General features: G+C 41.5%; 6 protein-coding genes across 17 annotated transcripts in view; 1 reads left to right on the top strand and 5 right to left on the bottom strand.

The window, feature by feature from the left end:
- The window catches only part of C1H9orf131 (chromosome 1 C9orf131 homolog), a 4,031-nt gene extending 1,512 nt beyond the window's left edge, over positions 1 to 2,519 (top strand). Inside the window, exon 2 of the mRNA XM_051965505.1 lies at positions 49 to 2,519. Coding sequence (XP_051821465.1) covers positions 49 to 2,061 — 2,013 coding nt within the window. The 3' untranslated portion in view covers positions 2,062 to 2,519. The remainder of the gene's footprint in view (positions 1 to 48) is intronic.
- Positions 2,520 to 24,849: 22,330 nt separating this feature from the next.
- VCP (valosin containing protein) lies at positions 24,850 to 43,066 on the bottom strand. Its single transcript, XM_051965495.1, has 17 exons — positions 42,774 to 43,066; positions 38,563 to 38,674; positions 38,261 to 38,433; positions 36,870 to 37,012; positions 35,868 to 35,998; positions 35,125 to 35,256; positions 33,017 to 33,119; positions 32,055 to 32,188; positions 31,831 to 31,966; positions 31,423 to 31,535; positions 30,662 to 30,826; positions 30,456 to 30,578; positions 29,990 to 30,202; positions 29,475 to 29,783; positions 29,033 to 29,188; positions 25,828 to 25,982; positions 24,850 to 25,521 (listed from the first exon to the last, which is right to left on the bottom strand). Exons 1-17 carry the CDS (start codon positions 42,788 to 42,790, stop codon positions 25,416 to 25,418), a joined length of 2,421 nt encoding a protein of 806 aa, XP_051821455.1. The 5' UTR covers positions 42,791 to 43,066; the 3' UTR covers positions 24,850 to 25,415.
- Positions 43,067 to 44,809: 1,743 nt separating this feature from the next.
- FANCG (FA complementation group G) lies at positions 44,810 to 62,524 on the bottom strand. 6 transcript variants are annotated; one of them, XM_051965381.1, is made up of 14 exons: positions 54,730 to 57,565; positions 54,133 to 54,226; positions 53,712 to 53,843; positions 53,133 to 53,323; positions 52,709 to 52,868; positions 52,268 to 52,398; positions 49,185 to 49,331; positions 48,745 to 48,896; positions 47,637 to 47,703; positions 46,834 to 47,177; positions 46,445 to 46,533; positions 46,013 to 46,183; positions 45,571 to 45,694; positions 44,810 to 45,482 (listed from the first exon to the last, which is right to left on the bottom strand). In XM_051965381.1, the coding sequence occupies exons 1-14, from the start codon at positions 54,817 to 54,819 to the stop codon at positions 45,374 to 45,376; spliced, it is 2,001 nt and encodes a 666-aa protein (XP_051821341.1). In that variant the 5' UTR covers positions 54,820 to 57,565; the 3' UTR covers positions 44,810 to 45,373. The 6 variants fall into 6 exon arrangements, with proteins under 6 accessions (XP_051821341.1, XP_051821349.1, XP_051821363.1 ...); XM_051965389.1 differs by having other exon boundaries at positions 54,133 to 54,223; positions 54,730 to 57,564; XM_051965403.1 differs by lacking the exon at positions 46,013 to 46,183 and having other exon boundaries at positions 54,730 to 62,524.
- A 94-nt stretch (positions 62,525 to 62,618) lies between these two features.
- PIGO (phosphatidylinositol glycan anchor biosynthesis class O) lies at positions 62,619 to 73,807 on the bottom strand. Of its 2 annotated transcripts, XM_051965373.1 has the most exons (11): positions 73,736 to 73,806; positions 71,385 to 71,884; positions 69,510 to 69,653; positions 69,051 to 69,174; positions 68,191 to 68,350; positions 67,653 to 67,832; positions 65,871 to 67,395; positions 65,134 to 65,340; positions 64,598 to 64,803; positions 63,605 to 63,675; positions 62,619 to 63,286 (listed from the first exon to the last, which is right to left on the bottom strand). In XM_051965373.1, the coding sequence occupies exons 2-11, from the start codon at positions 71,881 to 71,883 to the stop codon at positions 63,157 to 63,159; spliced, it is 3,246 nt and encodes a 1,081-aa protein (XP_051821333.1). In that variant the 5' UTR covers position 71,884; positions 73,736 to 73,806; the 3' UTR covers positions 62,619 to 63,156. The 2 variants fall into 2 exon arrangements, with proteins under 2 accessions (XP_051821333.1, XP_051821337.1); XM_051965377.1 differs by lacking the exons at positions 62,619 to 63,286; positions 63,605 to 63,675 and having other exon boundaries at positions 64,680 to 64,807; positions 73,736 to 73,807.
- A 1,056-nt stretch (positions 73,808 to 74,863) lies between these two features.
- STOML2 (stomatin like 2) lies at positions 74,864 to 80,150 on the bottom strand. 2 transcript variants are annotated; one of them, XM_051965472.1, is made up of 10 exons: positions 80,035 to 80,150; positions 79,192 to 79,329; positions 78,790 to 78,889; positions 78,437 to 78,495; positions 78,248 to 78,349; positions 77,900 to 78,034; positions 77,396 to 77,540; positions 77,195 to 77,274; positions 76,702 to 76,830; positions 74,864 to 75,178 (listed from the first exon to the last, which is right to left on the bottom strand). In XM_051965472.1, exons 1-10 carry the CDS (start codon positions 80,077 to 80,079, stop codon positions 75,041 to 75,043), a joined length of 1,071 nt encoding a protein of 356 aa, XP_051821432.1. In that variant the 5' UTR covers positions 80,080 to 80,150; the 3' UTR covers positions 74,864 to 75,040. The 2 variants fall into 2 exon arrangements, with proteins under 2 accessions (XP_051821432.1, XP_051821441.1); XM_051965481.1 differs by lacking the exon at positions 76,702 to 76,830 and adding an exon at positions 75,904 to 76,032.
- A 2,132-nt stretch (positions 80,151 to 82,282) lies between these two features.
- Positions 82,283 to 98,808, bottom strand: ATOSB (atos homolog B). Of its 5 annotated transcripts, none has more exons than XM_051965431.1 (12): positions 98,729 to 98,808; positions 98,401 to 98,430; positions 97,346 to 97,439; positions 92,630 to 92,736; positions 89,424 to 89,563; positions 85,841 to 86,806; positions 85,389 to 85,447; positions 85,067 to 85,172; positions 84,561 to 84,719; positions 84,182 to 84,250; positions 83,872 to 84,047; positions 82,283 to 83,689 (listed from the first exon to the last, which is right to left on the bottom strand). In XM_051965431.1, exons 6-12 carry the CDS (start codon positions 86,729 to 86,731, stop codon positions 83,536 to 83,538), a joined length of 1,614 nt encoding a protein of 537 aa, XP_051821391.1. In that variant the 5' UTR covers positions 86,732 to 86,806; positions 89,424 to 89,563; positions 92,630 to 92,736; positions 97,346 to 97,439; positions 98,401 to 98,430; positions 98,729 to 98,808; the 3' UTR covers positions 82,283 to 83,535. The 5 variants fall into 5 exon arrangements, with proteins under 5 accessions (XP_051821391.1, XP_051821399.1, XP_051821420.1 ...); XM_051965439.1 differs by lacking the exon at positions 98,729 to 98,808 and adding an exon at positions 87,030 to 87,093 and having other exon boundaries at positions 98,401 to 98,499; XM_051965460.1 differs by lacking the exons at positions 84,182 to 84,250; positions 98,729 to 98,808 and having other exon boundaries at positions 98,401 to 98,499.
- Between the last annotated feature and the right edge of the window lie 43,232 nt (positions 98,809 to 142,040).

Genomic DNA, 142,040 nt, shown 5'->3' with positions numbered 1-142,040 from the left:
GCCAGGCCTTCAGTTCTCATGCTATTCCCTTCTCCCTGTGCCCTACAGGTCCTTCCATTTCTATTCCTTATCGCCCATAACTTCCTAGAGAAAGCCCAAAGTTGGAAGCCTCAGAGCTGGAAAAGACTTCTGTTCCGTAAGGAGAAAGAGGAAGAGGAAGAGGAGGAGCAGGAGGATGAAGAGGAGAAAGAAGAGGATTTGTTAAGACAAACGAGGCTAGACCCTTGGTGGTGTTTCCACCCTAACAAAATGGAAGCTGAGCCGAAGACCCCTTTCTTCCAAACAGAGACCTTAGGGACGCCAAATGAAAATGTGGGGAGTCTGTACCCCTCATTCTGGGGTCCTGGTGGGACATACCAGCCTTTTGGAGGTTCTGAAGGATTCCCAGTCCGAACAGTGACACCAGACCCGGGGCCCAACTCTTATTACCTCCCCAAACCCGCTGGCCTGATCCATCTTCCCTCCTCCCTCGATCCCCTATCAAGTGCCAAGGCAAAGGGAAGCATTCAGCTCTTCTGGGGTCTCCCTTCTCTTCACAGTGAGTCTTTGGGAAGCACTTTCTCTAAGTCTGGTTGCACCTTCCCCATGGGGGCTACTAACCAACAGCCATTTTCAGACATGCCTCTTATCTTTTTCAATGAGCTTTCTTACCTCCCCCTACCCAACCTATTAGTTAAAACAGTGTCCCTTCCTCCCCCATACCTGCCCTCAATCTCTCCCTTCCCTGTCTTGCCCAAAAATTGTGAGGTTGCAGAAATGGCATTTCCTGAGCTCCCAAATGACCCCCAAATCCCATGGGGCACTTCTGAGTCCCAGGAGCCAATCCTAGATCCATTGCTACCTTTATTTTCTCCTCCACGTTCCCCAGGGGACCCCCAAGAAATTGACTTCATGGAAGTCACAAAAGTGATGGCTTCAGAGGAATATGAGGTTCCTGGGTCCCAGGACATGCAACAGAGTGAATTAGTTTGGCTCCCCGAATCCCTAGCCCAGACCCCCAGCTCAATCTCAGTCCCCTTTCCTGAAACACAAGGAGTAAATGGTCCAATGGAAGACCTCAAAGTAACAGTCTCTGAGGCCCTACTGGAAGACCAATGGCAGACCCAGCTTCCCCAGGACCCTGAACCACTCCTCAGTGCATCCCCACCACATCTGCTGAGTCCCCAAAGATGCGGTCTCACGGGAACCTCCAGTGAGACGGCCCCCATGACCCTGCCTGGGCCCAAAGCCCCGTGCCATAACACCCAGCAAAGCAACGCCCCCTGGACAACTGGGACTTCATGTCTCAGCCCGCAAGGAACCGACCTGACAGAGAGTCCCAGAGTCACCACTCCCATGATTCTTCATGTACCTGAGGTCCCATGGCACAACAGGCCTGCTGGGCCTCCGGCCCCGGGGCTTACCATGGGCTCCCAGACTGAGCTGCAAGGAGCCAGCTCTATTCCGGTCCCCAAAGGGACAGCCCCGAGCTGGGATATAATGCAGACCCAGCCTCCTTGGACCCCAGGCCTGCCTGCGTTCTCCCAGGCTGAAGAAGCAAACTCTAAGGAAGTCCCTGTCCCCTTGGCTGCATCAGAGCCCCCAGGATGGGGGCACGACACCCCGCCCCTGGAGCCTCCATCCCAGATATGGCCCCCCTCTGACACTGGAGAGGATGAGCACCACCCACCAGAGACCCTCTCAGTGTCCAGGATGTCCCAGGAGGAGGGAGCAATCGGAGAGACACCTCTCCCCACCCAGAGGGCCCCGGGCCTTGGAGCTGAAGGCTGTGCCTGGAACAAAGAACCCAGAACCCAGTTTAAGAAGCACCAGTACAACCTTGACCCCCATTCCCTAGCTTCCAGCCCCCCATTCCCGGGCCTATTTTTCCCTAGGACTCCTATTCAACAAGAGCTGTGCCCCCAACTTATCAGATCCCACCCCCCAACCCAACCTACCAAGGGACTGTGGGAACCCCACCCAACTGTGCCCACGTCCAAGCAAAGAAGGCTATGTCTCAAGAAGTTCAGCGCCTGCGCTGCCAACCTGCTGCTACCCATCAGCCACAGCTGCAGGAGCTAGCTAGAGATGGGCAAGACCCTGCCAGGGAGGGCAGAGAAGTCCCTTTGGCAGCTCCCCAAATTCCCAACCTCCAGGCCCCCGAGATCGCAGAGCCCCAGCCCCTGAGTCAGCCCGATAAGAGCCTGGCAGCTGCCAAAATGCCATGTGCCCCCAGGAGGGCAAGAGTGGGGGGCTCTGAGAAGCCAGGGCCCCCGGCCCCGGGCAAGAGCCACGCGAAGGCCGCAGTCCTGAGCCGCAAGAGGGAACACTCCAGGAAATCCAAGGCCGGAGACCAGGGAGGAGGAGATGCGGGCTGGGGAAAGAGTCAGGCCTCGGGCAGCAAGAAGCCTACCAGCCGGCAGCCTGTGAGAAGGTCCCTGGTACCCCCCCAGCGGGGGAGAAGGAATCCCTGTCAGGCCGCTTCCCCTCCTAAACCGGAGACCTCCCAAGCTCTGCCCGCCCAGGACCCTTCCAAGGGGCAGGGAGCGGGGGGCGGGGACAGCTCCGGCTCTCGACACCTGTGGAGCCGCTCCCAGGGGGGCCGGGGTCCCCTCAGGGAGAGCTGCGGCCCCGCCAAGAGAGGCCTGCAGAAGTTTCTGGGAGGGCTTCTGAACAGCCTGAGTTACAGCCCAAGAACTCAGTCGGTGGAGAGCCTGCAGGCAGCCCAAGATCCAAGGCTGGCCAGGCCCTGCATCCGACAGCCCAACAAAGAGACGGAGTCCAGTCTCTAACTGGACTGCTGCTTTCTAAGCTGACTCTGGGGAACCGAGTGGGAGAGAAAAGATGCACTCCCTGCTGGCCTTTCCATTAAAATCGTTTTCCTTGGCTCAGAATACAAATACAGATTTAAGAATTATTTTGAAATTTTGAATTTTTTTTCGATTATCATTTTCGTCCCCCCTAATCTTTCCAGCACCATTAAAAAAAAAAACAAAAAATCTTTGCAACAAATAGTCAAAACAAATTATCACTTTAGTCATGTCCCAAAATGTCTCATTCTCCATCAGGCAGCTAGGTGGTATAATTCATAGTGGAAGACCAGAGTTCAAATCCAGCCACCCACATTTACTAGCTCTGTGACTTAAACAAGTCATCTCCGACTGCCTCAGTTTTCTCAACTAGAAAATGGGGATAACTATTTTTCAGGATGGTTGTACAGATCAAATGGGATAATTTGCTGGCACACAATAGGTGCTATGCAAATGCTTATTCCTTTCTTTTCACATCTCTGTCAGGAGGTGAATAGCATCATTAGACCTTTGGAAACATGGTTAGTGATCATACTGATCAAAGTAAATCTAAGTGGTCTTTGCCATGTTGTTCCCCTGGTTCAAAAGCATAGGCACATACCACTACAAAGCATGAATACCAAAAGAAATTTTAAAAAGAGAAAAAAAGGAAAAGGACCATCTGTACAAACATTTGTAGCAGCTCCCTTCTCAGGACAAAGAATTGGAAATTGAGGGATGCCCATCAATTGGGGAATGAATGAATAAACTGCGGTGTGATTGTCAAGGAATATTATTGTTCCATGGGAAATGATGAGCAGGATGCTTTCAGAAAAGAAAAAAAAAAAAACCAGGGAAATCCTCCATGAACTCAAGCAAAGTGAAATTTACTGTATACAAAGTAATAGCAATGTTGTATAATGACCCACAATCCACAATGACTGCTATTTTCAGCAGTACAATCATCCATGACAACTCCGAAGGATTTATGATAAAAAAAAAAAATCCTATCCATACCCAGAGAACTGATTGTGTCTAAACTTGAAGGTTTTTTTTTTTTAATTAAAATGGGAGGTTTATATTTCTTTCACATGAGTTTTACAGAAAAGTTTTGAATTTTAAAAAAACATGAGGGCAGCCAGAGTATTGGCTTTGGAGTCAGGAAGTCTTGAGTTCAAATTCAGCCCAAACACTTTCTAGCTGTGTGACCCTGAGCAAGTCACAACTCTGATTGCTTAAAAAAAAAAAAAAAAAAAAGCAAGCTGAGTTGAACAATGCTGCTTTCCTTCTGTTGCCATCACATCCACCCTGAGCAGTGGTTCCATTCTTTCTTTACTGTTCTTTTCCTCAATATAGCTAAAATCCTGAAGGAAGTCATTCCCCATATCTTCTCTGATGACTTCTCTCCTGGCCCAACTATTAAAAATTTTGTCCCTTTCTTTTCTGTTCCTGCCCTCATGCCCTCCCTTCCAAAGCCTGACTGAGAACTGTGAGATCACAAGTCAGGGCCCCTGGGTTCCTTTCTTGAATTCCAAGATCCATTCATTGTTCTTAACTGTTTTTGAATTTAAGGACTCCTGACAATATTCTTTTTTTTCTTTTTAAATAGCTTTTTATTTTTCCTAATACATGCAAAGATAGCTTTCAATATTTACCTTTGCAAAACCCTGTGTTCCAAATTTTTCTCCCTCTCTCCTCCTCATTCCTCTCCCATAGAAAGCAAGCAATCCAACATAAGTTAAACATATGCAATTATTGTAAACATACTTCCATATTCATCATATGGTGCAAAGAAAAATCATATCAAAAGAAAAAAAACATGAAAAAGGAAAAAAAAAGCAAACAAAAAAAAAGGTGAAAATACCATGCTTTGATCTACATTCAGTCTCCATAGTTCTATCTTTGGATTCAGAGGGCTTGTTCTATTCCAAGTGTATTGACATTGTCTTGGACCACTGTATTGCTGAGAAGAGTCAAGTCTATCACAGTTGATCAATCACATAATCTTGCTGTTGCTGTGTACAATGTTCTCTTGGTTCTGCTCATTTCACTCAGTACTGGTTCGTGTAAGTTTTCCAGGACATCAACCTGCTCATCCTGATAATATTCTTATAGCCCAGTGCTGTTTGTTTGTTTGTTTTTTTATATTCCCGCTTTATTACCTGTTCCCATCCTTCCTACATGTCTTGATAAGGAAAGTTGATGATGGGGAGAGGTAAAGAGTGATCCCCTGTCCCCACATTAATGTGAGTAAACCTTCATCCTAATTTGAAAACAAGTATCCTGGATTTGTGTTTTGATACCTTGTTTAAAAAAAAAAAACAACAGGCAACTCGTGAAGCATTTGGTGATTATTGAAGTTATTTCCCAAGTGGTTGGCTAGCTGGGATTCAGGAGAAAGGTTCTCTTGTAAGAAATCCCCCTTGAGGAAAGGGACCTACACGTACAAAATGTTTGTGGCAGCCCTCTTTGTAGTGGCTAAAAACTGGAAACTGAGTGGATGCCCCATCAGTTGGAGAATGGCTGGGTAAGTTATGGTACATGAATGCTATGGAACATTATTATTCTATAAGAAGTGACCAGCAGGATGATTTCAGAAAGGTCTGGAGAGATTTACATGAACTGATGCTGAGTGAAATGAGCAGGACTAGAAGATCATTGTATACAGCAACAAGATTAAACAAACATCAACTCTGATGGATGTGGTCAACAACGAGATGATCCAAACCAGTTTCAATTGTTCAGTAATGAGGAGAGCCATCTACACCCAGAGAGAGGATTGTGAGAATCAAATGTGGGCCACAACATTGCATTTCCACTCTTTCTGTTATTGTTTGCCTGAATTTTTGTTCTCCTCGGGTTTTTTTTCTTTCTTTCTATATCTGATTTTTCTTGTGCAGCAAATAACTGTATAAATATGTATGCATATATTGGATTTAACATATATTTTAATTTATTTAATGTATGGACTACCTGTCAGATAGGGGAGGTGGTGGGGGGAATCAGGGGAAAAGTTGGAACAGAAGATTATGCAAGGATCAATTATCCATGCATATGTTTTGTCAATAAAAAGCTATAATAATAATAAAAATAAAAAAATAAAAAGAAATCCCCCTTGAGCTGGCTTTTAAAGGAAAGTAAGAGTTGCTACTAGATCCTTTTGCTTTTTTTCCCTATTCTTTTCAGAGAACAGATTGGTGCCTAGTAGTCTGGGGGAGGACTAGGGCAGGGTGGAAATGAGGAGGGAGCCTGAGAACATCCTGCCTCCTCCCCTTTAGAAACTGGTAATGACCACTTTGGGCAGGTGAAGTGGATGAGCTCAGCTCCGTGGCCTGCCAAGAAAGAGCCTGGGAATGGACTTTCTCAGCCTACAAGACGGCAACAGCTAGGGTATGGTTAGATTTCTTTCGGAAGCCCATGAAAGAAGCAGACAAGTGCATATCCACTTGGCCCAAGAAGGAGGTCATCCGTGATGTTCCTGAATGCTAGCCTTTTAAGGGAGGGGGAGAGGTGTTGGAAGGAAAGCTCACTGTCTTAGTAATGTGATTCCCAGAATCTAACCTTCCAGCCAGAGAAGGGAGATGTGATTCAGTCATAGAATTGCATTGTGAGTAACCCCAAATTAGAGAGTCCTTATCTACATAGCTGTCCCCCTTTCTCCACTAATTCAGTTCCTTATTATCTTGGCCTAAAATATTGAAATAACATAATTTATGCATTCTTAACTTGGGGACTGTAAATTCTTTTTAAAATGTTTTGATAAGTGTACTTTAATATGATTAGTTTTCTTTGTGATCTCATATACTTTATGCATTGACAAATGTTATTTCAAGGAGTTTATAATCTTTATCAGATTACCAAAAGGGTCTGTGACATAACAAAGGCTAAAAATTGAGCTCTCTTACTAATGCACTGTTGGTGGAATTGTGAACTGATTCAATCATTCTGGACAGTAATTTGAACTATGTCTAAAGGGCTATAAAACCATTTATCTTTAGATCGAACTACTCTGTGTCCCAGAAAGAAATGGAAAGGACTTATTTGTATTTTTCTTTTCTTTTTTTTTTTTATTAAAGCTTTTTGTTTACAAAACATATGCATGGATAATTTTTCAGCATCGACCCTCACAAAGCCTTCTGTTCCAAATTATCCCCTCCTTTCCCCCACCCCCTCCCCTAGATGGCAGGTAGAAGGATTTATTTGTACAAAAATATAATAGCTCTTTTTTTGTGATAGCAAGGAATTTGAAATTGATAGGATGCCCATCAATTGAGGAATGCATGAACAAGTTGTGGTAAATGATTATAATGTAACAGTACTGTGCAATAAGATATAATGAGCAGGCTGATTTCAAAAAAGCCTGGAAAGATTTACATGAACTGATGCTAAGAGCAGAATCATTGAAACAGCAAGATTATGTGATGATCAACTGTGATGAATTTAGCTCTTTCCAATAAGGAGGTGATTCAAGGCAATTCCAATAGATTTGTAATGGAAAGTACCATCTGCAACGGGAGAGAACTATGAAGACAATGTGGATAAAAGCATAATATTTTCACCTTCTTGTTATTGTTGTTTGCTTGTTTTTTTTCTCATTTTTCCCTTTTTGACTTGATTTTTATTGCATAGCATGACTAATATGGAAATATATTTAGAAGAATTGCACACGTTTAAAATACATTTGGATTACTTGCAATCTAGGGGAGTGGGGGTGGGGAGAAGAGCTAGAGAAAAATTTGGAACACAAGGTTTTGCAAAAGTGCATGTTGAAAACTACCTTTGCATGTATTTGGAAAAATAAAATAGTATTTTAAAATAAATAAAAAAAATGATGAGCAGATGAATTTCAGAGGAATAGGAAAGACCTATATGAACTGATCCAAAATAAATTGAGCAGAACCAGGAAAACATAGTAACAGCAATATCATATGATAATCAACTGTGAATGATTTAACTATTCTCAACAATAAAATGATTCAAAACAATTCTAAAGGACTCCAGAAGAAAAATGCTATCTGCTTCCAGAGAAAGGACAGGTGGGGTCTGAGTGTGGATAGAAGCATACTATTTTTCACTTTCTGTATTTTTACATACAGGAAAGGTTTTTTTTTTTTTCCCTTCCTTTGGACTTATGTATTTTTTCACAATATGACTAATGTGGTGATACTTTTTTTTATAATAATAGCTTTTTATTTTTCAAAACACATGCAAAGAAAATTTTCAACATTTACCCTTGCAAAATCTTATGTTCCAAATTTTTCTCCAGACAGCAAGTAATCCAATGTAAATTAAACATGTGTAATTCTTCTAAACCTATTTCCACATTTATCATGCTGCACAAGAAAAATCAGATCAAAAGGGAAGAAAAATGAGAAAGAAAAATACAAGCAAGCAAACAACAAAAAAGTGAAAAGACTATGTTATGACTGAGGTAATATGTTTTGCATAATTGAATTGCTTATTTTTTCAGGGAAGAGGGGAGGGCAGGGAAGGAGAGAAAAAATTTGGAAATCAAACTTTTTATTAAATGAGTATTAAAAATTATTTTTAAAGGGGAGAAATTAAAATATCCACACAAAAAAAGGAACTGGGCTCCCTATCTCAGTTCTTTCCCTTCTCCAGTCTATCCATATACTGACAATTGCCAAAGAGATTTCCTAAAGCACAAGTCTAACTAATCTCAACATACTCTTGTGGCTCACTGTTACCTCATGAATTAAATAAATACAAACTTAATCTGTTTGTCATTTAAGGCCCTTTTCCACTTGACTCCCCCTATTTTTTCCTTTTCACAAATTCTACAGTTCGAATTGGTCATCCTACTGTTCCTTACACATTCTATTTCCCATTTGTTCCTTTGTAGTGGCCATGTCCTGTGCCTTGAATTCACTTCCATTTCACCTTCACCTCTAAGAATCCCTAATTTCCTTCCATGCTCGGCTACAGTGCCTCCTTCTATATGAAACTTTTATTCATTCCACCTCCACCCCACCCTACTATTTCTAGTACCCCCCACTTTCAACAAGTCCTTTGTGGAGCCTCTTGGGAAAGTTTAGGCAGCAATTCCCTAGGCATAATAATCTCTACATGTAACAGGAATTTGCTATGATAAGTAGGGTATCACAGATGGAAAATGTGCAAGAGGGAAAGGGTGGGAAAGAGAGGATTCTAGGAAAGTTTATGTAGTCAATCTGCATCTTCTGAAGGATCTCCTGAGCTCAGGAATTCTGAGCTGCTGGAGAACTGAGCATATGAGGTATCCACATTGAGTGCAGCATCAGTGCTATACTTCTGTATTTTTAATCTAATCTGCAAAATGACCCTTAAACTAGATAACCGAGGGAATCATTTGCACCTTTAAATCTAAGTTCCTATGAAATAGTGGAGGAAAACCATCATGTCCTATTAGGATGTTGCCTATTTAATCACACTGAGGGTAGGTAGGTGACCCTGGAGTCAGAAGAATTCGAATCCAAATCCTATTTATTTACTGGCTGTCACCTTGTTTGGCTCAGTTTCCTCATCTGTAAAATGAGCTGGAGAAAGAGATGGCAGACCATTCCAGTGTCTTTGCCAAGAAAAGCCCAAATGGGGTCATAAAGAGTCAGATAAGACTCAGAAATTACATGGTAATTATCAACCAAAGCTTAATTACTTTTTAGCTATTTAGTATGTGAAAGGGAAACAATAATTCTCTCCCATCATATTCCACCCCAGCCAGAACAATAAGTAGCCCCCAAATAAGTCACACTTCTGGATTATAAATTATATGAATTATGTTGGATTAATAATATATTAATAATATAACAATATATTATATAAAAATATAATGTATAATATAAAATAATTATTATAATATATTATATAGATATTATCTGAATTATACTTCTGGATTAACTAGATTGAAAAGAATTACAGAACCTTGATTCAACACTGATTTGAAAAGTCCGATTTCCCTTGAAAAGAAACCCCTCTTGGAAAGGACCCACATGTGCAAAAATGTTTGTGGCAGCCCTTTTTGTAGTGGCAAGGAATTGGAAAGTGAGGGGATGCCCTTCAGTTGGAGAATGGCTGAAAACATTGTGGTATATGAATGTTATGGAATATTATTGTTCTGTAAGGAATGACCAACAGGATGAATACAGAGAGTCTTGGAAAAACTTACATGAACTGATGCTGAGTGAAATGAGCAGAACCAGGAGATCATTACACATGGCAACAAGATTATACAAAGATCAATTCTGATGGACGTGGCTCTCTTCAGTATCAAGACGATTCAAACCAGCTCCAATTATCTTGTGATGAAGAGAGTCATCTACACCCAGAGAGAGAACTGTGAGAACTGAGTGTGGATCACAACATAGCATTTTCACTCTTTTTGCTGTTGTTTGCTTCCATTTTATTTTCTTTTTCATTTTTCCTTTTTGATCTGATTTTTCTTGTGCAGCTCAATAATTGTAGAAATATGTATAGGAGAATTGCATGTTTAACATATATTGGATTACTTAGCATCTAGGAGAGGGGAGGGAAGGGGGGAAATTTGGAACACAAAGTTTTGCAAGGGTCAGTGTTGAAAAATTATCCATGCATATGTTTTTAAAATGAAAAGCTTTAATTTAAAAAAAATAGACACACACCCCCTTCAGATCATTTGAAAAATATAATGCAATGAATTTGAAATGGTGACAAGATTTTCCAAGTTCTACTCTGCAGAAGAAAGGAAGGAAGAGGAAGATGGCCTGGTCCTAGGTCCTTTTCCATTTTCTGAGTCTTTTATCTACCCCAGAAGAAGTAGCATTGCACCATCTCTCTTACCTCTGCATTCAACCCTGCAACCTTAATTGTGAAGAATATCCCAAAGAACTCCCATAAGAACTAAAAAACCACCTGTGTCCTCTTCCCCCCTTAGGCAATTCTGTGCCTGGTTCTCCCAACAACCATATGCTATTTGTGCAATAATTATCCCTCATGATGAGTTTGAGGCTTAACACCAAATGATGAGATTTAGGGGAGCAATTGGCCCCAGATGTTGTCCTTCAGCACCAAACACTGGGGTCCTGTCATGTGAGGAATTCACAATAGCCATTCTCTCTGGCGAAAGGTAGGTTTATTTAGAAGAGGTTACAGACAAAAGGAAGAGATAAAATAGACAGGAATGGTAAATATGAAATAGAATTGAGAGAACAAAAAGGTAGAGGCTTGGGAAGAAGGGAGAAGAGGGAAGGGGAAGGAGAGGGGAAGGAGAAAACATGAGCAGAATGCCTTGGTGGACTAATCCAAAAGGGGTTTAGCTAAAATGACATGGGCCTTGGAGAGATTTAAAAGGGAAATTTAACCTTGGGAGTTTGACTTAGCTTGGATTTCTGACTGAACACAGCAAGGAGGAGCTACCTACCTGGGAGCGGGGTGGGGGGGTGGGGGAAGGTGGGGGTGGGGAAGGGTGTCTATAAGATTGAACTGATCTCCCTCTGTGCCCTTCCCTGCTTGCCTCAGGAAGTAATTTTATCAGTACTAAAGGTTCTCTCTACCTATCACACCTAGTGACCCCGGACCTAATCACTCACATTGGTGGAAAGGTCATCATCTCCCTTTCCTCCCCTTCCCCTAAAAGCTAGCCAATGTCCCTTACTGGTACTAAAAATACTAAAAAATCAATCAACAAACAAATAAATGGGGGAATAAACAACAAACAAATAAATAGGAGATGGCCAATTTAAGGATTAAATCCGACCTTCAGTGCCAGCATAGTTCCTCTGTCCTTTGGACCTGTCTTCTAGTCTCTGACTACGCTCCTCTGAACCCAGAATTTTTTTGCCGCCCTCATGCTACCAGCCTCCCTTGCCTCATTCCTTCTTTCTCCTTAGACATACTGGTCTCCTGTGACTAATCCCCTACCATAAGCTTTTCATTGTCCCTTTAAACTAGCCGTGCTGAAACTTGTTGTGCCCATGCACAAACCCCTGAGGAAACTCATTCCAGAAACAAACATAGATTCTGTTCTGCTCTGGACCCCTCCCTTTTACTATTATATTTTACCAAGCCTTCTCTCTCTTTACATGATAAAATAATGTTAGGATTTTTCATTGGCATAGGAATTTTTAATACTGATTATTTTCCTGATATTAAACTAAATTTCCATTCTAGGTACAATTCCTTTTTGGTCTTAATAATTTTTTAATATGTTGCATTTTTTACAGTATTTCATTTAATATGTTCACATTAATGTTTATTGATGATATTGTCTCTTAGTGTTTCTTTTTTTAAAGTCCTCTTTTTTTTCAGGCTTCAGGATCAAAACTTTGTTCCTTTTCCACATAAGTAAAGCAAGTTATGAACACAAAGTATTATTACAGATAAGTCATCTAACCAAAGACCATAACATGCTGAGGAAAAAGAAAGAGACATTACATAAACTGTTTCCTGTGAGATCTTTTCTTATAAACAGGATGACCTTGAATTTTGAGACTAGGCCTGGTCTTTTATTTTTTTCTTCTCAATTTTATTTTTCCAATTATATGTAAAGATAGTTTTCAACATTTATTTTTGCAAAATTTTGAGTTCCAAATTTTTTTTCCTTCCTCTTTTACCTTCCCCCTCCTCAAGGCAGCAAGTAATCAGAAATAGGTTATACATTAAACATATCTCTATATTAGTCATAATGTGAAAGAAAAATCAGAACTCAAGGGAAAAACCACAAGAAAGAAAAAGCAAACAACAAAAAAAAAAAATGAAAATTATATGCTTTGATTCACATTCAGCCTTCATAGATCTCTCCTGGATGCAGAAGGCATTTTTGATTCCAAGTCTATTGAAGTGTCACGAATGTCTTGAAACTGTATTGCTGAGAAGAGCTGAGTCTGTCACAGTTGATCATCACATAATCTTGCTGTCACAATGTTCTCCTGGTTCTGCTCATTTCACTCAGGCCTGATCTTTTGAGTTTTTCTTTTAATACTGGTTAAATCTCCCATGTACTCTCAAAAGTCTACCCTCCTCACCAAAAGACACTCTCTTTACAGATGAAAGGAAACTGCAGGATTGGAAAGATTTATCCGAAGTCAAGTTACTGGTAGAGCTTTCATTCTCCACAATCAAAATAAAGGGGTAGTTGCTCTAGGCCTGTAGATCCTTTGGGTTACAAAGCACCATTTTGCATTAGGAATTGACTAGAAAATAATGATTCTACTTGGGGTTGGGATGGATCAGAATACTGAGGGCCTCACTTCTTCTGTCCTTGGACAGATAGATGTTAAGTTGCCTAAGCACATCACTTCTGCCAGAATAGGCTTTATTGTCTGTGTGTTTAAGTATGCGAATACACACATACACATATACATAGAGTTATACATATATACATAAATATAAAATTTACAAATTTTATCCTTTTTTTTTTTTTTACCATATTTGTCACTTATCTCCACTTGTCACAATTCTTTTCATCCTTCAAGACACAAATCAAATCCTACTACATCAAACTTTGCAAAGCATTGAAGCATTAGCTTGAAGTCAGAAAACCTAAGTTAAATCCTGTAACCAACTAGTGAAAACACAGAATTTCAATATCTGAAGGGATCTTAAAGGCCATCTAATCCAACCAGAATATAAATCCCTCCTAACATTTATCTAATCTGCCATATGGTTGCTTTATTGGAACATCTTGAAGACTGAATGAGAACCCATTGGCACCTGTGACTGGCTCATTTTACTTTTCACAGTTATAATTGCAGAGAAGTCTTCGTCTTACATGAAACCAATTTTAAGTTATTTTTATTTATTTCATTTATATTTTTAGTTTCCCACAATTTTTTTGGTAGTTTCCACAATTTTATGATATAGTATTCATAATTTCCATCCAGTTTTGCCCTATGGGGCCTAACAAAATAAATTTAATTCTTCCATGTGGACATAACTTGTGGTATAGTAGAAAAAGAACTATGGAGTCTAGGGGAAATCCTGCTCTGATGTTTGATACCTGTGTAACCCTAAGGAAGTCATTTAATTTTCCTTAATTTTGTTCGGAGGTTGTTTTATTCCTAATGACCCCTTTTGGTGTTTTCCTGGCAGCAATATTGGAGTGGTTTGCCATTTCCTTCTCCAGGTTATTTTACAGATGAGGAAATTGAAGACAACTTGCTGAGAATCACTAGGTCACAGGTAGGAAAGTGTCTGGGGGTTGGTTACCTTTTCTGTAAATTAAGGATGAACTAGATGACCCTGAGGTCATAACTAGAAGTCCATTCTAGTTACCCTTCTGACTCTAGATACATGATTCTTCAGACAATTGAAGACAGCTATCATGTCTCCCCAAGTCTTTTCTTATCTAGACAAAATATAGTTTCTACCAAAAAATATAATCTTCATGAGGTATGAACTGAGGACTCTTTTTTTTTTTTTTTAAATTATCGCTTTTTATTTACAAGTTACATGCATGGGTAATTTTACAGCATTGACAATTGCCAAACACCTCGTTCCAATTTTTCCCCTCCTTTCCCCCCACCCCCTCCCCCAGATGGCAGGTTGACCAATACATGTTAAATATGTTAAAGTATATATTAAATACAATATAAGATACATGTCCAAACAGTTATTTTGCTGTATAAAAAGAATCGGACTCTGAAATAGTGTACAGTTAGCCTGTGAAGGAAATCAAAAATGCTGGTGGACAAAAATAGAGGGATTGGGAATTCTAGGTAATGGTTCTTAGTCATCTCCCAGAGTTCTTTCCCTGGGTGTAGCTGGTTCAGTTCATTACTGCTCTATTGGAACTGATTTGGTTCATCTCATTGTTGAAGAGAGCCAGGTCCGTCAGAATTAATCATCATATAGTATTGTTGTTGAAGTATGTAATGATCTCCTGGTCCTGCTCACTTCACTTAGCACTAGTCTCTCCAGGCTTCTCTGAATCATCCAGCTGGTCATTTCTTATAGAACAATAATATTCCATAACATTCATATATTCAGCCATTCTCCAATTGGGCATCCACTCAGTTTCCAGTTTCTAGCCACTACAAACAGGGCTGCCACAAACATTCTTGCACATGTGGGTCCCTTTCCCTCTTTTAAGATCTCTTTGGGGTATAAGCCCAGTAGAAACACTGCTGGATCAAAGGGTATGCACAGTCTGATAACTTTTTGAGCATAGTTCCAAATTGCTCTCCAGAATGACTGGATGTGTTTACAATTCCACCAACAATGTATCAGTGTCCCTGTTTTCCCACATCCCCTCCAACATTCCACATCATCTTTCCCTGTCATTCTAGCCAAACTGACAGATGTGTAGTGATATCTCAGAGTTGTCTTAATTTGCATTTCTCTGATAAATAATGACTTGGAGCATCTTTTCATATGGCTAGAAATAGTTTCAATTTCTTCATCTGAAAATTGTCTGTTCATATCCTTTGACCATTTATCCATTGGAGAATGGTTTGATTTCTTATAAATTAGAATCAATTCTCTATATATTTTGGAAATGAGGCCTTTATCAGATCCTTTGACTGTAAAAAATGTTTTCCCAGTTTATTGTTTCCCTTCAATCTTGTCTGCATTAGTTTTGTTTGTACAAAAACTTTTCAATTTGATATAATCAAAATTTTCTATTTTGTGGTCAGTAGTGATCTCTAGTTCTTTGGTCATAAATTCCTTCCTCTTCCACAGGTCTGAGAGGTAAACTATCCTGTGTTCCTCGAATTTATTTATAATCTCATTCTTTATGCCTAGGTCATGAACCCATTTTGACCTTATCTTTGTGTACAGTGTTAAGTGTGGTCAATGCTTGAACTGAGGACTCTTAACCATTATATTTATCTTTTTCCAGATACTCTCCAACTTATCATTGTTCTCTCATAAATGGTCCACCCAAAAGGCAACTCAATTATCCAGGAATGATCTAACTAGGGAAACATAATATTATATTTCTAGGTTTCAGTTTCTTCATCTATATAATGGGTATAATAAAATCTGTGTTGTGACTTTATAGGGTTGTTGTGAGGATCAAATAAGATTATCAACAAGTTCTGTCTTCAGCACAGTTCTATTCCACACTTATCAATCCTATCCTTGGAAGATATAGTTGTCATTACTGCAGATACCACAAATCTGGACAGGCTAATTAAAAAAATTTTAATAGCTTTTAAATCCAATTGTCTCACACCCAATAATAATAATAATAATAAGTTTTTGATGAAAGAATCGGAATCCAAGTTAACAAGTTAAGATAGGACGTTTCAGAGCAGAAAGTTTTAAAAAGTCTAGATAGAAACATCAAGCTTAAAATGTAAGTGGAAACATTTAACAAAATAAAAATAAAAGTAGATAATGTTAATTAGGTGGCACATCAATAAAGCACTCTCTAGCCTGAAGTCAGAAAGATTCATTTTCCTGACACTTCCTGGCTGTGCAAGTCACTTAACTCTGCCTCAGTTTTCTCATCTGTAAAATGAGCTGAAGAAGGAAATGATAAACTACTCTAGTATCTCTACCAAGAAAACCTTAAAGTTTTCTGTCCCCCCTAAGAATCAGACATGACTAAAACAACTAAATAACAAATTCAATATGCAGTCCATAAGGATCCGTTTGAGTTTGAAACTACTGGGAAGAAATCTCAACCTTGGGCCTGACAGATAAAAGTACAAAGTAACCTAGAGATATGTTGGCCTTGACTTTCTCATTTGGCAAGAGCCAGCTAGCATGATAGAGAGCTACTCTCAGAGGCAAGGAAAACCTCACTTCAAGCCCTGCTGCTGATTCAAACTGGCTGTGGGATCCAGGGAAAGTCACTTAATCTAATGTAACTTCTCATTGCCTTCAGGCAACCCTAAAACTGGAATTTGCTGTACTCAGCAAGAAGAAATTTCCTCACTGAGATTTTCTGAAACCAAAGAAATCACAGGTCTATTTCCCCTCCTCCTGCCCCCTATAAATTACAATGGTATCTGAAGGCACAAGTGGCAAAAACAAGAGTACTAAATGGATTTTTTCTGCAAAGAATATATCTTCAGGGACAGTGGATGGAGCACCGGCCCTTTAGTCAGGAGGACCAGAGTTCAAATCTGATCTCAGACACTTAACATTTCCTTGGCTGTGTGACCTGGGCAAGTCACTTAACCCCAATTGCCTCAAAAAAAAAAAAAAAAATCTCTATCTCTATCTCTATCTCTATCTCTATCTATCTATCTATCTCCAATCAGCAGCCTAACTATTCCTCCCCCTATTCCCCAACGGGGCAAGCGGGGCTTCCAGCTGCAGAGAAACAAGCCAGCCTAGCTGGGCTCCTCTGTTCTTGACCCAATGCACTTTTTTATACTTCCCCTCCCACCTAGTTTCCCAAGGGCTTCGGGGGAAGGGGTGGGGAGGGTTATGTGGAAGTGGAAGTCCCCTAACCTCCCTTCCTGCCTAGGGCTCAGGGAGTCCTGGATCCTCCTGCCACTGCCTGGTGGTCCTGCTGCTGCTGGAGCCTCCACTGCTGCTGGCCCTCCTGCTGAGCACACCGGCCACCCCGCTCTACGCCCCTTCTAGTACTACTGTTTTGGGAACTGGGAGACTATACCCTGCAGCCACACCGCCCTGCAGGAAATGCTCCCGGTCTCGGCACGGGGGGGGGGGCCCGGACCGGCGCACCATAGCCTGGGATGGAGAGGAGAGTACATAGCCTGTACTGGCTGAGGGCAGTAGCAATGGCAGTGGGGACTGGGGAGTTCTCCTGGCCAGCCTCACATCCCTACTGCTCAATTAGGACAACCACCAAGTGTGATGTGGTAAACAAACAAACAAGTACTGAAACATTCTTTCCTCATTGAAATTCGTGGAGTTTTAAAGCAGTTGAGCGCTCAGTTTCCACAGCATCTTTCTCCCATTTTGTAAAAATTTTGAGCAGGGATTACATTTCCAGGGTAAATCATCCATGGGGTATCTAGAACTGATGCTATCTCTTGGGGGAAAAGAAGAAACTGAGAAGCAGGGCAGTGGAGGAGCCCGAGGGAGGCAAGGTGACGACCATCTGCGGAGCTCCAAGTGGGCCGAGACAGACCCCAAGGCTTGCTGTAACAAGCAGCAGGCGCGGCAGCTGTTGTTCGGCCTTTTTCACTCACAAGTGAACTGGAAGGAGCAGGTGCAGTGACATGCTGATGGCAGAGGCCTGCACATCAAAAGCCACAGCACTAGAGCAATTCAGCAACAAGTGAGACATAGGACCTTATGAAATGGAACAAACTGAAACCACATTCAGTGAATTATTAAGCACTGTGGTTCAGGGAGCCTTGACCCACTGGAAGTAAAGGGGGTGGGGATGCATCTCAGTTTTCTAGTAAAGCCCAAATTCTTCCCCCTTGGGGCGAAAACAGGGACTCATAAGGTAATTTTAAATCAAAAGGAAAACATAGGTCACAGTATAGGTGGAGGAGGACCGCTGGAAATGAAAGGTTTCCAAAAGTCTTTTGGGATACTATGTTGGCTCTAGCATGAGTCCTTTCTCTATTTTTTATTTCCCTAACCATAAAAATGTCTTTCATTAGAAAGCCAACTTGTCCTTCTTCTTTCCCCTCTTCCTCCTCCTCCTCTCTTTTCTTCCTGTCTCCATCTCCCTCTCTCTGTCTCTCTCAGTTACCATTCCTCCATTTTAGATGGAAGGAAAAAGGCAAAGAGGTCTTTGGCCATTTAATCCGTCAGATTGTGGGTGGTCTTGCTGTTCTTCAAGTCTACATGATGGCAGTTAGGAAATTATTCAAAATTTCTACACAGACCCTTGTGGACACTATTACAAGCATATTAACTTATCATACAAGTACAGAATATTGGAATCTTCAAAGTTCAAAGGGACCTTGTAGGCAATCTATCCAAAATATCAGTTTCCCAAATCTAAAATCCCTGACATGCAAACATTCAGCCTTTGAAATTAACCTCCAGTGACAAAAAATTCCAACTTCCAAGGGCAACCCATTTCAATTTTGGGTCACTATAATAATAATTTTCTTCTTAAACTGAGATCTGTCTCCCTATAAATTCTATCCTTTGGTTCTAATTCTGTTCTTTGCAGCCCTGTAAAATAAAAATAATCCTTCTTAACATAAAAACTGTGATTTTAGGATCTGCAACTTCATCAGCAGTGTCTGTATTCAAATTCCTTTCAGTTCAAATGAAGAAAATTGTGGTTTGATATGGTATTTATGTAGAGAATTTATACAACTTAGTAGGGAAGTCTTAGGGTGTTGTCTGAGACACTAAGAGGTTAAGGGATATGCCTTTTTCAAAGAAAGAATTTGAACCTGAATTTTCCTGACCTCACTTATAGCCACTAAGGCCACATCACTTCTCATTAATCCAGTTTAGAATTTTGTCAGGAATCAAGATTAGGCTCATTATAGTTTGAAAATGAACTTTGTCACCCTTTTGGAAAATCAGGACATTTTACCCTACTCCAGTTCTGTGGCTCCTCTCCAGCTTTTGACAGTTCCTCAAACATCACAAACAGTGGTTCAGTCAGTAATCTCATTTCTATATTCTTTCAGTGTCCTGGGATATTGAGAACAGCTGGGGCTTCTCCTCTTATCTCCTCAGTAATCTTGACTTATAATTCCCTGTTGACCAGTCTGGTTCTCTCCTTCCACATCTTAAAAATTGTTTTTCTTTAGAAAACAGAGGGAATGTAGGAGTTGAGTGGCCATATACAGTGTTTCCTCATCCAAAAGAGTGGTACTATCCCTTCTCTGTTCATCACCATCTCCTCCTCTTCTCTGTTCATTTTTTCCTTCTCTTCTTTTTTGACCTAGCATTTATACCAAACCATTCAAGCTTCTTGACATTATTCTTTAGGTTTCTCTTTCCTATGGTTATCTTCAGTTATCTGCCCTTCTTTCCATCTTTGTTTGGATATTTGATGAAGTATGATCCACCTGGTGTGATTATAAAACATTGTAGATGACTACCAATCTATACCTTTTTAGGCTGTTAAATACTTCCCAATGTCTGCCATAAATACTCCATAGAGACTTACCCAACATGCTAGAGGTATTCTTCTAGTTCTTATCTCACATAAAATATAAGGACAACACAATCTTTTTCCTATTTATCTGAACTACCTTTTTCCAGTCTCCATACAATAAAATACTATAATTAAAATAAATAATAAAACTGGTGCTACTACTTGTAATCCAGTCCTTATTGGTATTGTGCTATAACTTTCTATATATAGCTTTTGGATATAATAGGAGCAACATCTATTCCATTTAGGTGAAGTCAATTTTTCCTCAAAAGGCAATGAAACTGTCTTCAGGATTTTACAGATCTAGAGGACAAGGTCTAGGATGAGTGATGTAGTTTCCTGGTTGTTTAAATATAAAAATACAGTGTGTGTATGTGTAGAAGTGATCCTCAGATATAATTTTCAATATGGTTTATTTTAAAACAGAGGTTATCAGACTTGTAAAGAGCATGCAAAACTCCCTGTGCAGTCTAAGTGAGGTTAAAATGTAATTGGGAAATGTCTTTAAAAAAATACAACAGTAGCACAATTAATGTTAATTTGTGATTTTTTAAGTCAATATGCAGTCAGAGGAGATCCATTTCTATTTCAGTTTGACACTACTGGCCAAAAAATCCCCAAACAGCAAAACCCCACTGTCACTTAAGGCAGAAAAGCCAGGTTCAAATTCTCCCTTACCCTTTTATCATCTTTGAGCCTGCCATTGTGGTAAATGCAAAAGTAGCAAATCAGTGCTGTATTTTTGCCAAATATTCTTTCCACACTATAGAGGTTTTTCACTTGACAATTAGAAAAAGCAGCAGAGCTGGGACTAGGAAAACTTTTGTTTTCAGAGCAGTTGGTATTTTTCCTAAAGGGAGGAGTTGAGGATTCTAATTCCTGACCATATTAGATAGATGCGCTAGTATCTCTCTATACAGTAGGTTCCCCAAAAGTCTCTCCTGATCCTGATAGAGCAAAGAGGAATTAATCTCTTACAAATATCTAGCCCCAAACAAACTTGGGAATTTCTAGGATGACTTCTTCCTGATCCTCACACCAAGAGTCTCTTGACTTAAAAAGGGTCCCAGACATACTGTGCTCCCAGCTCCAAACCATAGAGAATGAGATAGGGAGGCAGAAGTATAGTTTGCCTCATCTTAACATGTAGTGCTTACTAGCTGTCTCACACTGTGTTAAATGTGTTACAAAGTCCCACAGCTAGTTAAGTGTCTGAGGCCAGATTTGAACTTGGATCTTCCAAACTCCAGGTCTGCTATCTATCTATTCCCTCTGCCACCTGAATGCCTCTCGTATGACTATCAGAAGACTATTCCACAACCCTCACTAGTGGTTCTCACATACTTACCAAGGTGACTGCCATCTAACAGTGATGGAGCATATCACAGAAGAGGCTAATTTATTACAGAGGATATGGTTATAATACCAGAATGGTGTCAACTTTTTTTCCAAGGGTGAGGAAAGAGGGACATACTTACAGATGGAAGGCACCTTAAAGGCCTCAGATGAGGAAATTGAAGCAAGGAAAGAGTGATCTGACCAAGGTTTCAGAGGTGAGACTTGAACCAAGCCCTTCCTAGCTCCATAGCCAGTCAGTTATTTGTCCACTGGGCCACAATGGCTGTGCAATGGATTTCCATAAGTCCACATAGGGTTTTATAAACACATTGTGGCATAGGACAGATGAAGGCAGACAGGGTCAGGAGTCATAAGCCAGGAGTCACACTGACCAGCTCCCTTCAGGATTAATCTTTGGTCTTAAATAATTTTCTAGTTTTTTACAGAATTTCCTGATCCAGACAAGATAAATTTCTTAGAATGAAAGTGAGTCTAGGGAGAAATCACTCTTCTAATTTATAGACAGGGTCCAGGCCTCAGCAGCTTGTGGTATAGTGAACAAAGCACTGCGCCTGGAATGAGGGAAGCATCTTCCTGAGTTCAAATCTGACCTCAGACAAACTTGCTAAACTGTGTAACCTTATCCAAGTCACTTGACCCTGTTTGCTTCAGTTTCCTCAAGGACACCAATGGATAAATGGCCAAAGTATATGAACACAAAGTTTGTCAAAAGAATTGCAATCAAAACAACTGTATAAATATGTATACATATAATTGTATTTAACACATACTTTAACATATTTAACATGTATGGAACTACCTACCATCTAGGGGAGGAGGTGGAGGGAAGGAGGGGATAATTTAGAACAGAACATTTTGGTCAGTGTTGAAAAAGTACCCATGCATATGATTTGTTAATAAAAAGCTATAATAATAATTTTTAAAAAAGAATTGCAATGATATAAAAGAATGCTCTGAATCACTAAGATGTATGTAATTCAAAACTAAGGTTTTGAACTGTCTATATAAAATAATAAAAGATTAGGAAGTCAACATCAGAAGTTGTGAAGACAGGCACACTAATGCATTTTTGATAAATTGTAAATTGAGACTATTCTGTAAAGCAATTTGAATTTATGTGAAAACAACTGACTAAATTGTCTAGTAATAAAATATTCATGGAAGCACTTTTGTGATAACAATGTAGATGCCCATTGACTAAGGAATGGCTAAACACACTGTGGTTCATCAATATTTCTATTTGGTCAACAATGATAAATATGAACTGACAAGTTTGCAAAGAACCTAGTATGAAATTTTGCTAAGTAAAGCAATCAGACCTAGAAAAACAATATACACGATTGCTAAGACACTGTAAAATGAGGGGACTACAAAATCAAAACTGCTTCAAAATTAGAACGGCCAAACCTGGCCCCAAAGAAGAGATGAAAGCATAACTCTCTTCATTTGTTGGCAAAGGTTTTGGAACCATGGATATGAAACACTGCAAACTTTTTCTTTTGGGGAAGGGGGAGAGGAGGTGATGCAATTAGAGGTAAGTGACTTGCCCAAGGTCACACAGCCAGGGAGTGTCTGAGGTCATATTTGAATTCAGATACTCTCGACTTCAGAGCGGGTGCTCTACCCACTACACCAACTAGCTGCTCCTCAGACTTTTTCAATGTTGGTTGCTGGAACCGTTTAAAAATTATGAAAAGATGGCTCTCTAGAAAAAAGTGTGAGAGATACACGGTAGGAAAAGTAAAAGTGATGTAAAAATTAAAAGATAGCAAATGCAAATTTTTTTTTAAAGCTAGAGATGAGGAAGGGAAGAGTCAAAAGATAAGGTTTTGAGACTATGTATCTGGTAAGACACAAAAAGGGTTTTTAGAAACTTAGGGTTAAAAAAGCCTAGCATAAATGATTGTTGGATTAATAACTGCTTTTGAGTTGAAATCATCTGCAAAGGTATGACTGAAGCCAGAATGAATTAAGAGCAAAGAAAGTGTCATTTTCCCTATCCCTATAGGGTACAACTTGCTATCAAAAGTCATTTTTCATGATCACCTTCCCCAAGAGTCCAAAGACTAGCTAACAGCTCCTAGACAACACCTTCCAGAACTCCCCTTCTAACCATCCCCAGGGAATTACCCAAGAACCATCCATTGGAACCAAAGGCAGCAAAGTAAAAAAAAATTATTAGAGCTAAAAAAGTGTACCCAGTTTCATTAGGAAAAAACTCTTGTTATTTTACCCTATGCCAAAACACCATTCTTCCTGATGTAATGAACTGAGCCCATGATCTTACCTAGGGACAAAAACAGCATTTTTTCCTAGAAAATACTTAAAATGGAAAACTGAAGTTCCAGTTTGAATTACTCTCTTACCAGAAGTCTAAGTCACAATCTGAGATTATTCATCTGCAAGATGAGATCATACTCCATCTTATACTACTCACCTCACAATGTTGTGAGGAAAGCATTTCTTTTAACTAAGAGGTGTGAAAATGAGTCACTGAGTTCAGAGGCAATGTGGCAAAGGGAGCAGCTTGAGTCAGGGAGACCTGGGTTTGTCTGTCCTCAAATACTGAGGAAGTCAGAGCTTCTCTATGGTTTGATGTACTTATAAGGTTCTCTTAAGTTTGTTAACTTTTATTGATAGGGAAGTTTTCTCACTGGGACATCCCCTGTTATCAGTGATTCTAAAACTTTTAGTCTCGGAAAACCTTTACATGCTTAAAAATTAGTGAAGCTCCTTCCCTTCCCCCAAAGATTTCTTACTTGAATAACACCCATCAATATTTTCCATTAGAAATTAAAACCTTAGTATGAAAAATTTTGACCTCGTAAGACCCTCCTATAAGGCCATCAGGGAACCCAGAGCAAATTTTGACAAACAATGCCTTATTATAGTAAAACAGTCCTTATGTATGAAGGTCCACATTAAAATAAATCATTTTAGCTATCAGGTCTACCTGCAGGTAAAATAAATCTAATACAATCTTCCCTCATGGAGCTTCATGGGTCTGATATTTTCCTGACATCTCTGAACTGGCATTTCTTAAATTCAAGGCAGGCTTAAAGTAAGATAACTATCTTCCCCAGTCTTCAAATAGTCAAGGCCCTGGAGACTCTTATTAGGCCCTCAATAATTAAGGAACAGAATTAGACTTAACAGAAACCAGAGCCAAGATGGCAGGGAGAAATTCCAAAGGTAAAAAAACACAGGCCAACAAATCCAGTGCTTTATAACAGTCTCCAACTAAAAAGTTGCCTCTTATTTCTCCTTTTGCAACTTATTTACTTTCCTTGGCTCACTCTGGGTGTCCCAACACCAGCTTCTGATTAACTGGAAAGGGGGAAGAGACGAGGAAAAAAGAGCTTATTTGCACTGATGCCTAAAGGGGTCTACCTTCACTACACAGGTATATTGTAGTGTGAATCCTAGACTCCCCCCTCTCCCCCCTCGGAAAATATAGGCAGGAGAACGAAAGGATCATTTGTTAGGACTTCAAAAATCAGCTCCTTCACACAGATCAGACTAGGGAAGAATGACGACTGAATGAGTCATAGTTGTCCTCCACTCCCAGCCAAGGGGAGTTACTAGTTCCTAGCCAAGGAAATGAAAAGACAAAACAGCTCTTGGAGAAGTTCTTCCCAAATCATGCTTGGGTTTGAGGCACTGCCTTGGCACCCTCCCTCCCTGCTTGCCAAGGAAGATATGAAGCTTTCAGAGGAAAGAAGGAGGAGCAGGGGCCAGGACTCAAGCTCTGTTTTGACCCAACGTTTATTGTCCTTTTACAACATGTTTTTGGTTTAGAAACTGCTTGTGATTAGTTAATTTAATTTTCCAACATTAACTCAAAAGCATGTAAAATAAAATGAACCTACTCACTATGTAAAGACCCAACGGCTGTGGCCCCTTATCCTGGTGTGGACAGGGAAAGAAGGGACAGCATGGGCAGCATGGAGTGAAGTTCAGGCGCTTTTATTACTGGTGGGGGCTGGACGTTGGCTCCCTTGCTCTCGCCCCACAGAGGCCACCCGCCCGCTGTACCCCCCCAAACTACAACAGAAATGGCGCAGGCTCAAGGCCCCGATTCCCTGTTGGTAATTCACTCTCCGCCTCCCAAATGAAAATCGCTTTTATTTTATCGCTTTTGTTTTGTATTTTTTTTGCAACAGAAACCCCCTGTCCAGAGTCTGACTGCAGCTTAACTGTTCGGACTGAGGAATGGAGCAGGCCCCGGGTGCCCCCGGTCCCTCTCAGGCAAGAGCCTCCCTCCCCCAGGGACCGAGGCCTGGCCAGCTTGCTCCGTGGCCAGCCGCTGCCGCTTAGCCATACAGGTCATCGTCATTGTCTTCCGTGTACACGTTGCCGCCTGTGCCTCCTCCACTGCCCTGGCTGGGGCCAGCCCCGCCTTGGTTCCCTGAGGGGAATCTGCATGGCGGAGAGTGTGCATTAAGACCTGGTCAGAGGCATCCTCTTCCCTCCCACCTCTTAGGACACTATCTAATCTAACCCACTCATCAAATGATGATAATAAGACCCAGAGAGAGTAAATAATTTACCTAAGGCCACAGAGAGGGAGAATTAGATGCTGGATATGAGGCCCAGGCAAACCCTTGGAGTCAGATTCTTTCCACCGCACCTTCTTTCTATGGATACCTACCCACCACCACCACCAACTCCCAGGCGGTAAGATGCCATCCCTTCCCTCTGTAGCTGGCCACCCTTTCTCCTTACCTGAAGCTGCCAAAGCCCCTGCTCTGCTGAAGGGTCTGGGCAAACATCTCATATTTCCGGATATCATTGTCACTGACAGAGCGGCGGGCAAAGCGCATGGCCTCCTCAAAGTGGTCCCGGCGGATCTCAGGGACTGGATCATCCTCTTCTACTTCCTGTAAAGTAGAAAGAGATGAGAGGGGACTAAGGCCTACCAGGATTCACCAAGCGTTGTTATTTCTTTCTGCCTCGTGCTCCCCCAAGGAGTTTAAGGCAATGGGCACCTCACCCAAGACAAGATCCAGGCTCCAGGTGGGCACTGAACAGCGTAACCCTACAACTTTCCCAGTGCCAGAGTCTGGCAAGATTGTAACAAACAGAGGCATAGTTTTAAGAAGTTACTGAGCACCATTCCTAATGTTGTCTTCTAAGATGCCCAACATCCTCCAAATTCCCACAGTGATCCGTTATAGCACATAGGGAAGCATCTAAAAAACCTCTTTGTCCTCAGTTTTTATTTCCAGCTTGAACCATAATTTAGGCAGCTACATAATCTTTATGAGTCTGTTACCTACTTTGCAAAGAATATCCCAATATTTGTACTTAACTCCCTGCAGGCTTCATAGTAGGTGATAAAGAGAGGTGGTATGTGTATATGTATGTATGAGAGATAGACAGACAAGAAATAAATAACTATAATTCATGGCAAATGATGGTAGAACACAAAGAAGCACTCTGATAATTTAGGGGAAGAAACAATCATTTCCATTGACGGGGAGCTAGCATTTAAGCAATGACTTGAAAAGTCCGTATGCAGATAATGTAAATCAAAGGACATTAAAATTGAAAGGGATTTTTATTAATTAAAAAAACCACAAACACTTCTAAGAAAGAATAGTACAGGATAAAGTTATTGGATCCAGACTATGGAGGGTTTTATGGAGGTTAGCTTAGACTTTACACGGTAGATGGGATTATGTGGTAGTTTTTGTTGTTGGCTTCTCCTTGCCCCAAAATATGGTTAGATATGTATAAGAGAATGATGACCTTGGCAATGGTATGAAACATAGATTAGAATGAAGCAAGACCAAAGGCAGAAAAAACAAATAAACAGCTATTTCAACTATCTAGGAAAGAAGTCACAGAAGTTTGAAGCAGGTGGTGGTAGTGGGAGAAGAGGGGGGACAGATTCAAGAGATCCAAAGAATCAAAATGACTTAGCAATTAACTGCAGGTGGGAGGTTTTGAAGAGTCAAAGATGACTTGGAGGTTTTGAGGTGTTTGACTAGGACAATGATGATACTATAAATATAGAAAAAATATATTTCTATATTTAGGAGTGTGTGGAGGTGGGGAAGATAAGCTGCTCAGTTCTGGTCACACTGAGTTCATGCAGTAAATATGTTTTAATAGAGCTCTGGAATGAGTTCAGGATTAAAGATACAAAAGTAGGCGTTATCTGAATAAAGTGATAATTGAAGTAAAAATACCAAGGGACAGAAAACAAAGTAGATGGATGAGGTAAAAACACCAAGGGACAGAAAACAAAGCAGATGAATGAGGCCACAGGGAGACTTCATATGGAGTCTCATAACTGAATGTGAGGGTTGCAAAATTACAATTTATTATCAGCAAACTTTTGATATTTATTTTATGTACCTATATGCCAAGGTCAAATTTTTCAAGTGAAAAGGGATCATGAGTGGAAAAAGTTTAAGAAGCCCTCATTCAGATGAGGAATAAAAAGAGTTAGCAAAGAAAGCCAAAAAGTATAGTTTAATGCAAAGAAGAGAGTTATATCAAGAAGAATATGTTTAACTATCAAGTACAACAAGATCAAGGAAAATGCAGAGTAAGAAATCAGTGGATTCGGTGATAAGAGTCACTCAATGATAACTTTTTAAAAAGCTGTTTCTATAAAAAGCATGGTGAAAGCCAACCTGTAAAGGGTTGAGGAATATGTGAATAACAAAGTTATAGCAGCAGCTTAAACTCCCATTTTTAGAAATTTGGGCAATGAAGAGGTAAAACAGAACAATAATATGAGGACATATAAATAAAGGCAAGTGTTTTTTATTTTTTCTTTAAGGATCAACACTTTTGTAGGTAATGAAATGTAGAAAATTAATGTAAAAGAAGAAACTAGAAGTGATGAGATCCAAGCAATTGGCACAATGGAAGAAAAGAATGCATGAAAACTTAAAGAAACTTTCAGTAGAAAATAGAGTCCCCAAATCAAATGTGTCTTGATCCTCAATCATAACGAAAGAGGACGGAGCCAAGATGGTAGAGAATAGGTCGTTTTTTGAGCTCTTCCTGGTTTACCTCAGATCAACACCAGATCAAACCTCTGAACAACGACAGAAGCCAGAAATATTTGGAATGTAACAAATTTGCATAAGATATTTTGGAAGAACCTTATTAAACGTCTGCTTCAGTCTGGCAAGGGGGTATGAGAAATGGCACAGCACAGGGAGACTCAGGATAGAGAGGTTTCTGAGCAGGAGGAAATCTAATAGTAAGCTCGTAGTCAAAATACAGCAGCATTTGCTATTCTATCTTGGTTCAGAAGCCACTGGATCAGCAGACTAGCTGTGAGACCTTCAACACAATTACAGAAGGCAAACAGTGAGCCCCTGAACCCCAAATAACAAGCAGGATTTGCCCATGCCCAATCACAACACTGGTCCCAGAGCAGCGTGAAGCCACGGTGGCCTGTAGAGAAAGCTTGGGACAATCTCCCCTTTGCCCTAAGAGCAGACTTCAACCTTTAAAAATGAGCAAAAAAGCAAGAAGAACTCTGACCACATAGAACTTTTATGGAGACGACAAAACAGATCTCAAACTCTAGGGACACTAGAGGCAAAACATCTCTAGATGAAGCCTCAAAAGGGTTGATAAGATGATCTCCATCTCACAAGGTTGTCTTGGAAGAATTCAAAAAGGATCTCAAGAGAGTTAGAAGAAAAATGGGGAAAGAAAATGAGAACTCTGGAAAAGGAAACACAGAAATTGTCTCAAGAAAATCACTTCTCAAAAAGCAGAATTTGTAAAATGGAAAAAAAAAAAAAATCCAATGAACCAAACAACTCAATCAGAATATAACTCTTTAGGGGAAATCTTGTATCTGAAATTCTGCCAGTACCCTGCAAACCAGGTAGATTCCAAACTCAAAGAGTATTCAATATTCCCTTTAAAGCCTAGTTGTATGAAAAAGGACACTTACCATGGCAGAGGGGTTGGTCTGCCTTTCCCGTTCTCGTCGAATTTCACTCTCAATGGACTCACGGATAGCCAGTTTGCAAGCACGCTGACAGATTTCTGTCAGGTCAGCCCCAGAGAAGCCATTAGTCATCTTGGCCAGGAACTCTAAGTCTACATCCTGCCAGAAGTCAGAAAGCAAATTCAGGACCCAGATCTAAAGTCCCAAACAAAAGGTCTTCTTTCCCCTGGTTCACCCTAATTGTCCCTTCTATGATGACCTTTCCAGACCCTGAACTCAGATTTCACAAGGAATTCACAAAAGCCACCCAAGGAACACTCTAAATATGGCTTAAAAAAAAAAAAAAAAAAACAAACCTAAGAGAAGGATTGCTTTTTCCCCATATCAAGTTGCTGTAGGAAAGAGACATAGTTGTCAAATTTATCTCCAAAATTCCTCTACTCACCTTGGCAACAGGTGACTTTCTCAGGTTGGCCTTAAGAATTGCAACACGGGACTTTTCATCAGGCAGGGGTATATAGATGAGCTGGTCTAAGCGGCCAGGCCGAAGAATTGCAGGATCAATAATATCAGGCCGGTTTGTGGCACCAATGATGAACACGTTTTTCTTTGTGGACATACCATCCATTTCTGTCAGAATCTGGTTGATGACTCTGTCAGCAGCACCTCCTCCATCTCCAATGTTGCCGCCACGAGCCTTAGCGATTGAATCCAGTTCATCAAAGAACAGAACACAGGGGGCAGCTTGGCGGGCCTTCATGGAGGAATGACACAAAAAGAGATAAATACTCACCCAGATACTCATTCCTCCATCCCAAAGCCCCTTCTTTCCCATATCCAATGGCTTTAATAAGGTATTGCTAAAACTGTTTCATAATTCATTCCAAATACTGGTCCCTACACACCTAATCAGTTTGGAAATCCATAGGGTAAAGAGACTGGATGTAATACAGGGCTCACCTTATCAAAAATCTCACGGACATTGGCCTCAGATTCGCCAAACCACATGGTGAGAAGTTCAGGGCCCTTGATGGAGATGAAGTTTGCCTGGCATTCATTGGCGATAGCTTTGGCCAAGAGGGTTTTTCCACAGCCAGGGGGCCCATAGAAGAGGACTCCCTTGGATGGTGTCATACCAAACTTAAGGAACTTGTCTGGATGCTCCACAGGATACTACATGAAAAGAGAGCTCAGGGTAATTCATTAATATGAGGAACTGGGAAGAGAGGTATAATTAATAGCACCTTCTGGGAACAGGAAAGCCAAATCACACACCCAACTTGATTCACCTCACAGTCTCCCACACTCCCAGGACCCAAAAGTAGTCTCATCTCTTATCACAGTCCCCTGGGAGAAGATAGTAAAAAGCCTTACTCACTATTCTGTAGAGCTCTGAAATAGCTCTAACACTTCAAGACTCTCTCACCTGAACAAGCTCTTGGAGCTCCCGCTTGACATCCTCCAGACCACCAATGTCCTCCCAGGTCACCTGTGGCACCTCTACAACAGTCTCCCGAAGTGCTGATGGATTGCTCTGGCTCAGAGCCCACTATAACAGGAGGAAAAAGCTAGAGTAAGATTCTGTTAAATGAAAAGGAGTAGTAAAACAAGAGTCATGATGGGTATCCTTACCCGGAAGTCATCCATGGTGACAGCCAGGGAGTTCATGACTTCGGCATCAATGGTCTCATCTTCCAAGTCAATGAGGTCCATCTTCTTTCGAATGGCCTGTAGTGCTGCTTCTGAACAGAGGGCTGCCAGATCAGCACCTACATGTCCATGGGTCTCATTGGCTACCTGTGAATAGAGGGTCATTCTGGTTAAAGCCCAACTCTAGGCCTGGGGGGAATCCCCTCTTCCTCACTATGCAGCTAAGCTATGAAGAGAATACTCAGATTTCATATCAGACCTCCTGGAATTCCTTCCTCATTTCTCTTTCTATAAGCTCCTTCAACTATGAGGTTGTGCCTCAGTCTTCTCTTCTCAGGACACGCTGCACTAACAGATTTGCATTCAGAATTCCAATTGTTCTAATCTCAAAATCCTAAGTTGCCCATTACTGCTCAAGGGATAGCTTACACTTGCCAAAATCAGGGCTCTCAGTGGCTGGGACCTTGACACACATCAATGTTTCCATTGCCATGACTTGCCTTTGACTATTAGCCACAACACACACCTAGGCCGAGTTAATCTATTTCAAAGTAAGCTCAAAATAAGTTTTTCTTCCCATACAAGTTTCTAATAATTACAGTCTATCTCTGCCCTAACAAGTACTCCACTTCAACAATCAACCTGAGCCCTGCTCTATAGAGCCTTGAGGGCTCAGCAACAACTCTCTCATTATCCCTTTCAGATGATTCTGATTCTCCTATTTTACTCCCTTTAAGCCTTACCTGTTCTAGGTCAACATCATCTGCCAGCTTCATGTTCTTGGTATGGATTTGCAGAATCTCCAAGCGTCCTGTGGCATCAGGAATTCCAATATCTACCTCCCTGTCAAATCGACCTGTAGGAATACATGCATACACACCATTCAACCCTGGGTTCTGGCCACATATGCCTGCCCCCTCCCCAATGGAAGTGGGTAAAAGAGCAGAACTCTATCATTAAAGGATCTGGTAACAAACAGCCTAGATCCTGCAACTATTGAGGGGAGGGAGAAGAAACAAATGAGAAAAATAGGAAAAGCAGAGACAAGAATCTGTCATTACCCAGCCCAACATGCTAAATCTTAAGATCATACTATGATCGAACAATTACATACAGAAAAACATTCACCAAAAAGGTCAAGGGATCATTACCAAACCGTCTAAGAGCTGGGTCAATGCTGTTAGGTCTGTTGGTTGCTGCCATAACAATCACATGTGCCCTCTGTTTCAAACCATCCATGAGAGTCAATAATTGTGACACAATTCGACGTTCTACTTCTCCATGGGTCTGTCAAAGCACAAGGTCCTTAGGTCAATAGGCAAGCTTGTACCCCAATCTCCCTTACTCTCCCCCTCTCTCTTAGGGGAATCCATACCTTTTCTCTCTTGGGAGCAATGGCATCCAGCTCATCAATGAAAATGATGGCAGGAGCATTTTTCTCTGCCTCTTCAAAAGCCTTCCGCAGGTTGCTCTCTGACTCACCAGCCAACTTGCTCATAATCTCAGGACCTGAAGAGATGCATTGAGCAAGCAAGAATGAAGCTGGTTTCTTCTCCCCAAGGAGAAGAAGCCATAGGGGTTGCCTGCTACCCCTGCCTAGGTTGTTACAACTCCAGCCACCTCTGATACACTTTGACCTAGGCAAACTGCCAAAACCTTTATGAAAAAAAGTCACTTTGCTTATTTTCCCTGCTATGAAAAGGAGATGAAGATGTTAAGAAGGGTAAGTTGAAGGAAAAAAGTTGACAATCATTTGCTTGTCAGAAGGACTGAGAATATGATGCAAGTGTCACTCCCTGTATGAGGTTACTCTTCCTATGACCCCTCCCCCCTCTATCCTCAGGAGATGGTAGGCTCAAAAATGGCCTTCCTTACCTTACCCAGGCACTTTCAGGGAAGACGCCTAATCTCCCCTTAAAGAGGTAATTCAGCATTCCCACACATATAGACAATGAAATAATTCTAACTAAATGTCCACCCACCCCCAAACTGTTATCTATCCCTCTATTTCCTGAATTCTAACAGAATATAGTTCTGGAGGGAAGAACACATACAAAAGAGTCCCTTGATACATGCCTAAAACCCACTAAAGTCATTTGCCTCTTCTAGCAGAGTGTGCACTTGAATTAATTCACACAGGGGAGGGCAAATGTCCCACACCCCCTTTCAAAACCAGTAGTTCTTGTCTCTGTCCCAGACTTAATTGGGGGAAAAGAAAAGGTCAGAGAAAATCATTATTGTATGGGTACAACATTGTATTTGAACTGAGACGACCTCTAGAAATGAAGAGTCAGAAGATATCCAACCCACCACTTTAGGAAGAGTTAAGTAACTCACCATTGATCAGAAAGAAAAATGCTCCAGTTTCATTTGCCACAGCTCGAGCAATCAGGGTCTTCCCTGTTCCTGGAGGCCCATAGAGCAGGATGCCCCGAGGAGGCTGGGAACAGGCACAAAGTAGATTTAAGAAGGTTAAGCTAGTACCCATGCTAGTTCTCTTCCCTTCCCTCAACAAAAAGTTTAGCAAAGGCTCTCTATATAGGGATGGGATGAAAAGTTTGAACCTAGCAATAAAAAGGAGTCCTCAATACCAAAAGCGACAGGCATGATTCACTATTCAGCCCACAGAATTAAGTTGTCAACAGTAAAGTCACTGAAAGGGGAGATGGGGAAAAAGTAGCAAAAATTCTAAGGCATAAGCATCTGTATCTCAGAAGATTCAAGAGGTAAGAAACCTTAAAATTAAAACATAATACTTTGAAAAACTCTAATCGGAGCTTCCAGAAGCTAGAAAGGAACCAAAAGGGGGCCAGTACCCAGACTTCAGGCAGGTGACTAGATCACAAAGGACAAATAGCAGATGTTAGATTTCTAGGAATGCAGGCTCCATACCCTCCCCATTATTGTCCCATTCTAGTGGTCATGACATCTTCACTAAATTCTTCCAACCATAACCTCTACTGAGTAGAGCCCATTTAAAAGAAATTCAGAACAATAAGGCAATTCCAATGGACTTGGGATAGAAGATACCATCCACATCCAGGGAGAAAACTATGGAGACTGGATGTGGATCAAAGCATAGTATTTTTCACCTTTTTAAAATTATTTGCTTGATTTTTCCCCCTTCTCCTGGTTTTTTGCCTTTTGATCTGATTTTACTTGTACAACATGACATAAATATGTTTAAAAGAATTGCACATATTGAACCTATATCAGATTGTTTGCTATCTTGGGGAAAGAGGAAAAGAGATAAATCTGGAACACAAAGTTTCACAAAAATGAATACTGAAAACATTTACAAATATTTAGAAAAATAAAATACTACTTTAAAAAAATTCAGAACAAGAATCAAAAAGGACCTTAGAGATCATCTAATCTCTGTATTTTAGGGCAAGTTTATACTACATGATACCAATAACCCAACTATAAGACTGGATTCCAGAAGGGCACCTGGCTTCTCCCACAAAATGGAAGAAAAATTGATTCAATTGAGCCAGCAGGTATCAAGCAATCATCTATTCTCTGTATTTTCAAGATAAGACCAAGACTCAGAGAAATAACTTTGACTTAACTATCTTTGTAGTGTTTCCTCCTCCATGACATTAAACACACAAAAGAATGACAGCTTGGTACTCCTTCACATAAACCATTCAAATACCATAATATAATCACTAAATTATATATACATTCATTCCGTCTACTTTATGCAATATGCTAAGAAGCTGTAAGGAATGCAGAGATAAATGAAACACAATCCCCTATATTTCGGAGCATTCAAACTAGTAGTTCCAAACTTTTTCTTCTCCAGGCTAAACATCAACTTTAACCTAAACTCATTTTCCATTTCTAAAGGTTCCCCCCCCCCCCAAACTTTTTCTCTAATCCTTTCACATCTTTTAAAGTGATCTGACTTAAGACATAACATTCAAATTAGGTGTTTATCTAGAGACTACTTCCTGGCCTCCACTCACATTTCTTATATGTTGATATTATGCTAAGTTTTTAATTAATTAGTATGAAATTAGATTCAGCTTATGATCTGAACCCAGGACTCACATTCTACCCTCTACCTAGGTAATCTTTCCCAAAGTGTAAACTTTGCAATCCTTCCATTAATTGCATGCTCATCTTTACATTCATTTTTCTAATTACTAAATTTAGTTCTATCTTCTGAAAGACTAGGTAAATCAGACTAGTAACAGAATTTAGGATTTTCATGTGCAAAGACACCCAAGGCACTAATAAAATGATTGCAGAGAACAGCCCAAGATAAATCTGTATTAGATACCACTTACTATCTACACCCCTACAATGATATCAAAGCACTGCTATTTTCCACTATCCCTTTACTTTTTCATTTTCCCTTCACAAAGTACAACATTAAAAAGCTCTCTTCCTGCTGTTCTTCTTGGGCATGGTCCTATCTGAAGCCAAAGGTCAAATACCTTTACACCAATGGCTTTGAAGAGGGCTGGATGTCTCAGTGGCAGCTCCACCATTTCCTTTATCTGAGCCAACTGTTTTCGGCAACCACCAATGTCATCATACCCTACTTCATTGAGGGATTCCTCTTCATCCTGAATGAAAGGAATTATATAGATTAGCAATATCAAAGATTCAAACTTGTCCAACGTCAATGTATGAGGATGTCTTATTATTTTAGGAAAAAGGAAGACCTTGAGAAGAACAGGTTTCTACAAGGTATACTGGTCTAGTGTCCAGGAGATGCAGGGGAAATTTCCCCCTTGAAAGGTCTCTGACACAGCTACTTCTACTGGCTGATGAAAACAACTCTATGGAAAACTCTCCAAAAGGTCAAGAACTGAAAAACTAAAGACCTTAAAAGTTCTGAAGGCACCACCACTCTCATTGTGATCAGAGTATCTTTTCCCTGATGTTTCTTCCAAAATTACCCTGCCCAAGTCCAGTTCAGTACAAGAAACCATCCTGCTGATTCTTGGACCACACCATTTAAAAAAAAAAAAAAAAAAAAAAAAAAAAAAGAACTAGGGAAGACTATTCTAATCAAGGAGCAACTTAGCTGAGAAAGGAGTTCTGACTTCAGCCTCTCTACTGTCACATCATTCCTAATATATGAACATTCTATTCAGCTTTCTCAACACCCTGCTCCAAACCATACCACACATTCAAAAGATTGATAAGCTTTTACCAAGAGAGTGGAGCTTACCTCTCGTTTAATGGGTTCCCCTTCACAATGAATCACTGTATCTGGAGCAACAATGCAGTAGGGGCTGGGATCTGTCTCCACCACTTTGAATTCTACAGCACGCATTCCACCACGGACGAGAAAGATATCACCTGTAGGATCATTATAGTATATAGTTATGACAAGTATCAACAGAAAATGGATGGTAAGCTAGAAAAGACCAGATATGAATTCAACCACTAATATTAGGACCTGAGCTCTAAAAGCACATGGGTACCCATGTCCTAACACTTAGTCAAAGGGCAGAACATTAATCTGGACTTAGAAAAACTTCTTTGCCCCTTAGATACCCTAAAAAGAAGAAAGCCTTTCTAATACATAGTCAATTTTTGCCACAGGTAATTAACAATCTAGAATTCAAACCAAATAAGGAAAAAGGATCAAAATTAAGAGTTTCACATAATGGATGCAGGGGGAACTGTATATTTTCTGGGAACCAGAATTGGACAAACTGACAAAGACTTTACCTAGAAAGGGTGTTGAGGGCCACCTGGAACCCAACTACCACCAAGGCCTAGCCTGGCCTCAGACAAATAAAAGTAGTAACTTTCTCTCCTGGGGTACAAGATACACTTATGTCAGTAGGGGCAGATGGGTATGAGAAGTTAGAAGAGAACTTAAGGGATTAAGCATTTTCTAGAAAATATGGATATCTGCACCAAGTAATTCTACCCATAATCAATTCACTGCCAGGAAAATGAATACCCTGGGAGCAGCTAGGTGGTACAGTGTCATAGAGCACCAAATCTGAAGTCAGGAGGACTGGAGTTCAAATCTGGCCTCAGACACTTAATAGTGTGACCTTGAGCAAGTCACTTAATCTCAACTACCTCAACAAAAAAAAAAAAAAAAAAAAAAAAAAAAAAAAAAGAAGAAGAAGAAGAAGAAGAAGAAGAAGAAAAGAAAGAAAGAAAAAAGAAAATGAATATTCTGCTATTTCATTTCCTCAAAGCCTTAACTTACCTTTTCGGATGGGTCGATAAGCTTCCAGGAAGTACGGCTTGAGGTACACCTCAAAGAGATTGCCGGTGATGCCTTCCACCGTGTCATCGATGGGCAGCACATGGATACGTTTGCCGTACTTCACATCTGGGCACGGCTGGATGCTGAGGACGACAAGCAGACTCCACGTTACCCACCACACTGCAGCCCCAAGCACTGGGCGTCGGAAAGGGCCTGGTACAGAGAGCTGATGGCAAGTGAAAGAGAAAAGGCAGGGACGGCTTTAGGTGAAGAGAGGCAGGAGAATGGGGTGGGAGGGAGGGTAGGAGAAAAGGCAGGAGCTGAAGCAAGATACCACACACCCAGGACCCTGAACTCCAAGGAGGACAGCAAATGCTACAAGTTCCAGATGGGGACCCAGCTTAAGGATAAGGACTCTTACTACCATTCAAAGGAAGCAACTTGGGAAAAAGGGAAGAACAGCTCTTCAAAGGAAAATTGCCAACCTCCTACCCTTCTGGTAATTTTGGGGTGTCTCACAGCCTCACTCAACAGGGAAGTTTGGGCCAGGGATGAGAAGGTGTAAAATGAAAGAAATGTCAACTAAACTTGAGAGAAATAAGAACTCTGATACCAGGTATCATACATATGAGCACAAATATACCTCCATCCTATGCATGTCTCAGAAGGGATCTCTTTAGCTCTAGTCTCTTAAGAAAAAGGTTACATGAGACTCATGTCTCATGTCAGGAGAAAGTAACTAAACACACCCAAGATGAAATAATACAGACACTGAGAACCCTACATAAAAGGCAGTGAGAAGACTTTAATCAAGGACTGAACAGAAGGAACCCAGAAAGAGAAAGCAAAAGAATGTGCCTGGAGATCATTCATTTATGACCAGTAGTACTATTTGAGCCATTTTCCTGTGACAACTGGTTTTCTTAACTGATTTTCCTGGGGTTCAAATATGACCTTCACAAGCTCTCATTCATCATCACAAGATCCCTAAAATTCTTGGTTAATAGCTCTCCCTTTAGTTCTTTGCCACCCAGCACAAGAACACAAAACCTTCAGCACAAGCAGAAGAGACATTACAAAAACTATTAGTCTGGGTCTCCAGGCAAAAAGTCATGAAGCCCCATTTTCCATGAAACATCAAGACATTCAACTCGAAGGCGTGGTGTAGAATTTACCAGTCAATCTCATATCCTTTCCAGTTGTCAAAATGCTTGTTAAGACCTTAGAGTACCTGAATCTCCCCACCAGAATATACTTGAACCCTGAAGTGAAGCTCCAGCCTCCCTTCCACAGTAAGGAGGAATTATTTATGATGGGCCAAAACTCATGCCTTTCTTGTCCCACCCCGCTGCCCAGGTCTCTCTCATTAAGGGCCAAGGATCCACACACACCTGATAACGTCCCCCAGGCGCACTCGTAGGTTATTGCGGACAACCCTGTTCATGCGAATCTTTTCATCTGAGCACGTGTCATCAGAAAGCACGATGCACACTGCTTCCCGTCTCTTCTTGCCTTTAAGCAACACTGTGTCACCTCGGAAGAGCTGCAATTCATCCATCTTGGCCTAGAAACAGCATGAGAGTGACTGGTCAGTAGGGGGCAGTCCAGTGACTAAGCACTAGTTTATCCCTGATGACCACTCTTTCCATTAATGCATAAAATATGTCTGAACAGACCACCAATATAAACTTACCTGAGACAGGGACACCACACTATTGTCTTCATTGATAGCTTCATCAACAATTAACCGATTGGGGCGGTTCTTCTGCTTGAGAATGGCTGTTGATAAGTCGTCTGCTTTTGAACTGGAAAAGGGAAATCCAGTTAGACCTCCCAAGGCTACATCACTCTTACCCAAGGTTTTTGTTGTGTGATCTAGGGAATTTGGGAATCCTGAGATCTTGTCTGAGAAACTTTAAGGTCAAAATGTTTTTCATGATATTAAATGTTTTAATTCCTAATATAGTAAATGTCGATAGCTATAATTCACATTAACAAAAGGTCTTTGGGGTTCTCAACCACAACCACAACAACTCAACAAAGTGAGGAGACTTAAAAGCATACGAACTGAGCATGAACACTGACATATTGTAAGAATTTTTCAATGCATTTGCTGATGATATATCCAAATGTTTCCGTTTCAAAGACAGAAAAAGTACACAGGAGACTTAGGTGTTCTGGAGAAATTAATATAAATTTCATATTATAAGGACAAAAAATCTTTTGTTTCCATAGAAAAGAGTCATGGGCAATATATATATATATATTCATGAATTAGCCTCAAAGGCTAATAATGATCTGTTAGCTACATACACATTTGCACACTTTAAACAATTACTATGTAAGAGGTAAACTCAAGAGGTTTGGGTTGCCAAGTAGTAGGGCAATGATTTCATAAACCAAATAATGGATTCTAACACCATTCATGGAAAACTTCTTAAATTAAAAAAAAAAAATAAAAAAAACAATGTGATGGATAGAACACCAGAATCAGAATCAAAAGTACAGAGTTTGAATCTTGCATTTGCTCCTAAGCTGTGTGATTTTCGATAAGCAACATAACCTCTCTGATCCCCATTTCATCATATGTAAAATCATGGCTTTGGTCTCAATGATTAGAAGAGGTCTCTTCCAGCTCATTAGGATCCTCTTGTTTCTCACAAGAAAGTTTAAAGTTAACTGTAATAGTCAGTCCCAAGGTTAGATAAGTTATTAACAAATGTGTGAAAAAAAACAACAAAATAACTTATCTTAACTTTCTAGAAGAAAAAGTTCATACTGGATGCACAAAAACATCTTGGCAGCTACCAAAGTGCTACTAAGCAAAAAAGCTTCACAGGAAGTTGAGTTTCAGGACACAGCTTAATGACCAAATGTCAAGTGGTGGAAACCAAGAAATGCAGAAAGAAGTAAAGAATTTCTCCTTTTATCTAGGCTTAAAAAAAAAAAATATCAAGGCTCTCAAGGATAACCTAACAGTTCATTTTAAATTCTTCATAAGGATTCAAATAAAATCTTTGAACTGTATTTTGTCAAGTCCTACTCTAGTACCAAATAGCTGAACTTAAGGATTTAATGCTAGATTTAATTTGGAAAGAATTTTGTGAAGGATCAATCAATTCCTCTTTGATCAAGACCCAGAAAGAGGTGAATATTGTTGAAAAAAAAACTTTTACATCATACCTTTTTTTTTTTTTTTTTTTAAATCCCAGGAATAAGAATATGTCTGTATTGGAATTAAAGGGATCTCTCAGATTTCCCAGGACACAACCTATACCCATCCTAACAGGGTAAGACTTCTGTTAACTCTTCCATACATAACGCAGAACTATTGTGTAATGAGCACCCAACACTACCATTTCTATCAGCTGAAAAACCCACCTGTACAACTAAATGGAGCGATATGCTTCAAAGCCAGAGAAAACAATAACTATGATAAAGGATAAGTACATCTACTGACAAGCAGGACTTAAATGCTAGTTCAGGGTAATGAAAGCTCAGCAGGTATTGAGCCCATCAGGGCCTTCTTCCCAGGCTGCCCCACACCCTGCCCCTCCCACAATAGAGACCAGAAGTGAACTGTCTCTAAGGTACAGCCATCTTGTTGCCTTACTACTGTAACTGGAGAACAGGAGCATAAAGGAGCAAGGAGAATGAACAAAATTTTTTTAAAATGCTATTAGAACAAGTTTGTGCTACATGATACCAACCCAACTATAAGACTGGATTCCAGAAGGGCACCTGGCCTCTCCCATAAAATGGAAGAAAATCCACTCAATTGAGGCCAGCAGATATCAAGCAGTATGCTAACTCCTTAAAGCTCTTTAGAACACAGAAACTTAGATCTACTGTCTTCTAATCCAATCTCCTTTTTACAAATGAGAATCTAAAGCCTGGAGAAACCAAATAGTTTTCATTGAGTTATACAAGTAGTTAAGTGGAGGTCAAGATTTTAATCCATCTCCTCCGATTCTGAGCTATATTTCCCATGCTGTGTCATGTTCCATCAAGCTCAGCTCGACTCAGACCCTAACCAGAGTAATCCTGGATCCACACTGGGGGTTCTATGACTCCAGAGGATCCCAGTGAACCCTGAGATACAAACCACAAACATGGGGAGGGTTCCAAAAAGCAACATTATGATTTAAAAACTAAGATTAAAGTCAACAAGTTTTCTATCATGATAACCAAAAAAAACCCCCAAAGATGCTGAGTTGATAGTTTTACAAAGGTATTTAAGAGGAAATTACTAAATTATACCTTACCCTCATGGAGAAAAGGCAAGGAATAGAAAAACTGCAGTAAAACATAGGGAATTACAGAATAAAGTGCTGGACTTGAGTTAGGAAAACACAGATTTAAATGCTGAACTATTTCCTAATGGATAAAACAAGGATAATAATAATTCCCTTTCTTGGATTGTTATGAGAACCAAACAGAGGTACTTTTATGTCAAATTAAAGAACACTTATTAAGGGCAAACCATGTGCAAGGCACTGTACCAGATATTGTGATACAAAGCTAGGCAAATCTGCAAATCTTACAGGACTTAATGTTAGGTAGTATTAAAAATGGTTTCAAGGCTGGAAAACTATTATACTTCTCTAGGAAGCAATGAAGGGCAAAGAATGAAAATATTGTCTTTCACTCCTGAGAGCTTATTTCTTTTAAACATCTAGTGTTCTAAGATTTGGATTAAGAATGGGTTGTAGATGTTTAATGAAGGGCCCTTCTCAATTTACCTTCCTCGTCCTTAGGTACCCTACTACGTCTGGGGCCCCGGCTCGCTCCTCGTGCACTCCCACCAACAAAACCGGCTGATTCTCCACCTCAATCCCCAACATCAGTTGAAGTCCGAATTCAAAGACAGCCAGTATAGTATAAATCTAAAGGCCTAAACTATTTAACACACTATGAGGCGAGAAAAGAAAAAAAATCTCGGCAGCTCTCATGGAGAAGAAAATCAGATTTCTCCTCTGCATTTCAAGAAGCAATGAAGGCCATTTAAAGGGGCCTAACCAGTGCCCCACCCCAATCGATTAGCTCTCCCCACCCCCAACAAAGCAGCAAATCTCCAAGAAAACAAAATTCCAGTAAGGGATTTTAGCACCAAAATGCCAACCGCTTCGACCTGAGGTAGAGTAGATTCTTTCTCGTGACCCGGCGCCCCCACATCAGCCCAGCCCCACGCGTGGGTTCCCCAAAGGAGTTAATATATTTCACGAGGCGGCCAAGTCCAGATCCACCCCTCCCTCAACCATCGCCTGGGTCCGCCCGACTTATTTCCCAAACCTAGTCGGTTCCCACTTCTGAAGCAGGATCTGGCCCGAGGGCCCCAACCCTCACGTGGCCGTCCCCCTCAAACCGGCGGCACTGGGCCCCGCGTCAGCACAATCACAGGCCGGGGCCTGGAGAAACCAGCTTCTCCAGCCGAGGTAAGTCCCAGCGCCCGCAAACACCTTCGCATCCTCTCCCTCTTCCTCCTCCCTCCGTAGGCGGCGCGGCTCTCCCACAGGACAGGCGCAAGGCAGGTGTCCTGGGCCCAACGTTGCTCGAAGGCGGCGGCGGCCCGAGGGCCAGACTAGGCCCAGCGGGGCCGGGCCACTTTCCCCGCCCCCCGCTCCCGCGGGAGACGCCGGGGCCTGCATGACACAGCAGGATCGGATCTGGCCCGGGCCCGGGGCTCCTAGCGCCGCGTGCCCGCCGGGCCGGGCTCGAGGACGCGCGCTGGAGAGAAATGGCCCGCCTGGCCTGTGGCCCATCCCCAGCATGAATTGCGTCCGGGGCCGGGGCCTACTCAGCTCGGTCGCCAGCCCGAGGCCCAAGGCCCGGGGCCCGGAGCCCGGAGCCCGGGGCCCATGCGCGTTCCCGCGGGGGGAGGGGACGCGCAGGGGAAACACTTACTCGGCTCCCGAGGCCATGGCGCGCGCCTGTCTCCCGGCCGGCGGCGCGCGGGTAACGGCTACGAGGGGCTGGCTGCGGGCGGCTGGGCCCGGCGGGCTCGGCTCTCCCAGGCGGACGGTGGCGGTTCCTCCGGGTGGGCTCCCTCTCTCTCTCTTCCCACGGAGGCGGCGGTGGGGAGGGCGGGTGGCTTAGGCTCCGGTTTCGGGAGAAGGAAGCGCTGGCGACTACGGCGGCGACTGCGGGCGCTTCAGGGAGACTGAGCCGAGAAGAGCCGAATCATCGGAAGGAGAGAAGCACGCGGCCCAGCCAATCGGCGCCCGCGCTGCCGGCCCCCTCCCTCCCCTCCGTTCCTCTCCCCGGCAACCCGCTACGGTCGACCAATCATAAAATTGATTCGTAGATCCGTTCCCGCCCCTGGGGTGCAACATGCCTGGTAACGCAATGGTCATTGGCCACGGCATTACGCTTCGTCGACGGACTAGGAAGCGCAGCCAATAAACAGAAAGAACGACGTCAGATGGACAGGCGAGAGGAGGGAATTCGCTTTCTCTGAAGTGGACTCTCCCACTTGGCCCCAGTTCATTGGCTCCGAGGGTTAGCGCTCCAAGGTTCCCCAGCCTACGTTAACACAATGGCTTGGGACTTCTTGCCTCTCCTATTCTGGTCATTGCCCCACACGCCAATCCATTTTATTCCTGTTATCTTTCCCAATCCTCACCCACTTTCCAATTATCTCCAAATCCCAACTTTAACCGCCTTCGTTTTCCCTGCAAAATTCTCAAGTCACTCTCTAACCCTGTCCCCTAATCTTCAGTCCTCTTATTCCAATCCGATTTTGTCCAAAAACCTGTCACTCCAGGCCTCACACTGATTGCTTTGCTATAGGTTCTCACCCAGAAGCCCAAAAATGTTTTAACCCTGTTCTGTCCCGGAGTCCCCTGATCTCGCTGATCTGCTTTGGGACTCTAAAACCGCACTTGCACCTCACCTCACCTCATATCTCTCCTTGCAGTGGGTATTTTCCTATGACTTTTAATTAGGTCAACGATTCCTCACTTCCCGGCCCGACTATTTCTTGGAGAGCGATATCCGAAAACTACGTATCCCAGCATACCTTGTACCTCTACAGAACACTGAATGCTGGGACTTGAAGTCCTTGGTCCAAAGGCTCACTCCACCTTTGAATCTAGGCCTTAATACCTTAACGCTGTTCAAAGAATGGGACTAAAGCACTGCCCTTTTTCCAGGATTTCACCACCAGAATTTTCTACTCTTTCCTGGCAAGCTTGCTTCCCTCTCTTTCATACTCTCTTCTTCAAAATCTGTTCTCCCAGGAAATCCCCAATTGACCCTTGCTTTCAGTTCTAGACTAGTTTGGCCATAGCTTCTGATTTATAAGGAAGTGTGCTGTAATAGAAAGGGTGCTAGATTTGGAGTCTGGAGATAAGGATTCAGGATTTTACCAACTATGTGGTCATAGGGAAGTCCCACATTCTCAGTTCAGTTTCTTCATCAGAAAAGGAGATAATACACTATTTGACTCACAAGGTTGTGAGGAAAACCTTTTGCAAATCTCTAAGCACTAAAAAATGTAAACTGGTTTACAGGTCACTGGGTTTCCTTCTAGTCTGCTTTGTGTCTTCTTCATTAGACAGATCAATTCTTGGGAGCAGGGACCCAGTCTTCTTTTTGTAGATTGCCCTAGGGTCTATTTCAGAGTTTTTAAGATTAGAGACAGGCCAGAAAGGCATAGAGACAAAGCTTCAACCTGGTTTTTTGGTTGTTTGTTTTATGATACTGTCTCCACTACAGAACTGAAAGGAAAACCCATGATCTCACAAGTCACCACAGACCTTTCAAGTCATCGAGTCTCCCTTAGAAAAGCCTGGATTTATATCATATACACTGCCAATTTAAACCTAGATAGTTTGTAATAGTTGTTGCACATTGTTTTCCCTATTACTATGATCTCCTTGAAAGCAGGAATTGTCTTTTGCCTGTTCCCAAGCACATAGCACAGTGCCAGGCACATAGTATTCAATTAATAAATATTTATTTATTGACCAACTGATCACCATAAAACACAAATATTATTGCTTACGAGCTAAGGGAAGGAAGAAATCAAGTAAAGATGGGGGAGAGGGGGAGAAGTGAGTCTCTATTTCCATTAGAGTCCCTTGCACTTCCAGTATCATCAGAATATATCACATCAGATAAAGGGGCTGTGGCCCAGTGTCCAGAGACCAGAATTCCCAGCATTTATATGCCAAAGACAGATAGTATAAAAAGATGGGCCAATAAAAAATTTTACTGGAAAAAAGGAGGTAATAGGTACCAAAACAATAGTGACAGAAAGACACATACATACATATTACACACATACACATATGGGAAGGGGATAGAGTAAACTATGATTATTTTTCTCTTTATCCCTATCATTTCCTCACTTTGAGTGTTGAAGGAGAATGACCAAAAAGACATGTAAGGAACCAGGGACATGGCTTTCTCCAGCCTACTGAAGCCCTAGCCATCCCCCTAAACTGAACTAGGAGAGAAGCTCAAACAGAGAAGATCCGTGGGAAGCCAGGACTGAATGACCATTAAGGGCTAGAAGGCCTCTGTAGTGATTTCCGAAGTTCTTGCAAGAGGGACTCCTGCTCAGTGATTCCAATGCAGTTCATACAGGACTCTAAGTATTGGGGGAGAAGACTGGAGAGAAGAAGAGAAGCATAAGAGAGCAACAATGGCAAGATGGTTCAAACTCGGTCCCTACCATCCCACCAATCCTCAGTCTCACCCCTCAGAGTCATCCTGTTGCTGGTCAGCCTCAGCCTCTAGCTTCTGATAGATTGCAATAGCATCATCCTTCCGCTCTAGCCTCCATAGGACATGCAGCAGATGTAAGGAAGCATTTCGGTAACCTGCATCAGCCATAAACACACACCCCCCCATTTTCATTAGCTTTAAAAGGATCCCCACAGGGATTTCCCCCATCACATCTCAGAAGTCTCCAGCAGCCTGTAGCACATCAGCCCTACACCCAAGCTGGCAAAAGAGAAACTTCTGCATGACAGACCACACACCACCTTGTGCACCTTGGCACACCTTGACACATTTCCTAGGCCAGAATACATACTTGTACATGCACAAATTTCAGAGTTGGGCACCACTATGCATCTCTTCAAATGTAACTCACCACCCTCCCCCCCCCCAAGACCTTTCATGCCCCTCATCCATACCTGGGCAAACCTGTACACCAAGGAGGAAATCTTGTAGAGCTCTGGCATCCTGGCCTTCTGCCACCCATTCCAGCCCCCGGCTAATTAATGCCACTGCTTTTAGCCTCTGAAGAACTTTCATAGATGGGCAGATCTCTGAAGGGAGCTCATCTTCATTACTAGAGACAACATCTACTTCCCCCCCCCCCCCCAACCAAGTTAGCAATTTATTTCAGAGCCATAAATTCCCGAGGCAGCATCTGTACCAATCTCTCTGGAGTCCATGTTCCCAGTTCCCCTGTATTGGTCCATCCTAGCAAAATCTCTCTCTAAAGGACACTCTCTAAAGGATTCCCCTATAGGATCATTAGTTCCCTTGGAGAGGATCTCAAGAAATCCAGAACTGGTAGGAAAAGAGGGATGGATCATAAGAACCAGAGACTTGGAGCTCACCTCCATTCAAACTTTGGCCTATATCTCCACCTGCATCTTGGTCTACAGCTCTGCCCATAGGCTGCACCCGGAAGAGTAACTCAAGGCACCTAAAAGGGATCAGATCATGTGTGGTTTTTGTCATGGATCCCTCAGGCAGTAAAGATTTGTGGAACTGTTCTCAGAATATTTTTAATTGAAGGAAATGCTAATTTTCAATTAGAGCTGAATGAAAAAATATATATATTTCTTCCCTAAGTTTATGGACCCCCTGAAATCTAGCCATGGACATAGGTTCAAGACCCTTATTGTAAGTAGATTTCATATGGGGCCTGACCCCTGCACCAGAGGTTAATTAAAAAAAAAAAAAAATTGGCTCCCTCCACCCCATTCATTATATTCTCTCTCACCTGCTAAACTCCTCCAAGGCTTCTTTCCGGGCTCCCAGCCCAGCATGGGCCTGACCCTGAAGCAAGTGGGCAGCTGAGGCCCACAAGAGGCAGCACAGACGCTCTGAGGGGTTCTCAGAAGGAGGTGGGGCTGGGGATAGAGAAGGCTTGAAGCTAGCCCCTCCTTGACCCAGCCAGAGTTTCTGAGGAACCAAAAGTACTATTCGGCTAAGCAGCTCCTCACACACAGTCAGGGAATCATGGAATCTGCCCACAATAATCAGGGCCGCTGCTGTCTCCAGGAAGACCTCGGATAAACGGGGAACTTGAGAGCCACCAGACAGGAACACAGAACACGGCATGCCCTGAAGAGATACCCACCAGCACTAGTAATTCTTCTCTGGCAACATCCACACTCTCTCCCCTCCAACCTGGGCTTTGTGACTTGAAGACCAAAAGTCTGAAGAGGAATATCTCCCTTCTAAGCCTTTAAGACTCTCCCCCTCCAGGAAGCTTTCCCAGATTCAGTCCATCTCAGGCTTCAAGAACAGATTGTTTAATTCATTGCAGCACTAAGCACAGTGTCTGGCAAGAACATCCAGTGCTTAGGCATAGTAGCTGGCATGTAATAGGTGCTTAATAAATGTTTATTGATTGATTATGCTTCTAGATCCTCACACGGTAACCCACACATAATAGGCTAGCTGGTTGAGAGATCATTCAAACCTCAAGAGAGGAAAGACAAAATTATTCTGCTATAATCCAGATGGAAAACCAGCATATAGCCCTCCTTCATCCTGCCCAATCCTGTCTCCCACACACACCTGTGACATTGGTCCATCCAGCAACAAGGCCAGCAGGTCCAAGTATTGCTCCACAGCCTCTCCATTCCTAAGGATCCATAGTATAGATGATGCCCTCCTTCTCCCTACTCCATCCTTCCCATTACTCTCCCAGATAGGAATGATTTTGACAACCAATATCCCAATAACTGCTTTTATCCAATATATGGATTTTTCAGAACTACTACTTCTCTTCTTTCCTCCCCCAAAGCTACTTTTGTGTCATTACCATGCACAGGGGGAAGAAATGCTCACATTTTGTTTTCTGGCATTTAACTATTCAATGGTTAGCAAGAAAAACTAAGATCAGGGGAATAAATGGGGAAAAGAAAGAAAACAAGCATTTATTAAGTGCCTACTATGTGCTAGCTACTATGATAAGTCTTTTACAAATACTATCTCATTTAATCCTTGCCAAAATCCTGGGAGGTGGGTGCTATTATTAGTCCCATCTTATAGCTAGAGAAACTAAAGCAGACAGTGACTTGCCTAGGATCACATAGCTGAAAACTAAGGCTCAATTTTAACTCATCTTTCTTCCTAACTCTAGGCCCTCCTCACAGACAGAACTAGGGGAGGGAGAGAAGCCTATCATTTTCTGTTCCTGACTGTATAGAAAGCAAGGTGAGATAGTATGGGCATTTGCATCTTTAATTGCTCTAATCAGACTGGAGAAATGGGGCTGACATTGGGATGGGCAGGCTCACAAGAGAATGAGTTGAGAAGGCAGAGCTGAGGGCAGGTGAAGGACAGAGACTAGGAAGAGGTGGTATTGGAGGCAGAGAGAAGAGAAGCAGCCTCTCAAAGAGTCAAAATCCTTGGATAGGCTTGGGTGCTTGTCCCCGTTCTACCACCAACTTGCTGTTTGAACTTGAACAAATCTTTTTCTCACATTGTTTTCCCCATCTGCAAAACAAGGGGGTTGGAGTAGACAGCCCTGAATTCCCTTTATCTTTGTAACTTAGCACTTTGTAAGTTAGCCCTGTAACTGTCACTTCACAAATTTGTGCTGATGGATTTTAGCGCTAATAATCTATGAATCTATTAACTGGAGATGGAGAAAGGGAGAGGCAAAGGGACATGCCAATACCTGCCTGTCTGGAGACAACGACTTGCAAGAAGGTATCTGGCCTGGCTCTGAGTCCCAGAGTATAGGCAGGAGGCAGGGCTGGGTGGAGGAATCAGAAGCTCTACCCCAATAGGGAACAAGGATGGCTTGGAGTTTTGAGGAATACTCAAAGCCTGCAAGAAATAATAGTGGATGTCAGAGAAGGGCTGGATCCCCCCATCCCATGGAATGGGACTGTATTCCTGTCTTATTCCCTAAGATGCTGCTCTCTGCCAACCCTAAAAGATATAAGGCTTCTTTAGTTCCTAATGAAGTCCTGCCTCCCTCTAGCATTCAAACCCATAGATTTCCTGCCTTGTCTGTCTGACCAGGGCAGATGAAGAGATTGTTCAAGCTGAGTGGGGCAAAGGGAAGGTCCAGAGCCGGAGAAGCAGCCTGGCTCTCCAAGCCCATGTGCACACCTCTACTAGTAGCCTTAAGCTGTCCAACTCAGCTGTGGTGTGGCCAAGTTGTCGATAGAGTCGAGCAGCCTCCAGGAGAGGGGGTCCTTGGCCTGGGCCTGCCTTCAAAGCCTCAAGGAGATGCAGCAATGCCCTCTGTGGATGGCCCTGGAACAGAGAAAGACAAAGGCAGGGAAAAAAAATGAAAACAGGACCCCAGGTCACCAGGAATCCTAACTCATATATAAAGACTTCCTATTCCATGGTCTTCCTACATGTAAGCACATGGGTCCCTGCAGAATTTCAGCAGAAAAAGGCCTCAGAGAATTGAACTCGTTTATAAGAATACAAGCCATTCTCCAATTGATGGTCAAGGATATGAATGAACAATTTTCAGACAAAGAAATTAAAGTCATTTCTAGTTATATAAAAAAATGCTCTACATCACTATTAATCAATAGAGAAATGCAAATTAAGAAAACTCTGAGGTATGACCTCACACTTCTCAGATTGGCTAAGATGACAGAAAAAGATAATGATAAATGCTGGAGGGGGATGTGGGAAAACTGGGTCACTAATTCATTGTTAGTGAAGTCGTGAATTGATCCAACCATTCTGTAAAGCAATTTTCACCTATGCCCAAAGGGTTATAAAACTGTGTATAGCCTGTGATCTAGCAGTGTCAGTACTGGGCCTGTATCCCAAAGAGATCATAAAAGAGGGAAAAGGACCCACTTGTGCAAAAATATTTGTAGCAGTTCTTTTTATAGTGGCAAGAATTGAAAAATGAGTAGATGCTCATCAGTAGGAGAATGGCTGAATAAGTTATGGTATATGCATGTTATAGAATATTATTGTTCTATAAGCAATGATGATCAGGAGGATGATTTCAGAAAGGCCTGGAGAGACTTGCATGAACTGAAGTTGAGTGTAGTGAATAGAACCAAGAGAACATTGAACCTATGTGATGATCAACTCTGATGGACTTGGCTCATTTCAACAATGCAGGGATTCAGACGAATAGACTTGTGATGGAGAGAGCCATCTACATCCAGAGAGAGGACTAGGGGAACTGAATGTGGATCACAAAATAGCATTTTCACCTTTTTTTGTTGTTTTTTCTTTTTCATTTTTTCCCTTTTTGATTATTCTTGTGTAACGTGGAAATATGTCTAGAATTACACATGTTTAATATATATTGGATTACTTGCTATCTAGGGGAAGAGGTAAGGGAAGGAAGAAAAATTTAGAACACAAGATTTTGCAAGAGTGAATATGTTAAAAACTATCTTTGCATGTATTTTTTAAATTAAAAAGCTATTAAAAATTAAAAAGAAAAGAAAAAGAAAAAAGAGAAAAAAGCCCTCAGAGGCCACATTATCCACTCAACTGAAATCTGAACATTGATTTCGCGGAAATTTTTTACCTTTCATTCAAGCTTAAATCTACTTCTGCCATTTCCATCCCATGTACTTCTAATTCTGTCTTCCAGGAGGTACAAAACAATTTTATTTCCTCTTCTAAATGAAAGGTCTTCAAGATCTGAAGGCAGCTATCATGTCACACATAAGTTCTATCTCCTCTAGGCTTGCTTTGATCCTGCAGCCTCTCTTTAGATGACATGAAATCAAAACTCCCCAACATTCTAGCTGCCCTCCTCCGGATATTTCCAGCTTATCAATGTCCTTCCTAAAAAATGTGGCCTTCAGAAGTGCACAAGGGCCCCAGTGTGGTTTGACCAGGCCTGAGAATAGGGAGGTGGCAGTATCTCCCAAGGCTTAGCCCCAAGCAGCTGACCGTGGTACAACATTGGCATCTGCTCTTTTTTTCACACCCCACTGTTGAATTGGACTGAGCCAATAATTTAATAAAGGTTTATTAAATGCCTACCATGTCACCAATGCAAGGCAATGTGCTAGGTCTACGAATCTACAGAAATAAGAGAGTCCCTGCTGAGATGGAATTGTTATTCTATTGGGTGGGACACAACTCTAGGCAGGTGAGTTGATGGCTAGAGAACTAAGCCTACAGCTGAGAAAACTTAAGTTCAAGTCCCCCTTCTCAGGCACTTACTATCTGTGGGAACCTGGGCAAGTCACTTGTCTGTTTGCCTCAGTTTCTTCTTACGTAAAATCAGCACCTATCTCATGGCATTGTGGTAAGGATAATGTATGACAGTATTATTTTTTTTAAATACAAGTATAGGATATATCTATGAATTATGACAGTTTCAAAAGAGGCACACTAATACCTAAGGAAAATCAGGAAAGGTCTCTTCTAGGCACTTGAACTATATTTGAAAAGAAACTCAAGAATCCACAAGATGAAGAGGGTGGATAGGGAAGAAGGGAGAGAAAGTGGAATTCAAAATTTTAAAAACAAATATTAAAAATCATTTTTACATGTAACTAGGAAAAAACACTAAATAAATTTAATGTTTAAAAACATGAAGGTGGGGAGGCAAAGGCTGAGGTGTGATGTGGGGAGAGATCTAGAAGGTCAGTTGACCTGCAAGTGAAAGTATGTTAAGGGCATAATAAGACTAGAAAGATCCATTAAAGAAAAAAAAATTTCAAACCACTGTCCAGTCATGTTTTTCCCACCTTGTACTCATTCATGGTCATGATTCTTTGGACCAAGTTTAAACTTTACCTTTGTAAGCATCACAATTCATCTTTCTAAACCTGACTCTAGTCTACCAGGATTTTGTTGAATATTGATTGTCATCTACTGAGGTGGCTATCTATCTCTTCTAACTCTGTTTCATCTGCAAATGTAGGAAGTATGCCACCTAAATCCAGGTTATTGTGATAAAAATGTAAAAGAGCATAGAGCCAAGCACAGATCCTTGGGCCATTCCATATTTAAACATTTAACTATTAATTATTCTTCTTGGGGTCTGGTCATTCAATGAGTTCTGAATTCATCTATCACCAGAACAGCATAAAGATTGACAAACATGTTGTTTTTTAAGCTAAGTATATCTGCAACATTACCCACTATAATAAGAAATGAGATTAGTCTGACAAACCCCAGTGCCACATTAGGCTGAGTGAGCAACAACCTCCCCCCACAACCCAGGGCCTTTCCGATTTTCCCATTACCATTTTCCGAAGGCAGGCTCCCAAGGCTGTGTGGACTTGGGCTAGCACAGGGCGGGGGCACAGGCTCAATGCTGCTTTCTGTAGGCTGCTCAAGGCTAACAGCAAGTTCCCCACATGAAGCTCATGAAGCCCTGGGAAGTATCAGGAGGAAGATCCTTTAAAAAGGACTGAAGCTGGAGATGGGAGGCGGGACTGAAACCTGAGTATCCAAGGGAGGTTAGAATGATATTCACACATGAACAAATACCAAAAAGAAAGCAAAGGAAAATGGAGAGGTAAGTTGTAAAAGAGACTGAGATCCTTCCCCTTCCCACTGACCACATAGGTGAAGGACATGGCAAAAAAAGGGTGAGGTACTCTGTAAGAACTCATTGAGGCTAGAAGGAGAAGAATATGTCGACAGGCTGGGTGTAGGGGCACAAACCTGGGCTCTCTGCTCACCTTGGAGGAATGCAGCTGTCGTAAGAAGAACATCCCTCAGACTCCTGGCATCCTGGAGGATCACTGGAGCATCCAACTCTCCAATAGGGGGATTCCACATACTTAGCAATGACAGCAAGTCTTCAGTAGGTTCAAGGAGAGGAACCCCACTCTCTTCGTACTTGTTTGGTGAGAAGTTGGGATCAGACTTCAAAAGGCCCAGAAGTCCAGCCACCAACTCTCCCCTAAGAAACTCCTACCATTTAGGAATTTCTCCTTTGCCCCCCTCCCTACTTACTAACCCATTTCATCCCTGCCTCACCAAATATGAGCATCCAGATTAGGAAAAGGTGGATTTAAGAGGTCAACACCCTGGGGAGGGGAGAATTTATGGGGGCACAGAATTGGGGAAGAGCCTGGGACATAAACTGCTGATATTTCTCACCTGTCTCCTCAACACGGTACATAAGAGTATAGCTAAGTCTCCAGGATGGTTATCTGTCAGCCATAAGGCCCCTTGTAATCCCACCAAGAGGTGTAGGGGAAGAAGCATCTCAGGAGTTATGAAGGGGCTTTGAAAAATGGCCTTCCATAGGTCCCCTGACTGGGGCAATGGCGCCCCTATAGCATCCAGCACTATAGAGACACAGATGGTTAGAGAGGGCACTTAGAGAAGCCAAGATAAATTACAGGATGTTTCCTCATGTTACCCCACCCCTTCTTCCAGATAAATTGTGACTTTTGCTCCTCCTCTCTCACAGGAGGGCCTACAATAAAAAATGAGGAACACAGAAGCTGGCCTATAGACAGAAGCCATAGGTTGTTATCCCATAGACTCCTGTAATTGAGGGGAGGATCTGAGGGAGTAGTTGAGAGTCTAGCAAAGAGTTAAGGAAAGGTTATTGTGAAATATTTGTATTCTGGAGAGTTATAAGTTCTATGTAAGGAAAAGGCTGGTTGGTGGTGGTAATAGTGGTCAGGTTAGTGAATCACTAGGGGGAAAATCAGTATCCAGCTCTCTCACCCCTTTCCAGGCCCCGATGGATGTCCAGAGCATGATCCTTCATGAATCGCTGGGTCAAGCCAGCTCCCAGGGTCAGGGTATTAGCCAAGACAGTCAGCTCCAGAGGAAGGACAGAAAGAGCTGAAGGGAGCCCTAGAGCCATATGTCAGCAATCATTAAGAGCGCCTCTAACCGGACCTTTTCTTTCTTCAATCAGGAAACTCCTTCCAACCGCGAGAACTTCCACCTCTATTTAAAAGACTCAGGGCCTAGACAGCCTCACCTCTGGTAACGTCTCCCTCCAAACAAACTATAAGATCAATAACTCGCCAAGCATCCCTGTTCTTCAAAGGGGGCAATGCTTAAGAGTTCAAGGGACCAAGATGGCTCACTCTTAGCGCCTTGTTTCCCCACTTTGGTCCCCTCCACACTCCCGCCATACCCTGTAGCCTGTGGAGGAGCCCCCGGAGTCTGTCTAGGACATGATGAGCAGCCTGCTGCTTCAAGGACTGCCCCGAGTCCTGAGCTACCACCTGCTAACCAAGGAAAGGTGTCATCGAGAGCCTCCCGGCGCCCGCTCCTCTTCCCTACCCCGTGGCCTTGGAAAAGGGAGAAGCCAGGGCAGAGGCCAGGGATGGCTCTAGGTTCCAGACTAGCAATGAAATATACGGCCCTTGGGTGTGAGGTCCAGAAACTGGAGGGCAGAGGAGACTCAGCAGGATGGGTCTTTGGTGGCTAGACTGACTGGTTTAGCCCGTGGGTGTGTGAAAGACTCACAGCTGACTTCGGTAAGGGGCTCAAAGAGCACTCTGCATGCCGATAAGGAGGAAGACTCTGGGTAAGGGGAGAACTGTGGGAGATGGCGCTTTCAGTGCAGAGCAAGACGTCAGTGGGAAGGAGCTGTCACTAGAGTTAGTGGTCGATAGAGGGGTGCGGCAAGTGAGGGGAGCTGCAGGGGAGCGTGTCAAAAGTGGTGTTACCGGAGCAGAAGGGGGGGGGGTGTCTCTTTGGATAGGGGAATTGCAGGAACCGAACTTACCCTCCACTGCTGGACCAGTTGATCATTTTCCTCCCTCCACAGGCGCAGGCAGCCAGGGTGAGCCTGGGGCGCAGTGGGGCCTGGGGACATGCTGTTCCCGGCCACCGCCTGAGTATTTCTCAAGGATTTTCCAGATTCGACGTTCGGCAAGCCTGGGAGCGCAGGGGGAACTGCCGTGGTCTCCTAGGCGAGCGGCAATTCGCGGGAAGGGAGTTCACACATGCGCAAATCTGCCTTGGATACGCTCACCCAACAACAGGCAATGAAGATTAGTCTCCCCGCCCACGCAGGCGCTAAAGTCGTTGCGGATAGGCCACTTAGCCACAATCCGCAGCCGCGATTGGCTTTTCAAAGAAAGGGCGAGACCTGCGGGAAACTTGAAGACGGAATAGGGGGAATGCCTCCTCAAGAAGAGGATCTGCTAAAACTATTACAGTATATGGGGGGGCGGGTAATGTGCCGTCGATTTGGGAGTTTGGCATAACCTCCCCTTCTCGCGATCTCCTCATGGTCATCCGGGGTAATAGAAGCTAGATTCCTGACCTGCCTCTCCAGCAAACCATACGTCCCAGCATGCTTCAGGAGCTCACTACTTTTCAGAGTATGCTGGGAATTGTAGTTAGAGTAAAGAGCTTTGCCGGCCTACCTGTTATTCTTGGGGAAAGAAGGCCTGCCAGATCTATACTAACTCCCCCGCAAGGGAGAGCAGATCCTTATACCATTCTTTGTAACCTCCCTATTCAAACTCCCATTCCTTCCCAAGTCTCATATCACTTCTTACAGTCTAGCCTCCTATTGCCCCTAAATGCCCAGCAATAAATCACATTTCTCAGGAATTTACACTTGTACTTCCGCATTGCCATCTAGGGGAGGGGGTGGGGGGAAGGAGAGGAAAAATTGGAACAAAAGGTTTGGCAGTTGTCAATGCTGTAAAATTACCCATGCATATAACTTGTAAATGAAAAGCTATTAAAAATTTAAAAAAAAAAAAGAAAAAGAATAAAGTTACATTTCCTTCCTGTCTTGACCTTGACCCCCACCTTTTCATTAGCATTAAGCTCCTAAAAGGGTAAAGAGTATATCCTTAGCTAGTATCCTTTGTTTCTGGGGTAAATTTTTAATCTCTGGGTAGATTTCTGAGTTAGGATGTAAGCCTGGACTCCCCCAGCCAAAGGAAAAAAAGATTAGAAGGGAGTCGGGGCTTCAGCATTAGGGTCTATATAATCCTATTGGAAGATTGTGCTATGCACTTCTCTTGCCACATCTTGTTTTTTGAGAGTTGCCTTGCTTGTGAGAGCCCAATGAAAGCTTCTTGCTTTTTACCTTGAGAGTCTCTGATTTTAATTTGGGTAAAGGTCACAGAAGCAATCATGAAGGGCTATGGATTCATGTTATATCCAGTGAAGGGCTGGACATGTTCAGCCTATAGAAAAGAAAACTTAGGGAGAATATAATTGTATTCAAGTATTTGAAGGATTGATGATGAAGGATGATTGATGAAGCATTGATGATTTCAATATTAGATGTGGTTAGTAGAGGAATTGATCCCTGGGGCAAGCAGGCAGAAGGTTTAGAAGATAGTTTAGCTCCATGGTCCCACTCTCTGGGGAGATCGTCTAGTCTGAAATTCAAGTTATGTCAAATCCCTGAGACCCACCCTCTGTAGAGGTCTCAAGTAGTTTCACATTGCCATGTTCTGACAGAAATCCCAGTTATGTCCCCGAGGTTAAAATTTCCCTTTAAAATCTACTTATGGGCCATCCCATGGCTACTGCCCTCCTTTGGCTAAATCAGCAATAGCACGATGCCTCATGCTACATGGTATCTCCCCTAACTCCACTCTACTTCCCACCCCTATTTCTCCTTTCAGCTCTTTTAGGGTGCTAAGTTCCTTTCAGAATTTAATTGGCAGCTAAGGACATACTCCAATCTCATGGGGTGCTTACTTTCTATCAAGTAATTGTGAGTTCCCCTGAGGAACTTGTCTTTCACATGCTCTCCCACTCCATTTCATATTTACCATTCCGGTGTCTATTGTACTCCATTTTGTCTGCAACCTTTTTCCTAAATAAATTTACCTTTTGCTAAAGAGAATAGTCATTCCAGCAGGATGAATACAGAGAGACTTGGAGAGACTTACATGAACTGATGCTAAGTGAAATGAACAGAACCAGGAAATCATTGTACATTTCAACAATACTATATGAGGATCAATTCTGATGGAAGTGGCTGTCTTCGGCAATGAGAGGATCTAATTCAATTCCAATTGATCAGTGATGAACAGAACCAGCTACACCCAGCTAAAGAAGACTGGGAAATGAGTGTGGACTGCTTGAATTTTTGTTTTTCTTCCCAGGTTATTTTTACCTTTCTAAATCCGATTTTTTTGTGCAACAAGAGAACTGTATAAATATGTATGCATATATTGTATTTAAGATATATTTTAACATGTTTAATAGTCACTATGCCCTAATGAGTGACTGACCAGATGAGTTTCTTGATGGAGAAAAGGATCTACATCCAGGGAAGCTAGGAGCCAATGTATCCTTGTTGCATAGACTTGCTATACAAGGGCAAAGAAAAACTCTTCCTTTGTTAAATGTTCATTAACTTGCAAGTGCCTCGTTTTGTCCCAACATTGAACCTAAATTAAGAGAATGCTGGCTTTAGAGCACCTCCAATAACAGCTAGGATCAGATTTTACATTTGTTTCAATCAAAGCCTAAACTCACAGCTAGAACACTTTAGAGATTATTTACTTATAATTTATATAATTCAAGTGCTCTTCTATGCTTATTGAGGACTTCTACCAGAGGTGAACTCAATATTACAAAGGCAATTCATTTCACTTTTAGACAGTTCTACTATAAAATTTGTCCCTTCATTGAGGTAAAATAAAGCTTTTACCTTTTTCACTCTCAATCAAATCAGAGTAAGTCTGATTGTTCTTCAATACAAGCTTCCCTCACCAGTATTGTATCTTCTCTAACCAATTCCTTAAAACTACTTTCCTTTTCATAGGATGGTTTTTTAGGCCACTTTACCATCTTGGTCACCTTCTTCTGGTGCTTGTTAATGTTCCTAAAATGTAGTTCCAGGACTGAATGTAATACTACAAAGTACATTCCCTTTCTTGATTTTGATCAACTCCAGCCCTAAAAAATCATTCTATTTGCCTCATCTAACTATAGAATAAATGATAAAGCTAGAGACCCTGGACCTTCTGATCAGGGAACTAACTTACTAGTAATGGGCTTAACATTCAATGCTGACTCACAATCCACAAAGGTTCATCCTTTGAATGGACGTTTTCTTTTAAACTAATCTTGAAGATCATAACAGATGAACAATCAAGGATAGCAGTTTGAAGGAAGAAGAGGGGACACTGAAACAGCCATTGATCACAACTTGAGGAAAGAGAAAAAGGAAAATCAGCATCTAAAAATCACACAACTCTATAGAATGATATTTAAAGATCACTAGATGGGGTTAGGAGATGGGTCCTAAACTTGATGTTGCCACTAAATTACCATCTTGGGCAAGTTATTTCCTGTATAAAACTATATAATCTTTAAATTTCCTTCCAAGTTTCACATTTTGAGATATACAGCTTCCTCTCACCCCCGCCCCAATTCCATTCTAACCTCCCCAAATCAGAGTTTGTGAAGCTACATTTTACTGAATTCTGATTCAGTAATGATTTGTCTCATAATCCCAGGGAGGGCTGCAATTGACTGAGCTGGTAAAGACATATTTAGTGCATTTTAAGACTAGAGATTGTGACTAACAAAATCCAACGGTTAGAGTTACAAAGAGAAATTCCACTTAAAGTAATTACCAATAGTATAAAATATTTGGGAATCTATCTGCCAAGGAAAAATCAGGAACTATATGAGCAAAACTACAAAACACTTTCCACACAAATAAAGTCAGGTCTAACCAATTGGAAAAATATTAAATGCTTTTGGATAGGGCGAACAAATATAATAAAGATGACAATACTGCCTAAACTAATCTATTTATTTAGCGCTATAGCAATCAGACTCCCAAAAAACTATTTTAATGATCTAGAAAAAATAACAAAGTTCATATGAAAAAACAAAAGGTCAAGAATTTCAAGGGAACTAATGAAAAAAAAAAATCAAATGGAAGTGGCCTAGCTGTATCAGATCTAAAATTATATTATAAAGCAGCAGTCACCAAAACTATTTGGTCCTGGCTAAGAAATAGACTAGTAGTGGAATAGGTTAGATTCAAAGGACAAACTAGTCAATAACTTTAACAATCTAGTGTTTGACAAAACCCAAAGACCCTAGCTTTTGGGATAATAATTCACTTTTTGGCAAAAACTGCTGGGAAAATTGGAAATTAGTATGGCAGAAACTAAGCATCGACCCACACTTAATACTGTACACCAAGATAAGTGCAAAATGGGTTCATGACTTAGGCATAAAGAATGAGATTATAAATAAATTAGAAGAACACAGGTAGTTTACCTTTCAGACCTGTGGAAGAGGAAGGAATTTGTAACCAAAGAAGAACCAGGGATCATTATTGATTACAAAATAGAAAACTTTGATTATATCAAACTGAAAAGGTTTTGTACAAACAAAACTAATGCAGACATGATTAGAAGAGAAGCAACAAACTGGGAAAACATTTTTACAGCCAAAGATTCTGATAAAGGCCTCATTTCTAAAATATATACTACGTTTTTATTGTGATTTTTATAAGAATTTATAAGAAATCAAGCCATTCTCCAATTAATAGTCAAAGGACATGAACAGACAATTCTCTGATAATAAAATTGAAACTATTTCAAGCCACATGAAAAGATGCTCCAAGTCATTATTAATCAGAGAAATGCAAATTAAGACAACTGAGATACCACTACACACCTGTCAGATTGGCTAGAATGACAAGGAAAGACAATGTGGAATGTTGGAGGGGATGTGGGAAAACTGGGACACTGATGATACATTGTTGGTGGAATTATGAATACATCCAGCCACTCTGGAGAAAAATTTGGAACTATGCTCAAAAAGTTATCAAACTGTGCATACCCTTTGACCCAGCAGTGTTCCTACTGGGCTTATTTCCCAAAGAGATTTTAAAGAAGGGAAAAGGACCCTTGTATGTGCAAGAATGTTTGTGGCAGCCCTTTTTGTAATGGCCAGAAACTGGAAACTGAGTGGATGCCCATCAATTGGAGAATGGCTGAATAAGTTGTGGTATATGAATATTATGGAATATTATTGTTCTATAAGAAATGACCAGCAGGATGATTTCAGAAAAGCCTGGAGAGACTTACATGAACTGATGCTGAGCAAAATAAGCAGGACCAGATCATTATATACTTCAACAACAATATTATATGAGGATGATTCTTATGGAAGTGGCTCTCTTCAACAACAAGATGAACCAAATCAGTTCTAATAGAGCAGTAATGAATTGAACCAGCTACACCCAGAGAAAGAACTCTGGGAAATGAGTATGAATCACTACATAGCATTCCCAATCCCTCTATTTTTGTCCGCCTGCATTTTTTATTTCCTTCACAGATTAATTGTACACTATTTCAAAGTCTGATTTTTTTGTACAGCAAAATAACTGTATGGACATGTGTATATATATTGTATTTAACATATACTTTAACATATTTAACATGTATTGGTCAACCTGCCATCTGGGGGAGGGGGTGGGGGGAAAGAGGGGAAAAATTGGAACAAAAGGTTTTGCAATTGTCAATCCTGAAAAATTACCCATACATATATCTTATAAACAAAAACCTATAATGATAATAATAATAAAAAGACTAGAGATTTTGAGAACACTATCAAATTTTCCATTTCAGTACAATGCAGGCATGTTCAGCACACAAAAAAGCACCAACATTCCTTCTTTTAACCATGTCCCTTGAGCCCCTAAAATGTCACAATGTGTAAGATCGCAATAAAAGAGTCAGGTAACCTTCCCTTCCTATGGATCCCATTAGAGAACACTGACCAAGAATATGGCCAATATTCACACCCTCTTAAGGTTCTGGTTTGGTTGGCATAGCTGCCTCTCTCCTATCACACTACCAATCTAGGGCGGCCAATCTATGGGTTTATAGTACTCCAATAAAAAGGTCCTATAAAAAGCTGAAGAAGGCAAAAGGTTGAGTCCTGGGGCCAGGAATTCTTAACCTAGGGTCCATGAATCTGTTTTTTGAAATTTTTTTATTGCTGCATTTCAATATAACTTGGTTTTTTTTTGTTTTATGCATTTAAAGACATTATTCTGAGGAGTTCATAAGCTACATCAGATGGCTAGTGGTCTGTAACAAAACAAATTAAGAATTCCTACTCCAGGCCATCTTCTTTCCCTTTATTTTTAAAAGCTTTTTATTTTTCAAAACATATGCGTGGACAATTCTTTAACATTAGCCCTTACAAAACCTTTGTTCCAATTTCCCCTCCCTTCCTCCCACTCCCTCCCCTAGATAGCAAGGATAGAAATATAACTTTTACTTCTTTCTTGAATTTTCATACTATTCCCTACATTTTGAGATGCAGGACCAAAGATAATTTTTGGATTTTGACTGTGATCTAATGTTAATTATTTCAAATTTCTATTGTCTGAAAATTTAATAAGCATGTCACCATCACCCATACAATTTAAAGAAATGTTGAACAGTGCAGGCAGGATAAGGATAGATCCCTGGAATGCTCCACCATAGACATCCCTTCTAATTGACACCATTCCATTAATCAACTATTCTTTTTAGCTCAGTCATTAAGTCAATTCCAAATTTACCTAATTGTCTGGTAGTCTAATCCATACTTCTCTTATTCATGGGAATAGCATGAATTCCAGTTTAACTAAATCAACTTAACTCTCTGGGTCTCAGTTTCTTCATCAGCTAGGTAGTACAAACAGATAAAATACTGGGGCTAGAGTCAGGAAGACCCGAATTTAAATCTAGCTTAAAATATTTACTAGTTGTGTGACCCTGAGCAAACTGTTTTACATGTCTGCCTCAGTTTCCTCAACTGTAAAAATGAAATAACAGCACCTATACCTCCCAGAATCATTATGAGGATCAAATGATATAGTATTTGTAAAGCTCCTAGCATAGTGCTTTACTAATGCTTTTGCATAGGTTTTTGTGTAGATGGTTAATAAATACTTGTTTTCTGCCCCTCCATACATTATTTAATCCTCATGTACCTTTTGTAGTTTTTTGCACAGTAGACACATTTGAATGACTGAATTGGGAACAAGACAAAGAGACAAGTTGTAGCTAGATGGTGGAGTGTTTTGAGGAATTTACAATAGGGAGTTAATGAAGACTAAGTTTTAAGTAAGTTTTTAGGAAGGTTATCCTAAAATCACATATTTGGAGACATGAGACTTTAGCAACCAGCCATTCTGTCATTTTAAAGATGAGGAAATTCAGGAACATTGGGAAGTTATTTACCCTAGGTCAAACAAAAGAGACTCTGTGTCTCTGCATCTGACTCTCTGTGAAAGAGACTCAATCATACAAACAGGCTCTAGTTATTCTCAAATTCTGTGATTCTTATTCCCTCACTCAGGATGCACTCCTATCTCCAGTCCTCTTCCCCCTTCAAAATAGGAAGCTCCTAAAGAGAGAGGACTCATTCTTTTGTGATATCCATAATATAACCTCACATGGTGCTCAGACGGGGCATAAATAGTAAGCAGATTTACTGATTTGAAGGGAATGAAGAGTATCAAACTTGGAAGAATATATTAGAATATGGCATGTGAGAAGCTGAGTGGAACAGGACAGAAACTGATTATAAACAATATTTCTCCCCCACAAAGTCCTATCCCACAAGATAGGGGTTTCTTCCCTCCAGCATCTCTTTCTTTCACACAAACACATTTCTCCAGTGTTTTATTTCATTCTGGGCACACAAAGCAGCTCATTTCCCCCACCAGGCCCCACCCTAGATTTCTCCAGTGCCTCAAGTTCACTTAACCCATCGTCATTTAGGAAGAGACAGAGTCATTTTGCTCAGTCAGGCTCGGATGAGAAAATTAATGGAAAGAACAGAGTCAAGCCCAATGCTTCTATGCAGCTGCTTGGCCAGCCTCCAATCCCTCCAGAGGAGAGACAATTTCAGCATAGACCCGAGTCCTCTGCCTCCCTTCAATCCTGAATTTGAACACCTTAATAAAGTCTGCTACCATCTGGCTCCACAAGTGTGTAACCCATTGCTACAAACCCCCTGAGAGTAGGGTACACACGCTGTCTGGAATACAAGACGCAGTCCAGGGTCAAGTCCTAGCCAGAGGTCCTGCTCAGCAGGTTGTCTCAATTCTAGAACTGAAGGACAAGCTATGGAGAGATGAACCCAGGGCTCACTTGCCTTGGGGGTGTGAGGTGAGATTGGCCCCAAGATCATGTGACCAAAGCTACCTCTCTTGGGATAGAATGAGCTGCTTGAACCAGGATCCCACAGCTCTGTCTACCCACATGACCAGTGCCACACCCAGAAGGAGGGCTACGCTGCTCACCACAAAACCCACAGCTTCAAAGATGAACCTACAAGCAGAGAGGCAGGGGCATTAGGATGCTGTAGTATGGTGGTGGAACATTAATACAAACTGTTAAGATTCACTGGAGGCTAGCCTTTTCCGCCCACTCTCTCCCACTCCTTACTTTAACACTCTGGGAGAACATACAAACTCCTAATTCACCAGGTCACTACCAACCCTTTTCCAGAAGATACCTCTCTACTTCCCTTTTACTTTGTGTCTAAGCAGATTGATACCCAAATCAAAAAGCATCCATTCAACTTCTCATTTAACTCTGGACCCCATCCACCCTACATCCCTCCCCTGATTGAAAACAGTTACTCACTTGGGAGCAAACACCTTCCAGACCATGAGATGTCTCCTGAGTACGGAAGCTGCCAGAACACAGGCTAAGACCTAGAGGGAAAGAAGGAATGAGGAAAAGAAGAGTGAGGATGAGGAGGGATGAGAAGGGGGAGAAAGGGATGGTGTATGAAGAGGCAGAGAAAGATGAGAGGAAAACTCTGAGGATGAGGAGAAGAGCAGAGGCATGTGTGACAGAAAGAACACAGCTCGGTACTCTTGTGGGTCCAGATTCTACTCCTGACTTGTCTACTAACTTGCTGTATGATCTCAGGCAAGTCATTTAACTACATGAACCATAGCTACTTCATGGAGAAAATGGTCATTCCGAAAGTTCTATTAAAATTCTGCAATTTCTTGTCTCTAGTGCTCAGAGCTCCCCACCTTCCTTGAGGGTAAGGCTAAACAAATTACTGCTCCCTCACACTGGGAAAAAATTGAGTGAAAAATGTGTATTTCCATCCCTTGGGGATATGGATTACATCGGGTTTCCTTGGTCAGTTGAACATCATTAGTTGGGTCTGGATCGTGGTGTGGTACAAAAGGAATTGGAAGCAGAGCCAAGAGATATGTGTTGTAGTCTCCATTCTACCAGTGATTCAATATGCATTCCTGGAGAAATAACATGGGCCTCAGTTTCCTTACCTCTAAGTTGGAAAAAATTATTTTGGTCTTTTTATATAGGACTGTGGAACCAAATGAGAAAAGGTATTTCAATGAGCTTGGAAAACTGAGGTGACTGAGAGTGAAGCATGTCTCCTCTCACTTAGCAGATGTTGATTTGTTTTGTTTGGTGGTACTTATTTTAGGAAGTCATTGGGAAGTGACAGTGTGATCCTCCCTCCCTCCCTCCCCCCAAAACACCAACAGATTATAAAAAAAAAAATTGTAAAATGGTATATACAAGTTTAAAATGACTAACCCTTCAACTTCCCTCCCTTGAAATTCCCAGCCATATCAAGTTAATCATACCCACCTGTATACCCAGGATGAAGAGGTACTTGAGGCCCAGCTGTAGTAGAGCAGCATTGAAATGGTGAGGGGCATCCCGGAGACGCATCTCCATCAATGGCTCCTCCTTCTCTCCCTCCTCCTCAGCCCCACTGGTCAGGGACTTTTTCTTCTTTGTAGAGCCTTGGCCCTCACACACAAAGGGCCAGAGCAAGAGCAGTGGGCAGCCAACTGCCTCCGGGGGTGAGGGGAAATAGGTCTGAGGTTACCTTAGGTTCCAAGAACAAGTCTCGATTCCCATAGGACAGCCCCATCCTGACTTAATTCTGTGCTTTAATGAGACCAGATTAGGGACTTCACAAAGGAGGACCCTTCTCTCTAACAAAAGGTGCCAAGGGGCCAGTGTCTCATGATGCCTCGGCCAAAGTCTTACACACTGAGCAACTGAGATCAAAGGAAACAGTAAATTTCTTCCCTTCCCCCACTCAGGTGGAAACTACCACCACTCCCTTCTAGAGTCTTAGTCTCAGGAGACGGAATGGAGGTTGGGGGATGAGATACCTGAAAAAAGAAGGTGGGAGGCAAAGGTGTTGGCCCCTACGAGCAGAGCGGGCAGCACAGGGGATGAATCATGCCCTTCAGGGAAGCCCACAAAGGCAGCATTCCAGTGGATAGCTGGAAAGACAGGTTGATGGCCTGTGGAGTAGAAGGTCTGAGTGGCTGTGAGAGCCCAAGCAGAAATAGATAGCCATGGCACGGAGAAGGGACCTGGGAAGAACACACAAATTTATCACCTTAACACTGTTAGCTTGTTCTCCTTTCCCCCCAACATTGTCACATGACTTTCCTGTACTCTGCTCCTTGACCATTTCTACTCTTTAATCCTGCTCCCATTTTGCATCCATCTCCTCTGCCTAGTCACCCTGATCCAACTTCCCCAATGCTCACTGTTGTAGACAAATGGTCACCTAACTGTCTAGAGATTAATCAGTGGAGTAAAACTTCTCCAAAGGAAACAATCCTGATTAGAGTGGGGAAGGCAATAGGTGTGGAGCGGGGGGAGGGGAGGGGAGTGTTTGAGCCCTGACTTCTCCCAGATCAGAATTTCCTCAAGATCTAGTTGTCACTATTACAAAGTAAGACCAAATGTCAAGGTGACTGAAGCAGGCCTGTCATTACTAAGGAGAGGACAACCTTTCTCCCCAGCCTCGATGGTCCACCTGGGAGTATAGCTGTTCCAAGGGCAAGGAGATGGATATTTTAGGGGTATCTATGGACGGGACTGCCCTGCCGCCTACCAGGGCTTCCAGCAGGGGTTCCAACAGCAGCGGCGAGCAGCTGCAAGAGTAGGAAACTCTGAAGGAAGAGGATCAGGAAGGCGAGGATGATCCGCTCAGTGTGTAGCAGCAGCAGCGGGAAGGCCAGCAGGGCAAGAGTGGTCACCACGGCGGCAGAGTACACACTCCCCAGCCCGTAGGCTGCCAGTGCCAGTGGTGTCTGGCCCCCACCCCCAGCCAGCTTCCCCCTCAGTGCCTCCTGCATTCGACGGTAGATCTGAGGGACTACATAGTCCAAGTCAGCTTGGGAAGCAGGGGGTCCCACAAAAGGGACAACGATGGGGTTGGGGCTGCTTGCCCCAGTCTTGACCAATACTGTGACAGGCTGCCAAAGAAGCAGTCCTAGTCCTATGGCTGCCAGACCCAATACAACCCGTGGCAACCCTATCACAGCTCCAGACACCAGGGCCTGCAGCCTGGGGGGTGCCTCATCTGAGCCTGAAGCCAATGCCCAGTGAGCAGCAGTGCCCAGAGCCATCAGTGGCAATCCCCAGCGCACAAAGAGGATTGGAGGTGCAGAGCTGTTCAGATTCCCACAGCGGCGCAGCCAAAATCTTACAGACAGGACGAGCACCCCTAGTGCCCCTAGACATGCCCCATACCAAAGGTTTTTGGCCTGGCCACCACCCACTGAAGATAAAGGAGCTAACCAGGGTGATGATTGGCAAACAGGTGTCTCTTCTGGGCAGCGATGGAAGAGACTGGACAGACGTACACACAGGAGCAGGCCAACCAATAGCCCCAAGGCCCGAGGACCCTCCCGCCGTGCCACAGATGCTGTGGGAGAACTGAGGCAAGAAGCTGTGGGTCCCCCCACCAGAAGCCGGCCCTCCCAGTGCAGCTGAGCCACCACAAACAGGGACAATGAACACAAAAGGAAGGGGGCTGCCCGGGCCTCAGCCAGGACAAAGCTGTCAGAAAAGAGGGCAGCAGATCGAAGAAAAAGGAGCACCAGGATGGGCAAAGGGCCTGGGAGAAAGACTGCCATTGGTGGCTTCTCTCTCCATTTTAAAGCCCAGAGGAAGGCCATGAGGGAAGTGGCTGCACCACCCGAACACAACAGAGCTGGGTCTAGCCCACTCCTTCCTACTATCAGTCCCCCAGCTAGCAAGGCAGCTCCTACCAGGCCCCAGGCCACAGACTTTAGGAGCAGGCCTAGGAAAGGGAAGTCAGGGGAGCTGGTGAGCCCAGAGGTCACTAGGCAGAGGAGGCAGGTGAAGGCCAGGAGCACAGTGCCCCCTATCATTCGGGCTGGGCGGAATCGAGCCCATGTCTCTGTGCAGGCTGTCCTCGCTCCCTGCAAGAACAATCTCAGCTGGGAGATCAGAGCCTGTACGTCGGCCTCTCTGACCTCTTCATTCTTCAGCTGATCTAGCAGTCGCTCGTATTCAGAAGATGCAGAGGAAAAGAGGTTCTGAAGGCGCTGCAATTCCTCAGGGGGCAAGTCCTGGGCAGCTAATGAGTAAGCATGAAGAAAACGGGATACCTGCAGAAAGAGTACAGGAAAGAAAATGTCAATAAGGCATGGAAAGGGTGGAGGGGGGAAAAAACAGAAATGTACAGTAGCCAGAAAGCCCCAGGGCTAGAACCCACATCTTATATAGGATAAGTAAAGAACAGAAATGGGTCAGGAGATGATAGGTAGAGAAAGGATGAACATGAAGGCATGGGTTGTAGGTTTTCTGTTCAAGTTTCTAACTCCTAGATTCTAGTCCAAGACAGCCCTGTCCCCTGCTCCCATACCTGTTGGGCATTGAGATGGTAGGCAGAGGCTTGTGCAAAAGCTGTAGCAAGAGGCTGGGTATCTACTTCTCCTGAAAACAGATCCACCATCACCTCTCCTATATTTCCAAAAGGTATAGGCAGGCCAAGCAGAAGGGCGAGTGTCGGTACCAGGTTCACCTGGGGAACCACTTCCGGGTCCTGGAGGCAATAAAACCAAAGGTAGGAAAGAATCAGTGGAAAGGGTGGAGGAAAAAGACCAAAGTCCAGAGTGCAATGAGGAGGAGCAAAGAAAAGAACATTTAAAAGTGATAGAGATAGGTAAAAGTGATTAAAATAAGGTATCTAAAGAGAAAGGGAAGGGATGGGAAGGTGGTAGAAGTATGGGGACAATAAAATATCTGAGGTAAGGGATAATATGGAGGTGGCTTGTTAATTGTGGGGAAGAGGATGAAATAGTCACCTAATAGATAATGAGATCAAAAAGAGAAAAAGAGTCCAAGGGGTCAAAAGGGAAGAGAAGACCTGGGAAAAAAAACTAATGGCTTTTTGAACTTACCTCCGGGGGTGCCCTGGGGAAAAGGGGCAAAGAACTGTAGAGAAAGAGGGCAGCCATTACTTCTGGCTTGCTGTCCCCACCATGGTCTCCTGTCTCTGTCATGCCATGATCTCCAGCCACCACCAGCAATGTATCATTCTCCAGTCGCTCCACAAGAGTCCTAATTGCACGGCACAAAACAGTGGGGGGAAGAGAAGAAACCTTTGGGAAGATACTACCCTGAGTATAGTCATCCCTTGACCCCTGGCACTCATTAAAAGAGCAGTCTTAGGAGTTTGTGGTTTTACAGGATGCCAAGTTATCTTGTTTAGCCCTAACATGATAAAACTCTATGAAGCAAACAGTTCAAATAAATTTTCTAATTCATAAAAAGAAACTGAAGTCCAGATAGGTTAACTGCTCTGTCTAAAGTCCCACTGGTAATCAGACCCCATTACCCTCAGGTTAGTTTTCAATGAGACCCCAAGTTACTCAATGATAGAGGGAACCCAAATAAACATGACCTCAAATTTCTGAAAGGGAATACTGGTGGCAATAATTAAGTGGAGCCAGCAGAGTATTAGACAAAATCTCAATAATGAATGTCTAATCACATTAAGTACTTCGATAGAGAACCAACAAATATAGAGTGATCTACTCCCACACTATATTAGAAGATGAAAGCAGTCCTGACCAGATCATGCTCCATACCTAATTACCCCCTACCACACTCAAAACACTCTTACTCCTCTGTGTCTGTTTGTCTGTTTTCCTCTCTCATTTTCCCTCCCTCTCTATCCCCAAAGAGTTACTATCTTTGCTCCATCATCAATTTAGGCCCTGCTTCCTGCCTACAACTAAATTTCTCTGGTACAACTTACTGAAGCACCTGGTCCATCTGGTTCAGCTTCTTGGCCATCTCAGGATGGTGGGGACCATGTTTGTGGCCACAGTGATCTACACCCAGGAAGTGAGCAATCAGCAGGTCCCAGTCATCTCTGTCCACTGTAGATAGCAACACTGAGACAAAGTACCTGATACCCCTCCTTCATTTCTCAGCCTTTAATATCCTCTACCAATGGAAATTGACTCCAAATCTCATCACCCAGGAAAGTACCATCCAAAGGACTTTCAAAGCATCACATCTTTACCCCTCTGCATACTGCAGCTCAAAATCAGATCCAATGTATGTTGGGACAAATACAAATAGTCTCCAATGGTCTTAATTCTATATTTTACAAATTGAGTTTATCAGAATATGGCCCAAATATAAGACTGGTCTATCCCCACTTCTCCCTTCCATTAAAATCTAAGCCCAGATCCCATTTAGGACTACTCACTGGTAGGGTAGAGGTGCTCCAGAATGCCACTGTCCACAGTGTGTAGATCTTTAACATTGAAAGATGGGAAGAAGAAGGCTTGAGAGAAAGCTCCTGGGAACAGCCCCTTCCAAGTGTCATCCCCCATGAAGACCACACGTTTCCCTGCAGCATTGGAAGAGTCAGGGAAAATTTTTGAAGATTACTTTATAATATGGCCTCACTCTACAATTCTCCCTTCTTTTCTTCCCTCATCAATATAAATCTTTTGCTTTAGCCATGTCATTCTTTTCAAAAGGCAATGACCCATTTCCATTTTTACATCCCAGCCCTTGCTTATACCATTCATACCATCTGTAATACCCTCCCCTCCTCATTCTTTGCTTATCCAAATCCTACCCATTACTAAAAATGCAATTCAAGTCATGCCTCCTATATGAAACCTTACCCAACCATTCTAATCTACCATAATCTTTCCTTTCAAATAGCTAATCTATAGTAGTCTGATAAAAACAATTCACCACATAAATACTTAGTTGTACCAGTCAACAATCAAAAATAATCCAGTCCACCAAAGAGTTTGTTTCTTTTATCATTCTCTAGTTGTTTAATAAAAGTAAATAATTTTCCTCAATTATGTTGTAAACTTTTTTGGGGGGGAGGGGAAAGACTATATCCTTATTGTGGGCCAACAAAGTTTAGCACAGGGCTGGGTATGCATCGGGGGTTTAAATTGCTGATAAGGAGAACAGAGACAGATAAAACAGTAGGAAAAAAGCCTCAAAGAAAGTGGAGACTCTGTGATAGTGAAGAGAACACACAAGGAAGGAAGGTAAAGTATGAGAAGAACCTGTAGCATATTGTGAAAAAGCATAAGACTGGAAGAGCATCTGGGCTCTAGTGACAACTCTTCCACAAATTAATTGTACCATTTTAGGTAAATCATTTCACTTGACTAGACCTAGTACATTCAAAAAATTAAGAGGGTTGGGCCACAACATAGGTTCATCTGGTTCTTTGTATTACTGACCTCTTCATTAGTAGATAAAACCCAAGAAGCCTTTCTCAGAATAATGTTTTTAAATGCATAAAAAACAACACATAGGATTTACAAAGGAAACCAATTGTAACGAATAAATAGTTAACATGTATATACATATATGTTTTTTAAAGCTCATGGACTCCAGGCAAAAAAAATCCTAGATTACCTAGTCTCTAAAGTTCTTTACTACACTAACCTCTTTGTCTTAACAGCAGTTCAAGTATTGAGTTTTTTAAGAGGTCTGGGCTTACAATATGAATCAATTATGAGACCAAAAAAACTGTGACTTTAGGCTAAATTAGAAGGAATATAGTATTTAATATAGTTTAGACATTAATGTTTAAAAGAAATATAACTGCAGGAGGTAACACACAACACTTTAGAAATGTTGTGTTCCCTTTGGGTACCATGATATCAACATTAACAAACTGATATTAAGGGGAGAATAGCAGGAACATATTGGTATGACCAGAATGATGTGTGATGGCCTGAAAATATTATCATATAAAGATGGACTGAATGACTTGAGGACATTTAACCTGGGTAAAATAGTCTAAGGTAGACATAATAGCTATCTTCAAATAGCAAAGGACTATCACAAAGAAGCATACTTATTTTGTAGTTGGGAGCAACAGATTTAAGTTTCAGAATTGAAATTTCTAATGATTAACATTGCTGCTAAACGTATAAAAGCAAATGCAGGATAACTCCTCATCATGGTTTTAGAGAAGGGATTCCTCACTGAGTGGGAATCTGGCCTGATGATCCCTTTCAATTCTAGGTTAATATCATTTTAACATCCTAAAACGTTAACATTCTAAGATTCTAACATTCCATAATCTTTTTAGACTGACCAGTGTTGTTGAGCTGAGCGATGAGGTTATCTTCCTGGATGGCATAGCTAGCAAAGTTGCTCCCAGCATCAATGAAGGTAGGTAAAGAGCCTGTGGTGAGGGCCTTGAGTCTCTGCATGGTGGTGGTGGGTGGGTCAGCCAGGAACCGATACAGGCGGGCATGTTGTGGCTCGGTTTCCAAAAGGTGCTGTATGGAACCTAGTTTTCCTAGGTAGGGGTATTGGGCAGGAAGGCCACCTGACCAAGGTTGTACAAAATCGAATCGAAGTGCATCTATCAACACTACCACAGCTCGGGAAAATCGGGGAGCTGTCCAGCAGGCTCCGGGTTCACCTCGGCCACCTCCCACCAGAGGTCCCTTTCCAGGCAATTCCTGACAGCTGCTATGATTAGTAAGCTCCAGTCGGGTGAGCAGGAAGCCACTGGTGAAGAGAGCAATTCCAGCATAAAAGAGGAAGCAGACCCAGGCCAGGAAAAGCAATACCAGGGCCTTCAGCATTCTGTATATCAGAAAGACAGACACATTACTTAAGTTCTCATTGCTCATTCAAACTCTTGTGCACATTTTCCCTCTCTCTCTTCCCTCTCTCCGCCCCCCCCACCCCCATGAATCCCTTTTTCTATCTCTCTCTCATATAAATCTTCAAGGCAGACTAATCAAGAACACTTAAGCTACAGAAAACAGGTTCTCTTTTCAATCAAATTTCAGTTCAAAGTCACTATCTTAATAAGCCTTCCTTGAACCCATTCTCTAACTCAACAGTACAAGTCACCTTTCATTCCAAGTTTGATTACTGTAATTTTTAAATAAAAATAGTTCCATCCTACTTCACTAACGGTATGGGCTGTTTCATGCTATGTCTCAGTTTTCATTTCTGTAAATCTAACTACATGGTCTCTATGGTAGGTTCTCTCTTTAGAGCTAGGATCTTATGACTTTCATCAGACCTGAGGAATTCATCAGTGTTAGGTCCTCCTTATTTTTTGGTTAGAAATCTTGTACTACAGCAACTGGAGCTATACCAAGAAAACTGGAGATTAGACGAAGATAATAATAGCACCTACCTTCTGGGGTGGTTGTTAGGATAAAAGCAAAATATGTTCAATATGTTTTGCAAACCTTAAAGTGCCAGGGAAATATTAGCACTTTTATATTATTATTACACATAAGAATTGTATGAAATGAGGGTTAAATGATATCGGTCTGGCATGTGACTGACACTTAAATGCTGGAAAGAAATGGCTGAACAGCAAGTGTGAGAATGGAATATCACTCCAACAACTACTTCTCTGGGACATGGGATACAGTAAAAAACAAGTTCTCTAACCCAAGATATCCCTATGAATCCTTTCTCCTCTCATTTTTTTCTCTTTCTTAATTAAAACTTTCTCCTTTTACTACTCCCTCCCTGCCCCACAAACAGGTTTGGGCAGTGAGCAGCATGGGGCCCTTTGCTTTTTCAGCTTAGAAGCACCGCCTCCCAGCCCCCTCCAGCCCCCCCTCCCCTGAGACCAGCCTCTCCCCTGTCAAAGTCACCCTCACCAGGACCATAAGCACAAGCCACTCCCCATTTGGAAAGATTAAGCACCAAGGAAGGAACCATTAGGGAAGGGGGAGGGGAGAAGGGGATGAAGGAGTGCCCAAAGCAGAGGTCGGGAAGAACCTAAAATACACCAATAGGTGGACAGTGGTGAAGGAAGAGAGCTACTAGGACAGGACACTGGGGCCTAAGTGACGGAGAGAGAGTAAGAAGGCAGAAACAGCATTGGGGGAGATGGGGTCAGGAGAAGAGATGTTGGGGACACAGGAAGGCGGCGTCAGGAGGACGGGGTCACGAGAGAGGGAAGGGTTAAGGATAGTGAAAGGAGTAGCGGGGAGTGGGATGCTTTAAGGGTGTAAGGGGTAGGGGTTGGGGGATGCAGGAACACAGGAACGAAGGGGAAGAGGTGAGGGATATTAGGGAGAGACTAGCAGGAAGTGAGGAGCCTTAGGAGTGGAAGAGACATATGGGTCGGCGGGAGGATGCAGGGCATGCGGACACTGAGGGGAGGAAGGTACGTTACGAGTATGAGACACAGAAGGGGGAGGGGAGGGGTTAAAGAGACTCCCGGGCAGGGGGCCGCGGAGGGATGGGAGGGAAGGCCATGGGCCGTGGAGCACACCTGAGGTAGAAGGGTGACGGAAAAGTACGCGGCAAAGGACGGACGGGACGTGCAAACACAAGGATTCAAGCTACCCTCCCCGACCCGGGGAAGGGGTCAGGAACATAGGGATACTAAGAGGTCGTCCCTCCCACCCTGCTCATAGTCCCAGGGGGTCCCCGGCGAGATATCTAGACACCCTCAGTCACCTATGAGCAGCACAGCAGGCAGCCGGAAGCAGAGCGCTAAGAACCGGAAGTGTGGCTCCGTTTCGCCAATGCCCTCTTCTCCGTCCCGCACACCATGGAGAAGAGACACACAAAGCTAGAGTGGAGCGCCGCACTTGGAGCGCCCCCTCCCGAGGACATTCACGTAAGGATGAAGAAGAGGGAGTAAAGGGCAGCAGGTCTGAGGCAGGGCATCCCAGGGACAGCATGGGCGTCCCAGCAGTCCTGAACGGTGGAGGGACCTTTTTTGCCTTTGCATCCCCAGCAGCTAGCATGTGTTGGGCAAGACGGTGTTTATAAATGTTTCTTAATCTGCAAATCACCACTCTGGGTTGGCAGTAAGGGGAGGAAGTTGAGAGGGTCCCTTCGTATTGGACATTTTCTCCCAGTTAGCACTTCTGAGGCCTGTGACACTAATCAGGGGTAGAAGCAGAAGGGGGTCAAACTCTTTTAAATGGGGGCAAGAGGAAAGGATTAAACAGAATTGTGGCATTTGAGGTGAGAGTTTTGTTTGATCCAGTATTCTTCCATTCCACTAGTGTTTATAAGTCCTTTTGTCTGGTGTCCAGCCCTAGTTAAGTCAGCTCAAAAACAAAGGGAGATGAACCCAGAGGTTATTGCAGAAATGCCGCAAGAGCAGGCTTTTTGTGGATTTTGACTAAGCCCCTGGGGTGGACTTATGTGGGAGTATAAGCTATATGGTGCAGTTGGCTAACTAGGGTGAGATTGGTCTTAAATCCCTCAAGACAGTAAGAAGAAAAAAAATCGAGCTTTCCATATCACCCTTAATAGGTAATTATTACCCCATAAGTTTGAGCAGTGATTCCCCAGGGCAACAGGAAACAAGAGATTCTTCTCGAAGGCCTCCAATACCCTCTTCTACAATGGGAAAACAGAAAGCATGGAGGTGTTGTGGAGAGTTTCCAGTGTTCCTTTTTAAAACCTCCTTAATACCTGCCTTACTTGCCATATCAACTTCTGAAGGGAAAAAAATGCTTCCAAACCCCAATATGGATGTGGAGTATGCAGGAAAAAGTCAATCCACAGTCTCATAAAACTATAAAACCAGTTTCCTGAACTTTCCCCCAAATTATAAGACAATGAGACTGCTTCTTGCTGCTGTCCCACTAGATGTATTTATTACATGATTAAAGTTCAAATAAAAAAATAAAAACCAAAATCTTGGCTGAGGGGTCCAGAAGTGTTGAGGGCAGTGGGGTAAAGATGGGTCCTGGATCAGAAGCCTCTCCCAGGATTCCCAGGGCCCACAAGCCAAGCTAGGCTCTGCTAACTCAGTTTTACACGTTCCAGTTCTTCATCCTGACCAGTATTTGCACGCTGGGCAACCCTGATTTTTCCATCAGAGACTGAGCGTGGTGCCTCGGTGGTAGAGGTTTTGGCAAGGGCTCCATACACACCCATGGCCTGGGATTGGAAAAAAACAAAATTACATGATTGGTGTAATAACACATAAAAAATTAGGGCAAGGGACAGAGGCATGAAAATGGGGGAACAAGAGACGGGAACAAGACACCAGGGAGAGGAGATGCATGTGAGTACTGAAATATGGGGACAGGTGAGGTCAGGGGCCATGGGAAACAAGAAATCAGGATCACAAGGCCATAGAGTCAAAGGACATAGGCTTAGGGAATGCATTTTGAGGTTAAATCAAGGGAAGTGGGAAGTCAGGAATTATAGAAGATGTGACACTTCAGAGATGACGAGTTCAGATTACAGGGAACACAGCTTCAAGAGAACCCCCCAAAAGTAGATAGGGGAACACCTGTGGAGCATTCCACATGGAATAGGACAATAGGCAGAGAATAGACAGTAAAAACCTTAAGGCCGACTGACTGATTCATAGGTGGAAAGGGAGAAGTGAGGACCCACAGTGAACGGTAATTCATGTACTGGAGGTGGAGAATCAGTACTTCATTGGGAAGGAGGATATTCAACTTGAAAGGGGGAAGAACAAGACTATTTCTGCAGGAAGATTTAATTATTTTTGATTGGGGATGTGAGGAAGATCTTCAGGAAAGGAGAGATCCAGAAACAACATCTAGAGACAATGTTCCCTGGGGTGATCTGAGAGACTACTTCAGTTTCTGGTAGAATTCAACTAAAATGGGGATGCTGAGGGAGACTCTAACCTGAGCCACCATGCTAGTGACATCTCCAGGATTAGAAGGTAGCAGAATGGTGTTGGAATCCTTTGCCAGTTTGGAGAAAGCGCTGACATACTGTTCGGCCACTGTTAGGGAAGCTGCTGCATCTCCATTCTGTAGTCACCACCACGATCATCAGGTCAAGAATTACAAGAAGTATAAATAACATAAGGGGTCATGAGAAATGAGATCAGGAAATATGGGGACAGGTGAGGTCAGGGGCCATGGGAAACAAGAAATCAGGATCACAAGGCCATAGAGTCAAAGGACATAGGCTTAGGGAATGCATTTTGAGGTTAAATCAAGGGAAGTGGGAAGTCAGGAATTATAGAAGATGTGACACTTCAGAGATGACGAGTTCAGATTACAGGGAACACAGCTTCAAGAGAACCCCCCAAAAGTAGATAGGGGAACACCTGTGGAGCATTCCACATGGAATAGGACAATAGGCAGAGAATAGACAGTAAAAACCTTAAGGCCGACTGACTGATTCATAGGTGGAAAGGGAGAAGTGAGGACCCACAGTGAACGGTAATTCATGTACTGGAGGTGGAGAATCAGTACTTCATTGGGAAGGAGGATATTCAACTTGAAAGGGGGAAGAACAAGACTATTTCTGCAGGAAGATTTAATTATTTTTGATTGGGGATGTGAGGAAGATCTTCAGGAAAGGAGAGATCCAGAAACAACATCTAGAGACAATGTTCCCTGGGGTGATCTGAGAGACTACTTCAGTTTCTGGTAGAATTCAACTAAAATGGGGATGCTGAGGGAGACTCTAACCTGAGCCACCATGCTAGTGACATCTCCAGGATTAGAAGGTAGCAGAATGGTGTTGGAATCCTTTGCCAGTTTGGAGAAAGCGCTGACATACTGTTCGGCCACTGTTAGGGAAGCTGCTGCATCTCCATTCTGTAGTCACCACCACGATCATCAGGTCAAGAATTACAAGAAGTATAAATAACATAAGGGGTCATGAGAAATGAGATCAGGAAATATGGGGACAGGTGAGGTCAGGGGCCATGGGAAACAAGAAATCAGGATCACAAGGCCATAGAGTCAAAGGACATAGGCTTAGGGAATGCATTTTGAGGTTAAATCAAGGGAAGTGGGAAGTCAGGAATTATAGAAGATGTGACACTTCAGAGATGACGAGTTCAGATTACAGGGAACACAGCTTCAAGAGAACCCCCCAAAAGTAGATAGGGGAACACCTGTGGAGCATTCCTGCTTAGGAATAGGACAAGAAATCTCCTACCTCCTATTATTCACTCACTTGTTGTGTCAGAGCTGCTGCTAGGATCTGTATAGCCTCAGCCTTGGCCTTTGCTTTGGCCAGCACTGCAGTGGCCTCGCCTGGGGGAGGGCAAGAGTTCTCAGTGACAGCAAACAGGGAAAACTTGTTCCTGGCCAGAATCCCTACAGGGATAGAAGTCTGGCCAGACCAGACCCCCTCTTTACCCCCACCATCACTGACCAGCTGCCTGGTTGATTTGTTCAGCCTTCTCTGCCTCAGAGGCCAAGATCTGTGCCTGCTTCTTTCCCTCAGCCACATTGATGGCAGACTCCCGAGTTCCCTCTGACTCAAGCACCGTTGCACGTTTCCGACGTTCTGCCTCTACCTGGAAGCAGGGTCACCCCACCCCAAGGTCACCAAGGAGACAGACCTAGTTTTCAGGCTATCAGGGATAGCACTCAAACAGAGACACAGCTATACTTTCTCATCCCAAGGTCATCTTGGAGGTAAAAAGAAGGCTAGAGAATTCAGATATGGATAACCATAATCCCCATCAATAGAATCTTCCCAGGAAGATGAAAGAGCAGGGACCAGGGACTAAAAAACAGATTCCATTGCCATTCTCACTAGGCATTTGAACAGGATGGTCTCTGTCTCTGCAACCAATGACTCCTTCCCAGTTCCTATGGTTTCCAGCTTTAAGCTGCCCCACCATTCCAAGAGCCACGCCCTCATTCCCCCAACCTGCATCTGCATGGACTCTTTGACTCGAGGAGGTACGTGGATGTCCTTGATCTCATAGCGGAGACAGCGGATACCCCAATAATCAGAGGCCTGATTGATGGCATCCACAATGCTGGCATTCAGGGATTCTCGTTCCTGGTGTGGGATAAAGATGAGATAACATCTTATTTATCTCAGTGGGAGCCCTGTTCTAGGGAGCTGGAACAGGCAGACAACGTGACACCTTCCCTTGACTCCCCATCACATCATCAAGTCTCCAGGGGAAAGATTAAATACAACAAGTATGTAAAAAGGAGCCTTTATACTTTTACCCTAAGTGACCAAAAGCTGTGACCTGACTCCACTCACTCGAAAAACTTTATCCAATGAGAGCTTTCCAAGCTCACTTCTCATAGTCGTCTGAGCCAACTGGGTGACTGCATACTCTGGATCTTCTACACCATAGCTCGCCTAGGGGAAGAGTTTATGATAAGGAATATAATGTCCCAAGATAAGGAGTCATAAAAATTGCCCACAAATTTGGAAGTAGAAAGATACCTTATAAGGGTCCATGATGCGCAAGTAAAGTACTCCATCAATCTGTAGCGTCACATTGTCTAGGGAAAAACGGGAGGAAGTCAAGGTCTTCTGTCTCTCAGCCTCTATCTCACAGCTCCTCTTTCTCCCCAAAGCCCTTCCTCTTCCCTCTCTAATGTATCCTTCCCTCCTTCCCTTACTGGCTTTCTCTACCATGACTCCCAATTGCTCCTCAGTTCTCTCATGCACTCACATTCAACTAAGAGTCACCCACAATCATACACCCCTTTACACAATGACACTTGCACATAAATGCAGAATGACAGTGGTTGCTCCCCTTTGAGCCTTGGCACAAGGAAGAGTGCCCTCCTCACCAAGGGTTACAGCTGACTGTTCAGGCACATTGATGACAATCTCCTTGAGGCTCTGCACATATCGGATTCGATCCAGCACAGGGATTAGGATGTTTAAACCCTGGTTAAGAGTGGGAGGAAGGGTCAGAGGATCTGGTAGAAATTAAGAAGAAATAGTCCCTATGCAAGAACATTCAGTCCATAGGTGCTTCTAGATAATCCATGTGTTGTCTTCCCCATTAGAAGGTGAGTTCCTTGAAAGAAAAGACTGCCACACTTTCCCTATCTGTATGTCCATTACTGAGTACAATGCTTTGCATATGATAAGTGCTAAATAAATGCTTGGTTCATTTTTTTTTCATAGTCAGTGCTTTCCCCAGCTATTCCCCACAGGTAAAAGGGAAGGAAAAATGGAAATCTCACTGGCTCCAAAATCCGGTGGAATCGACCCATCCGCTCCACTACCCATGCCTCTTGCTGCGGCACAAACAGCACGACTGTATTTCTCGGTAGGCCTGAAGCTGTCCGGTATTGAGTGGGGCCCAGCCAGGCTCTGGGACCCTGGAAGAAATAACAATGGATAGGGAGGTGGGGAAAAGGAAAATGGGGAGAGTGGGTAAGACAGAGACTGGAGGTTGGGGATAGCAGGGATAAAATGGGAAAATGGATGTTAAGATACCTTCCTGACAGGGTGGAGAGTGAGGAACAGGAACGTGTGCTACAGAGGCTTCCTTACACGAGGAAAGTTCAGGACAAGAAATGAACATGGAATAGGACAGTAACAAGAGTTGGAAGAACATCCCTTTTTGTAAAAAGGGAGACAGGCTCACAGCACAGGCTCACATGTTTGCTGGACCTTGGATGTACGAATAAAAAGTAGACATGGGGGCAGCAAGGATGGGAAAAACAAAACAAGGGAGGTGGGGATCCTGAGAATGTGAGAGAAAAAAGGGGAGGTGGGGATGGGCAGGTGAAGCACTAGGGAAGACACGCAGCACGGGAGGGCGCAGGTGAGCCCAGAGGTGACACGAAGAGCTGCGCACGCTTTGGGAGAACACCCCCCCCCCACACACACACACCCCTCCGCTCCGTCCCACGTGGAGGGGAGTTATTTCTGACCCCTTAGTTTTCCCCTCAACAGTGTGATATCCCATGCCATCTTCACTAAGTAGTAATGGGAGAAGGGGCCCGACCTTCGCCACTGCTTGTGGTCGTGACCCCCCTGCCGGGGAAGGGCTCGGGGAGGAGGACCAGCCTCATTCTCACCTTGAGCACAAGGCCCCCGGCCCCCCGCGCCGCGCGCACTAGCATCTCACAGCACCGCCACTGCCGCGACCTGACCTCCGGAACCAACGAGATTCGGCCTAGAACGACGCCTCCCTATTCCTGGAGAGCGTGCACCAACTCATGCGGCCCCTCCGGAAACACTTCCTTCTGTCGCTTGGTCTCGGAGCCAATCACTGACGCTCCGCAGAGCAGAGTCCAAACAGTTCCCCGGAAAGCGAAATCTTCACTATGACGCGTTCCGGGACTGATTTCTATCCCTTGCTGTTCCCCAGTCTTTTAGACTTACAAGCCGGTTCTTTGGTTTCCAGCCCCAATGGAAGAAAAGTCTTATAGACCCTTCAGTGTACAGGTGACCTGGGAAGGCCAGATTCCTTTATTCTTTCCCTAATCTCTCTCCAAACTTCCGTTTTCTCTCCCGGGCCCCTTAATATTGTTGGGGGATAGAGGGAGAGTTAAAGGTTGCTGTGGCGTCCCAAAGGGAGACGCCATTATGTTGCCATAGTGATGACTTCGCCGGGAGATGACCAGTACCCCTCCCCCACTACCAGTGACTGACCCGATTCCCCGTTGCCATAGTGACTGGCATCCTCCTCAGTTACCCTCGTGACTGGATCTTGGCTTCCCCTTGCCCCTGGACTTTCTCTCACCAGAGAATGCGAAGAGCTTTTGGGATCTCTCAGCTCCCTGCTTTCCTACCACAGCTCCCTGCAGATTCTTCAGATCCCCTCTAGGCGAAAAAAGAAAACAAAACATAGAGCTAATACCCATTTTTTTTTAAGTTTATGTGGCTGGATATGTGACCTTTTTTATCTTTATTTGTCCTGGCACAACTCATACAATCTTTCATGTTTGGATATTTCCCATTCTCCTTTTGTAGCCACTCAGTTACTACATCCTGTTGTTTCAACCTCTGCATCATTTCCAGAATTTTTTCTCTCTTACCACTTCTACTACCTCCCCTCCACCCCCAAAGTTCTCCCACAACCTTCCCCTTTCATTCTGTTGCTTTACTTCTATCCACACTTAATGCCTCCCTTTAAAATTCAGAGTAATAATAATCCACAATCTGGAAAATTTTATCGAGCCATTTTTCATTCGACTCCATTCAGTATGATCTATGCTCCTAGAAACTAGATCCCTTGCTGCTTCCAGTACACACCATACACTTTTCTACATGACTCATGACATTTCCTATTCCTAGAATGTTACATATAATCCTATTTCTATTAACTTTGGCTGTTTAATTCCTACCCATTATTTGAAACCCCTCAAAGAATATCATTTCATTGAAATCTTTCCCTGAGTTCCATTTTTCCCACTCCCAAATTGGTTTTCCTTACTTTACCAATTTTATTTGCTTAGACCATCCTTAGCTATCATTGTAATCTTTTCCTACTTGATTTTGAGCTTTATATAATATTCAGAAGGATGTGCTTATTATATTAATGTGTGACCAAAGAGTCACACAGAGGAGATGATGGTATTAAGGGAAATTGGACTTAGGAATCAGGAAGACAAGATCAACTCTAACCTCAGACACTGTGTGACCTCATCCAGGAAATTGAGAATAATAATAGCACCCATGTCCCAAGGTTTTCTTGGTCAAATAAGATAATTGTAAAGTACAGTTTGTGGTACATAGTAAGCATTATATAAATGTTACCTATTATTATTTTGGGAGTGGAGTCAAACCCTTCCCCCACCCAAGTACCTTGCATAGTTTTACACCCAGAAGGTACTTAATAAATATAGTTGTATAACCCTGTGTAACCTGTATTAGTTTCCTGAATTGTAAATTGGAGATAACAACAGCACTTACCTCTAAGCATTGTGGGGAGGATCATGAGGTAATATGCTTAAAGTATTTAGTTAGCATAGTAGTACTGGTTAGGATATACTAGGTACTAAATAAATGCTGTTATAAAACACACAACCCATGTCTTTTCAGAGATAGTCCTACTCCCATTTCAGTGAATTGAATACTTCCCAGACTTCAAAACTGTTTACTATGCCCCTTGTGATCTTAAAAAATTAATTTCATAATTTCTTTTATAAAGTGAGTCAATAGATTTTTCTGTAAGGCTCCTTTCTAACTATCAATTATGCTAGGAAGATATCACTGAAAAAAGCCTGGAGTTTCATATTATCTGTCCTTGTCCAGTCTCTTTCTTTCTTCCAAGGTCTATATTCCCCTCTTAATCCGTTATCAAAAAGTGTAAGGCTCAAATCATGTCTCCAAACAAAAATTTATTAAATTTCTTTTTTTTTTTTTTAAGAAAAGTACCAGATACAATTTATTCCTCTGATTTTCAAGTTTCTGCAAATGCTTGTTCCCCTAACCTCACCCCAGGAGGCAGGGCTGGGGCTGGGTCAGGGTCCAGGATAGGGTAATACAGTCTAGGGGTAGGGAGGACAGACAGCCAGGAACCACAGCAACCACAACACAATGTGCAGGGGCCATTCCTCCCCCAAGCTGAGGTAGGTCGGTCAGAGTCCAGGACTCAGCCTCTTCCCAAGCAAGAGGTGGGAAAGAGGAGAGTCCTAGCTGTTGGCCCTGACTCTGCTCCCCTAGCCATGCCTCTTCTGCCCCAACTGCCCCCCCTACCCTACACCATACACAAACACACACACTTCACTCAGGACCCCACGGGTGGGAGAGGCAGATGCTAGGGGAGGGCTACATTGGAGTATAAAGCCCACCTTAACCCTCATTATTTCCCTCTGTCACACACACACACACACACACACACTCACACACATACACACGTTTGGCTTCTGGCAGGCATCGTGGGGCAAGGGAGACAGGAAACAGGGAAACTAGGTCTTTGGCTACTGACCCAGTCTCTTCAGGATAACACCTCTACTCTGGCCCTCAGGCACGTGGAGTAAGGCCACCCCCACACCATTCTGCTACACTCTCCTGTTCCTCCTAGCCTCATTGCCAAGAAAGGGCAGCTCTTTTCCCCTTACCAGAGTCAGTCTGCTCAAACCTGGAGGTTAGGGCAGTATCTGAGATGGGTGGAGCCATGTCAATTGTCAGGTTTTGGAGGTCAACAAAGCTGTCCCAACTGAATAAATTATAAATTAACAATAAATAAAACAAGAGGTGGCTCCTGCCCAGGATGGGAAGGGAGAGCTGAGGGAAGGGTAATAGGCCTGTGTTCCCATGGTCTACAGAACGTGGAAAGGCCCCACTCCCTACAACTGCAAACATCAGGTAAATTTCTCTTCTTCACCATCTAGGGTAGTGGCTGGGAAGCCAAAAGGGAGGGGAGAGAGTGTGTGTGAACCTGGAGCAGGGCATTAATTAGTTGGAAGATGAAGGACAGGAGTTTCAAACACCAAATGGTCAATACTTCAGCCTTGAGTTTAGCTGTCCCTTTAATTCAGGCCTGGAGGACCTGCCTCTCTCCTCAGGCCCAGCGTGTCCAAGATGGAGTAGGCTAGTGTCCTTGGAAAGGCCTGAAATCATCAGGGCAGTCAGGGCAAAGGTGAATAACGAGGATTTTGAGGGGCCTCTGTCAATGCCTGCAGCTCATAGGGGAGCCCCGTGTCTAGTTCCAGGCTCCGGCGAGAGAAGAGGAGGCGGATATCCCCATGCAGATACAGCCGGCCAGAGCGAGAACTCCGGAATCTGTTATGGGTACAAAGGATTGGGAGCCAAAGTGAGGTCTGGGGCAAGAGAAGATCGTTGGACTGGAAAGATACCGACGAGCAAAAGGGAAAAACGAGAGTCGGGGAAGACACTGGAGGTATTATGGGAGATTGTATCTAAGGAAGACCCTGTGTTTTCCCCAACATATCCTTGACCTGTACCTGAGGTGCAGCAGGTAGCAGAGGAGGCGGCGGGTGGGGCTCACATTGCCCTCCTCACCCACAGGCACCAGGAAGAGTCGGTGGCGAAGGAAGGTCACGTGGGCGGCAGGCATGTCCGAGAAGTCAAAGGTCACAAGGAACATCTTCACCACCGTCTGGTTAGGGTTAAATAAGGTCTGGGGGCAGGGAGAAAAGGATTAAGAAAAACCCTAGGGGGCTATCCCACCATCCCCTCCCGCCCTAAACTCCATAGTTGTGGGGTTGGGAGGGGCTTGCTGCCACCCATTTTCTCCCCACGGGGCAGACTCACCACTTGAACGGTGCCCGCCTTGGGAACGCTATAGCCCTTTCTCCCCAGAGGATTCAGGTCCACGACGCCCTGGGGATTCCAGAGGAGCCATGGAGCCATCAGCTAAGAGAACCCAAGTCCCCAGGAGCCCAGAGTCCCCTCTTCCAACTCAGCGCCCCCAACCTCTTAGTCCTAGAACCTCCAGGAACTTTCCAGTCCCCAAAGCTCTTGACCCAGACGTGTTCACCAGATTCCCAAGAGAGGACGGAGAGGAAATTTGGCAAAAGCTGATGATTTTCCTCTCATTCCTCTCCTGTTCCTCCTCCCCTTCCCCCACCCCCTACTCCCACCTTCCCCATAATTTTCCAGCAACTGTAAAACAGGCCCAAGCAGTACTTACCAGGAAGGGGGCAGGGGCACTATGCTCAGAGACATCGAAGAAGGTGACAGCAACAGGCAGGGTGACATGCTGGGGACAGTAGGAACCGCTGGCCCCAATCTCAGCAGTGAAGCCCTCAATGTGGCCAGATGGTACAAATCGACCTCGAAGCAATGACTCCTAAATGTTAATAAGGAATAACGTTTTTTGGTGGTTTTTTTTTTTTTTTTTTTTTGGTGAGAGAATAGGGGTTAGTTAAGGGGACTCATCTAGGGTCACACACCTACTAAGTGTTTAGTCTCCAAGGCCACATTTGAACTCCTCGAGTTCTGTGGACTTCAGGGTTGGGGTCTGTCCACTGAACCATCTGGCTGCCTCAGGGACAGCATATTAAAGGAGAGAAGTAGACCTTTCCAACACTTCCTTAAAATGATTTCCATGGGGCCCTCTCTGCATGGAAATCTCTCCTTTTATTAATCCTTCTCTCACCCCCTCCCCACCTTTCCAAGACCCAGGAAAGTCAGTACCTCAAAATTGCCTAGCAGGGTGTGGCTGACAGCAAGGGTAGGAACAGGAGGAGCACTGGGAGAGATCAGCAGGCCTGGTCCCTTCCGGAAGCTTCGCAGGGAGCTCCTTAAGAAGGGGAAGAGAAAGAGGCTACTCAGTATAGTCTCCTTACTCCCAGCTTCCCTCCCTACCACCTTTTCTCTACCACTAAAATATCCATCCCATCTCCCCCCTGACCTCCCCGGGGCTTATTGGACTAAATACCCATCTGCAGAAAGAAAAGGAACAACCTTGTGCTGAGCTGACATGGAGATGATGTGCAAAATGAGGTCAAACACTTACAGTTTTAGTCTTCGGGCACCTTTCAGCCTTCGTCCTGTAGGACTGCAGTCTGCCAGTCCCTGCAACGGATGGGGAGAAGAGAGGGCCACGATCAGTAAGAGGAGAGGAGTTGAAACATGGCATGGAGGAGAGAGGTGGAGCTCAAAGGGTAAAAGTTACCATTCAGGACCCCCAGAGAGCGGGCATCAGGAAGAAGAAAGAGCCAAGGTTAAGGTCTGGAGATGAAACGGGACCTAGAATATATGCGCCAGGCCGGGACATCAGCCTGGACCTTCTTCCACAAAATCTGCTCAGAGGGACACTGGCTCTGGAGGAAAGCCCCAGTAGGACGTACATAACAGCTTGCTTATTTTCACAGGGAGACACGGACCAGATTAGAGCAGCCCTCTGAGCAGACAGACAGAAGGCAGCAGACTTACGACTGCAGGCTTCCTTTCCAGCTCGGGGCTCACCTGCATTGGCTCCCTGGGAACAGGCAGCAGGTGGTTCCAGAACGGCGCAGCTTTGGCATCAGTACTTCGGGCAGCAGGGGGAGGGCCAGAAGGAGCTGCCCTGTGCCTTCGGGGGGCTGGTCCCTCATCTCCAGAGTTGGCATCAGGAGCCTCCCCAGCTGGGAGCAGCCTCCGCTTGGCAGGACAGGGCCCTGGGGGGACTGGGCCTGGGGGAGTATGCTCAGGACTATGTCCATTGGCAGTACCAGGGGGTTCTCCAGGCCAGGGACTGCTCCCATTGCCCATCTCGGGTCCTGGGTCTTCTTCCCCTTTCTGTGCAAGACTGTGCAAATCAGCATCAAGTATGTGCAGCTGGCCACAAGGTGACCCTGGCCCAGGGACCTCACCCGGGGCCCTCCTCCCCCCGGGCTCTGGAGGGCCCCAGTCTCTGGTGTGCAAAGTGCTATAGGAAGCATGTGGTAGAGGCCCAGGGAAAATCCAGGCTCCAGTAGTCCTAGATGGATTTGAACTGTCCCGATGTTCCACAACCTGGAGACCACGATGTGAGAAGTGCTGGCCCGCCCCTCCAAGCCCCAGGCTGAGCCCAGCATCCAATGGCCCTACTGTGGCTAGCTCTTCAAGAAGCTGTCCTTCCCGACCAGCTATTCCTGGACCTCGCTTTGCCTCACGGACACCTTCAGTAGGGGGTCCTGGCCGCTTCAGGGCCCTACGGGGTTCAGGAGGGCTGGCCAAAGGGGAGAAGACAGACACCTCGTAGACTCCCTGGGACACAGTCCCTCCTGCTTGGCTGAAGCCCATGAGCAGCCCACCCCTCGGGCCCCCCTGCCCACCTGGGGGCTGTGAGGGGCCAGGCTCAGGGGATGGCGTTGGTTCCACCTGCACGTGGCGCATGGAGTTCCCCTCAAGTCAGAGCAGTTCCCCCAGGAGGCCTTTGCTTTGGGCCTGGGCTGGGGGGCCTGGGCACATCTGGAAAGTAAGAAGAAAAGGAAGAGAAGTTAGTTTCCCATTGAATGTCTCAGACTTGCTCCTTGAATTGCCCCCGATCACTGGAAACAGAAGGTGAGTAAGGTCACACCTGTGATTTTCAAATTCACATCTACCCGTTTGGTCTTTCACTTGTACTTTAGGCCTACATACCCAGCTGCCCAAAAGACCTCTCCATACTGAACAGGCCTCAAATAAAACTAACCTTTAGCCTGAATTTCTCATCCTTAATCATCTTCTCCATTTCTTTCCATGGCAACATTCTCTTCCTAAATCAAGGCAAGAAATCTATTTTGATATTCATCTTTCCTTCTTCAAATTGACCTTTCCTCAATATTCCCAGGGCTTCCAACCTCACAATCTAGCTTATAATTTATTGATGCAATCTCCCCTTACCAAGTTTCCCTGCCTGTAGTCTCCCCCTCACTCCACGCTGCTGACAACCCTTCTCAAAACTCTCTCATGTCATCCCAAGTTCAAGAACCTATGATGGTTCCCTAAAACTTCCAATATCAAATCCACATAGATTTCCACTGACTGGCTTTCTTCTTCATCTCTCCCCAGCACATAGATTCCAATCAAGCAGAAACAATCTATTTACAGCTTTCTTTTCTGTTCCCTTGCCCTCAATACCCATTTTCATTTTACAGCATCATAAGACCAGAGATTTAGAGCTGGAAGGGACATGGAGTTCTAAGTCCTTTGTTTTACAGAAGCACAAAGAAGTTGATTCCTCTAAGACCACAAAAGCTGGTGTTTAAAGCAAGACAAATTCAAGTCTTCCTGACCCTAAACTCATTTGCTCTATTTTCCATTACTCCACCCAACTGCTGTTCCACCTAAGCAGAAAACTCATCCTCTTCTCTACCTTCTTCAATTCTTAAGACTTCTTCAAGATCAGAACAATATTCATAATGTCTATAAAACCTTCCCAAATTCACTGTATCCTATAATGCACCCTCCCTTAGCCATTCAGCATACAGCTTGTGCCACATTTTCCTTTGAATCTTTGCCCATAGATTGTCTTACACTTGGTCTCAGTTATTTCATCCAGTTATAGGTTTTTTTTTTTTTATCCCCCTGCTAAATCAGTTCAATATTAAGTTCCTAATTTGTGCAGGGCACTCTGTTAGGCACTCTGGTGAATATAAATATTAAAGAGACATTGCTCCTGCCTACTGTCAATAAGCTTCCAATCTAGTTGGAAGGGGAAGGAAATGATAGTTATACAAATAAACATAAGATTAGAATAACTGCTATGAGAAAGCAGAAAAAGAAGTTATTTCCAAGGGTAGGATTTTTTTTTTTTTTTTTTTTTTTTTGGTAGGAAGGGTGGTGGAGAGAATGGGAAAATCAAGGAAAATCATCCTGGAGGCACTGATAACCTAAACTGGGCTTTAACAGAGGAAAGGGATTTGAACAGTCACTGGGGGGAGGTGAGAATGGGGAGGAGGGCCATATAATGCATTATAGTCAGAGAAGACAGTGTAACCAAAGGCAATGAGAACAAGAAGAATTAGAGTTTTGATGGAGGGTTAGCATATACAAAGAAATAAGGGAAAACATGACCCATAAAAGAAGCCTGGGATTCAATTTCTGAGTGCCTAGAACACCAATAAAAAGATTTTTGACTGTTAGAAAGCAATGAACCTTAAAAGTGTTTCAGAAACTACATTATTTCATTCCTCTTGCATTTCCCTAATAACTAGCATAGAATAAGAAATGCAGAGTATGTAGAAATCCCTCACAACACTCTTTGAGCCATTCAATTTAACTACAATCTTTTTATTCCAATGTTTGCCTTTTCATATGGTAGTCTCCTAACTTAAAATGTCTTTTCTACTAATCTAAGTGCAATATATGTCTTCAAGTTTAATTTCAAATTCACTACCTCCAGGAAGCTTTATTAATCCCACTTTCCCATTATTGCCATTACTCTATCTGTTTCAGTCATTGAGAACTAAGATCCATAACACAGCCAGGTCCCAGTTAATTTGAATAATGAATTCCCTCCCTAGAATGATTCCATGTAGTTGAATCCAAACTTATTGGAAGTTATAATATGTAACTCTTTCTAGTTTGGTGGAAATATACAGTGTGAATTTAAATAATGCAACTACTTGGAGGAGGGGAGGAGAAAAAGGAAGAATCATCATTTGTACTAATAAGGACTTAGTTTTGTTTTTGTTTTTTTTGCTGAGGCAGTTGGGGTAAAGTGACCCCAGGGTCACATAGCTAGGAAGTGTTAAGTGTCTGAGGACCTGACTTCAGGGCTGGTGCTCTATCCACTGTGCCATCTAGCTGTCCCGGATGCAGATGGTTTTGTACAGTTTGCTGGTTTCTTTCCTAAGTCCTGTCTTTCCACCTAGACTGGAAATTCCTTGAGGGTAATCACTATGCCTTTTCTGTACATAGTCAACTCCACACTTAGCAAAAGGCTCTGTGGCTCCTCTTCATACATGGTGGATTATCAGTAAACAGGGAATTGGCCTCGACCCTGGAGGATTTTCAGAGTAAGGAGGAAATCCACTCCCTCTCCTGGAGGAGAAAAATAGCTTAATTTGAGCGTCTATCCATCTTTCTGAGACCCAGCACTCACCACGCTGCAGGGGGGCCCTTCCCTGGCTTTCTAATCCCCCTTTCCAACTGCTCTTCACTAGCTGGTAGTCTGGCCCATGCCCACTCCACTGGCACGGTCACTGCCACCATCCCGGGCAGCTCCTTGGCTCAAATGGCACTCTAAAGAGAAAAGCAAAGAGATCAGTCAGGATTCAAGTCAGGGCCACAAGGCCAGGCTCTCTGTAACCCAACCTCCCCTCCCTGAGAGAAGGAACTCCCCAGTGACTGTCCCTAAACAGGATTTCTTTTAAGTTATTGAAGACAGCATTGAGGAGGATATGATAACTGCCTTTAAATAGATAAGGGGCTGTCATGTGAAAGAGATTTATTTGGTCATAATTCCAAAGGCCAAACTGTTATCACTAGGTGGAAGTTTCAAGGAGGCTGATTTTGGTTCAGTAGAAATAACTTCCTAACTAGGGCTGGCCAACCACTGAAACAGCCTCTCTAACTGGGACAGTGATTTCATTTAAAACAGAAATTGAATATGAACAGGTAAAGAGATTCTAACAAGTAGAACCAGCCTAGGTGACCTTTTAAGATCCGTTCCAGCTCCAAGATTCTATGCCCAGTTCCAGTGGAGACTGGTATAATAGCCAAGACTGCGCCTCAGTTTCCCTACACCCCTGCCAAAGTCCCCACCACACAGATATATACTAGACAAACAAAAACAACACTATCCCCAGTCTAGTTCTTCCGTCAGCCTCCAGAAGGAAACTCCATACCTAGAGCCCCAAGGCCATGGAGAGGTCGATTGTCTCCACCACCTCCGCCCCCTACTTCCCAAGTTGCAAATCTCCAGCCAGTTTTCTTCCATTCCTAGCCCCACCCCCACCCCTCCCCCCTCCTCCCAGCCGGGGCCCGGGGCTCCTCCCAGTTAGACCCTACCCTACACTTCCCCCACAGGCTTCACTGGGTTCCCTGGTTCTCTAGGCCTGCGCTCTGCTCTGGCAATAGGCTCCCAGGCAGTCTGGCTCTTTAACAGGAGGCTCAGTTCCCAAGAAGTTTGGGGGGGGTGGGGGTGAGGGAGCTAGGAAGGAGTTCTTCCCAAGGCCTGCCCCTCCCCCCAGGGCACTGTAAACCAAAGATAAGGCAGACCCAGGAGAGGGCAGCGGTGCTGGACCGCAGCCGTAGACACCTAAACCCCACCCCCCTCACTTCTAAGGGGAAGGCCTCCACCCCACCCCAAAACACTCCTTACACATAAACAACTTCTACTCGGAAGGTGGTTTCTTTATGCCCCAGGACAACTGGGTTTATTCTCTAGGAAACAGCCTGCATATTAAACGCAATTTCACACTCACTAATTTGTCCCACATGTACTAGACCCGCACCCAATCTCAGCCCCCTTCTCCCCCAACTCCCACCCCCTAATAACTGTTCACTCAAGAACTCATTTGGAGGGAGTTGTTTAAGGAATCTCTGGGAATAGGTATCAAGATTAGGGACTATTTCCCTTCAGGTCAGGCAAAACTGCCTACCAACTCCATTTTGTTCCTAATACAGGATATGGCTTTCTGCTGGAATTTAGTATATCTACCAAAAATAACCTTTTATTTTCTTCTATAAGTGTATTTGCCCTACCTCCTCTACCTTTCCAAATCTTAACCCTTGAAACAAGGATCCCATTTGGACCAATGAGAAGACCCACTAAGAAGGCACTGGTGAAAGGAAGTGTAGGACAAATCAACATGGACTGAGGTCAGTGTTCATGAAGTAGTTGGAAAATGAGCTGGACTTTGAATTATGGGTAGTTTCAATAAGAATTCCTTCTCTATTAGAATCTGATGGTTCTCTATTTAGTAAAATTCAGGATTTTACCTTTTTGGGTGGGGGGGAGTCTCCAGAATAAACTTTGTTTTCCCTCTACTCTGCTTTCCCCTTTCCAGCCTCAACACATCTTTTCACAAAGAAGATGCTAAGAGTTTGTTGCATTGAATTCTTCTCCACCCAGCTAACATATGCCCTGAGGAGAATGTCCTCAGTTTTCTCCCCAACAGTAATTATTTCAGGTCACACCCCCCCACCGGCAGCTTCTGACCTTCTGGGGATACTCCTCCTGGGGAAGCCAGGTGATGAAATGGTACCCCAGGTGACCCTTGGCATCTGATCATTACCTCAATGCCCTTTGGAGCACCAGACCCTTTAACAAGAGGTTCTTGCTTCTCTAAGCACGAAGCCAGTCTGGATGTAGACCAGGACTCTAAGCTGACTCATAAGAATGCTTGGGAGGGGTTCCTCTGTGTGTGGGGGAGGGAGGATGGGATTCAGTGGAGAGGCATGGACCTCACCCTCTTTGCAGGAGGTGGGAGCCCAGAAACACCAGCTGGTGTCTAACAGCTGTGCCAGTCTGTGGACTGCAAGGACTGCAGCTCCCAGCATGCCGTGAGCATATCACCAAAGAGGACTACAAGTCCCAGAACACCATGGTAACAGCACTTTCAGACACCTGCTGGGGCCAAAGTGAGAAGTATTGGGGGAGGGCAGAGCAGAAGCCTAGTCCCAGCCTCTTCCTTCCTTCCCTCTCTTCCCCTCCCCATAAACATTGAACCGGCCCACTTCTGCTCTTGACCAAGTCAGCAAAGAAGGGGGTGGGGGAGGGGAGAGGAGAGGAGAGAATATGGAGAATGGCTCTGCTACCAGGTCAGGGGAAGCACATAAGCTACTAGTCTTTCCCCAGGATTACTCCTCTTTTCTAGCTGGAGGGGCTGGTCCCACTGTACACCTTCCTCCTTACTCTTGAATTTCATTCTCCTTTATCCATCTAGAATACAACCTTCCACCAACATTCCAGGGTCCCCAGTCTGAACTTCTCATTCCCCGACCCACACCCCAAGTTTCCTAGGACCCCATTTTCTGCTATTATCTCTACACCCCAGTCTTTTCCCCCAGATCAGACCACCATGCTACTTTTCTCATCTCAGTCCATTCAAGTTCCCAACCTAAGCCCCCAGAGTTGATTTACAATCCTAACTTCCCTCTCATTCCAACCTCTCTGGTCATTCTTCAGCCTCTTCAGGATAGATCTTCCAACCTTCCATTAGGCCTTCTGATTCTTCGGGCTCCTTAGAATTGATCTCGGCAGGTCCTACCCACCACTGGTCTCAGACACCCTCCCCCCACCCCGTTATCCCATTTCTGAGTAGTTCTCCCAGATGGACCCCTGAAACGCATCTTGCAACTCACCCTGTTCCCAAACTGTATGAATCGCGGCTGCTGTTGTTGCTGCTCCTCCTGGGTACCCCTCCCCTCTGCTGGCCCCCAACCCAGACAAAGGGTGGATCGGGCTCAGTCTGTGAAGAGGTACGGCGCTAGCGGGCTCGGTCCCCGGTACTGGCCCCAGCTCTCGCGGCCCCCCAGCTGCTGTCGTGCCCCTCCCAGCCCCAGTCCCACCCCGGGGCCGCCCCGGCTCCGTGCCGCCGGCTCCGCGGCCCCTCTGACTCACAGGCCATTTCCTACCAGCTGATGGGACCGCCCCGCCCAGCACCCCCCCAGGCTCAGGGCCCGTCCACTGCATCGGACACGCCCCCTCCTCCCGACCACACCCCTTCACCAGGCCACGTCCACGTTCATTGGTCCGTGGGGGGCCAGCCTCCCCCCGACCTCCGTTGCAACCACTTCGTCAGGCACACCCTCTCCTCCAGTCACACGTCCATTGGTCAGTAGCGGCCAGCCTACTCGGACCAACCCCGCCTCCTATATTAACCCCTCACTCGCCATGGGTTCCCAGTTGAGTGCTTCTCTCCCACCCACTCTTTTACCCTTTTAGGATAAGACAGCATTGAGGACATAGAAGTCCTAGGTCCCCTGGAACTTGGAGACCTCAACTCCACTTCATGGCCACCCAGAAGAGAATGGGAGGTCCCTGAATTTTTTGAGAGAAAATTACAGTTCCTAGGGAGGGGAATCTTGAGTTTAAGTCTGACATCTGTCTCTACTAGCCCTACTAAGAAAGTTATTTAAACTCTCAGTGCCTCCGGAAATTCTCTACAACTAAATTGCAAAACACTTGTTAATTTGCATTGATAGAGGGAGTTCCCTCACCTGAGTAGCCTTATACTTAAGAAATCATAAGTCTGGATTAAATGGAAGGCTGATTCTTTGCATAGGCAGAGCCTACTCCAACCCCTTAGTCTTCTGATCTGCCCCTCTCAGCAAAAAACTCTGGAGCCTCTGGGTGACTGACCTCACCGAGCTCCTCTAGACCACATTGACCAAGCTGGAGGTGAGTTTTGAACCCCCAAATAAGAAAAGGAGTCACTCAGAGTGGACCCCACTTCTATCTCCACCACACCTTCAACAATTATTGTAAAAAACATCTTTGTATTTGGGTCCAATACAGTCCAGAATTGGAAGAGAAGGATGGGAAGGAGGAAGAGGAGGGGGGAAGGGGAAAGAATAAAAGGACCCGAATTCCAAGATTAAAATGCTCCAGACCCAACAGTAATTTCCTAACTTGCACTAGAAATTTTGGTCATAGGCCCTGAGGAATATACCTAGATAGTATAGAGCAGTTGGGGAAGGGAGGAAGAGGACTCACAGCATCATCAAAGCAGGAGGAAACTGGAGAAGCTGCCCAGCTCTCAGTGGTGGAGCTCACCCCCATGACTCACAGCTCCCTCGAAACTCTCCACCCTTTATCTACCTGAGTCACACCAAGGCCCCAGGCTTAGCCCAAGCCCTGATAGATTAAATGACAGGGCAGCCCTCAATCTCAACCAAGTGTCCTCTCCTCCCCTTACCATGTGTCCCCTTTTTTCCAAAGGCAGTTCTACATAAAAGCCCCCACTTGGTTCTGGTTTGTGAGGTAGAGGAAGCCTTCTGGCAAAGCTTAAATATGAATCTGCAGAAAATTCAAGGGAGAGAAAGTTTAGAGCAGAGGAAGAATAAAGAGAAAAGTAATTATCCCCTTCAAAAACCAAAACTCTTCTCGAGCAATCTAGGGATGCTAAAGTGCCCTCAACCAGCTGTGACTCAACAGCATTGAGAGATCAGTGGCCTGGCTTTATTTAGGTAAACAAAGGTCATTTCAGGGGCAAGTAAGGAGACCTCGAGAACCTATTTTTTCCTAGCACCCCTTGACATTATCCTTCAAATACAGTCTAGTACCTAGTCTTGACATTATTTTTCACACACACTTTTACTGAACTCATCAGCTTTCTCCCTTCCTGGTGGAGTACTCAGAGAAAGCTTTAGGATATCCAGTGGGATAACAGAGAACAGAAAAAAGTTCATCCTTCCTCCTTGCCCTGATAATGACTCCACTTCCACAGGCACCAGAGTCTGACCTCAAGTAGTATCAGTAATGCTGATGCAAGAGAGGCCCAGAAAAAGTAAGATGCTGAATAGGAAGCCTGAGGGGAAGACAGAGAAGTCAGGGTAGGCTCCCTAATAAGTAAGGAGGCAATCTGAAAGAAAAAGAACTTTTGCATTAGGGTTAGAGAAACCTATTTCTGATAAAGTCTTAGTTTCTGCCCAGTCAGATCCTCCCCTCCCCTCCACCCACCCACCCACCCACCCAAGGATCCCAGGAGAGGGGAATATTTTACTTTCTACTGTCTATGCAGAAAGAAGAAAAGTAAGCAATCCTCCGTGTATCCAGGCTTCCTTTCACCCTGGTCTGGGAGAAGGCAGAAGAACAAAAGCTGACTCTCAGCCATCTTGGTCTTGCTTAACCCATCCTACAACAGCAAAGAAGAGAGCCAGAGAAACTCACTTCCCCTTAGCAGCTTACCCCAATTCAGAAATTCAGTTTTCCTTAGTAGGATGGATCCTCAGTAGGAGAGCCTGCTCCCAAGATAAATAATCTAGGACTATCTCCTCTCCTCCTCTCCTCTCCCCCTGCCCCCCTCCACACACACCATTCTCAAATCTGGTATGACTGAAGTAAATCTCATTGAAAAGGTACTGCTCTCTCCCTCAAGGCTATGCCTATGTTGTCCTCAAGCCAGTTTCACTAGTACTCATTCAACTCTGCTTGTTCCAATCTAGTTCTCCTCTTTCTATGGTCATTTAAAAGTAGAATAACAACCTATTTAGGGAAGAAGATAGAGCTGCTACCTGAGTATCAGTCCCTGCTTTGTTATTATCTTGACTTTGAACAAATTATTTCTTCTCTTTGGACTTGTTTCCTCATCTTTAAAATAGAATGTTAGACTAGATAATCACAACTTACATGTGTATAATATACTTTGAAAAGCGCTTCACTAACCATTATCTCATTTGAAACCGCACAATCCTAAAAGATAAGCTGGCCAAAACATTAATTATTTTCATTTTATACATGATCCCTAAAGGTCCCTTCAAGCTCTAAATTCTATCATACTTTAAGCTACCCATTGCCTAATAAGATATTCAGTTTTGTCTGTCTTTCCCACATGCAAAAAAAAATTAGGTAAAACATTTAGGTAAACTGCTTAATCCTGTCTACCCCATTCTCTAGCAAGAGACCAATGCTGCTAACATTGTCTAAGAGGGTCTCTGATGCTCTCTTTTATTTGGGCAATCTGTGCATTCCCCAGAAGCTTATGAGCCTGGTAGAGTCAGGCTGTCACTATTCTCTTCCAGCAGCCCCCCTTCCCCCAATAAGAAAGCCAGAAAAATCTGTCTGCCCTGGGCCCACCCTCTCAAAGAGACAGTCAGGGAAGCAGTGTTGCCATAGCAATCTGTTCGTCCTCATCAGGCCTCAGCCTATTCCTCCCCCCTTTCCTCCCCCCCCCCCCCCCGCCCCACCAACCTGCCCCCCTTTTGTCTGGGTCTAGGGCAGTCTTGTCATGTCACTGACACCATAGGCTGCCTTAAACATACATCATTCATCTCCTCAAAAGCATTTCTTCTTCCCAGCCAGAATCCTTCCTCATGCCTTACCCCCCAATCTAGAAAGGGAAAATCCTTTTTATGCCCTTAAGAGCCTTCAATACCATCCCAAAGTCTCCATAGGGATCCAAGAGGGTTCACATTAAGGGCAAACAGGGCCAAACATTACAACCAATGTTTGATTCTTGCTGGGTGGGTGGGAGGAGAGAAGAGTTTGTCAAAAAAGAATGCAACTTCTTTTTATAGCTGAGGTTGAGAGCTCACCTCTCTTCTAGGGCTCATGTTCTAAGGAAAAAGAACCTCTCATTTAGAGAACATAAGCTTCAATGTCTTCCACAAGGACCCATTGGAGCTGAGTATTCAGCAAGTAGTAGAGACCAGATTTCTATGCAGGGAGTTCCTGGCCAGGAGAGGTCTGCTGCAGTGAAGAGGACTCACAGCTTGGCATTGTGGAAAGAGTACTATTAGATTTGGGGTCAAATACTGTGTGTGAATCCTGGCTCTGTCATTTACTACCTGTATGACTTTTGGCAAGTCATATAACTTCTCTAGGCCTCAGTTTCCCCATCTGTAAAATGAGGGGAAAGGTGGTTCTAGATGACCTTTAAGGGTTTCCTTCCATCTGTGGATCCAGTGATGTTACCAGGGTCTCTGGGACCCAGACACCTGAAAACAAAGCTTGCCCAGGGAGGGCAAGAACCAGTCAAGTCCTAGGCAAGGAAGGAAGTGGCAAATGAACACACCCAGAACAAAGGGGCAGGGCAAAGGAAGGCCAGGGACAGGGGACAGAGAGGACAGGGACCAAGGCAGACATCAATGAGGAGCAGACATAGGGGGCTAAGAGCCTCTTAGGAGGACCTGGGTGGGATTGAGATTAGGACTAGGTAGAAAATGGAAGGTGATATGGGATGGGTTGAAGAACAGAAGTTGGGCAGGTGAGAGGGAGAGGGCTCCCTAGAGATTCCATGGACCCAGAAAGCAACTTTAGTCATTATTGGATAATCTCACAGTTGACAGAAGTGATCATCTCCCATGCCTTATTTAGGGGAAATTGACAGAGTCCCCCCCAGGGGCAACAGGTCTCACCCACGTGAGAGCTCAGCACCCCCCCAGGCGAGTGGGGCTTTGTGCTGAAAGCATCTTCTCCCTCCCTGGCCGGGGGTTCCATGGGTACTGGGAGCTGAGGAGAAAGCAGGGGCACTTTGTGGACACAAAGCTTGCTAACTTCTACTACCCTCCCCACTCCCCTTACCAGATTCCTACAAATCCTCACCTTTTCATTCCTCCCCCTGTTTCCCTTCTACTTCCCTCTTCCTCCTACACTCCCCCTCATTTTCCTCAAGCACATTCCACCTCCCCATTACTTTGTAATGTAAATTCCCACAAAAGGTCTCCCAGAATATCCCTAATAACGAAATACTGCCCTACTGCTCTGCTCTTTTTGGTATATTTATTCCCTAACTTCTCCAACTCCCTCTCTTATGCCATAAATCCTTCGCCTTCCAAGTCAGAGCTTCTTACTTAGTTCCCCCTCTTCCTCACACAAAGAAACCCCTTCTCTTCACAGAGTTGTCCCAGAGGATTTTTCTTCTACCTTACAGAGTCATATATCCACCCCAAGCACCACCTCACTGGCCCCTTCCAGTTCACTAAGACTGGGCTAGACAGAGCTGTCTCTGAGACCTGCCAGATCCCTCTCCCCTCACATAGCTGACCCCACCTTTCACAAACCCCTCCTCTCTCCCTCTTCCTATCGTTCTATTTACAGATTCCTTTTCTTTTGTCATACAGACACCCTATCTGCCTCTTTCAAATAGCCTTCCCATTTCACTCCACAGTCTTCCCCACCGTCCGGGGATGCTCCCTTAGAATACCCTCACAGCTCCGTTCTCCGTCTTTAGTACCCACCTCCATAGCCGTCCCTTCCTCCCCTCTAGTCCCACCAGATCCTCCCCTTTCTATCCCAGATCTCCTACAGACCCCTCCCCTTCCTTACACAGTACCCCACCCCTTCCCTTCCTCAAAGCCCCTTGGATCCCCTCCCCCCTCCAGCTTTCTCACAGAGTCCTTTCCCATCCAGCCTGCCCCCATCCTTTCCCTCCCCCTTATCCCACAACACCCTCCATCCTTCCCTCCCTCACCTGTAGCTCCAATGGTCGATCCCTTTGCACCTAGTGAGGGACAGGGACGAGAGAATAGGGGGTTGGGGGCGGTTACTGAGCAGCCGCAGCCTCCGCCACCTAGCCCCGCCCTCCCCCTCCCCCAGGTCCGCCCCTTCCCTTCCTTCCTCCCTTCCCCCGAGCCACGCCCCTCCCCCAGCAGGTCCCCCCTCTCCAGTCCCGCCCCGTCCATCCCTCACTCCGATGGGCCCCACCCTGCTCCCTCGGACCCCGCCCCACTGCCCGAGCTCCGCCCCACTGCCCGGAGCTCGGGCTGACGGCTGGGAGGACTCGGCCCCTCTGGGCTCACCCTTGGACTAGGTCGGGACTTGGCTGGGCTCTGCGGCTCTTGATTGACGGCAGCGGTCCCGCGGCCCAAGCCGGCCTCCTGCTGTGTTCAGCCAATCGGCAGCCGAGGAGCGGCAGCGACACACGGGGACTGCCTCAGGTCCCGCCCCGGCCACGTGCGGCTTCTGTGATGACAGGTTGGGAGGGGGTGGGGCCTGGCCTTTGAGAGCTGAGCAGTACCCCAATGGGTGTGGCTTGAGGCCGGGATCCTGGGGACAGTGGTCTGGTGTCCAGGCCCAATGTAGGTGTGTTGCCTGGGACTCTCAGAGTCACCTGTGCTCATACTGTACCCCGCAGGGCCCAGGTGAACTGGAGCACGAGCCTGCCTGTTCCCTCCTCTGCATCGCTGCCTCAGACTGGTGCATAAAGGTTAGGAACGCACTAAGGAGAGATTCAGGTTGTAACAAGGGCTCTTAACAGGCTTTAGGCTCCGATTTAGCCCTCAAATTAGCTTAGGTTAACCCGTTCCATTTGGAGGCGCTCCCCTTTGGAGAGAGTGTAATTTCTGGCCGGGTCTCCATTTGAGGCAAGGGTTTTTATTTACATGGGAAATGCTAAAATCTGAGAACTGAATGAGAGGAACTCTTCAGTACAATTCCTTAAATTTTTGAAGATGAAGAAATTTGACGCTCAGAAGCCTCAAGTGACTTGCCTGTGGCCACACAGGTCCCAAGTCTTCTGGTTATCGTGTTCTTTTTCACTACACCATGCAATTCAACAAAATTTTATTAGGTTACTTCAGTGTGCATGAAGCCCTGTCCTCCATGGTAGGGATCTATTCTGTGCTCAAATGAAAACCAACTTAGCTTTGCCTCCCAAGGAGCTTGCATCGGAATTAGAGGAGGTAAGACATGTACTAATAAAAATGATACATGAAAAGGGTTAAGGGAGAGAAAAAAAAGGCATCCAGACCAGTAACTTTGCAACTTTTCTTTTTGTGTAGACTCATTTCTAACATTTAAAAATTCAATCTTTTTCCACTGTTTAGTGTAGTATTTTTTTGTATCCAGTGAGAAATATATGGGATGGGGGGAGGGAGCAGTGGGGAAGGGAAGACTGCTTTGAATTTATAAAGTTTTTCAAATAAATTTCAATTTTATTAAGCACAGCAGTTGAAGCTGTGTGGAACAGTGGATAGAGTTGATGAACCAGGAGTCAGGAATCTGTTTTCTCATACATTACATACCTTGACAAGTTATATGACCTCTCTGGGAGTGAAATCTCTAGCATTTATCTGTTAAACCAGGAACAGACTATGATTGTCATAAATGCAGGAAGTTATTTACCTTGAGGAAACTGAAGATTCTTTCTACTGTCACAACTGCATCTATAAAATGGAAAAATATGTGCAAGAAACACGTATATACACATATATAAGTATTTTCTGCCTATGGGAAATATTTTACTCATTAGAAAGAGGCATCTAATGAGATGCATTCATTGAATTGTCTTGGTCTACCTCCATCCCTCAGCCTCTGGTATAGGCCCATGATCCACAGTGTAGGCAAGGGCAGTTTGGTGTTGAAGTAGATATTGTCAGGCCCAGGTTCAAGAGATGTACATTCAAATCCAGCCTCAGACACTCTCTGTGTGCCTCTGGGAAAGTCACTTAATCCTGTTTACCTCAGTTTCCTTATCTGTAAAATGAACTGGAGAAGGAAATGGCCAACCACACCAGTATTTTTGCCAAGAAAACCCCAAATGGTGTCATGAAGAGTTGGCCATAAAACGTGCAAATAAGTGAGAGGCATCTAGGTTGTTCATTGGATAGAGAAGCAGGCCTGGATTCAGGAAGACCTGAGTTTTCAAATCCAAATTCAGACACAATAGCCATGTAGTCCTGAGTAAATCACTTAATGTGTTTGCCTTAATCCACTGGAGAAGGAAATGGAAAACCATTCCTATATTCTTGACAGGACAACCCCAAACAGGGTCAAAAAGAATCTGACATCATTAAGCAACAGCCAAGTGTAAATAAAATACTGCATTTCCATGGATGTGTACGCTAGAATTAAAAGAAATCGGGCCTCTTTCTTGCATCAATCTTAGGAAAATGTGACTGGAACTGAAGTAAAGGAGAGGAAGTATTTCCAGCAGCCTTGTAATGATCATTTATGCTGGGATGCTCTTCTCCTAGCTGCCTGAAGATGGCAGGATAGGACAATACAAAACAGGAACACAACTAGTGCTGACCTGAAATCCAAGAGACACTTTAGTTGTTAAAGAGTTTCACAGGGCACCTAGATAGTACAGTGGATAGAGCACCAGCCTTGAAGTCAAGAGGACCTGAGTTCAAATCTAGTCTCAGACACTTAACACTTCCTAGCTGTGTGACCCTGGGCAGGTCACTTAACCCCAATTGCCTCAGCAAATAAAAAAAAAAAAAACTAAAAAGAGTATCTCACAAGGTATGTAAGATATTTTAAGACTTTGGGGTAAATCCATATATCTGAATGCAGCTGTACAAGTCATAGTATCTGACTGGTTGTGTGACTGTACATATAATTCCATTTCTGGAGTAGCTCTGGAGTATTATAGAATGGGAAAAGGGAGGGGAAGCGTCTATATAATGCATACTATATTCCAGGCACTGTGATAAGAGCTTTTAACAAATATTATCCCATTTGATCCTCACAAAAATAGTTATCTTTATTTTGCAGTTGAGGAAACTGAGGCAGAGGTTAGATGATTTGCTCAGGGACACAGCTTATATAAGTATCCGACACTGAATTTGAACTCAGGTCTTTTTGACTTCAGATCCAGTGCTCTCTATTCAGTGCATCTCCAGCTGTTCAAATGTCTTCTAGGTAAGCTCTGTTCCCAGTTTCTGCTTTCTGTCTTCACCTGATTTGCCATCATTTTTAAAAATGAGCCTGCAGTTTAGAAAAATGAGAATGAAATGTGTATTGGCAGTTTGGGTAAGAAGTGGTAGATCACCTTTGGCTGAAGGTCCACATTCTTTTCTTGGATGAAGACCAATTTCTGGAATATCTGCCCAAATGATGTCTGCTTGAGGTATCAAGCTTTGGGGTAAGAAATTTAGGACAGAGTAGCTGGCTATGGAGCTGCTCTTTTTTTCAGATACTCATGTTCAGCCCCAGAGATTTTTACAGGTCCACACTCTCCCCTTTCCTCCTCCCATTCCAAGTCTACTGTCATAATAGATTCAAAGCTCTGCATAGGTACAATGTTGTATTTCTAGAAGTTTCTATTCTGGGTCAATAGGTTCTTTAAAAGGAGTGTTGGGGAGGGGGTAGAAGTAGGGAAGATGTCAGTTCCAGGAGTTAACAATTAGTTCCTAATTGTTATTGTTGAGTTTTTTTCCTTGATAAATTCTTCCTATTGACTCTATCCTAACTAAATCCTAGGACTAATAATTAAATCCTGACTGAGAGAGAAATTCTAACTTTGTCCAAGGAGAACAAAATGAAGACACAACCCTTAAGATCAATAGGTGTGATGACCTTTCTCTGACTAGCTGGGTGGTTCAGTGGATAAAGTCCTGGGTCCTGGAGTCAGGAAGACTTAAGTTTAAACTGAGCCTCAAAAACTTAATAACTGTATGATCAAGTCACTTAACCTGTGACTAATTATAAAATTGGAATAATAGCACCTACCTCCCAGGATGGTTGTAAAGTGAGATAAATTGTTATATAATATATATGTATTATGGATATAAAGTGAAATGTTTGGCCATAGTAAGAGCTTAAAAACACGAAACAATAAGTAGGGGCTTGTTTCTCCTTCCCTTACTCCTTAAGCTACCAATAAGTCTGCTCTTGGCTTATCACCAATCAATCAACAAGTGGCACAGTATCTCTTATATTTGTCTTTTTTATCTCCTTTATTTTCTCATAGCAAACAACTTAGTAAAACTTCCTGAATTATCTCAGTAGTCTAACATCATGGTATTCCTTCTAGCCTCTCTTCACTACAACTCATCCTTTGCACCATGACTGTAGTATTCTTTATGCCCAGATTTGGTTGTCTTACTTGTCATAACTCTCCAATGGTTCCCTGGTTGTTTATCAAATAAATTCCAATTTCAGCCTAGAACAGTGATTTTTCAAAGTATGAGTAAAGTGGGAGAGATTCAATATCAATCAAGTATCAATAAGGTTCAATAGAGTTTCAGAATTCTATCAGAGTTCTAGAATATTGTATAGAACTTATACTTGAAAGCTAATGAGAATGCTCAGCTATTAATAATTGAATGTTGTGATTTATCACAGCAAAGAACAGTATTGTATTGAAAGTTAGAAAGCTAGGAAACCACTGATGTAGAGTGACTACCATTTTCTAACTTTGTTTTACATTTTATTTCAAACCAAAGTTTTGTCACCTATGTCCTTCAATCCCTTACCTGTGTATCTTTGCTTACATCATTACTTGTGTCTGGAATATTTTCCAAATCTCAATCTATTGGAATCTTACCAATGCTTAAGCATCTTGCTGAAATGCCATTTTCTTGTAAAAAGCCTTCTCTAAATACTTCAGCTAGTTGAAAATTACTTTTCCCTCTTCAGTACTTGTAATATCTCTCTGTATGTCTCATTTTCCATTTTGTAGTATAGTTATTTGTAGATGAGTTTGTCTCCTTTAAATAACTGTCTAGCATAAAGACATTATTTGGCAGACCATTATAGGGCTTGGTAATCCACACCCTCCTAGTCCTCTGTCATTGTGGTTTGCCTGGTTTTTCTCCTTATTCTTATTCATTGCTTCATCAAAACCCCACCCCTACTACTCGGGGACTGTGTTACTTTGGGCTCTCATCTAGGGTTTGTTTGTTTTTTTCCTTTCAAAGTAGGGAAATAAAAAGTCACTAAATACACAATTACAAATTGAATATGGGACAAGTAATTTATTCCCACTCAGAAAGTAATGACAAGAAAATCAGAGGTCCATGCATAGGATTAAATCAGAATTTAGTATCTATTACTACTAGTACAGTTAGTTGGGAGACCAATAATCAATCTTTCTTGGGTTTTTGAAGAACTATTAAATTAGCCATGTTACATTTTATCTTGACACTGTTCAGTCAAACATTTTGATCTTCCAGGCTTTCTCCATTTTTCCACTTGCCACCAGCCACTGCTATTCTGGAGATACTTGCAGGATATCCAAGACCTTTTGCTTTTCTGGGATTCAAAAAATTTCCTCGTGACTTCATCTATCTTAAAAATTGCGGCTTAGTTTCTTAGGAAAGGAAATACAAAAGAGAGGCAAAGGCACACCCAGTGAGTTGAGTCTGTATTCCACCTGGGGAATGGCAGACCCAACACCATTATATATCCTATTGAAATCCCATCTTGTCACTGAGAAAGTTGTATCCAAGAAAATACCAATCAGAAATTCTCAATAACTGTGGTCACCAATTCCTCTAGTTTGGCAATCACTTAGGGCCCCATCCCCTCTTTCTTTTTCTAGATATATACACATGTATATATACATATATGTATATACATGCATGCATAAACATATACACATACATAAGAAGACTCATTTTCCTTAGTTTAAATACAACCAGACACACTAGTTGTGTGACTCCTGGACAAGTCACTTAACCCTGTGTGCCTCAGTTTCTTCATCTGTAAAATGAGCTAAGGAAGGAAATGGCAAATCTCACTACTATCTTTGCCAGGAAAACCCCAAATGTAGTCTGGAGGAGTTGGACACAACTGAAAAATGACTAAACAAAATATAGACAGATGTATACATATATTTGTGTGTGTGTGTCTGTGTGTGTGTGTGTATATATATATATATATATATATATATATATATATATATATATATATATAGGTGGACTAACTAAATGGATTATGTCTATAATAACCACATCTTTACTCACATGTAGTTTAACCTTTTCACCTCTGTTGTTGAGTTGCTTTTCAGTAATGTTTGACATGTCACAACCCCATTTGGGGTTTTCTTGGCAAAGATCCTAGAGTAGTTGGCCATTTCCTTCTTTGGCTCATTTTACAGATGAGGAAACTGAGGCAAATAGGATTAAGTGCCTTGCCCTGTGTCTTACAACTGGTAATTGAGGCCAGATTTGAATGCAGGAAGATTATTCCTAATTCCAGGCCTGGCATTCTGTCCATTGAGCCACCTAGCTGCCACTTTTCACCTCTATCCTGGACTATTATAATATCAACCTTATTGTTCAATCTACCTCCAATCTCTTCTTTCTTCAATTCATCTTCCAAACGGCTGCCAAATTGATATCTTTGTACTTTACTCCATCTAACATTTTTAATAGTTTATAAATATTTCCATTCTGATTATATAGTATTTTCAAATAAATCAAGGCCATATGATTTCCTTTCCTAGATTATAACCCAATTCTAATTAAAGAGTATTGCCTACAGCTCAGAGAGCTAATAAGTGTCAGAGGCAGCATTTGAACCCACATTTTTTAAAACTCAAATCCAGCATTCTATCCATTACAACACATTGTTTTCATAGAGTAGATATTTAATTTTTGTTGAATTAAATTATGGATTAAATGAAAGAATACTTTGAAGTTTAACCAGTATTTCCTATTTTTTTGAAGAATAAAATTATTGTCAACCATAAAGAAAAGCAAATATTAAAACAAAAAATAATCACATATAAACCCACAAACTTTAACTCATTTGTAATTTATTTAAAAATACTTATATTCATGTGACAAGTCTAAGGCTACATGTGATACTTAGGTATAGGTAGCTGAATACATAGATCATAGCCCTGGAGTTAGAAATATCTGAGCTGGTTCTTGTGAGGATCAAATGTGCTCATATATGTAAAGTGCTTAGCATAGTGCCTGCCACATAGCAGGTGCTTAGGAAATATTCTTTTTTCTGTGTTACTTTTCCTCTTCCCATCTGGGCCACTACTCTAGTGTAAGTAGTCCACATCAGACAACATTCAGCCTTTTTTAAGATTGCAGAAAGACATAGTAACACTTTACCCAAGGAAGGAGTTGGTCAGCCAGTGTCAGAACACAACAAACCAAGTGGTCTTGCCTGAGACTTTCTGCTGTGCCACCACAAGCCTGATGCCTCTCCTGTCAGTTTCTAATCTAGGAGTCATTAACTATTTTTAATATTTTGATAAATATTTCAAAATGTAACTTGTTTCCTTTGTGATCTTATCTATTTTATTTTATGTATTTAGAAACATTATTCTCAGGAGTCCATAGGTTTTACCAGACTGCCAAAGGGATCCATTACACACAAAAAAATGAACCTCTGAAATGAAGATTAATAAAATACTATTCCAAATGTCCAAATAAAATTTATGCCATGGCTCAGAATCTTTTAACTATGTTTTCACTTTCTTCTCTCTCATAGCCAACAAGCCCCCCCACCCCCACCCCCGGAAATCATCAGATTATGGCACTATATTTGTGTTTGACCTGTGGCAGAGCATTCTGAACTCCTATTGGTCTGATCAGACACAGCTGGACACATTAATTTGACTCTAACATAGTGATAGCATTTTGATTCTCTTGAAGAACGAAGGATAACAATCAACCTAGTGAAAATGCAAGGAACAGAGTTTTACACTCCTGCTTTTAGTACAATGCCTCCAAACATAACTCCAAAAAGTTGCAGGTTTGTCCTCCTAACATTTTTTTCTGCAATATTAAACGAACAATCTGAAGTACTCACTCTTTCCCCCAAAAACTAAAGAAACAAAAAGTCCAAATCTATAATAAGTTAAGCAAAACTGTATATTAATTTAGATATTGATAAATGTAATTCTTTGATAAATTTGATGAGTTTCTTGGGACTTTAATTGCATCTCTTGATGGTGTGAATTGGGTTTAAATTGGTTGGCTCTTAGAGTCACCTCTTTTTGCTAGCTTTGTAAGGCTGAAGGTTTATTGAAGAATTGAAGTGCCCTTTTAAGGAGAACAGAGCATAAGAGTTAAGAGTGACTCTGGGACCTGCGGAAATCCTGCTGTATCTCTAGGAACCACACATGGCTATCTTCAGAAAGAGTTTTCTGGGAATTCTGCATGGTCCAAGAGAAAGTTATTAGATCCCAATTTCCTGAACCCCAGGCTCCTCAATGGGAAATGGGAGATTTCCTGAATAATGTCCAGTCCTTAAAGAGTTTACAGAACCAGTCTTCAACAGAGAGAAGGGGGAGGGGAGCAATTTCCTGTGCTGTGCTGAATTCTTGGAGAATTTCAGAATCAAGCCTTCTAGAGAGAAAAAAGTAGAGGTCCTGAGCAGTACTTCACATTCAAAAATCCTGAATTCCAATCTTCTGGTAAGGAGAGGGGATTTGTTCCCAGGACACATTAGCCTTTTTTTTTTTTTTTTTTAATAACTTTTTATTGATAGAACACATGCCAGGGTAATTTTTTACAGCATTATCCCTTGCACTCACTTCTGTTCCGATTTTTCCCCTCCCTCCCTTCACCCCCTCCCCTAGATGGCAAGCAGTTCTTTACATGTTGAATATGTTACAGTATATCCTAGATACAATATATGTGTACAGAACTGAACAGTTTTCTTGTTGCACAGGGAGAATTGATTCAGAAGGTAAAATAACCCGGGAAGAAAAACAAAAATGCAAGCAGTTTATATTCATTTTCCACACATTAGCCTTTTGGAGAGAACTGGTATATGACCCTTGGAACTCAAGGAAAGGCCTAAAGCTTTGACAAGGATGAACAAAAACTCAAGGCTTTTCCCATTCCTACTACAATGAATTATTTGGATAGAGCAGGTGTAATGGGAAGAGTCCATTTCTTTCCAGGGGAGTTTATAAATTCTCAACATAGGATCATTAAACTGGACATCTATATAGGTCTGTGGGGTAAAAGTAAGATTTACCAGAATCTCAGGGGGATTGTCAAGTAAGTCCAAGTGTTTTTCCCATTAAGGGAAATCCAAGTCCTTGGATAGTTTCGGTAAGTCTGGGTTTCTAGGATGACAAAAGGATTCACTAGAATATTAGAAGGTTGTCACTTTAGTGGTCTCAAATTTGTTTCTCTTCTGAGGACAGTTTGACTTGCATGGTGGAGCTACCGTGTTTCCCTGATAATAAGACCTATCCCAAAAATAAACCCTCCCCTTACTGTGTAAGATTCCTCTAAAATAAGCTCTCCCCCGAAAATAAGCCCTATTGAGATTGCTACTGTAGTGAAGGTGATCCCCTGCGCTACACTACATTACATACCCTCTGTATGCACCGTTCCCTGCCTCCCCTCCCCCCCCCCCGGGGTGTAATGCATGCCGCGCTCCAAGCTGCATCCAATCAGAGCTGCAGCAGTCCTATAAATCTAAATATCCCATAATTATTCTACTTCTTTGAACCAGAATTCTGAAGTTCCTTTTCTAACCAAGACTACTTCTTCTTTAATCTTTTCTTCTGTCTTATCTTCTCCCAAACTTATTGTTTGTCTTCAGGATGATAGTTCCTCCATTTTTCCTCTTTTTTTCAGTGTATAAGAAAGTAATTCGTCCAAACAGCTAATCACCAAAAAGGGGCTAATTAAACTAATAGTAAAAATGTACCAATTCTACATGATTTCTTTATAAAGTGTAAATTAGTCCATTGAGGGAATTAGAAAGAAAACAACACAAGATTAAAAATGATAGCCCACAACTGCAAGTGACATTTAAAAGTTGGTTTAGTGTGTCCAGGAAAGAAACTCAAAAAGAAACAACTCCGATGAGACATATAGCTGAGAAAGTGGAAACATAAGTTCAGGAAACTACCACAGACAAAGAGACCAGGACTCTGGGAATGAGGCTGCTTGAACAGATTGAGCAAAAGGAATGTCAAAATGGAAGCTATATTGCTAAAAAATTTCCCCTGTACTACAGATCCCAAGGTTATAATCCTGTATTTCCTTTCTCTATTGGGAATCTTTTGTAAAAGGTTAAAATCTTTCCTTCTGGGCACAAGGAATATTTGTTTATCTTTGTTTTAAATATTTGATTTGTATTTATATGAAGTATTAACTATAAGCATTTGCTAATCTGACTGTACTTATGGAAATAAAGCTAATGATGATGGTGATGGTCCTGATAGTGGTAAATATCCCTAGGGAAAAATAAGAATAACAGTTATCACTGAGATGTTTTTGCCAACCTGTCTCAGGTTGGATGCTTAGAGTGACAAATAATAGATTTATAGAACATTCCATAGAACTTTGCAGCACAACAGAGAAGGAACATTTATACTGGAAAACCCATTTAGATTGGGATCAAACTGTATGACACATCTTTTCACCCCTTCTCTGACTTTTCTTGCCTCCTTTCACCATCTTGACTACATGGTTGATCAGTTCAACACATTCTCTTAGCTATCCTTGTTTGAATCCCTTTTCCCCTTTTCCCATCACTAGTCATGCCTTGCTAAATTCTAAACTTGGGTTATCTACATGGTCTCCCTTTATTTCTACTTACCTGGCTACTGAATAATTTTAGGGTAAGTAATCAAGTAATCGAATCTTGTTGTTCAGTTATTTTCATTTGGGTCTGAATGTGACCCTTTTTGGGATTTTCTTAGCAAAGATACTGGAGAGACCTGCCATTTCCTTCTCCAGCTCATTTTATAGATGAAGAAACTGAGGCAAATATTAAGCAAGCATTAAGTGACTTGTCCAGGGTTATCCAGCTAATAAATGTCTGAGACCAAGTTTAAAAGTCAAGAAGATGAATCTTCCAGGTCTGGAATTTTATTTACTGTATTATCTCATTGTTTTTAAATAAATGCAATCACTAGAAATTTATACAATCTAGCTCCATGTTGGACCACAATTCTTTTATTTTTCCATGATTAACTATCACATTCTCCATAGAAGCTATTTCAAACTACCTCCTCCTTCTCCTTCTCAGAATACTTCACCTCCTACCTTAGTGAGAAAAAAGACAGAAATAGGGAAGTTTGGAGGAGTCTTAGGTTTGAGGGAGTTGGGGTTATAATTAGTTCTGTGTTGGATCTGTTGAGTTTGACATGACAATGGGACTTCTAGGTGGATATATCTGGCAGACAGTAAGTGAACATGAGACTGGACAAGTCAATAGAAAGATTATATAGAGATTTAAACATTTGCATGAGATCTAGACATCAATTGAATGAGTATACTTGAATCCCTGGAAGTTAAGGAGATATTCAAGAATAATATATCTAAGAGAAGAGTCCTAGGTAGGTGCCTAGGAAATATACTCTTTTTTTTTTTTCTTTTTTCTTTTTTTTTTGCTGAGGCAAAAACTTGCCAGGGTCACACAGGTAGGAAGTGGGAAGTATCAAGTATCTGAGGCCAGACTTGAACTCAGGTCCTCCTGACTTCAGGGCTGGTGTTCTATCCATTGTTATACCTAGCTGCCCCCTGGGAATATACTCTATAAACAGGAAATAATAATAGTTAAAATTTATATAGTGCTTACTATATGCCAGGTACTGTGCAAAATGCTTTTATTTTTTCAGTTGATCCTTACAACAAGAATGGGAAATAGGTGCTATTATCCTAGTTTACAGATGAAGAAATTGAGAGGTTAAATGACCACTAGTAAGTGTTAGAGATTGGATTTGAACTCAGGGCTTCCTAACTTCCTAACTCCTGTCCTGGCATCGTAATCTACATTGCCATCTAACTTTCCCAATGGATGATGGATGATGGATAAAAATTCCATCACCACCCTAAAATTATAAAGTGGCAGTCATCAAAACCATTTGGTACTGGCTAAGAAATAAGAGAGATCAGTGGAATAGATTAGGTGCACAAAACACATAGTTAATGACTATAGTAATCTCCAAAGACTCCATTCTGTAATGAAAACTAATTGACAAAATTTTTTGGGAAAATTGGAAAATAGTATGGCAGAAACTAGGCACTGACCAACATCTAGCACCCTATATCAAGATAAGGTCAAAATGCGTTCGTGATTGAGACAAAGGGTGAAAGTATAAGAAAATTAGTACAGCAAGAAATAGTCTACCTGTCAGATCTAAGGAGAAGAGAGGAATTTATGGCTAAAGAATTAGAAAATATTATGAAATATAAAATGGATAATTTTGATTACATTAAAGTTTTTGCCCTAACAAAGTCAATGCAGCCAAAATTAGAAGGGAAGGAGAAAAATGAGAAAAATTTTTTACAGCCAGTGTTAATGATAAGGAACTCATTTCTAAAATATATAGAGAACTGACTCAAATTTATAAGAATACAAGTAATTTTTCAATTGATAAAAGGATATGAACAATTTTTAGATAAAATTAAAGCCATTTTTAGTCATATGAAAATCACTTTTCATAAGATAACTCTCAGGTACCACCTCATACCCGTCAGGTTGGGTATGATAACAGGATAAGATAAATGTTGGAGTGTTTGTGAAAAAATTGGAACACCACTACATCATTGGTGGAGTTGTGAAATGATGCAACCATTCCAGAGAGAAATTTTGAATTCTTCACAAAGAGTTATAAAATTGTGCATACCCTTTTGATCCAGCAGTGTCACTGCTGGGTGTGTATTCCAGAGAGATCATAAAAAAGGAAAAGGGCCCATATATGTAAAAATGTTTATACCAATTCTTTTTATAGTAATAAGGAACTAGAAATTGAGTGGATGCCTATCAGTTGGGGAAGGGCCAAATAAGTTATGGTATATGAAAGTAATAGAATATTATTGTTCTATAAGATATGATGAGCAGACTGATTTCCGAAAAGTCTGGAAAGACCTATATGAACTGGTGCTGAGCGAAGTGAGCAGAACCAAGAGAAAAATGTATACAGTAACAATAAGATTATGTGATGATCAACTGTGATAGATATGGCTTTTCTCAATAATGCAATTCCAATAGACTTGTGATGGAAAATGCCAATCACATCCAGAAAGAGAACTATGGACACTAGATAAGGATTAAAACATAGAATTTTCATCTTTTTTGTTTTCTTTCTCGTTTTTCCCCCCTTTTCAGTCTGAATTTTCTTGCAAATAACAAATATAGAAATATGTTTAAAAGGATTGCACATATTTAATCTATATCAGATTGCTGTTTTAGAGAGGAGAAAAATTTAGAACTCAAAAGGTTCCTCCCTCTCCCCTCCTTGAGGCAATTGGGGTTAAGTGATTTGCCCAGGGTTACACAGCTAGAAAGTATTAAGTGTCTGAGGCCCCTATTGAACTTAGGTCCTCCTGACTTCAGGGCTGGTGCTACATCCACTGCACTATTTAGCTGCCCTGAACACAAAATTTTACAAAAATGAAGGAAACTATCATTACATATAATTGGAAAAATAAAATACCATTGAAAAAATATTTAAATATTCCCCCATTAAATTTATTTCTAGGTGTGACATAGCCAATGAAAGAGTTCTTATAGAATAATGTTCCTAAAGAAAGCTCTTAGTTCAATAGTTGAAGAATATGGTATCTTGAATTCTGGGTCAATTCAGCATTGGACTTGGTTAAGCCCTTCACTCTTCAGGATCAGCTAGATTGCTGTGGCTACTGGGAAATTGTGCTATAGAATCTAGTTGTTTTACCTCTAATAGATCTTCCTTATCTATGAAGTATATCAGATCATGACCTGATCCATGATGTCTTCGATTCACATTCACCCAAGATTAAAAAGTAACACACAAAAAAAGAGAGAAGATACAACTCACTATGCATTCATGACTACATGGCAACCTTGGGTGAGGAGATAAGTCAGTGGACAGTAGTTTCTGCTTTTTCTGCAATCAGAAGCTAACAACATTTCTTCCTTTTCCTTGAATACCATCAGGAAAAGAACTTTTGTTTGTGCTTTTTTGTATACACATTCACCTTTGGCTCAGAAGATATTAAAAGACTTTTCACCATGATTCAGTAAACCAACAGCAAACAGGTATTGAATACTTACACATTCTCTGAATTGGAGTTAAGGATTCTTTAGTAAGTATCATAATGTGGAAGCAGATTCACCAAGCTTTCACTAAGGTTGTCACAGGCAAAACCTGCTGCCAAGAGCTAGTCTCTTATAGGTCAGTTACCCATCCTATCTTAGAGATGGTCTAGAATCAGGGCAGGACTTTCCTCAGGTTTGGGAGGGCATTCCAAATTAGGCTGATTTTCTGCTGTGGAAGTTGTTCTTCCTTTGATGTCAAGTAGGTGTGGGATCTCAATTTAAAATATGCTGTTAAGTCTTTAATGATTTCCAGATTTCTTACCTTACTTTCTGAGCTTCATTTCTCACCAGCTTCAGTCTTCTGGACTGGACTTTATCATGGCCCTGGAAACTTTTGACCTAGGGAACACCTTCAGTCTGGGGACTCACCAGACCGGTCACTTCTTGCCTTGCTCTCTTTTCTGAAGAAACTTTTATCATTTCCAAGTGATATAAGGCTTCTGGGGATAAAGGCCTGAGCCTAGCAAAGCTAATTCTTTTTTTCTATTTGCAGTATGCTCCAGTTTTTTCATTAGGAAGGAAAGGATTTGTAAAAAAAACATCTACGACCTTACAGGCTTCCTGTTTTTAAAGACTGATTGAGGAAATAGCCCCTGTCTTGATTCTAGGAATCTAGAAGAGTCAGCAACAGGTAGGAGGCAGGCCTAACTTAACTAGAGAAATAATGTATCAAAATAAGTTCTTTCAAACAACACACCCTGAGAGAACAATTCTAAAATATACATTGCCATGGAGTCTATCATAGTAGAGCAAACTTCAAAGCATTTGAGTTATATCTAAAGAAATGAGAGAACAGTCAACAGTTTAACCTTTTATTTTTAAATCACAGTAATTTTTGGATATACTCTTCCTGCTTCTCCCCTACTTCTACTGAATCTTCTCAGGTAAGCAAAACTAACTGACACAATGAGTCAGAATATTCAACATTAGAATTTCCCACTTCTCTACTGCAAGAAGGAAGGTGCTTTCTTATTTCAGTAGCAAGTTATAATTGGTAAGCATTTGCTTTCAGTTTTTAAGACACACTATATATTATTCTATTGGTTTTACAATTTTACAAATCTTCTCTGTTCTACTTTTTATATGAAAATACTTTTTTGAAGTGTTTGTTAAATTCATTCTGCATTAGTTCCTACAGCACTCTCCCTGTTTCTCTGAATCATTTATATTTGCTATGTCTTTTGATGAAATGTAATTTCATCATTAAAATACAATAATTTGTTCAGCTATTCTCCAATCAATGGAAACTCACTTTGTTTCTAGTTTTTGTACAAAGATAATTTTAAATCTACTTTATGTGTCTTTACTTGAACTACGCCCCTGTTCTAGAGAAGATTGGGGGTGAATGGGCTGATAGGGATGAGAGAATATGTGCGTGTGCAAGTGTGCGTGTGTATGTGTGTATGTTTGTATATAAGTAATAAGAGAAACTCTTATTATTTTAATGTCAGTAGCACTTACGAGAAAAGAATAAAAGTATCCTACTTGGAAGGGATCTGAGAGCTTTTGAATATTTCTACTCAAATGATTCATATCCAAATATCTCTGACAGAGAAGCATCCTCTTATGGTAAAGAGGTTGAAACTATTCTCTCAAGTACAGTTTTTCAACATTTCTACATTCAGAGAATCATGGAATTTTAGCGCTGAAAGGAATTTCTAGAGGCATCTATTCTACTTTTCCAATTTCACCTTGCCTCCTTAGAGCCTTAGAATTTTAGAACTGAAGGAGGTTATGCCCACACTTTTGCCCAAACATAAATTATTTCCACAACATCTCTGATATTGACATTCCACAACCATCTTTGATGGTTATTCAACCTCTGCTTAAACACTTCCAGTGATGGAGGAAACTCCATCCTAAGGCAGTCTAGTCTCTCATTGATGTATAGTTTTAACTATTAATATGCTTCTTTATACAGAACTAAAATCTGCTTCCTTTTAACTTCTACCCACTGGTTTTGATTTTGCCCTAATTGAGCTTTACAGAATAAATCTGTTCCCTTTTCCTTTTCAGTAGCAATTAGTTTAAAAACATTAGTAATTTCCCTAATAAAATATCTTTCCCAAGTTGAATAGCTTCATTTTAAAAAACTCTTGGGCAATAAGAAACTGCCTAAATTTGAGTTTTTTTTTTTTTTTTTTTGTTCTAAATTTAACAAACATAAAAAGGGGGGGGGAGGGAATTGCCATACAGAAAAATAGATTAAAGAAAAGAGGATTAATACATACAAAACCACAAATCACTACTGCATACAGATTGATTTTTTTAAAAGTAAAAAATAAATTCAATGTTATTTTTAGAGTGTATATATATATATATATATATAATTTGTTTGTTTCCTTCTGAACTTTTTTGTTCTATTTCATACTTTAGGAAATGCTTCAATGATCTTTTCCCCCAGCATCTTCACTGCTCTGCAGTCCCTGCATTTTTCATTTTTATGTTGCTTCTGCCAATCATTTGTATATTTAATTTTTTTGCCTCACTCCTTGATAACTTTTTTGAACCAAATTAATACTAACTCAGAGTGAATAGGACACCGGGCCTGAAGTCAGGAAGACTTAAGTTCAAACTCAACCTCAGACGCTAGTTTTGTGATCCCGGGCAAGTCACTTAAACGCCCGTTAGCCTCAGTTCCCCATCTGTCAAATGAGTTGAAGAAGGAAATGCAAACCAATCCAGTTATCTTTGCCAAGAAAACCTTAAATGGGATCACAAAGAGCCGGATCTGACTAAAAGGATTGAACAACTCCCTGAAGCTTGTTCTGTGGGGGATGGGCGAGGTATCTTACGTTATTCCTTAGAGCCCAGGAACCTAGGCACTTCAAGGAAATGCACCTGTAGGAAAAACAAACCCCGCCTTAACAGGCTCAAGGTAGGAAGGAGACTTAGAAGTCCCGTCCCCAAAGCGGGCGGAGCAATTGGTTACCACGCTCTTTCTCCTCCAGGTGAGGAGAGGGACTCCTTTTGAACTACGCCCCTGTTCTAGAGAAGATTGGGGGTGAATGGGCTGATAGGGATGAGAGAATATGTGCGTGTGCAAGTGTGCGTGTGTATGTGTGTATGTTTGTATATGAATTTGTTCTTTACTGAAGCCACACCTACAAAAGAGCAAGAGCAAATCTCCGCCCGGCCCTGCCACTCCGGCCTCTTATGGGCGGGATCAGAGCAGTCCTCTGGAGCTGATTGGTCAGGGACAGGGCGGGACGGGGCGTGGTGGCGGGGCTGGGACTCCGCCGGGGCTTCGGGACTCTGGCGGGAGAAGGCTGGAAGAGAAAAGGGGGAGGAGGAGAGAGAGGAGGGGGAGGGAAGGGGGAGAGCGTGCTCTGGCTGTTCCCGCCTCCCTCCGAGATGGCGCCGCGGCGGCTGCCCCCGCCCCTGCCCCTGTCCCTCCAGCCGGTGGTCTCGGCCGCCCGGAGCCCACGCCGCGAGTGAGGTGGGGGACCGGACAGGGGGGCGGATCTCGGGGAGCAGCCGGCGCCGCCCGCTCGGGGCGGGAGCCATGAGGAGCAGCCGGAGCCGAAGCCGGGGAGCCCGAGGCGAGCGGTAGCCCGAGTGGCAGCTGCACCTGCTGAGGCGGAGGAGAAGCGGCTCCGGCTGCGCTTCTCCCGGACCATGTCTCTGCTCTGTGTGCGGGGTGAGTGAGGCCGGCTCCCCCACCTACCTTCCTGCCCCTTCCAAACTCCGCGCGGCTGCGCTCTTAGCCCCTCGCTCGGACTCTTGGCTGCTGGGGGATGGCGGCGTCCGTCCCACCTGAGTTCCTGGGGAGGGGGTTATTATTAGAGACCCCTACTTAGACCTCTGGGGGTGCTAGTTAATTTTGGCATCCGTGAGAGAGGGGGCTAATGTCAGAGACCCCACCCAGATCCCTGGAGGGCTGGGATAAGATGACATCTATATTCCCTAAACCCCTCGGGAGGGGTCTATTGTTGGAAACCCCTACCTCTGGGGCTGCTAAAGCTCGGTGGCATCCTTGGGGGACGAGGCTATTGTTAGAGACCTCTATCCAGACCCCTGGGATGCTAGGATAAGATGACAACTATACCCTCCTAAGCCTCTGGGGAAATGGGTTATTGTAAAATCTCTCCCATTCCCATTTGAACTCCTGAAGGAGCTGAACGTTGCAAGCTTCCTCTCGCCATGAACACCTGCAGCAATTACGTTATTATTATAAGATCCTTCCCATCGGAACACCTTGAGGAGCTAAGTTTTTGTAAAACTCACTCCTCCCTCTGTATATGAACTAGAACTAATTCCCTTCCCCTCACCCCCAATCAGAACTCTTGAGGAGTTGTAAAATTTCCTCCCTCTTCAACTCTTGGAGAGTAAAGTTCCTATAAGTGGTCTTCCAAACTCTTTTATTATGTTAACTTAAATTTATATACTACTTTGAAGTTTGCAAAGCATATTACATAATTTATTTCCTTTAACCCTCACTACAGTTCCATATTTGGCACAGATCTTTTTATCCTGTATTACCAATGAATAAACAGGGTAGAAGTTAAATGTCTTGACCATGATCACACAATCAGTAATTGTCTGTAATCTCACATCTAGTAAATTTCAGAGGTGGGATTCAAACTCGGGCCTTCATATACTTGTACTATAACCCCTATCTACCATTAAAAAAAAAAAAAAACCCTCAAAACCAGACCACTCTAAACAAAAATCAGTCTAATTCTAGTGCGGTGGTATTTTTCATTCTTGTTGCTTCACTCCTGGAGAGAAAGAATATTGTTTTTTTCTTTTCCTGTTTTTTTTTTTTTTTTAACTCTTGTGGGGGGTAGTTGTATGTTAATGTCAAATTTCCTGCTTATTCCAAGCTGCCCTATGGCATATTACTGTTGGCTAGCTATGTAACATCATGTCTCTATGCAATACTGCATTGCCAGTGCTTGGTAGTCCTAGCTGAATGGTGGCTGAATTGTGGAATGATTAGAAAATTGACAAGTCTTTCTCCTTTCCCCTCCCCTACCATTTCTTAAGAAATGGGGAAAAAATTACAGCAGCTATTACCCTGAGCTTTACTTTTTTAAATTTTTTATAACTGTTACTTATTCTTAGTGAGGTAGTGCTATGGCCCATTGGAAAGAGCACTAGAATCTAAGTCAAAAGAAATGGTTCAAATCAAGCTACCTACCTATATGGCCATGGTCAAGTAACTTAATCTCTGGGCCTCTATTTCTTCATTTGTAAAAAGAGCAATTTGGACTAGTTGGCCTCTAAAGTTTGTCCTTGCGATAAATCTATGATTTCCCCTCCCTTTCCACCATTGTTTTTCTGGGTTTATAATCCATCTTTCTTCTCATTTCCTCTTCCTTTTGTAAGATTGAAGCCTAGATTATTCCTTTGTATGATTTGATCAGGTATTGTGAAAGACTTTGTGCTTTCTGGGAAGAGTGTAGGAAGGTCTGTTTTTATCATCACTCCCTTCAGAACAATTCAGGGTTTTGAGGATCTGTGATGTGATTTCTTTAGTGACTTTTGCTGTAGTGAGTGCAGATATTAGGATATAAAATGTGCTTGAAATAATCTAGGATATGGTATTTGGTTTTAAGAAATTATATATCTGGTTGCAAAAATCAGGTAACTTGTTGCACCTGGTCTCATAACTAAAATTTGGAAAATTCATTGAAGCACTCATTGATGGCCACTGATAGCAAAGACCTGATTTATTCTGTGTTCAGAACAAGGGGCAGATAAGTAATTTGGTTGTATGGAATTTATGTTCCTTATTCCTTCATGGAACCTCTAAGTGAAGTGCTCCATTGGAGAATTTTAGATTCAGTTTTTCCATGTGTTCTACATACGCTGAAGTGTTGTTTTGCTACTCTTGATTCTGTCTCCCCTTCTGCTGGCAGATGGAACTTTCCCCCTCCCCCTCTCTGTTCTCTCCCACAGGATTATTAAATCCCCATTAACCCAGTCCCCAAACTGGGCCTTGGCTATTTCTAGAGATTATGTAACACATTAAGATTTTTTTTTTCCTTTTTCATTTTAAGCTTGATCTTTCATTGATGAGGATTTTGCTTTGATTTCAGTTTTCCTCCTCCTTACTCCAATAACTGGGAATTCTTTGTTTACAGAGAATTACTGAAATCTAAGTAACAAGATTTGAGTAGAGAACTTTACAATGCACTTTGTTTCCTTTTATTTTTGTTAATGACAACAGTAACTAAATACTCTGGATGATTTGAATTAGTCTTATTCTCTTGCAGTAATTGTGTTGAAGGATACAACTTTAATTACATAAAGCTGCCTATGCCTATAGTGATTATGCTACCAGAGATAGAAACAGGTTGCCTCAGTAGTAATCAAAGCATGATAAAGCTAGTTCTCATGACAGGACTATCAAGAAGAAACTTTCTTAAATTCTCTTAGGGTAATGAAGAATATCTTTCTTAGATTTCAGTTTTCTTTGGTCCCTAAAATTTAACAATTCTCATCTTGTGGAAATTCAGTTATTCCTACTGTGACATTATTTCTGTGCCTTTTGTTTTGTCTTCAGACTGGTCACAAATCTCTGTGTAAGAACCTTAGATTACAAAAAATTATGAGATTGTCAGGCAAGTTACATTAGTATATTGCTATACAAATATAGATCAAATGTAAATATTTGTAAATATAAAACTATAGATCTGTGTATAAATTAAAGCTGCTGTCTTTTTTTTTTAAGATTAATATATTATTTAAGTGTCTTGGAACAATGTTTTTGGAATGGAGAATAAAACAAAATTTCTCTCAAATCTTAATTATTGTATTTAATCTTTATGGGGATGCAAAGAATAGGTACCATGATGTAGTGGCTAACATGTTGGTCTTGGAGTCAGGAAAATTTGTTTTCAGATTCTACATCTGCCACTACCAGTGTGATTTTAGGCAAGTCATTAAACTTCTGAGGGACAGTTTTCCCATTTGTAAAATGAGTAGATTGAACTATTTGGTTTCTAGAGTACCTTCCAGTTCTAAGTTTGTGCTGTGATAATTCTATGAATGTTATGTATATCCCTAAAAGCAACCTTCTGTAATAATATGATACAATACAATTGTACCCCTATTAAGTGGAGTAGCAGTAGTATTTACTTGGAAAAACTAATGGAAAATATCATTATTGGTGCATCAGTTTTTGTTCAAGTACCCTGTAGATGAATGATGCAATATTCCTTAGTCTTTTTACTTTACCCCAGTTAAATCAGTAATAATTTTTAATGACTTTTCCTTCCAAATAATTATTGCCATCCTGATTACTCTTTCTGGCCCTGTATGATTAGAAGAAAATAATAGGCTTTGTTTAAAAAAATAAATTTTTACTGATATAATTTGCATTTATATAATCTAAATTTCCTCTGGACTCCCCACTCACCTACTTTCCCTTCCCAGAGAGTCATCTTATATGACAAAGTTTTTTTTGTAAAGAAAAGCTACCATAGGTTTATAACAGCTCTTATAATCTTTTTTTTTTTTTTTCCCAATTCACCCTTCACATCTAATCAGAGTCAACCTGTTTATATGCCTTAGGCAAGGTTTGAAAGTTGAGTTCTCCTGCAATTTAAAAGTATACCTCCCCTCCCGCTTCATTGTTTTCACTGGTAGATTTGAGTCTTCACTGTAATATATAATTTGTTACAAAACAAATATAAAAACAAAATTTTTTGGCACTAAAATGTGCATTTATTAAAATATATTTAAAAACATTTTTATATATTAGCTACCTATCTTGCTTATAATTAGCCTTAATTCTGTATCATCAGAACAAATTAAGATGCTGCATTAATAGTGAAATATCTTTGCTCAATCTCTAATAGTTCCTCCCTTATTAGAGGGTAAAGCCAAAGTTTCTTAACCTTGAGTTCAATGTAATCCGAAACTATTTCTCTAGTATTATTACCCACAACTCTTTCATAGGAGTCCTTGTCTATTCACTGTCCCAAAGCTTGTCTTTTTAATTCTTGCCTTTGGATATTACATTATTTCCAAAACACAGAATCTCATTTTAATTATTCTCTTGTTATCCAAATCTTAAATCTCCTTTAAGACACAGTTTAAATCTTACTTTCATTGTGTGGGCTTTTCTGACTCCCCTCAGCGCACAGGAATCTCTTTTTTTTTGGAATTTCTACAGAATTTATTGTTTGCTTTATTTACTTAAAAATCATTCATGTATTCTGATAAAATTTGTATTATTTTGTACCGTACAGTATAATCTCTTTGACAAGGGTACTGGTTAGATTGCATGTAAAGTCTCATAGTTATTTAGGAACAATGTTGACATATTAACATGTGCCCTGAGAAGGGTAACTAGTATAATGGCAAAGATTATAGAAATTCTTGATGGTGTATCAAGAATAATTGGAGAAAGTAGAGATGTTTATTCTGAAAGAGAAAAGAAAAATAAGAGAACATGATGGCTATTTTGAAATGTTTGAAGGACTGTCATATAAGAAAGGAATATTAACTTATTTTCTGTGACTTCAAAAAGCAGAATGAAGATAAATGAATAGAAGTGGTAGGGAGACAAATTTCTAATCAATATAAGGATGCATTTCTCAATATTTAGAGTTATCAAAGAAAAGAAAAAGAACAGACTGCTTTCTGGGACAGGAATTCATTAGAAAGCAGAGTCTGGAGGACTGCCTCTTCTGAGGATTCCTGTTGTTGGTGGGAAGTTTGATTAGATAATCTCCGAAGTCCCTTTTAACTCTGAATCTAAGATTCTATTTAACTCTTGTTAATCAACTATTCCAGTGTATCTGTAGCCTCCCTACAAAATTATAGGGCCTTTGAGGGTGGAATTATTGTCTTACATATTTTTGTTTAGTCTCTTGAACTAAAGCATAAGATCTTTCTGAGCAGAGACCATAGTTTTATATGTCTTTGTACTTATCTCTACAGTGGCTAATAAGAACTTTTTCAATGAATATTTTTATTTGATTCTATGTGGTTCCAAAGCAGTCAAAACAACTCAATGTGATGTGACTAAATGCAATAAGATACTCCATCTCCAGGACTTTTGAGTTTTACTCATTACCTCCATTCTTGAAAACTATGCTAGTACAGCACAAGTTCTGCCAGGTTCCATCAGTTATAGTCAGAGCTACTCGTTACCCAAAGCTGATGAGAGCTATCCTCAATAAGACCAATTTCTAAGACATGGTGGATGCAGAAGTTAAGATGAAATTCCAGATATGAGGTAGCTAGAGGTATTAAACGAAGGCCTAAGTATTCATCAGGAATATGAGATCCTTTATCAGAAGCTAACAGTGATATTTCTGTATCTGTTCCAAAGATGATATTTTTGTATCTATTCCATGGTCTTGGAGTCTTGTAATTTAGAAGAGTAACTTTTTGTACTGTGACCCAATAAATGTATTCTAGACCTGCAGTTTTCAGGTCATAATGCCATATAGAGTTGGAAGGAGATATTCTTCTGCCAACTTGAAACCTGTGTGCTTGTCTTTTACTCTCCCTTCCCCAAACTTTATAAATGATCTATGCTCTCTGCTGTCTCTACCAGTGATTAATTACTTTTGTTTTAAGTTAGGTAAGCCTGCCTATCAGTGCACTTAATGGTTGCAAATATGGTTTCAAGTGTGAAAGAAAAGTGGACCTTGTAAGAAGTCAGAAGTTGACAAAAGATGGAAATAGTCAATATTGGAGGGATTGTGGAAATATGGATACATTAGTGCATTGTTGTTAACTTTTGCTTTCCAAAATGGCTGTATTAATTCAATGTGAAATGTTGCAGATGAAATGACTAAAATGTCTGTATCATCTGTCCTAGAGATTTCTCTTTAAGTTTATACCTCAAGAAAGTATCATTTTTTAAAAAGGTCCGTATAGATGCCATGATATTGGCATCTTTTAATGATAGTAAAGAGCTGGAAACAAATTAGATCCTTACCAACTGGGGCAATGACTAAACAAAACTATTACACTATACATTAGTGTAATGAAATATTTCTGTGATATAAGAAATATTTATCTTCTTTTAAAAAATTTATTAAAGCTTTTTATTTACAAAATATATGCATGGATAATTTTTCAGCATTGACCCTTGCAAAACTTTGTTCCAAATTTTTCCCTTCTTTCCCCCACCCCCTCCTCTAGATGGCAGGTAATCTAATACATGTTAAATATATTAAAATATGTGTTAAATCCAATATCTATACATACATATTTATACACACAAGAAAAATCGGGTAAAGAAGAAAAAAAACTGAGAAAGAAAACAAAATGCAAGCAAACATCAACAGAAAAAGTGAAGATGCTATGTTGTGCTTTGCATCTAGCTCCCACAGTCCACTCTCTGGGTGTAGATGGCTTTCTTGATCACTGAACAATTGGAAATGGTTTGAATCATCTCGTTGCTGAAGAGAGCAATGTCCATCAGAATTGATAATCAGATAATCTTGCTGTTGCCCGTGTATAATGATCTCTTGGTTCTGCTCATTTCACTTAGCATCAATTCATGTCGGTCTCTCCAGGCCTCTCTAAAATCATTCTGCTGGTAATTTCTTACAAAACAATAATATTCTATAATAATATTCATAATTATACAGCCATTCTCTAATCGATGTGTATTCATTCAATTTCCAATTTCTAGCCACTACAAAAAGGGCTACCACAAATATTTTTGCACATGTGGGTTCCTTTTCATCTTTTAAGATCTCTTTGGGATATAAGCCCAGTAGAAACACTACTGGATCAAAGGGTATGCACAGTTTGATAACTTTTTGAGCATAGTGCCAAATTGCTCTCCAGAATAGTTGGATCTGTTCACACTTCCACCAACAATATAATATGATATAAGAAATAATAAACATAATGTATATAGAGAAAGAGCTAGATGCTTTTTAAGCAGAGGCAAGAAAATAATATAGCCATGACTATAAAAATGTAAATGCAAAGAACAAAAACTGTGTAACAATAAAAAGTGAATGTTATACGATTACAAAGAATAATTCCAGTGAAAAGATGAGAAAATACCTCTCTCACTACTCTGTGGAGGTGGGAGGTCCACAGGTGTGGAACATTGCACTATATATATTTTCAGATTTTAAAAATATATTGATTGACTTTTTTTCCCCTTAAAAACATCCTTTGTTAATGTATATGATCTGATTCTTTGAGGGGAAGAAGAGATACAGGAGGAAATTTACATGATATAAAAAAGATATCAAATAAAATTGTTTTTAAAGAAGTCACATAAGTGAAAGCTTTGATGTGGAACATTCTTTTTTCAATCAGTTTCTAAGTTGTTATGGGAAACCTTAAACAGAACCTAAACAAATTATGGTAGACAAAGTTTTTAATACATTTTGGAGAATTTCTAATTTTTTGTTTGTGTAATTGTTGTGAGACACTGAAGATGGATTTGTGGCTTCTTAAAGGATTACTGATATCTTAAGCAAGAGAAGTTTGATTCTAGTTCCTGTTCAGAGAGTGAGCTAAGAAGGATGAGTTATATTGTATATGATAAAGTACAGCTTGAGTAGGAGGATAGGGACCACTGTTGAAGAATCAGTACCCACCATAATCAGAAAATGAATTCTGTTGCTGTACAGAAATGAGATTGTATCATCTGAGTTTGCATTGGAGGAGGGAATACCCTATTTGTGAAATCACAGTTATTTTGAAGCATTGAGTGAGTGTCCCTGATCTTTGAATGTAAGCACCATCCCTGAGGGCTTCTGCTAATACTTTATATTTGTACTAGTGATAGGGTCTGGAAACAACCACAGCTATCCAGGACTGACTCTGGAGCCTGTCAGAGTCTTTGGTTTGATCATAAATTTAAAGGTGATATTATGGTAATCTCCATATTGCTATCTCCAATATTGTTACTTATCACTGAATTACAAAATTGTAGCTTATTTGTAAAATAAATCAAACATTTTGAAATAAGTCTAAGTATCACAGCTGTATTGATAATATGTTATTATAGAAAAACTTAGTATAATTGAGCACTGTCTTTGGGGAAGGAAATGAAAGTAAATAATATGCACTGTATTAGGCACTAAGGATACAAATGCAATGAATAAAATAACATCTACCGGCAAGGAACTTAAATTTGTGTTGTGCTGTGACTAGTCCTTAAAAGCTGAAGTCATTTATAAAAAAAAAAAAACAACCCAAAAATAATTTTGTGGCACTGGCCTGGGTAATTTGAACCAAATTGTTTCAGGATTTTCTGCAGCAATGTGGAATTCTTAGGATCTTAGAATCAAAAGTGTTTTCCAGCTTGGAGATAAACCTCTTTTTAAAGATTATTTCCCTGTTTCAGAGCTTCAGATTAAAGGCCTCTGAGAGTCACTCTGAAGGTTAATAGGGCTTCCCACAGTAAAAGAGATTTTATATTGAGGATTCTTATTTGGAAGGCAGAGAGTTTGGGAGGAAATTAATTTCAAGAATTACTGTTCAGACCCCCTCAGAAAAGAAAAAAATAATGATTAGTGAGTACTACCTTCGATATACACATTTTTGTTCTAATTTAGTTAGTTTAGAGTTAGACTCAGATCCAGTAAATCTGAGAAGGCAATTGAATAAATTTGGCATTAATTTAGCAAATTTGGAATTGTGGTCCTAAATAAAGCCAAGGTAGTTTTGTGTTATTATATAAAAGGAATTGAGATTACTTAGCCAGAAGAAGAGAAGGCTGAGGGATAGCTAAATCTTTTAATCAGTCTTGCACAAACACAGAAGATACATTAGTCTGTGTCATTTTTTAAAACCATAGATCCAAACAGAGTAACTACAAGCCTTTTAATTTTGATTACCTGGAACTGCCTGGTAAGAAAATTTATTTGTGATAATTTATGGTAGGGTTGTAAGAATATATGTATATATGTATACACTATAATGAAATAACTTAGTATATTGTTGAAGAGTGTATGGATTATTTCTGTATGCTTACTGTATATATGGCATTATAACCTTGCTAGATGTTCTGGGTGAGCAAGTGGGTAGGGATGTGAATAATCGGGGCTATAAGCTATGACTCATCATTAGAAACTTAGAAAGTAGGGTTAGACAACCAAATTAGTACCAAATTATGAATGCCCCTATTGACAGAATTAGGAATTAGGATTTGGTCTCATAGGCAAAGAGAAACCATTTATAGACTTTTGAACAGCAAACTTATTTTTAAGAAAGCACTATTTTAGAAATATTGGTTTGTCACCAACCTGGGTAAGGGATATCAATCAAGTAATGTGTAATTGCAAATGAAGTGGACCAGTTACTTAGTAAGACATCTTAACTGTTTCACTGCAACCCATAATGTAAAAATACTTAGAGAGGAAAGGCCTCAAGGACTATGACAGATCTTCTCTGGAGAAATTGTGGAAAAGGCATGGGCAAGAAATGGTGCAGGATGAGAAGGTGCTGGTACATTGTGATCTGTTCTATTGAAGGGAGGAGCCATTTTGACAGATTATAGATTTGATGTGGGCAGCCCTGAAACTGTCTCTCTCTCTCTCTCTCTCTCTCTCTGACTTTGGGGGGAATGCTTGAGAAACTTCTTGAACCCTCAGAGAAGCTCTCCCCTGAGAGACCCACCCTAGGGAATGAAGATAAAATGATTTCATTCTGTTTATCTTGGTGGGACTAGTTGAGTCCAGGACCACTTCTACTTAGCCCACGCTGAAGATCTACATTTCTATCGACCTCTATTGAGTTGGAGATTAGTCTAGGACTACTCATTCAATTGGAAAATTTCTATTCAATTCGAAGATTTGTCTGATTTCACTCAAACTGCACCCAGCTCCTAGCTAAAATTTCAAATTATAAAAAGGGGAAACTTGGGGCTCATTCTTTGTGGAGGACCAAAAGCAAGAACTTCTCTGTCTTGGCTATAGCTGCCTTTGAGGACTCTCTGTCCACTGAGCAGGCATTCTCTTTTCAGCATTAACCCCTCTTTATCTGTCTCACCTATTTCCCTAACAGGACTCCACCCTCTTAAACCTCTCTGTCTGGATTTCTCTGCTAGGAACTTTATCTCTCTGCCAGGATTCCTCTGCTTGACTCTGTCAAGACCTTGCCACCAAGGAAGTCAGTCTTCCTAGCAAAGACTGGCTTCTCAGTTCCAACAACAAACACTTCTTTTGCCAGTCTAACTTTTTGGGTTCATAAATTCATTAAGAAGGACCTTTACTGACCAGAAGGGGTTCTCACAACTCTCTGCCCTGTGCCAAACCTCATCAGATTCATTGAGGTAACAATGTATTGGCATCAGCATATAAAGTAGATTAGAACTGGAGAGAAACTAGAAGTCCTAAAATTTATAGCAGAAGAGTAATTTAGAATAGACATGAATCAAAATCTTATAGTGAGCCCTGAAATAGATTACAAAAGGAAGCTTTCCAAGAGATTTAAAAAAACCCCACAAGATTGATGCTGTTATGCTTAGAATAGTTTAGGTGAAGGCTGTCTAGATAAAGGAGTGATAGACTAGACTTTTGGCTGTTTGGAATGTTCCATCTTAGGTTTCTGTGAATTTATTCTGTGCTTACCAAGAATAGAGTGTAGTTGAAGCACCAGATAAAATTCTATACAATTCAAAAAATGAATATTTGCTTCTTGTTAACTTTTCTGTTTATTTTTGTGACAAGATTTATTTTCCTGTAAGCTATTTCTTATTGTTGTTTGTCCTTAATTCTTGAAGAGGAAGAGTGCTGCTATTCTCAAAGTATAAAGTTGACTTATTGGACTATAGGGAGAAGAGGCATCTTCTACAGAATGAAAGTTGGGTTTTTTTGCTTGTTTTTTTTTTAATTTAGCAGGAACCCAATACCACTTTTTGGAAGATAGAGATGATGAAATTAGGACTCGCTTTTCTACTTAGGTTTATATGTAAAAAATTTGAAGGGAGAGAGGGAAAGAACAGAATACGCATTTATTAAACACCTACTATGTCCCAGATACTGTGCTAACTGCTTTACAAATATTATTTCATTCCTTCAACAACCTTATAGTACACTAATACACTGTTGGTGCAGTTGTGAATTAATCCAATCATTCTGGAGAACAATTTGGAACTATACCCAAAGGTTATAAAATTGCATACTCTTTGATCCAGCAATATCATTACTAAGTCTATATCCTAGAAAGATCAAAGAAAAAAAGAAAAGAACCTAAATAAATACAAAAATATTTATAGCAACGCTTTTTGTGTTGGTACAGAAGTGAAAACTGAGACTGTAAGTAAAGTGAATATACCAGGTAAACACTTTATCCAGTAATAATAGTACTGTTATCAAGATGTAACCAGCTATGAAAGACAATAATTCTGAACAATACAATGATACAGTGATCTGCCATAGCTCCAAAAGATTCATGCCACTTAACTTTGTTATCACTGTCAGCCTCTAGATAGAGCTGATAGATTCAATACAAATTGAAGGATATTTCCTCAGCTTTATTTTTCTTACTTCCCCTGCCCTCCTCCAAATATGGCTAATGTGGAAATGTTTTGTATGTCTATGTATAATGGGTATAATTTTTCATGCCCTCAATGAATGGGGAGGGGATAGAAGGAGGGAGAGAATTTGGAATTGAAAATAAAACAATTACAACCACCCTATGAAGTAGATGATATCCCATTTTACAGTTAAGACAGACAAGTTAAATGACTTGCCCAGGGTCACACAGCTAGTAAGTGCCTGAGGTCATATTGAACTTGGATCCTGACTCTAGGTGCAGCACTTCATCCACTGTAGCACATATAATGTGAAGAGCAGGAAGCACACTTGTCATTAAGGAATTAAATTTCCAGGATAAAAGAGCATTTAATTTTCATCTTTCTTTGTCTATTTGTTACTTAGTTTTTGCATAGTAAGAACTTCCTGAAGGTTCTAGAGACAGATTTTTTTTAATAGATTGTTATTAATTGTGATATTAGTTTTCTCTTGCAGCTGTTTGCTTTATTAATTTCTCAATGTTTAAATTGTGGGTGATGAAGGGATGGTGGAAGATAGAGGGCAATGAAGATGTTCTGCCTAGCAACTATGAAAAGGGTGGAGAGTAGAAAGTGTGAGGAGATAATTCAGACAAAAGTGAAGTAGGACAAAGGTGATCAAATGATTGAACTGAATTACAAATGATTTCTGTATTAAATATGAGCTAGGACCTAGATAATTTGACTTTGAAAAAGTGATGAGCTAGGAAAAAAATGTTGCTTGTTAAATTGTGCTATATTATGCAGATCTTTAGAAAATAAGCCCAATATCCTTTCCTTTATTGCAGAAATGGGGCATTATAGGTGTGGAATATTGCACATATTTTAGTCAGACTTGGTCATGTATTGGTTTTGAGAAACCACTTTCCCCCCTCCTTTTAAAGTCTTTATTTCAAAAGGTAGATCATATATTTGGAGATATGTGATATAAAAACAAGAGGCATCAAAATGAAGAAAATGCATGCAATTCAGCATTTGTTAAGGATCCAACACTATAATAATTGAGATTAATGGGGGATTTTGGGGTAAGCTAAATGTTTGGCAAATTGAATTAATTGTATCTTGACTTTTCAAAGATCAAACCTAGCCTTTAGACAATTCTCTGGCCATTATGAAGAGTAAATATGTTGATTGATCTGTAGATCAGAAAGTATCTGTAGGGCCCACAAAATACTACTTACTCAACTAAGTGTGGTATAGTAGAAATAGGAATCTTCTACTGCACAATCCATTTTCTCTGAGCTTCTGTTTGTACAATTATATATACATATAAATATATGTGTGTGTGTATATATATATATATATACACATATTATATATATATATATATAAATACATACATATACAAATATAAAGCAATATTATTATCAATAATAATAACTGATTAAGTATTGTAATACAAGGTGTTTCTGGGAGAAAAGCTAGAATATTAAGTTAATAACCAATTTCCCATTTGATTCTCTATGGATAAGGGGTGACTCATCATTTGGAACTTGGGGCAAGTAGTTGCACCAACATAAAGAAGTTGGGACAAACATGGGAGCAGGTTGAATTCCAGTGATATGTACCATATTCTGTGTGGCTTTTGGCACTTTATTGAGTCTTATATTAGGAATTCACAGGAAATGAATTTCTGGAAGTTAGAGAGTGACTGTCATACACCCCTGGGTGCTAACATTTTATTAATATCTATTTCTTTGCATTCATTCATTGCTTTATAAGCACGTTGGGTTACATTATGCAAGAGGTTTTCTTCCCTTGTTGTTACATTTATGTATATCTGTTCTCTCCAAATGAGTTGTAAGATTTTTTAAAAGTCTGCTTCTTTAAAAAAATTTTTAATCCCTTTTAGTAGGTAGTATAGTACTTTATTTAGAAGAGGCACTCACAAATGCTCCCTGAATAGGTAAATCACATGGTGAATAAGATGATACAATCTAGGCAAAGTTAGGAAAGAATCCAAGCTAGTCTACAGGACTCACATTTTTCTATTTCTGCATTTTCTTCACCATCTTCTACCTTTCTTTCAGCCACTTCTTTCACTTACTGATTAAAGCATTTGGCAAATCTTAAGGTACAATGTAACTTGTTGTTATTATTATTATTATTATTATTAACCGTTAAAATCTAATCACAGGAAGGGGACTTACACACTCACCCAAAGATACATAGCTTTCAGTGGTATTTGTTTTTAACCAAAAGACAAAGTCTTAAACTAAAGAAATTGACCTCCTGTAGAATCTGAGGCAATAATGAAATAGGTAGAGAGGGTGTGTGTATCTTCAGCGACTTGAAACCATAAATGTTGAGCTTTTTACTCTTTCTACATTTAAGACTGATGCAGGGTGGGGGTTGGGGTGGGGAGGTGAAACTGTGTTCTCTTTAATCTGTAAAAGAAGGGAGATTTGGGATCTCTGGCCCTCCTCTGTGAAAAAGCATACCTCCCAGACAAAGTTAAGTGGCATTCAATTGGAGATCTCAGTCAAATTACCCTCCATTGATCTTTTGGGGGTGGCCTGAGTCGCATTCAGGGAATTCCCAGACTCTGGGGAAAAGTCTTCAAAATGATTTTATTCAATTGGAGATCTCTGTCTGATGGTCCTTTATTGATTTAGCCCTGAGAGCTCCCAGCCCCAGGCCAAGATGTATCCCATATAATCATGACTTGTCAATCCATCTCTTGAAAGACTTCTAATGAGAAGTTTTGACTGCTAAGAGAGCTCTTTCTTAGTGATAATAAACTTTCCTTTTTTGCCATTCAGATTTTTGTTTCATGAATTCTTTCATATTGGACCTGCATAGACCAGAGGGGATTCCCACCTCAATTCTCACGCTTCTCCACTACCACAAGAGCCGCATCATTTTTGGTTCCCTGACTGGGAAATGAACCCAGGCCGCAGTGGTGAAAGTGCCGAATCCTAGCCAGTAGACCCTCATCAAGAGCAGTCTTGGATCTTAGTCTCTTAGGATTTAGAACTGGAAGGTTCATCTAATTGATTTCCTAATTTTATAGATGAAGAAAGTGAAGCTGAGAGATCAAATTCCATAGTCATGTAAGTAGGAAGTGACAGAAATGGTATTTGAATCCATGTCTTATGATTCATATCCAGTGTTCTTGTAACTATATGATAGTTGCCTGAATGAAAGAAACTTCTTCCTTCATGTCATTTCACATTGGGCAGTATTTTTCCTTTTGTCAAGAGCCCTGGGCTGTTTTTCTGGTTTTCTTTTTAATGGGAATCTCCCTTTACTTCCTTCTCTTCTTCTCCACCCCCATTTCAAAAGAAAAGCCCATTCTCGATTTTCTTCTCTTATGATGTTTTTTTTTTTTGTTTGTTTGTTTTTTTTTGTTTTTGTAGTAGCTTGGCACTAAGACTTCCAGATTTCATTCCAGTGATTTATCTCTCCTTATTTTCTTAGGAGCAAATCATATATACTGTCTCTCTTGCAGCATCAGTTTCCTCCTGGGGATAGATCCCTGCTCTAGACTCTCCTCTCCTGGGAAAGTATGGGTTGCTGTATTTTTGTTTGTGGCTTCACATATGTAATTACATTGCTCTACTAAATTAAGGTTTACTTTTTCTTGAAATGTAACTAAGAATTAAAAGTTACCTATGTGACTTATTTTCTTGTGATATGGATTCTCATTGTGAAGCCAGAGTTACAGTATATAGGACTCAAAGAGTAGGAATTCACAGTTTTATGAAAAATTAACCAATATTTTAAATGTACTACTTATATTCTTCCTTCCCTTCAACACCAATCATAAGAAAATGAGGTCTTTAAAGAACAAAAGCAAAAAAGATGGATCATAAGCTTTAGTTTGGATAGTATCATAAACTTTAATTTCCATATACTTGGGGAATATTTTCTCAAAATTTCCATGGCTCTCAGAAGTTTAGGAGAACAATCTTCAGGTAGGACTGGGCTACACAGGTGATATGATTTGGTTTTTTGTGCTGATGATAGATGCTTTTGTTTGTAGATTATTCGACCTCATGATCTTAGATTTAGAACTAGATGATTTATTAGAAGCCAGACTGTCCAACCCTGCCATTTGATAGATGAGAAATTGAGGTTCTAGGAAATTAAATGATATGTTTAAAATCATACTGGTAGTGTTAGAGGTGGGTACTTACCATTTCATATGTAAATGAATTTGGCTTGTGTATTGTTGTTTTTTCCCCCAGTCACCTCTTGTTGGATCAAAAGATCATGGATTTGGACTAGATTAGAGCCAAGATTCAAACCCAGGTCCTCTAACTTCACATCAGAACCTTTCCCACTATATCACTGTCCTCAGTCATTGAAAAAAAGTACACTTCTTCCTGGTGTCCTTCCCATTGATTAGACAATATATGCTCAGGAAATGTAGGATCATTTTAATATCTTGGGGTATGCAAAAAAGTGTCTTTTAGGGGCAAATATAAACATGTTACATAACTCTATGCTATAACTCTTTTTCAACTAAAATAGATAATCAAGACTTTACAAAATATCACAGTGGGATGGGATATCTTAGTCTGTCTACTCCAACCATTAACTTGAACAATCATCTCCTCTATAACATACCTGACAAATGGTAGATTATTCCGCCTTAGCTTGAAGATTTTGTATGAAGAGGAACCTATTACTTCCAAAGTCAGCCCAGTCCTCTCTTGGACAGGTTTAATTATTAGGAAGTTTTTCTTCATATTGAGCCAAAATCTGCCTCTCCGTAACTTCCACCCATTGTTTCTAATTCTACTTTATGCAGCCAAGCCAAACAAGCCTGATCTATCTTCTACATGATAGCCCTTGAAATAAATATATAAAGGCAGCAACAGTCCCCCTCCCTTGGCTTGATCTCAAGACCCTTTACCATCCTGATCATTATTCTCTGGACCTACCCTTCAGATTAGTAATGTCTTTCCAGAACTAAATACTGCTCTGAACAGAATACTGGGAAATGAGCTATCATCTCCCTGGTCCTAGACACTGTCTCTCACAATCATTTTAGCTTTGTTGAGTGCTATATCATGCTGTTGGCTTTTTTGATGTTTTTAAGAGATAAATTAAGAGATTTGATGATTTTAAGAGATATTAAGAGATGTCTATTTTTGCGGTATTTTGTACTCATGGAGATTTTTTGGGAACCTACATTGAACCTATTTATATTTCCTATTAGGTTCAACCCCAAATTAAGGGAGATAATTTTTTAATAATAGATTTTTATTTTTCAAAATACAGGCAAAGATAGTTTTCAACACTCACCCTGGCAAAACTTTGTGTTTCATATTTTTCTCCCTTCCTTCTTCCTTTCCCCCTCCCCTAGGCTGCAAGTAATCCAATATAGGTTAAACATGTATAATTCTTCTAAACATATTTCTACATTTGTTATGCTATAAAAGAAAAATAGATCGGGAAGGAAAAAAGACAAGCAAGCAAACAACAACAAAAAAAGATGAAAATACTATGTTGTGATAGAGGATCTGATTTAAATTCCAGCTCTAGTACTTACATACTTAAGTCATGCTCAGTTACATTTTGGATCACTTTAAAATTAAGTGGGTTAGACAAGATCTTTGAGCTTTCCTTTTAACCTATGAACCTTTGACTCTATTTAAAAAAATAAAAACCCTTTATGAATTAAAAGCTACTAGTGAGGTTTTTATTTCTTGAAGAAAGTTATGATATGAAGAAATTCAGATCACTCTTTTCCCACAGGCAATAAATAGGATATAAAGAGAGTTTGAAAAATGCATGAATTTAATAGCTTTTACAAAAGATATAAAGGTAGAACAGAATGATAGTTGGAAGCAAGGTAATAGTATCAAGTAGGTAAGACCCAGGAAGTTTAGCTTTTATTTGGAAGAAACTTGAGTAATTATAGTTATTTGTAAAGAAGATTATTTTAATAATGGCAATTAGAAGTGAGAGAAAATATGGAAGTTGGAGTCTGGAAGAACTGGAATAAAATCATGATTCTGATACTTGGTAGTGTGTGATGCTGGGTAAGTCACTTAACTTTTTTTTGTTTTAAGCAACTTCTTAGGATTTATTTACTAAATCTTAGACTAGTGGTAGGGGCATCTAGGTGACACATTGGATAGAGTCAGTAAGACTCATCTTCCCCAAGTTCAAATCCAATCTCAAATACTAGCTGTGTGACCCTGGGCAAATCACTTAACCTGTTTACCTCATTTTCTTCATTGGTGAAATGAGCTTGAGAATGAAATTGTAAACCACTCCAGTATCCTTGCCAAGAAAACCTCAAATGCAATCACAAAATACTGAACACATTGAAAACCACTAAGCAACAAAAGACTAGTGATTTGCATTGATGGAAGTTTACTCACTGTGGAAATCACAGATCATTTGAGTAAAGGAGTATTGGATAATTTAAACTATAGGCAAGATTAAAATAGTGAGGCAAACGGTTCCCAAAGTTTTGTTGTGCTAATCAAGAGATGAATAATAATTATAGGTTCATTAGCTATCTCCAAATTAAACTTTGTTGAGGAAGTATTAGGAAGAAGCTGATTTTTGAAGGGTGAAAGATTGCTTGCCTAAGGCTCCAGATGTTTTCTTTGGTAGTCCAGGTTGGAACAGTTTTATTCTTTATGAAGCATACCATTATATTAAAGTGGTTGATTTGTGGATTATATTGACATATAAGATCAAGTTAAGCTCAAGTGTCACCTTCTATGTGAAATCTTTCTTGATTCTCTTTACTCATAATCTTCTAACAAATTACTTTGATTCTGTCTTGAATGTAGCTTGTATATACTTATATAACACTCTTCTCTATATTCTATTCACCCACCCTTTCATTCCTCCAATTTCATATCAAAACTGGCATATTTGATCCCCAGAGGGGATTCTCAGAGTACTCCTGTGAATGGTTATCCTCCTAACAATGTAGTTCATAAACTCCGATTAGTGTGATTCCCTTTTATAACCATCCAGTTAAATTCAATTTTTTAGACAAGTTATTTACTGAAACAACATAACAATAGTTATAAAATATTTCCCCATTCTTCCATAAATAGTCACAGAGTATATAGGGGGAAGATTGGGCATAAACTTGAAGTTATATGGTAATTGAACATTGATGTAGAAAAATCAAGGCAACTCGAAAATAGGAATTCATTGACGGTTCTTTATCAGGAGAATCCTCCTGGAGTTTGCTGTGGGGTCTCATATTGAGTAACTGTACTTGCTACTCCACTCACTGGCTCCTTGCCAGGCTTAGTTACTGTGAGACTGGACAAGACAGATCACTTGGCTTTTGGGCTACTGTCTGACTGGTGGGGCAGATAATTCACAGGGCAGGATATCTCTGATGGAAGGGTTGATATGTTGGACTCCCTGAATTTACTCTTTGATGGACATGTATAGCTTTCACTACATTCAGCCTCTGGCTTGGCTGAGCATTACCATGCTCTCTACAGCCTGGTCTGATAAGGCACTCTTTCAGCAAGGGCAGTGACCCTTAGTCTAGGGTTGGCAGAAAAGCCTCTTCAGGACCTTGGCTCTAGGCTAGCCACTTCCTGGAAAGGAATTCTCTTGTTGCAGAATCCTTTTTGGTTTTGAACAAGTTCTCTTGCTGAGGCAATCTATCTTTTTTAATGATGGTGATCAGTCATTTAAACTGTGAGATTCCCATCCTGGTCTTATTCAAATGAGTAGGCAGACAGAGAAATATTAAGATAATCTGTACCCTTGAGTTAAATTCTTTGTTTTATTGCTTTATTTTTATATACTGTTGAGCTCTTCCAACCTTAGATCTTTTTTAAGGTGTAAAATGTTCACTTTATATCTGAAAGCCTTCCCTTTTACATTTTAGTGTCTATTTTTGCATCTTCATACACACACTTGCCTTCCTTGATTCAGTGTAAGCTCTTTGAGTCTTTGAACTCAAAGATTGTGTTACTTTTGTCTCTGTATCCTCAGCATCTAGCACAGTGCCCCTAAAATAGTAGTTACTTAATAAATGCTTCTTGAGTGCCTGAATATTTAAATATTCAGCTTATGACTGATGAAGATATTGATGACAATGTTTAGTTCATTTTTACGTCTTGGAGGAATGCATGATGAAGGACTTAGAATGTGTATGAATTGAAAAATCAGATGAGTGTGAATAGGGAAGAGCACAGTAAGGGACCAAGTCACTGAAAAAGTATCAGTGACTTAGATGGAAGAGAGAAAATCAGATTACTTAGATGATGTCACAAGCGGCTTCAGAATCTAGCTTATCTTCTGACTTGTGCACTGAAGGTCATTCATTGATCTCTGGTCTACAAGCAGTGAAACTTTTGGTAACAATGAGAACAAACTAAAAATTTAAAAAGTGATCTATTGGCTACTTTATACTTTTCAAAGGTTTTCATATGCAATTAAATCATGTCACACTTCAAAATTTTAAGAGCCTTTAAAGGATTATGAATTATTATTAGTTTTATAAATCTTTATATACTTAGCATAAGGGTCCATAACCTTTTCTGTGTCATGATGCCCTCTGGAAGTCTGGTGAAGCCTCTGTACTCCTCAGAATAATGTTTTTAATTGCATAAAATAAAAAAAAAAAACATAAAATTACAGAGGATATCAGTTATTTTGAAATGAAAGATGCATTTTTCCCCCATCCAGATTCACAGACCTCTAAAATCTCTTCATGAGCCACAGATTAAGAACCTCTGACCTAGAATAAAGGTTTCTTAATAAGTATTTGTTAATGAATTGAGCCTTCTGTCAGCCTAGAAAATAAGGATCTTTATCATACTTAATTGATATTTATTATGTATAACATTAATTTGACGTTTAGTTACAATATGTCCATTTGAGAAAATTTGGACCTGTAATTTTTACTGATTGCAGTAAAAAAAAAAAAAAAAGTATGTTACATTATTTACAAGCATAGCCTTCTTCCCTCAACTGGGAAGTCATCCTTTGTAACAAAGATTAAAAAAAGAAAATAGAGCAAAACTAAGACATCCACTCTGGTATCACAGTATATGCAATATTCCCATTCATAGTCTCTAACATCTGCAAATTAGGGAGCAATGTTTTCTTAATTTTTTTTATCCCTTTTTTTTCTTATCCCTTTTCTGGGGCAAGGAAAGTTTGCTCATCTCTTCCTTCCTTCCTTATTGTAGTCAATTCTATCTGTTTTTTTCCTCATTTTATTTACATCATTGCAATAATTGATGCAGATATCTCTATGTCTCTGAATCCTTCATATTGATAATTTCTTGTAGTGATGTAATATTTTATTACATTCCTATATCACAATCTATTCCTCAACCCTTTTGTTTCCTTTTTTTTTTGCTATCACAGAAAGGATTAGAATGACTTTTTTTGTATGTATAGGATTTAAAATATAATTTGAGTCCCTTGACCCATAGGATGAACAAAGAATAGACATAGTCTATCATTGGATCAGGAGTTGAAAGGAACCGTTTGGTCCAACTATTTTATTGTCAAATGAGGCAACATTGAATGATTTGTTCGGGGTTATGTAGGTAATAACTAGTAGAATTGTAATTCATATTCAGGTCTTTAAATTCTAGAACAAGAGTTTATTATCCTTGGACAAAGTCTTACCAACTTTCTGGTTAGAAAATATCAGAACCTCTGGTTTTGGCTTACCATAGACTTGGGAAAAATACAGTGACATTTAATGAACTCAGATGAGTTGGCCTAAGGTGGCAATCTAACAACTCATTTAAAATGATGATAGAAGTGCCTGAGACATCCTTTGAGAGTTATTTGAAAACATGTTTTTCTTGTAGCCAAAAAGCCAAACAGAAGGGACAAGATGGTAACTGCTGTACAAATATTCCAATCTGCTCTTAGGAGTTTACTGTAATGAAATAAACTTTCACAGAGGACTAGTATTATTTGAAGATTTGTTGCCTAACAGTTATTTTTTCTGTTAACACCTGTTGCTTGATGGAGTAATTTTGCTGTTGCCTGAGGAACTCCAATTTACATTCCCTATCCTGGATTGCCCTTTTCAGGCTGATGACAGGTGTTCTTGATAAATATGAATACTTTTTCCATATTCCATTTGGGAGTTTTGCAATATGAAATATTTTCTATTTCCTTTCTGGAGATCTGGTTGGTATCTCAGTAACTATGATATTGAATGGTAAGAATATGTTACAGTCCAATTTAGAAGATTCTTGTGGGCAGAGATTCCATTCTATACCGTAATTCTCTGTAGCCTATTCAGGGTCTAGCATGGTACTTAAATGTACGTGCACACACACACACACACACACACACACACTCAACAAATTACTTCAAGTATATTTTTGTGAAGCAGCATTTAGTGACTACTGGCCTTTCTTATAGAATATTTAATAAATATTTCTTCATCTATGTATTTAATATGTTTTACTTTATAATATGCTTATTTGCATATATAATGTATCCCCCTCATCAGGTGGCTGTAAGTTTCTTGAGGGTAATGACTGTGTCTAATTTATCTTTATCTAACAATACTTAATCAATGTTTAGCATAGTGGTTTTGAGTGGCATTTTGAACACTAAAGTTAAAACACCAAACTGATTGATTTAATAGGTCCTTTTCTCATTTGCCACCTTCTTGAGTTTATTTAGCAGCTATAGCTTTTAGCAGTTATGTAATGTAGTGGAGAGATAGATGGACAGACTGCTTTTTTGGTGTGTCAATGTATAATCAAGTTTAAGGTATTTCTAACAAATGGCCACCATAGAAACCTGTATGTATATTAAGGCAAACTGTGCTCTGGTTAAGGTGTGTTTATTTAGGGAAAGAAAAGAGATAAATTATAACCTGTAGTGTGTTTACTCTAGAATTAGTCATTGGCTTTACTTGGCTAATTGAGGTTTGACGTAAGACCTTATTGTTTATCTTTTGTTATGAGCAAGGATTTTATAGCTAATAAATTTTTTATAGAAATGGTAAGATATTCTGTTGTATATGTGACAAATTAATTATTAGTGAATATATATTCCTTTATACTAATTCCCTTTGATTGTGATAGTGATATTCTTACTAAATTATAGAAGATAGTTATGCAGTAAATATATTTTTGAAGAGAATAGCAATGAAAAATGTAGCAAATGGTTGATTAATTAAAAGTAAACTCAATTGAAAACATTAGTGCCTTGCACATAGGAAATACTGAATAAATGTTTGTTGTATTCAAATGTCTGAACAGTATGAATCTGGAATATATCATTAGTAAAAGTTTCTGAAAGTATAAGGATTGACAACGCTATTAACAGCTGGTAAATTCAATCTGATATGTTAGAAGATATTACAGAAAATTTGGATTTTCTCCAAAGAATCCCACTTGTTTACCTTTGTTCATTCATATATTCACTAGGCTTCTGGTATGGTCCTAATTCTTCCAGCTAAGTCATATTAAAGTAGCTCCTGGGAGAACCAGACTGGATAATTTGGCCTTGATTCCATTCAGCTGTGTTTATATAGAACTGGCCTTGATTACAAGGACTATAAAAGCTTTTTGTTAACTTAAACTGCTCTTGGGTATGGAAGAATTATCTTGTTGAAAAATATCTGTAAAATTAAAAAAAAAAAACATTTCTTAGGAAAGCATATTTAGGAATATAGAGAACAATGAATTTTCTAGGAATTGGGGCCAGACTTATTTAGTGATACAATTCCAGGCCTTCCAATGAAGTAAGAATTAATTAAATGACATATAATTATAGGCAAAGATGTATCCAAATAGGTATTTTCCTTTTCTCAAAATGCAGTTTATAAAATTTCAATTTGCATAAAATTGATTAATTTTATTTATTAGGTATCCTTTTGTGTCCAACACTTTGTAGGTAATAGAAAATTGATTTGTTTTATATAACTTGGAAGTTTGAAGTTTAAGGAATGTTCAGTTTGAGTACTAAATTTAGAAAAAAAAATAAGAATCAATCAGTACTGTCCTAATATGTCTCTTGGCATTATAAATCTAGAGCTGCAACAGAGTTGAGATAGGATCCAATGCACACACACACACCCCTTTTACATAAGTGAATTGAGGCCTAGTGATATTGCCATTTAAGTAGTAAATATCAGATATTCCTTGGCAAAAATTGTAGTGTATTGGAATCCTTAAAAAGTGTATGTTATGTAAAACAAAGGAGAAGATTTAAGAAACATCTGACACTGAAAGAGCATGGCTGACAATGAGACTGTTAAACTAACTTTAAAATCTTCAGGAATCATTGGATTCCCTAACACAAGATGTACAAAAACCAGCAGGAATCATTGGATTCCTTGACATGAAAAATTGTTGATGAGACTATTGTAATACTTCAGAGCTTACAGAAATTATTGGATTCCTGGCACATGAACTAATGGACAATGGATTCCTTTTGGACTAAATATTTCTAGGATTTATGGACATGTATAAATTCTCATGTTGATTCATGTTGTTTGTTACATTACTATTAGCCTGTGTTATATTGCTATGTGCTTGTGTATTTTATGTAATTATGGTGTAATGCCTCCCATATTGATGGATTTATGTGTACCTGTTTCAAGTGAGCCTCTTTAGGAATCCGCTAATCTGATTTGATTTCCTATTTCCTTTGGTGTTTTCATCTCCCTTCCTGAGGTGTCAGGGAGGACGTGACCACCTTCTTTTTATGGTGTTTTCACTCCTTTTTTGAGCAGTCAGGGAAGGCATGATCACCTTCTTTTTGAGAAGTCAGGGAGGTCATGACCACCTTATGTTATAAATCAAAAGAAAAAGGGAGATGTTGGAATCCTTACAAAGTGTTAACGCATTAGAGTTGATAGAGACAATAATTATCTAATTTAGCATGGTTCAGTATGATTGATCTGGTCCTACGAGGAGAGGTTATGGGCCAGAAGAAACAAGGTACTAAGTAGAACTGATAGAAACAATGCTTGTGTTCACACCTTTAGAGAGATCATATAAGCAAGAAGCTCTTAGGGCCACAGAGCACTCTGGGAGGAAACCCCTAATCCCACTCTCAGATCCCACTCTCGGAGAAGGAGTGTAAATAGAGCTTCAGTGAGCCAGTCAAGTCAGTTCAGGAGAAGCCTTTCTCGGAGGTGCAACCAGATTCATTCATTCCACCGCGGTGGCTGGCCTCCTGCACTTCCCCCACTGGGGCTGGTCTGAAAGGCTCTCCAGAAAGCTGCCCAGCCCCAGACAAGGAGACAAGACTCGGAAGGAGCACTCTAGGAGAACAAGAGCCAGAAGCCCTCTCTTGGAGGCAAGAAAGATTCATTCCATTTCCCACCTTTGTGCTGGCTGGAGGCTGAAGGACAAACCTTTGGATTTGGAGACATTCGGAGGGAGCTCTTGGAACCAAGCAGAGAGATAGGCCTCTAAGAAAGCTACCCAGGCCCAACGAAGGAGAAAATAAACATTTGCATTTTATCAGCTGGCTGCTTTTGGAGTGATTATTACTTTCAACTGAAACTAAGGCTGCCTCCAGAAAACCTGCTCCCAGAGAGAACCTTTATATTATTATAAAGAAGAGAATACCACAGTAGTGGTTTGCCATTTTCTTCTCCAGCTCATCTTAGATGAAGAAACTGAGGCCTACAGGGTTAAGTGACTTGCTCAGGTTCACACAGCTAGTAAGTGCCTTATGCTCTATCCACTGCACCAACTAGCTATTCTAGTTAGCTAGCTTTTTTTTTTTTTTTTTGCAGTTGGCAAAACTGAAGCAGATAGTAATTAAGTGTGTCTAGGGTCACATAACTAGAGGGATTGACAAACTGATGTCTTCCTAACTCTGAACTCAATACCTTGTCCACTGACTTTTCCCTAAATAGAAGAGGTTAATTGCCCTTTCCATTCTATGTATGGGGGGAGGGGAGGGAGATGTCCTATTTTAAATCTCCCGCTCCTTTGCTTTGTAGTCTTACCTATAGGGAAAAT

Source organism: Antechinus flavipes, chromosome 1 (genome assembly GCF_016432865.1).
Source record: "Antechinus flavipes isolate AdamAnt ecotype Samford, QLD, Australia chromosome 1, AdamAnt_v2, whole genome shotgun sequence".
In the NCBI taxonomy this organism is placed as follows: Eukaryota; Metazoa; Chordata; class Mammalia; order Dasyuromorphia; family Dasyuridae; genus Antechinus; species Antechinus flavipes.
The sequence above is the reverse complement of the archived record's forward strand: the minus strand, read 5'-3'. Positions and strand labels throughout refer to the sequence as shown.

What these genes read in the sequence shown, in the direction of transcription:
- VCP (XM_051965495.1), bottom strand. An exon ending in TCACCATGGATGACTTCCGG is followed by an intron (nt 30,579 to 30,661) that starts GTAAGGATACCC and finishes CTCCTGTTATAG; the next exon opens with TGGGCTCTGAGCCAGAGCAA. An exon ending in AGCTCCAAGAGCTTGTTCAG is followed by an intron (nt 30,203 to 30,455) that starts GTGAGAGAGTCT and finishes CTTTTCATGTAG; the next exon opens with TATCCTGTGGAGCATCCAGA.
- FANCG (XM_051965381.1), bottom strand. Translation starts at nt 54,819, where the DNA reads ATGTCCCCAGGCCCCACTGCGCCCCAGGCTCACCCTGGCTGCCTGCGC. An exon ending in GCTCCTCCACAGGCTACAGG is followed by an intron (nt 53,844 to 54,132) that starts GTATGGCGGGAG and finishes ATATGGCTCTAG; the next exon opens with GGCTCCCTTCAGCTCTTTCT. An exon ending in TGGATGGACCAATGTCACAG is followed by an intron (nt 47,178 to 47,636) that starts GTGTGTGTGGGA and finishes GTATCTCTTCAG; the next exon opens with GGCATGCCGTGTTCTGTGTT.
- PIGO (XM_051965373.1), bottom strand. Translation starts at nt 71,883, where the DNA reads ATGCTGAAGGCCCTGGTATTGCTTTTCCTGGCCTGGGTCTGCTTCCTC. An exon ending in GGAGCACCTCTACCCTACCA is followed by an intron (nt 69,175 to 69,509) that starts GTGAGTAGTCCT and finishes TGCTATCTACAG; the next exon opens with TGGACAGAGATGACTGGGAC. An exon ending in CTCCCACCTTCTTTTTTCAG is followed by an intron (nt 64,804 to 65,133) that starts GTATCTCATCCC and finishes CCCCGGAGGCAG; the next exon opens with TTGGCTGCCCACTGCTCTTG.
- STOML2 (XM_051965472.1), bottom strand. Translation starts at nt 80,079, where the DNA reads ATGCTAGTGCGCGCGGCGCGGGGGGCCGGGGGCCTTGTGCTCAAG. An exon ending in AAGAGTCCATGCAGATGCAG is followed by an intron (nt 77,541 to 77,899) that starts GTTGGGGGAATG and finishes CCCTGCTTCCAG; the next exon opens with GTAGAGGCAGAACGTCGGAA. An exon ending in TCACTAGCATGGTGGCTCAG is followed by an intron (nt 75,179 to 76,701) that starts GTTAGAGTCTCC and finishes TTCCAATCCCAG; the next exon opens with GCCATGGGTGTGTATGGAGC.
- ATOSB (XM_051965431.1), bottom strand. Translation starts at nt 86,731, where the DNA reads ATGCGCCACGTGCAGGTGGAACCAACGCCATCCCCTGAGCCTGGCCCC. An exon ending in CCCTGCTAGGCAATTTTGAG is followed by an intron (nt 84,720 to 85,066) that starts GTACTGACTTTC and finishes ATTAACATTTAG; the next exon opens with GAGTCATTGCTTCGAGGTCG. An exon ending in AGGCGGGCACCGTTCAAGTG is followed by an intron (nt 84,048 to 84,181) that starts GTGAGTCTGCCC and finishes CCCTGCCCCCAG; the next exon opens with ACCTTATTTAACCCTAACCA.